The sequence below is a fragment of the Rattus norvegicus genome, chromosome 13, assembly GCF_021556685.1.
Source record: "Rattus norvegicus strain SHRSP/BbbUtx chromosome 13, alternate assembly SHRSP_T2T, whole genome shotgun sequence".
In the NCBI taxonomy this organism is placed as follows: Eukaryota; Metazoa; Chordata; class Mammalia; order Rodentia; family Muridae; genus Rattus; species Rattus norvegicus.
The window spans coordinates 100,747,006-100,891,184 of NC_141546.1; the positions used below are offsets into that span (position 1 = coordinate 100,747,006).

At 45.0% G+C, this 144,179-nt stretch overlaps 2 protein-coding genes, 1 long non-coding RNA gene and 1 other non-coding gene across 8 annotated transcripts in view; 2 read left to right on the forward strand and 2 right to left on the reverse strand.

Annotated features, from left to right (window-relative positions):
- Positions 1–6,156: 6,156 nt before the first annotated feature.
- Tgfb2 (transforming growth factor, beta 2) lies at positions 6,157–107,109 on the reverse strand. 2 transcript variants are annotated; one of them, NM_031131.3, is made up of 8 exons: positions 106,272–107,109; positions 89,826–89,909; positions 37,742–37,905; positions 15,827–15,959; positions 15,606–15,716; positions 13,732–13,909; positions 12,000–12,153; positions 6,157–8,964 (listed from the first exon to the last, which is right to left on the reverse strand). In NM_031131.3, exons 1-8 carry the CDS (start codon positions 106,615–106,617, stop codon positions 8,806–8,808), a joined length of 1,329 nt encoding a protein of 442 aa, NP_112393.2. In that variant the 5' UTR covers positions 106,618–107,109; the 3' UTR covers positions 6,157–8,805. The 2 variants fall into 2 exon arrangements, with proteins under 2 accessions (NP_112393.2, NP_001420846.1); NM_001433917.1 differs by lacking the exon at positions 89,826–89,909.
- On the forward strand, positions 76,112–76,246 carry LOC120096377 (small nucleolar RNA SNORA70). Its single transcript, XR_015636405.1, has one exon. It is a non-coding gene; the product is annotated as a small nucleolar RNA SNORA70 (small nucleolar RNA).
- Positions 107,110–107,212: 103 nt separating the features above from the next.
- LOC148001871 (uncharacterized) lies at positions 107,213–113,736 on the forward strand. 4 transcript variants are annotated; one of them, XR_015635760.1, is made up of 4 exons: positions 107,213–107,601; positions 108,466–108,718; positions 109,330–109,448; positions 110,754–113,736. It is a non-coding gene; the product is annotated as an uncharacterized LOC148001871 (long non-coding RNA). The 4 variants fall into 4 exon arrangements; XR_015635758.1 differs by lacking the exon at positions 108,466–108,718; XR_015635759.1 differs by lacking the exons at positions 108,466–108,718; positions 110,754–113,736 and adding an exon at positions 110,383–110,638 and having other exon boundaries at positions 109,330–109,584.
- Positions 113,737–121,968: 8,232 nt separating this feature from the next.
- Rrp15 (ribosomal RNA processing 15 homolog) overlaps positions 121,969–144,179 on the reverse strand; it is a 23,082-nt gene continuing 871 nt past the window's right edge. Inside the window, exons 2-5 of the mRNA NM_001009702.1 lie at positions 129,832–130,091; positions 127,918–128,015; positions 126,507–126,705; positions 121,969–122,426 (exon numbers count right to left, since the gene is read on the reverse strand). Coding sequence (NP_001009702.1) covers positions 122,286–122,426; positions 126,507–126,705; positions 127,918–128,015; positions 129,832–130,091 — 698 coding nt within the window. The 3' untranslated portion in view covers positions 121,969–122,285. The remainder of the gene's footprint in view (positions 122,427–126,506; positions 126,706–127,917; positions 128,016–129,831; positions 130,092–144,179) is intronic.

Genomic DNA, 144,179 nt, shown 5'->3' on the forward strand with positions numbered 1-144,179 from the left:
CTTCCTACGGTGCAATGGCCCGTTTCCTCAAATGAGCAGCACAAGAGAAGCTGGTGACAACTATATGATTATCTTTCATGACCTAACCCTAGTACAGAGGGCTTCCATCATTGTCTCAAGAGGGTTCCTCCGTAATGAGAGGAGTGTCAACCTTATGTAAGGTGAGTAGGCAGGGGGAGCTTTGGCGGCCAACTTTGAAAATCGTGAGTCCAGGAGCTTCCCTGAAGCTGCAGTAATTTGTCCTCCTCCTAGATGTTACAAACACTTAACCCCTTCTTTATGACCCCCCTTTTTTACACTATGGACCTCAGGACAAGCTGGTACCACCCACGTTAATGCGGGTACATATGAGGTACAGGTGAAGCCCCTACACGTCCATCTCCCCTGAACAGTGTTTCTGACATGGAGACCAGGGGAGTGTAACTGATGGGACAGAAAGATGCATTTTCTTTCTGAAAAAGAAGTGAAGCATCACAAGTGCGTAGGGAACTGGGGTCAGTAGGACCTGGATGCTCTCAGATAACGAGGAGGAACAAGCCAGTTAGCTTCTGCACTGCTGTGGCCAGACACCTGAGAAAAATAATTTAAAGGAGGAGATGATCCCAGCTCATGGGGTTAGAGATCTCTGTCAGTGCAGGAAGGGCGAGCAGAGAGAACAGCTCACCATCTTGTTCACTGTTTCTCTTTACTGATGGTGTCACGGAGGCATCAGTTGCAAAGCAGCATTGCAGCCTGAGCTATGCTTCTCATCGATTTAACTAATGTATCTTTAATATCGTTTATATAATTAATTTATTTATACCTATAATTTATAATGGATAAATAAATCTATTTGTTGACCTATCAATCTATTATCTACATATCTATCTGTTTATTTCTATGTGTATAAGTATTCTGTCTGCTTGTATTTTTGAGCATCACATGTTTGCAGTACCCGTGGGGACCAGAAGAAGCTGTCAGAACTGGAACTGGAGTTACAGGTAGTTGTGAGCCACCACGATGCTACCGGGAATCTACCCTGGGTCCTGTGGAAGAGTAGCCAGTCCTCTTAACCACTGAACCATCTCTCTTGCACACCCCCCCAAAAACAGGACCAGGAACCTATATTAGATAAGCAAGTGTCCGAAACCAGAAGCACACAGCAGGTATGCTCTGTTCTCTGAGGAAGAAGGATGTGGCAATCCCTTGACCCAGGACATCAGGGCAGAGGCAGGACTAGAACCATTTCCTGCAAGCATTTCTCTTCCAGAGTCCTCCTGGAAACAGTGTACAGCTGGGCTCCGCCCTGGCTCTCCTGTTTGACAGTAAACCTCATTGGCCCATTTGTTCTGTTTGCCTTTCTACACTTGTCTTCCTGCTTTGATCCTGGTTTTGCTTGCTTGCTGTTTGAGACAGCGTCTCACTCAGCAGTTGCGACTGGCTTGAAACTCAGTATGTGCACCAGGCTGGTCTTGAACCTATGGTAATATAATCTGCACCACCTTACTGAATGCTTGGGTTACAGGCATGTATCACCACACTCCGAGTAGACATCATAGTCTTCATTAAAGATGCTGGTCACATAATAGGATCTCGGAATCTCTTCTCCCTTTGTTGTCCCCCTCCCTTTGTCTATTCCACTTTTCCGCTTCTGACCTGCTGGGAGACCTGCCTTTGTCTCAGTAGTCCAGGTTCTAGAAAGGAAGTTGAATACATTGCTATCAATTTTAGAATCCTGGGGTGGTAATTATTTCTTATTCTGTACCCTTAAGGACATCAACACATCCACATATGTATTTATAATATATGAACATACACATATGTATATATTATAACTATGCATGTGGATACATGTGTGTGTGTATTTTTCCACACTTCTTATAGTAATGAAGATGTCTTTATTACATAATATCTTCATAATAGACTGTCAGATCTATAACAAGAAAATAAATCCCAGAGGTTGCTGGGCCTCCTTAAAGCTCCTCAAGGCTTCTCCACCAGCTTCTTTCTGTGTCCCCTTTGTCAGAATCTGAATGCAAGCTAAGGTTCAGGCAAACGCCAGGCCACGAGCAAGGGGAAGACACGCACACATGACAATGGGAAACTTGATCCAGCACTGCCGTTTGGTTGAAACCTCCGCTCAGTTTTCTGTTTAATTTTGTTTCAAGTGAAGAAACTTGTGTTCCACCCATACTTGAGATGCAGCCAAGCTGCATGACTTCACATTGCCTTCAGAGCAGTATTGGATTGCATAACTTCGTAGCTTGTTTGCTCCCAACATCCTGAGACTGGGCAATCTGCTATGTGATTCGGAGTGGACCCCTGGGCCTATGGAAAGGCTTTCTGTCACCAGAGCTAACAGGAGCTTGGTACTGTGAACTGAGTGACACATCTGTGTTCTTACAGTTGCACTGGCATCTGCTGCAGAGAGGAGTCCTTCTCTGGGGGAGACATCCTGAGACATTATATTGGGCCTTTCTCTTTACACTGGGCTTTTTTTCTCTGTTTAATTATGCCTATTCTCTTTGGGTGGATCATTTCCCTAGTTCTGATCATACAACACAAACTGTCCCTTGGTACATTCTGTTCCTTTTATGAGGTTCCTACCCAATTACAGGAACACAGTCAACTCTCCTACAAACAGCCATTACTTGCTGAAATAAAACAAAAAAAAAAATCAACTACAAAGAATTTCAGGGAAATAAAGACTCATGTAGGGAGAGGCCTAAAGCAATCTTTTAAAGATAAGGTCACTGGAAAATCTTTTGTTTGCATTCTCCCACAAAGATAGATAGATAGATAGATAGATAGATAGATAGATAGATAGATAGATAGATAGATAGAAAATAGATAATAGATAGATAGATAATAGACAGATAGGTAATAGATAGATAGATAGATAGATAGATAGATAGATAGATAGATAGATAATAGATAGATAGATAGAATATATGCCTGATAGCTAGATGATAGAGGTGGTACTGGGTATCGTAGAGATGATTCATAAATGACAGATGATACCCAGAGCTAGAAGGAAGCTATTTGATAGAGATAGAAAATAGATATTTACATAAATGATTGGTGATAAGTTTACACAGATAACAGGATAGATAAATAAATGGCAGATGATTCATGAATACTATGGTCCAATGCTTGTAATAATCACCACTCCAGTTTCATAGCCTCTTGTGGGTACGGTGGCTGAGGAGCCTCAGGAGGCAATAGAGAACAGAGCATGCAGCTTTTGGGATGAGCGATGGAAGGATGAAGCCGGGTTTTGCTGGAAGTGCAGTCACCTTCTTTGATAGGAATGACGGAATCAGTTACTAAAGATGCGTATTTGCCAGGATGATTTTGCAGCCCATGTCTCCTGCCTTCTCCTGTCTTTGTACACCTTCTCTGTCCCTAGCTTTAATTTTTATGAAGGAAATATGTAACTTGGGGAGAACTACCTCAGGAATAGAAAATCCAACTCTGCCCCTACAAGATCCAATGGTTAGAGCCAGGCCGCATAACTTCTTTCCTGGAAAATCAATGTCCTTCCATGACCAGTGACACAAGTAAACACAGTAACTATTTGGGTTTTTGTTTTTCCCTTAAGCAAAGTAGAAGAGATTGCCACTGGAATATTAATGTAGCCTTTATGGGTTGAAAGCATTTGGTTCAATAGCTTAATGTGTCCAGGAGAGGTTGAACTGTCCCACTCGGGTGTTAGTAGGCAACCACAGGGACTTGGACAGTGAAACTTATAAAATGGCCATATTTCCCTTCAGACCTTTGTCACTGAGGACTTGCTGGTAGGTTCTTCCATATAGATGTGTCACATTTCACAAAGGGTGACTGACCAAGACTGCACTTTCACCCAGTAGGTCCTCACATAGTTCAATACCACATGAATTACAACAACAGAGGCTGATACTGCAGTTTGTGGGAATAGCTTAGCTTTTGTTTCCAAACTGCTGCTTTCAAATTCCACAGCCGTGCTAGGGAGGTGCTACACACCTGAAATCCCAACACTGCAAGGCCGAGGCAGCCCGGGATACATAGGGAGATCCCACCTCCCAGAAAAGATGATTCCACACCAGAACTCATTTATGGAACAGAACTCAACTCAAAATAAAAAAAAAGTTTAGTAACCATGTAAAATAATTTTAAAGAAAAACAGGTGTGGTTAAAGCATTTTAACCACATGCTTTATTTAAACTCACGAATATCCAAGCATATTTAGACATGTAATAACTATAAAAACTATTATATTGAGAAAGCTTAAAATTTTAAATTTAGAATTTGTCTGGGCATTTTAAACCTGTAGCCTGTCTCAGGTCAGTTTGGCTATAGTTTAATAATTTCCCAGGTACCATATGCAACTCATACATTGGACGGTAGTGTCCTAGACCCTCCATTGCAACCTGGAGAGTTTAGAGGGAAGTAATCAATCCATTGTGTCCCCATTCACTGTCCCATAGCATGGCGTTATATAAAATGTATTTCAGGACTAGAGAGACTGCCGAGTGGTAAGAAAGCAAACTGCTCTTATAGAGGACCCAAATTCCCTTAGATTATCAGTCTCAGGAGGTCCAACACCCTCTTCTGGCCTGTGCAGACACATCATTCTCAAGTGTAGGTGACACACACATACAAATAATTAAAAGTAAAGTAAACCCTTAAAAACTATGTCTACATCAAAGGCAAGAAGAGCAAGTCTCTTGAGAGAAGGGACCACAGTCAGTCTTGCCACGTGATGGAGGTCATTCAACTAGTCAGTTTTCAATATGTCATCAAAAGGTAGCCTATAGAACTAAGATCTTCTCGGGAGCAGCTGGTGGCTGATGAGAAATATAGGTCTGGAGAGTTTCAGATTTAGTACCAAGATGGCCATAAGCTACAGTCTGGACATGAGTTCATTACCACAAAGACTGCCCGCCATGACCCGACACAGAAGAGGCATAAGGCTATCACAATGGCTGCTCAACATTGAGTTACAACCGAGCTCCCCTCATGGCTATTCAACAGTTGGCAGGCGTGCAGATCAGACATTCTGGGAAGGTAAAGAAACAGCTGGGAGTGTGACTCAGCCTTACTGCATTTGATTAGTGTACAGTCCCCAGTACCACCACCAGAAAGAAGAAGAGAGAGCTAGAGAGATGATGATGATGGTGATGGTAGCGGTAAGGAGGAGGAGGAGGAGGAGGAGGAGGAGGAGGAGGAAGAGCACTAAAGGGTTGTATGGGAAGCTTCCTCATGTTTGGGGGCTGCTGGGAGCTTTTCCCATTGCTAGACCTGTACACACGCTTTGATTTTCCCCAACAATAACCGCGATATGATCTGGGATCGGTGACAGCCTTTGGCTGGCTCACTCTACACAGAGCCCTGGACTCAGGTTAGAGTGGAACATGTCCTTCCCTTAAGACCTGACAGGATGTGATGGCAGCGGCAAGTAAGGCGGTGACGTGAAAGGCGCCCATTCTCTCGTCTCCTCCCACTGAGGGCTTCTTTCTGTGACACGGGGACAACACAGTGGGCACAAGCGAAGTTCTTGCATTAGACAAAGCGAAATGACTAGCCCAGGTCACATCTACTCTCTCGTAAATTCTCCTTCTTAAGAGGCTGGCAACTCCCTTGAGAATCGGGATCCTCTAAGTATGAACCAAGGAGATTCAAGACTATGTGTGCACGTCTGTGCAGTGCTATGGGTAAAGCAGACAGGAGTAGCTACTCTCAAGCAGCGACCCCAAAGTGCATGTGGCTTTTGTTATATCTGGCTGGCTCACTAACTATCCGAATTATAGGGCGACAGGGGATCCTGTCTAGACCGGTACTCTTGGCCCTGGGATTGGCAGAACATAGAACCAGAGAGCCAAATCATGGCCCAAATATCTCTGCTTCTTTCTTTCTTTCTTTTTTTCTGGTAGACAGTCAAGCTGGGTGGAAACTGAACTCCAAACAATTACCAAATAGCAATAAATGAGAAAATAAAAAGCCAGCACAGTCTTTGCTACATTCTTGGTTGCTACGTCCTGGCTCAGGAGTCGTAGTGTGGTATTGGGAAAGTGAACAGCTGTGTGATAAACGCCTAGTGGACGGTTTGAAGCAGGCTGGTCCCAGAGTCACTGTCACCTTACTACATCACACAGGACTTCCAGTCTCAAGAACCACTCTTTGACAGGAAGAACACAGCAACGTGTAACTGAAATAATTTATTTACCACTAGAGCACCACAAAACCAGACATGCATCGTGTTAAAAATACAGCGCAATTGGTCATCAAAACATGTAACATCTGCTCTTATAACCCATTCTTTAAAATCCATGCCAACCATAAAATTGTACTGTTGCTTAACACATACAATCCGCTGCCCCACCCATATGCTAACACCTCCCTCCCCCTCCCTACCACCACCCCTCCCGTGGCAATACTTACTAACTGGAAAGAAAGACCTGTAGAACCCACAGACTTAAACGTAAAATAGATTCAAGAACCCTTAAACTAGCAGTCAGTGCATTCAGAAGGAGAGACAAATCATACAGAACATAAATGTCATTTTATCCGAGAGGAAAGTATCTGCAGAAATAAGGGCTGGTGAGGAGTTATACAGAAACAACAGAAACATGGAAGGGGGAAATAGGAGCTGAGGTGCAGATCTGGGGTTGTGCTGCACCCAACACGGAGGCCGTTCACCAGTGCTTGCTCTGTCTGTCTTCTGGCTGGAAAATTCCATTCTCCGTCTTAGTGAATTCCGAGGAAAGCTCTTCAGAGAAGTGTGTCCACGATCAAAGAAATTCTCTTTGCATTCACACCTCACTGTGCTGCCCTTTGGGGGAAGACCACAAATAGTCCATCGTGTCATGGACCGGTTTATATTTTGAAGCTATGTGACAAGGACACCCACCCTGTAAAACCTACTGTCAGGCCCCACAACAGAGAGATCCAACAACTTCAAATGGAGGCTGACCTCGGGTAGAGCATGCTTGCTTGGAAGAATGGTTTGACAAGGGTGATTTTGGTTTGTGCCTTTTTTTTTTTTTTGTCACCCTGCAAAGAATGTCTTTCAACACCTGAACCTCAGTAATATCACGAAAATAATGAATGAAATTACAAACAAAATGATGAATGCTGGCTGGACTTTTCTCCCCCTTTGAAAAACTCAACCTTTTCATACTCCCTATGAATACCAAAAGCCCAATTAAAGAAAAAGATGCTTCCTTTGAACTGTTTGCTTTTGAACAGCAAAAAGGGTCTATAAATATATGACCTAGAGAAACTTTTCCTAGCCCAGTCACGGAGACTCTGAGTTCAGATTCTGAAACCCTTTCCAAAACTACATTTGTGCTCAGTCCTCTGTGTTGACCAGGCTCCATTTTCCCAGGAGAAGCACCGCTTACCAGCCAACCTGACTCATACTGACGCAAAAAAAGATGGGGTACACTGGAACTCAAACCTATCTTTTTGGGCTTTGTTTTTTATTTTTGTTTTCTTTCTTTTTTTCTTTTTTTTTCTTTTTTTTTTGTCTTTTGGAAACTAGAAGGAACTGGGGGTATGGGGAAAATGGACAATACATAAAATACAGGCAGAGAAGACAGTATTAAAAACTTGAATTTGTAGTGCAAGTCAAAATCTAGGGGTTTTATTCAAAGGTACTGGCCAGCTAAAGGAGGCAAACATACAGTCTGAATGATCATTAAAAAAAGAGAGAGAGTTCAAATTTAAGTTCAATCTAAATCATAATCATTATTACAGAATATTTAAAAATGTGGTAAGATCTACACATTACATGTAAAGTAGTTACTGTTTCGATTTAATAGTTTGTAAAACAGATTTGCAGTGTGTTTTCATCATGCTGGCTTCTAGACCCGTCTATTTTAATAATATCCATGTAATTACGTATACCAAGACAAAGGGAAAAAAAAACCTGTATTGTAGATCAACAGCCACTTCACGGTCAAAAGTCTGACAATACACATCCAAGCAGGTCACCATTTCACCGGCTTGCTTAAACTGGCAAAGAACCATTTACAATTAGAAGGAAAAAAAACCAATCTTCCAGATTCCCACTGATTCCAAGTTTTCTTGTTAACAGGCCTTCTGGACAGATGGCTGCTCATGAAGCTTCGGCAGGCAGTGCACAGCACATGTTTTCTGGGGCTTTGATTTTTTTTCTCAGACTTGCTCAGTTCTATAACGGCTCACAGGGGGTCATCCAGTATGACCTCCTTCCCCCTGGCTTATTTGAGTCCAAATTCCTTAAGCCATCCATGAGTTTGTGGCAAAGTATTTGGTCTCCACTTATACACCTGTTTTATTTTCCAAGGGCAATGAAAGGTTCATTATATAGTAACACAATAAATAACCCACTGTTAACTCAGAGGAAGGGATGGGGAGGGCGCCCATTGCAGAGCAATACAGAGGAAACAAGAGAGGCGTGGGGTGAAGAATGGGGTGGAAACAATACATACAACTCCACTGAACGGATTTTCCTGTTTTGTTTTGTTTTTTCTTTCACATAATTAACACTAACAAATTCTTCCAGTGTTTATTTTTTCCTTTAAAAAAAAAAAGATGTTTTCTTTTTGTGTCTCTCAGGAAGTAGGTGAGATGCAGACTAACGCCTTCCATTTTTGTGGCTGTTGTTGCTGTAATCCCAGATGCCAGTTTTAACAAACAGAACACAAGCTTGCAAAGTGTTTGAACTAGTACCGATTTTTTTTTCCTCCAATTTTTTTTTCAACACTGATGAATCAAAACTCCCTCACGTCACGAACATTATCATCGTCATTGTCGTCATACGTCATTGTCACCGTGATTTTCATCCTGGCTTTCCCGAGGACTTTAGCTGCATTTACAAGACTTGACGATCATGTTGGAAAGTTGTTCGATCTTGGGCGTATTGCCAATGTAGTAGAGGATGGTCAGTGGTTCCAGATCCTGGGACACACAGCAAGGGGAAGCAGAAGCTTCGGGGTTTATGGTGTTGTACAGGCTGAGGACCTGCGTGACACAGCACAGAGAAGCACACGCAAGAAAGTGGTTAGTTTTGTTTTTAATTTTTGTGTGCATGTGCATGTTTGTGTACCTGCAAGCAGGAGCCAGAGGTTGACGGTGTGTGTCTTCCTCAGTCTCTCTCCACCTCATTATTTGTTTAGTCATTTTAGTTCCGGTCAGTCTCTCACTGAACCTGTAGCTTCTTGATTTGACTAGATTGGCTGTGTCAGCCAACTCCAGGGATGCTCCTGTCTCCACCCTTACAGCTTTGACATTATTTCTACACTTGTCATTATAGGAGTACAATGTCATATCTGGCTTTTATGTAGTTGGTGGAAACTGAACGTAGGCTCTCATGCCCGTCCGATTTTAATGACTAAGCCATTTCCCTAGCTCAGGGCCGCTGAGGACACAATTATAATTTGTCCATTACTACTTTTTGTTACCTCCAAATTATGGTCAGATTGGCTTGTGTCCTTGGCAATGGCAAATTTAAAATTTCCCCACAAGTTGAGTTTTGTTCTTTGTGTACACATTAAACAAACAACTCCATAAAAAGACAGACCTGACCAAATTGTTCAGGTAGCAGATCTTCCTAATTTTTTTCAATAAGTCTACTGGCCTTTGCTATACAAAGGCCTCAGGCCTCCTGCTATTTTTTTTTCCTATGTAAATTCGGAACGAAGGTTGGGTACCCATTTTACATTGCCACTTTAGTTAAGAGCTCTTTGGACTCAGGGACTCTGTTCACTTTGTCTATGTCTTAAAAGTCCGGAAATCTTGTTTGGACAGTCTATGACTCTATGCTAGAAGATAAAATGATAACTAGGAATAAAAAAGTCCACTGAAATCTTCATAAGAACTGTAATCTGCCCTGAAGTATAGAAAGCATATCTGTCTGAAGCAGGAGATCTGTCAGTCACGTGTCTTCAGCCACGTGTCTTCACGGGCCAATCAGGCACGTACCTTCAGCCACGTGACTTCATGGGCCAATGAGATGCCACTTACCTTCTCACTTAAAACAATCCATTTAGTTACCATGACGTCATAGTCACAGAGGTGATAAGAATGGCGGAAAAAGCAACCTGAAAGCCACACCCATTCTTCCTTTCGTTTCACTTAGAGGAGGAGCCTTCCTTTGTTGCCTACACTATATAATAGATCAGGCTGACCTTGAACTCACTGTACAGCCCAGGTTGGCCTTAAACTCACAATCTTCCTGTCTCGGCCTCTTGAGTTCTAGAATTTCAGATGTGTATTAGCTTCCTCCTCACCCCAAACCATTAACTTCTGGTCACAGTTGCTTGCTTTCTTATGCATTGCTTAGAGCAATCGTAGTATCTGACCCCTCCATTAACATTCCTCACGCTACATGGGGAAGACTAATTTCAAGAACTAAATAGCAGCCCTACAAACAGAAGAGAAAGCATAGCATATAGCTCTGCAGCTTTATCCCATTCTCCGCCACAGGGGTGCCTGGCTCTTACTGATGGAAGTGTTAGGTCACCCAGGGATGACAGAGACATTTCCAAGGATGCCATTAATGTGTTAGTCAAACAAGTGACCTTTTCCTCGAGATTCCCTGGGATGTTTTCAACCAAGGACAAGAGACGTGTTGAGCACAGCCACACTGCCTACTTTATTAGGCTACCCCTGGCTTCTTGGGGAACTGTCCAAACCACATATTTGTGACCATGACAGTTATTCTTCCTTCTCCTTGAAAAACAAGCCAGGTCTCAGCCTTCACACACTCCCTCTGTGTATCAGGGAGGAGAATTACGTTCCGACTTGGCAACCAGGCCCTGCCTGCATTACAGCTACTGCTGCTGCTACAGTCTAGATGAATCAGGCTGGCCAGAGAGAGCTTAGACAAAGGGACAGGCATGAGCCAGCTTCCCTCACATGGCCAAGCACGTGGTCACCCCTGAGTGCCAAGCCTACAGGGGCACTGGGAAGATGAGTGGAGGAGGGGAAGCCATGTTTGTCCGTTTCAATTCCAGTCCAGGCAGGCACTTATGAATAAATAAACCTCGTGTTTACTAATACATAATTTTTCATAAGCAGAAAGGACCCATTTTTATAACACAGATTGTCTAAAATAATTGATAACCCTCAACTCTTGAATGCAGCCCCATGTGATCTCTCTGGCAGCAGATCCATTTTCCTACCCTGCAGGGAAGGCAATGTTTCTAATGCCTCTTTAATAAGGAGATTTACAGAGGCATAAAGAGCAGAACAGAAACCTCTACTTACAGCCACATTTTAGGAATTAAGCTCGGAGAGATGGAGTGACGGGAACTGGGTTAGAAAGCAAGCAGGGCTGCAGTCCAAAGTCTGCATCACCACAGATTTGTTTTTATCTCTGGTTAGGCAGCCACAGTATCTACATCCTGATTTCATTGTTTGTAGAGAAATTCTGATTGAACAAGACCCTTTCAGAAGACCTTCCCATCTTTAAATTCCTGTCGTGAGCCACAAAAACGAACCTCATAGAGAATATATTAGTATGTGGAAAAAAAATTTGTGCTCATCTGGGTCGGGGAAACATGGCATCTGATGTTGACTTTCTTGCTGAGTTAGCCCTCTGTCCTCATTAAAGTAACTTGATAAAAGACTTAGCTATACATTCACTCTGGGTCCTAGTCGGAAAGACTGAGAGAGAGATGTGGTAGCACACGCCTGTAATCCCAACACTTGACAAACACGAGCAGGAGGACTGCCATAGAGTCAAGGCCAGCTGGTCTACATAGTGAGTTCCAGGACAGCCAGGGGTACACAATGAGATCCTGTATCAAAGGAAAAAGAAGTGGCAAGCAACGACAAAAGAAGATATTCATCTTAAATATATAGTTTGTTGTATTTTGCAACAACTGTTGAGTTTGGCATCATTATCATCATCGTCATCGTCATCGTCATCATCATCATCACCACCACCGCCGCCGCCGCCGCCGCCGCCGCCGCCGCCGCCGCCGCCGCCGCCGCCGCCGCTGCCATCATTGACAGAGGCAAGAACAGGAGAAACCAACAATCTAGATACTTACTTTGGTGTGTTGTGTGTCTGAACTCCACAGATAAGGGCATGCCCCAGCACAGAAGTTAGCATTGTATCCTTTGGGTTCATGGATCCATTTCCATCCAAGATCCCTCTTAAAATCAATGTAAAGAGGGCGAAGGCAGCAATTATCCTGCACATTCCTGTTGAAAGAAAGAGCAGAGGGGATTTGGGGGTTGATTTTTTTCATACAACTCACCCAATACCAGAAAAATGACCCATTCACTTATTCCATTAACCTCGAGCACCATGAGACTGGTCATGATGACTTATAATCTCACATCACGTCAACAGTGAGATACTGTGGGTCCCTGGACTGCTTTCCCTTGTGTATTCTGTACTCTGACCATCTTGTCCGTGACGTGGGAAATCAATATATGCCTCCCAATGCACATAAGCAGGAAGGCAGTTGAAAGGGGCAGAGTCTTTCCTACAGAACATCTGCAGCACATCTAGACTCTATGACTGGATTGTCAATGCAATGGATAAAATGAAACATATTTTCAGAGACCCCCGGAGGCATTTTCCTTTGAGAATATATCCTATGTTTTACCATCTGTTACTAGATCAAGGAATGAATCAGAGTTCAAGAAATATGGAGTCTTGCAGCCATAGTCGCTGTCTCTGGCAACTGAAATGTCCCTCTCCATTTGTGACCTATGATGTGGTGAACCCCTCTCAAAGAGGACCCTGACTCTGATCCACAAATTCCCAAAAAGAGAGTCCTCCCCCTACAAGGAACAGAACACCATACATCCCCCGCTTCACAGATTCAGGTAAATTGGCAAACAATTTCTTGCATAGCTCTCTCCTTCATGACAGAACCTGCAGCTCAAGGTATGGCCATCTACCTTCTTGTGCTATTTCTGTAACTCAGAAAGAGATCCCCAGGGTGAACTTCAAGGCATGGCATGTCTTATTGACCTAGCCAAAATCTCAAGGGAACTTATGTTGCTTTGTGGGCAGAGAACTATGAGAACTTACCAGAACCCAAGCCATGGAGAAAGGACCCCAACACACCTAAATTTCTCCCTTTGTACCTAGTTCACACTAGAAAGCTAAGGGCCACAGCACAGAAGAGAACTGTTGAAAGTCCTCAGGAAACCTCAACAGTGTGGCTGCTTAAACAAGGCCTGAGCAAAGACAATCAACACCAGTTGACATGCCAACCAGGATGGAGTAAATGTCACAGGGTCCCAATCCCCGATGAAGACCTACAGATGGAGAATTAGCCTTCCCCAGGAATGCAACCCCTAAGTGGCAACACAAAGTGGTCAGCCTTAAAACATATATAAATAAGCAGCAGTAAACAGTCAGAGGGTTGCGTTTATAGATTTATTTACATATATGTTGCACATATATTTATCTATGTTATACATACATACATATATATGCATATGTGTGTATGTGTATATGTATGTATATGTACACACATACAGAAAATAATAATTTAAAAAAGAGGCCATGAATTTGGGAGGGAACATAGGACAAAAAGGAGGGGATGAAGGGGGTAAATCGTGTACTATAATTACATTTTAATAAAAAAAAAGTATTTTCAGAAAGTCCTTGGGGAGAATGTTGTTACAAGATTCAAAGCTCGACTGTCCTATATGCCTGGCTTTGAGCAATGACTTCGGTTCAAGTCAATGTATGGGAGAGAAAGCAGAGGCAAGGCAAGAGCCAGCAGACTCAAACACTTGCTTCTCTTTTCCTGTCTTTACCTAAAGCAATAGGCGGCATCCAAAGCCCGCTTCCGTCGCCGGCTGGACTGCTGGGACTCCAGTCTGTAGGAGGGCAACAACATTAGCAGGAGATGCGGGGTCTTCCCACTGCTTTTTTTCCTAGTGGACTTTATAGTTTTCTGATCACCACTGGCATATGTGGAGGTGCCATCGATACCTTGAAAAAAATGCATTTGGGTAATAAACATTTAGCTTTACCTTTGTCAAATATAAGCAGTAATATTTATATAATATAGACACCACCACCCCTGTATATGGCCACAAATAGCACCGATGATTACCAACCACAGCTGCATTGCCTGGCTACCATCATTCCCCACAGAAACAGATACGGCACAGCGGGCCTCCCACAAGTGACAAGGAACATATCTGAATGGGCCTCTTGTCCAAAGGTGGCCCTGTGTTGAAGACAGGGCTTTTACTGGGAAAAGTCACTACACAAGAAGTCTTTGACCTATGGTCCAAGGGCAACCTAGGCAGTTTATTTTAGTCCATCCTCAGTGTGGGCTGTGTGCAAGCTCTCAGCAACAGAACACTCGGCCATAGAGCATGCCTTGTCGCCTGCTGGTGCCCTCTCTTCCTGAGAATGCTCCACTCAGAAGACTTCCCTAATGAGCGTAAACCGAGGCTTAGCTGAATGGCCGTGGACTAGGTTTAGGTGAAACAGGAGTCACCCTTACCTAATGCTATTTTGGGAAGCCGTGCAAAAAGAGCTTTTTCATTTATTTTATGGCATCCTCAACACTTTTCTCATTCCATCTGAGATTTAGAAGCCTGAGCTCCCCAAAGCATGCGCGAGAGACCGCCAGTCTAAGCGTTTAATCTCCACTCAGGAGAATCATGGCTGGGCTAGAGACCGGAATAAATCTCTACACCTCTGGGGGTGTTTTCCCATGACCAAGGGCCACTGAGGATTTCTAAAAGTGGATGGAGGTCTCAGGTGGGGTTACAAGGGAATGAAGGCAGATGCCACGGCACAGTGTGGGCACGAGCTTCTCCTTTACCTCCTCAGCCAATAATTCACCGCCTAACAAGCCAAGTGACTTGGGCCCTTGGCATCCTTATTTACTCTGGATTTTGATGAGATCAACTTAAAGACAGGCAGGGGAAATAGAGGTCCCGTTCTGCGTTTACTAGCTGCTACAGAAATCTAGTAGGGAAGCCGCTTGCAATAATAGGTGTGAGCTAGCAAAAGGCGGACGCTGTGTCTCAACACCTGGAGGGAGAGTTCCAGAAGCTGAGATGTGAGGCAGCTCTTTTCTTGGGTGAAAAGCATTTATTTGCTGAGGCTTGAAATGCTGCTTGAGGGACTAGAAGTGGATTCCCTTGCATCCTTGCTGTCTACTAATCTCGGCAGATAGGAAGTCGATTCGCTTAAGAGAAGAGAAAAGGGCTTAACTGACGGATAGTCCACAGAGTTAACTAGCCAGCTTCATCACTAGGAATGAAGCAGGGGAAACCTGGAGTCTACTCTTTTCTCCCAATCCTTTCCACTTAAAAGAAAATATTGTTATTTTAATTTTTTAGTTATATGCATCGGTGTGCGCATTGGAGTACAGGTGCCCTAAGAGGCCAAAAAGGAGTCATCTGATTCCCCTGGAGCAGGAACTATAAGCAGCTCCGAGCTCTCTGGTGTGGGTTCTGGAAACTGAGCTCAGAGCTTAACCATTGAGCCATCCTTCCAGGCCCACTTCCTACTTTCTTCTATCCACTGCTAAGTAAACTACTGCCCAAATAAATAAGAGGTCCCGCACCTCACCAAACAATGCCACTTTCACATGCAAACTGAGTTTACCACACTTCCCCTCCCACCCCGGAAGAGATTCTCACTGTAAGAACCGAGCTTCGGTTACCTGCGAATCTCGCCTCCAGCTCTTGGCTCTTATTTGGGATGATGTAATTATTAGACGGTATGAAGGTACAGCAGGGGCAGTGTAAACTTATTTTAAATCCCAGGTTCCTGTCTGGAAAACATTAAGTTAAGGGAGTCATTTGTACAAGTGTCCATGTCTGCAGACAACTCACAAGCTGTTGTGGCTACAACTAGGGAGAGAGAAAGAAGGTTCTTTGTAACCTTTGTGGTGAAGCCACTCGTGCACGGCGTCTGTCACGTCGAAGGAGAGCCATTCCCCCTCGGCTCTGGTTTTCACAACCTTGCTATCAATGTAGCGCTGGGTTGGAGATGTTAGGTCTTTGGATTTAAGGATCTGGAGAGAGAAAGAGCAGGAGAAACGCTCAGATGGCTGCTGATGGCCAAACCTAATCCACTCGTTATTCCAAGTCATTATTGACACTGGGCTTCCAGTCTGGACTCGTGCACCGCCATCCAACAACTATGGTCAGGTGCATGAGAACATAACACCAGGCCTTTGCTTTGAAAAGTACAACTACTCGATCCATTGTGCGTCCTGATAAAGATGACAGCCACCATACTCTGACATTGAAAGAAAAGTGACAGCCATTGTTTTACTTAGCTAACAGAAGCTCTTTGAGAACCCACCATGAATTCTGTGACTTTGTTGCTCTGTCTCCTTACTTCTTTAGTTTGGGGATCAGGGAGATGAGGGTACAGTTCAGAAGACCCACTCCCTCCTTCCTAAGTGTCTGGATTATAAATCTTCTAATAGAGAGAGAAAGGTCTTATCCCTGTTTCCCAAGTCTGCTGGTATTAAAACAAGTCCTGTTTTTGGAAGTAAACCTCTGGCTGGGATTTTGACTCTCAGTGTGACTTGTGATTTATGATGAAATCCCCATCGTGTCATCTCAGAAGGATTCAGGCAGGAGCAGTCTGGCACAGTGTGCCAATGAGAGTCTAAAAAAACATGTTGGCCTGAATACCAGGACTTCAGGAAGATAAGGGGGGCACTATGAAAGGATGCTCTCAGGTTTCAATGGGAAGGGTATATCAGAGATGTTTTCTACCTATTTTAAAACAATCACATTTTGTGAACTAAACTATGACCCTGAGTCTCTAAGAGCTCTAGCGAATCCAAAGTCCACCCCAGTGGATTGGCTTTCAGCAGTACTAGTACTTAGGGGCTTAGGCCAGAGTGGTTTTATACAGGTCTCCCTGGTACTCAATCTAATTTTGAGGGTGTTTCACACTTGATCTCTCCAGTAAATTCATAAGCTTCTCTGGGTCACAGGGCCATGACACCAACTTGACATCATTTCAAAGTGTAGTACTCCAATGTGTCAAGAACTAGTAATGACTCTCTAGACACCCGGTAGATATATCCGTTCCCTAGTAAACTGTAAGACCAAATCATGTTACCTTCCCACTAGGTGCTTCTGCATTTCCCCCCAACATCCACAGTTTGTTTCAGATGATATGGCAACAAATGCTTCCAGGAATATTTGGGGTTGGTGTAGATTCAACCCCAGGATGGACAAAGTATGGAGAAGAAAATAGCAGAGGTGGTCAGTACTTTACAGGGAGAGGGTTTGCCTAGCATCCACAAGACCCTGAGTTAGAGTCTCAACATAAAGAAAGAAGAAAGGGGGAGGGGTGGAGAAGGAGGGAGGACTAAGAGGGGGAAGGAGGGACAAAGAAAGAAGGAAAGAGGAAGGGAGAAAGGGAAGGAAGGAAGCAGGAAGGATGCTATAAAAGGAAATAAAGCAATAAAGAAGATGGGGAAGGAAGGACAAAGAGGAAGGGGAGGAGAAAGGATGGAGAAGAGAAGAAAAGAAAAAGAAAGGAAGGGAAGGAGAAAGGGAGAGGAAAGGAAAGAAAGGGAAGGGAAGAAAGAAACCGCACAATACATGACCATGCTCTGGTGCCCTCATGAACTTTAGATAAACTTACTCCACAGACCCCCGCAGTGGACAGACCCCACTAAGGGGAAGAATGTAGGGTAATCACAATCCTGCAACAGGCAAGAAGTTCTTTTGACCAGTTAAAGAAAACCAATGCCTGCGACTTGAGGGCTGAGTACAACGAGCTCTGGGCTTAACACACACTATTTAGTTTAATTTAATCCTCCAAAGATTCTTGTAAAGTAGATTAAGCAAATGGAAAATCAGAAAGGATTCAAAGCCCTCCCCAGCCTAGAGCCATTTTCCCACTTTGTCATGACAGTCAGAGTGGGACTGTGGGGTCACGACCCTTTCTCATAGAGTAGAAAGAATTCAATAATCAAGCAGAAATCTTTGAACAAGATTATAATAAATCTTGATGCAGACAGAATGCATACTACATAGTGGAGGCCGGCATAAATACTAAAGACACAGCACAGCATCTGTTGAGTCTCTAGGGATAAGAGCCTGTCCTGGGCGATTAAGATACAATGTATCCAACTGAGAATAAAGAACACAATGTGTGCAAAGTGGAATAAGAAGGATAAAAACACAGAGGGAAGAAAATTTCACCCACTCCCCTTGTTGGCCAACAGCTCAGAGCATGCTCAGAACTCATCCTTCCGGTTTGAATTTTTCTCTTAGTGGGTTTGCTGTAGCAGTGTATTGTCGTGTGGTAATTTGCATATTTTCTGTGCTATTGACTAACTGTTTTGCTTACTCATTTTCATACAATTAGTACTTAGGGATACTGCCCAGAACAAAGTCTCGTTTTCATCGTTGAATTAATCATATATAAATTGCATTTTATATAATTATTTAACACTATGATAGAACAACTTATATGATTAAAATCTCCTGTGTAAAATTAAACATTTAATAAATGTGATTTATATATATATATATTTATGATACATGTACATGATTCTATCTATACACACACACATATATACATAATAGCCAGTCTCACCTAAGACAAGAACCTCATGACATTAATCAAATGGATGACTCAAATACATACTGGCCAACCGTTTACCCTCACTACATTTCTATGTGCGTGAATGGAAGCACTTGTGTCACAGTAGGCCTGGTGCTCAGCACAGCTTAGAGGAGTCAGTTCTCACCTTCTCAAAGCCACTTGGCAACCTTAACTCTGCTAACTCCGCTCTTCTCCTGTCCTTAGCAGAAACAGGAAACAGTTGCTCCTCACCACTCAGAGTCTATTCCTTCTGCTCCTGCTCCTGAGGGGTGACATGGAGCCCCCCTCACTATGCATGTTTCCTCTCTCTGAGCTAAATAAGCTGAGCCTTTAGAGCATGTTTAGAGGGGCAGACTCCCAAACCTTTAATCGTTCGAGTGGTTAACGAGGACCCATGACACTTTTTTAAATGTATTCATCTGTTGGATTCATGATTTCCCTCCAGAACTGTCTAGAAAAGCTTCTTATCACACCTCACCATGGACTCTCCGCTTCGAAGCTACCTCCAAACCCTCTTGGTGCCACTTCTTCCTCCCTTGTCACTATGTCAATGAAGTCTAAGAGAAGACGCATGGGAAATTAACCTGATGCTTTTCCTCACTAGTCTGCTAGTCTCTTCTTATGCTCAAGACGCCACAAAAGGCTTTAATGAGGGAGTCCCAGCAGTAAAGGTCCCGTCCTGCAAACTTGAGGATCTGAGTTCAGATCTCTAGGACTCTTGTGAGACATTGGGTCTGGTGGCATGCATCTGTAACTATGGTCCGAGGGTAGAGACAGGAGGATTTCAGGAGTTCACTAGCCAGTCAGCCTAGCTGAATAGATAGCAGGTTCACTGAGAGACCACTTAGAAAGGGGACATGATCAATGAACATGTTAAAGGCTGATCACTGGCCTCCATGTGAAGGTGTACACATGGACATGTGCATGCACTCTTGTGCGTGCACACACACACCCATCACACACATACACATCACATTCACCACACACATACACATATATACACACATACACACACATACACACACATCACATACACACACATCACACACATACACACATCATATACACACATCACACACATACACACACATCATATACACACATCACACACATCACATACACACATCACATGCACATACACACATACATACACACACACACACACACACACACACACACACACACACACACACACCACAAAAAAGCAGACTAGACCTGTCAGATTCCCATTATATTTTAGCCTTTGCTGCCCGAGCCTTTCTCTTGTCTCTAAACCAGGCCAATGGATGTGAGCATGCTGGTTCCTCCTGGATAGAAAGCCACTTGTTTCTGTGTTTCTTTCTACACATTAGCATGATAAAGGTAATCTGGTCTATGAGCAGCTGTCTTCCTTGGCCCAGTTAACCAATGTTGCCCATCCATTCCAGACTCTATCCTCTGCAGTACATTACTCTATCCTCTTTGCGTACATTACGTCCTAACCACTTCTGGTATTGCCAGTTGAACTGTGTGCTTAGCAAATGACCACTGAGCAAGCTTGCTAACTGGCTGGTGACACCTGGGCATGGTATTAAGATTCTCCAGGCGAATTAAATGGCTAGAAGCTGTTGCTATCCAAGGCCAAAGGGAAAGGGAGCTGGCTATTGCTTCTGTGAAAAACAAAACAAAACATTTGAGGTCTTAATGATCATGACTTGCTGTAAGAAAAAAAAAAAAGTACTTTTGAAAACAGTGTGGCAATTCCTCCAAAAAGAAGGAGAATTTACCATGTGATCCAGAAAGACAATTCCTACCTGTAACCACCCCCCCCCAAAAAATGAGAGCCTAGACACACACACACACACACACACACACACACACACACACACATATATATATGTGTGTGTGTGTGTGTGTATATATATATATAATTGGGATATATAAAATTGGGATATATATATCCCAATTATCCCAATTATCTTAGTCACCATTCTATTGACCATGGCAGCTTATAAAAGAAAGCACTTAATTGGGAGCTTGATTATAGTTTCAGAGGGTCAGTCCATGATCCTTATGGGTAGCGTGTCACCCAGCAGGTGGGCATGATGCTGGAACAGTAACTGTAGGAAGGGGTGTAGGGGAGCGACTGGGCCTGGCATGGGCTTTTGAAACCTCAAACCCCATCCCCAGTGACACACTTCCTCTAGCCAGTCCACACCTCCTAATTGTTCCTAAACATTCCACCAACTGGGAGACGCATGTATGAGCCTCTGGGGGCCATTCTCATTCAAACCACCACACTGATGTCCACAGCAACATCCTACATAGAACCAAAGGGTGGAGAAGGGCCAAATGCTCATTAATAACTGTATGGACAAGCAAAATGTAACACAAGCATACCATAGACTCTCGATCAGCCAGGGAGAGAAAGAGAATTCTGAAAGCTGCTACAAAATGCATGAAACTTGAGGACGTCAAACTCAGCAAAGGAGGCCAACACAAAACCCAAAGAACCTCACTACCATGAGAAGACAGACCAGGAGAGTTTATACAGGAAGAAAGTCCAATCGCTGTTGTGTGGGTTGGGGGACAGGGTGGTAAGTCACCACAGATAAACGGGAGCAAAGTTTCTGTTTGGATGATTAGCACGAACAACAACACTCCTGAGCTGGTGAGACAGCTCAGTGGGAAGAGGCACCATCTGCCATGACCCTCAGCACCTACACGGCAGGAGCAGTGACCCTTCCCAGTTGTCCTCTGATCCCATCTGAGGCATCACTGCACACTCAGGTCCACACACTCACAGCTACTTCAGGACTTTTAAAGAGGGAGCGGCTTAAAATACTGCAGAGGGGCAGTGGTGGCAACCATGGAGCACTGAGAAATAATGGCCCTGGCAGCAAAGAGACACAGCTGAAAGGCAGGTCTTACTCTTTGTATAAATTTTAGCACAGTATTTTTTTCCCCTAATTTTAGGTAAGAGAGAAAATAAAGCTAAAAAAAATAAAGCTATAAAATAAATCCTGAAACAAAACAATACTAAAAACCTAGAAAGATCCTGCTCTTTGGTTTTCGGTGACTTTCTTGAATCTTGTCTATTTCGAACAAAGTAAAAATTCAGGATTAAAGATGACAAAGTCTGACAGGATCATTGGGAAAATATAACATACACACATATGTATTATATATTATATATTATATGTTATATACTATATGTTATATAGTTATATATGTTATATATTATATTATATAGTTTATGTTATATATTATATTATATACATATATAGTATAGCTATGTAAGAAAAATCCTCCAAGGGGTTGGGGATTTATCTCAGTGGTAGAGCACTTGCCTAGCAAGCGCAAGGCCCTGGGTTCGGTCCCCAGCTCCAGAAAAAAAAAAAAAAAAAGAAAGAAAGAAAGAAAGAAAAATCCTCCAATTCTTAGAAATTCTTAGAAAACATATATACATGCACTCATATACATTACTTTCCAGTTAAGGCAATATAAAGTTTGTGTTGGGCTTTGCCCTGAACTTATCTGTATTTTGATGCTAATTCCACTGCCCCAAGGACAGCTGCCTAGTCATGTACTCAGGAACCAGGTGACTTCACCAGAACCTTTTCCCCATTGAATTTGTAAAGTACAGGTGAGGGGCAGGTACAGGATAGAAGGAGGCCTGTCATTGGAGAAGGAAGGATGGGCAGGAGAGAAGTTTGAAGGAAGATGAGGAGAATAGGACAGAGAAGAAGAGACAGGAGAGAGAGAGGGGGAGAAGCCATGGCAGGTGATGTTAAGATTCTGCTCTGTGTATTTACAGGTTGTTATCAATGTTCCTAAGGGATGGATGGTACCAGGCTTTGTATGTTTAAGTGGGCAATTACATCTTACCAATTGGGTCAAAGATTATTGTGTTGTGTGTTCTTTTATGTGAGGGTTTGAGTATAGGAAAGTGTGTGGCAGCAAGAGACACTGGGTCACCGAGGAGTGGGGATGTGTTTCCACCAAGATATCTAGCAGACATCTTAGGCACCGCTGTGCGGACCTAGTGGAATAAAAGACACCGATACATTTTTATTCTTATATTTTTACAACAACAAGTTCGTCTCATTTTTATAACATTGCATATATGTGCATGCATGTGTGTGTGTGTGTACATGTGTGGTTTGTGTGTGTATGTGTGTATGTATGTGTGTGGTTTGTGTGTGTGTATGTGTGTGTGTGTGTGCGTGTGTGGTTTGTGTGTGTGTCACAGTGAGCATGGTCAGAAGACAACTTGCCAGAGTCGGACTCTTGAGTTCCACCATTAGGAGTCTTAGGGATCAAGCTTGGGTCTTCATGTTTGGCCGCAAGCACCTTTACCCACTGGGCCATCCCACAGTCTCTCTCTCTCTAGAGAGCTGACCAACAATAGTTCCTTGTTGAATTAGAAGCCAGGACACAGGGTGCTTGGGGGTGGCAGGTAGGGGTTCTAATGACTTAGCTTAGCTGCCACCCACAACGTTGCCTTCAATATATTCCTGATATGGACGAGTCGTATGCACCGTGTGCAAGCTGCTCACCTCTCACCCTTAGCAAGGCTGTAAGTCCTTCGCTGAGTTACAAAAACCACTACACAAAAGGATTCATTCATCCCTCCACCCCTGGAAAGCAGCCAGCTGGGGAGTGGCTAGAGGTGAAAGTCACCGTGTTACCAAGTAGTTTGGGGGTTAAAAAAAGAAGTAAAAGCCTAGTTGGAAATTACAGCCAGAGAAAAATCTTCGCCATAAAAGAATAATACTGTAAATCAACTTGGGATTTGGCTCAGGGCCAAGGGTGACATCCCTCCACGAGATACCACAGCATTGCAAGAAAGCACTGGGAATTGGACATCACTATCCTATCCACATGCTGGCATTAATGACCCTGCAGGAGAACCAGGGAGCCAAGTCAACCAGGCGATTTTATAACAGGGCTATCGAGAACACACTGAGCTGAGCTAACCGGTGTTAGCTCATCTTGCTATGACATGGTCTTAACAGTTCCAGTATTCCAACTGTCACTAATGTCTAGGTGCACTTAAATAGGAGTAGGGTCCCAGCATATTAGTGAATGATGATTTCAGTGTATGATCTCTTGGCTGTGACCATGCACCTCTTGCATGTGCTTGACCCCAGGTCATGAATTTCTGAATTATAAAGCTGGAGACTGGAAAGGCACTGTAAAGACCGGCTGCTCCAGCCTGACCCAGCTTACTCTCATCTCTCTTCTTGTGCAAAGGACCCTCCTCTCCTCTTGACTTTACATGAAAGGCCTCCACCTGTCACCTCTAGACATTTCAGAGTCTTTATATTCTACTTTATCTGAACATTTCCCCCAAGCAGACTCAGTTTGCCGTAGCTGCGCTGCCTCCTGCCTCGTGTCTGAGAGGCCACCTGGGCTCTTCAAACATTTCAGTGTTTGTTTTCAATCCAACAAAACCCTGTGGGGTAGACAGCATCTTCTGAATATTCCATAGCTAAAGAAGTGCCTGAAGTGCTGCCCACATGCACTGGCAAAGCCTAGAAGGAAAGGCCAGGGTAAAAAGGCTCTTAAGGGAAGAGGCTTCTCTAATAATTGTCTTTTGCTCATTCTAGCAAAATGTGAAATTCTCTCTCTTCTGAATGACAGCCTGAGTCATAAGAGCTGGCTTCCTTCAGGTCCAATACAAGGTGCTTTATTGTTCTGGTAATGCCCATACCACCACCCCCAGCACTGGGCACTGATCCAGGGCCTGTGCCTTGTATGCAAGTGCTACATCACTGCGCTACATCATCAGCCCTCTTATGTTCAATTTTAACACAGGGTCTCACTAAGCTGCTCGTGCTGCCAATGAATTCATTCTGAACCAGGCTGACTCTGAACTTACAGCTCTCCTGCCTCTGCACCCCCCACCCCTGGGTAGCATGGTCTGGGTAGATTTAGATCTGTGCTACCAAGGGTAAAGCTGTCTTCTCCATGTCTCTCTATAGATTGATGGTTCAACAAAGTCCATATGTGGTCTAGACTATGGGAAGGATACAGAGTGTGGTGAATATGGACTGGGGGACATTTACATTCCTTGTTTGGGTTAATGTAAATGAATTACTCAGGCAGTAGCCACATCCACCATCCATAGACTCAACTGTTTCTGTCTCTGTCTCTCTTTGTCTCTGTCTTTATCTCTCGCTCTGTCTCTTCCCTCTGTCTCTCTCTCTCTTTCGTGTGTGTGTGTGTGTGTGTGTGTGTGTATGTGTGTGTGTGTGTGTGTGTTGCTAGACTCTTAATGAAAGGTAGGCAAAAAGTCTACAGCCTTAGCCATTTTCTTTGATTTTTTACTTTAAGATGAGTCTGTATTACCCAGGTTGGCCTTGAATGTGCTATGTAAGTTAATCAAGCATAGAAATTATGATCCTCCTGCCTCAACAATCCACTTAACTGGGATTACAGCCATACATCATGATGTCCAACAAATATCTATCTATCTATCTATCTATCTATCTATCTATCTATCTATCCATCTATCCAATCTATCAATAGATCTTAGTTGTCACACACACACACACACACACACACACACACACACACACACAGCTTGCTGTTAAGTCAGATTTTCTTCCCCAAAACCTTTGTGAAATAAGGTGAACGAATACAAGAAGAGGAGGAAAGGATTGGTGTCCATATTCAACCCACATAGGAGACCTCAGGACTCATGACTACACATCACTGGCCCAGTTAGTTTCGTGGGATAAGAACCTAGAAGCCTCTATTTGTGCAATATTCTCATGTGATTCAGAATTCGGGCCAGCACTTTGGACCTCACTGTTGTGGTCTATACTTACGTGATTTATACTTTTATTAACAATACCGATGTCTCCCTTTCAAGACACATACATACACACAACACACACACACACACACACACACACACACACACACACACGCACACACATCTATCTATCTATCTATCTATCTATCTATCTATCTATCTATCTATCTATCTACGTATCTTCATCTTGCTATCACATCAATTACTGCTTCTCAATGTCTTCATCATGTTAATGTCGAGGCTAACATCACAGCAAGCAAACCAGGACCTGTAGCTGATGCAGTTACTTCCACCCTGGCTGGCTGTCACCGAAGTCGTGCTTTATGATGCACTATCTACAGCAGAGAAAGTGGAATTTCAATGACTGAAAGAGCTGCAAGGCCTGTTAGTTAAGAAGTCTCGCTCGCCTGGGTGAAAGGTCCGCCTATTCCACCCACTCTGTGGTCTTTGGGGTTCACTGGAGACTCCTCTGATCTATGCAAAGTGCTGGGAAAGGTGCGAAGACCTTAGGAGTCAGGCACACCCAAGCTCTCCCTCTCTAAACCTGTGAGCTTTCAAAACCAAGTTACCTGTTAGTAAAATGTCATGAGATGCCACTCTTCTGGTGCACCTCCGATTCCATGGGGACCTCTTGTTAAGGACGCTGGTTAGCAAGTGGGCTGTTATGGATGGAGCTCTCCTCCTCCAGCATGGTCCGACCCTACCTACTCTCTGCAGTGACCTTACTCAAAGGAGATCCTATCTTAGGAATTAGTACTTCAATATATCTGCAGGGAGGGGAGAGAAACCCAGCTGTGGCATGCCATGCTGTGTGGGAACTTTGAGATGTGTAATGTAGCAGTAATATCCTTCGGGGCAAGGAATGTTCTTTCGAATGTTTCCTTATTGCTCCACACAGTCTTCTCCTGGCACCTTCTATAGCCCTGTCCTGATAAATTCTTATCACTAATAAACCTAGAAGCACTCCTAAGTGATAAGCAAGTCCCTGCACTATCAGCCTTTGATTGTGAGACATGAAAACTCCCTGGGGCTTTATTCATACCCACACAGCAACCACGGAGGTTACACGAATACCAGAGGTTACACGTACACCGGAAATGGAATTATTAGGGTCTGTGGTAGGATACTGGACGTGACCCTTTCGGCTTTATTTACATGTTACTAGGAGAATACCAACAGAAGCAGGGGGGCAGGGAGCAGGGGGGCAGGGAGCAGAAAAGAGAATTGCCAAGTAATGGAGAGTAGAACTTTCTAGAGAACCAGAGCTAGGTGAAATGATTTTTTTCTTCTAGAGGCAGAACTGTAACTCTGTTTCTTGTCATACTTGGCCACTTTAGCGGTGCCTCACAATCAAAGCTGGCACTATTACCTTTGAAGGTGGCTTAGCCAGCCTAGTACTTACTGCTTCTGCTAAGGCCATGTCCTGTAATTGTCATGGCTCCTTTGTAATTGTACCCTTCCAAGAAGTCCTAAGTAATGTAGACCTGGCAAGGACTTCTTGAGAGCCTGCAACACACATGGGTGTTTTCTCTTCACAGTATGTAGCTCAATACTTGATAGACATTATAACCATGTGCACCCATGATCAAGAAGAACACACAGAATCTTAAATGACCTTTATGTTAATGATACTAGAAATGTGTTTACACACCACAAAGAGAGACACTGACACACATAGATACCTAACATAAACATAGACACACAGATACATAATACAGATACACACACACACACACACACACACACACACACACACACCACTCCACATCACTCTGTGATGGAAACACCTTACAATTCTCTATTGTTCCCCTTTCTTTCCTTCCTTCTCTACAGATGGGCCTTTGTGCCAACTGTGACTGCATATGGCACAAACAAGTAAATTCACTTCTCAGGTCTAAAGGATGAAAGAGACCTTTGTCACTTGAAATCTAGATGCTGCAGCTCAGAGGAACATGTAAGGCCCTCACAGACCTCTCTCACAACTTAAGAAGGGGTTCTACCAGACTGAGTCACGTAGGTGCAGGAGAGAGACCACGCAGTACAGCATTTACTGGTTCAAGGACAAGGTATCCTCTCATTGACTGAACTCCCTCACTCCTTGGTGGCTATACCGCACAGCCTAGGATTATCCACTGTGTGAATTATGCAGTTGTCTCTTGCCACAGATGGGGATGAGTCTTAAATAGGCCCATGGACTGACTGCCTCGGGCTTTCTTCTGATTTTTCTTCTCTGATTTCCTCTTCCAATTCTCTGAGCTGACATTAACACTCACGGGCTTGAAGAATGTGTTTCTAATACCTTCTTCCCACTTCCTGGTACCTTCCACTTCCTGGTACCTACAGTTCATGTGACTTATACTTTATGTGCATCTTTACATGCAGATGAGTGTTTTTATTGATGGGAGGGGTTATACAGTAATAAGCTTTAAAAAGTCAATAATAGGTCATTTTTTGTTTGTTTTTTTAAGAAGATAAAGAGCTTAGGGGTCATCTTCTTAGTTTGCTTCCTGCCTGCCACAATGACAAAATACCTGAGGTACTTTGTAGAGAAATGAGATTTATCTTGTTCACAGTTTAGGGGGCTGAAAGTGAGGGCATGTGAGGTATATCATAGCATGGTGAGAGTGTGCACCAAAGTGGCATGAGTAAACAGAGAAAGGCCAACATAGGGTAGCCTTGCTTCGTGGTATAAGGGGCGTAGTAAAGAAACCATTGAAATGGCTGTTCTATGACTGGGGGGAAGGTTTCTATTGTGGAAGAGAGAGAGAGAGAGAGAGAGAGAGAGAGAGAGAGAGAGAGAGAATCCAAAGGCATCTGGAAGAGTTCAGAACTACAAAATGAGGAACAGACTAGGGCCAGGACTTGAGAAGCGGGAATAATGGCAGAGAATGTCGAGAGAGAATATCAAGAAAGAGAGGAACAGAGAAAGCTGGAATAGTAGGGTGGGGATGGTGGTGGGAATATCTTGACCTTATAAAGAAGTGGTGGAGTCTGGAATAGCTTGGAGACTATCAAAGCAGCGTGGGAATGGGGAGGTGAGAAGAGCTAGGAGGCTAGTGGGTGCTTTGGTAAGTATGTAAATAAATATGTATAGGGACTGAGGGGCCTGGAGGCCAGCATGGGCTTGGATGTGCTAATAGATGTCACAGGTATATGTCAGTGGAGAGCCATATGTCCCTTCTACAGAGGCAAGGGAAATGATGCCCTTTATTAGATGGAAAACCCTTTCTCATATTCCTGAGGAATGCTGTCTTTTATCTAACCAGAAATCCTTCTCTATATAGTCCAGCTTGTATTATACCAAGCCAGTGGGCTTGCATTTTTTTCTTTTCTTTTCTTTTCTTTTTTTTTTTTTCGGAGCTGGGGACCGAACCCAGGGCCTTGTGCTTGCTAGGCAAGCGCTCTACCACTGAGCCAAATCCCCAACCCCGTGGGCCTGCATTTTAAGGGAAATTGAGGTACCCTTTGGACCCAACAAATAACAGGTCACTTTGGGAGAAACAGCAACTCAATCTCACTAGACCTAGTTCCCGCCACAACATGGAAATCAGCCACTGTCAAGGTGCTTCCTTAAAGGCACCAATTTCCCACCATGCCTCACTTCTTCAATGCTCCACCACTTGATTACACCCCTCCACTAGAGGTCATGCCTTAAACACATGTGTCACTAAGAGACAAGTCATGCCCAAACCCAAGAGTACCCGTTTCATCAACTTGTGATAGAATCTTATTTTTCTAAAAACCTACATGGTTATTAGCTAGGTCTCCAGCTCCCGAATAGGCAACAGAAAACGGGTAGTTAAGTGCATTCCTTTCCCCACCAATATTTGGAGAGAGATCTTTAAAGAATCAATGTAGGACATTTTCCAGAGCTAAAGAAGTGAGTGACAGCTCTTAAAGAAGACTCATGATGTCACCCATTTATTTTTAACAATGTTCTTGTGAAATTGTTTTCTTGACTTCACTCAAAATCATTTACTACATAGCTGTTGTACAGGCAAGGGTAGAGGGCGAGGGGGACAGCGTGAAGAATGAGTGAGCAAAGATCAAGGGCGTCTGATGACAAAGCACATCAAGGGGAGAAGGAGAGCTGAAAGCAGAGGTGGCTCTGTTGGAAAGTGGACCCTGAGGTGACAGACAGGGTAGGGCACAAAGTTACCAGCCAGTTACAGACGGAAGCCAGGCATGTGGGTAGCTATAGAAGTGCACTGTGGGTAGACAGAGGAGTAAAGACAAGCTTTAGCAGGGAATGTGTAGAGAGTGGATGAGATAGATCAGGGACCAGCATTTGGAAACCTCACAGTAGTCTAAGGCAGAAAGCAGCACTTTTCACACTAGCATGCCCACAGAAGGCTGATGGGATCTGACTTCATATCTAAATGAAAACCAGCACCATCTGCCTCATCATCTAAACTCTCCACTAACACAGCAGTTTATATATATATATCAATTTCACCTGAGGTGGTTTGAATAGGTTTGGCCCCAGAGCCTCGTGTGTTTGAATGCTTGGCCCACAGAGAGTGAGACCATTAGAAGGTGTATCCTTGTTAGAATAGGTGCAGTCTTGGAGGAAATGTGTCACTGTGGGGGTGGGTTTTGAGGACTCCTAGTGCTCAAGCTCCACCCAGGATAGAGGAGAGCCTCCTCCTGTGGAAGAACCTGTGAAGGACAGCCTTCTCTTAGATGACTTCCAGTCAAGATATAGAACTCTCAGCTTCTCCTCCTGCACCATGTCTGCCCGTCTGCTGCCCTGCTTCCCTCCATGATGATAATGGACTGAATCTCTGAAACCGTAAGCCAGCCCCAATTAAATGCTTTTCTTTATAAGAGTTGCCATGGTATGTCTTCACAGCAATAAAACCCTAACTGAGACACCACCTTTCAAATATCCAGATCTGTCCTTGAGGGGGTGTCTGCAAGAGTTATAGCTTCAACACACATGGTCCCAACCCCACAGCCTTGCCTACCTCTAGAACAAAAGCTATTTTGAACTTTATCAAAACACCAGAGTCACAAAATAAGCATGTTTTCTCCCTTGGAAGAGACTTTGGCCTCAAGGAGGTGATAGAAGAGGTCAGTAACTAAACATTTGCAGCAGGATAAAAAGAACTTTCTTGAAACTCATTTCAGAGGGGGCTGGAGAGATATCTCCATGGTTTGGGTCTCTTCCAGAGAATCCATTCCCAATGTCTACACTGAGAGGTTCATAACCATTTGCAATTCCAGTTCTTGGAAGTCTGATGCTTGTCTGGCCTCTGTGGGTACTAGACACATGTTGATACCACATACACACAAATTAAAAAGTTAAAAACCAACTAGAAATAGCAAATTACTTTGATGATGGACAAGGAAGTAGTAGTAGGGACAGGGATAGAAGTAAAAGGTTGTCCCCATTAATTTAACTGCTTTATAGTAATTCTTCAAAAGGCAAACAAGACATATTCCAGCCCTCTGCCCACTCCCTGTCCTTAGAGATTTAATCAAGTAAACACGCAAGCCACGAAATGAAATTTAGTGATGGCCCCTACACTCTGCCCTGCTCTACTCCTAGCAGGAAACAGATCAGACCACAGAGACCAGACAGCCACCATATGTCATTCCCTAACCACAAGCCAGTTGTAGAAGCAAACCCAGGGCTGACTAGTTACCAAGCTCCTTTTCTTCTCTACTCCTAATGGCTCATGCACAGAGGGTGTGGGAAATGTCCTTTAAGTAAGCCCTGAGACAACTCATGGGGGAGCACGCAGGTATCAGTCAGACCCTGTACAATATGGGGGAGCACACAGGAATCAGACCCTGTGCAATGGGGACTTCAGAGCTCAAGCTTGCTTTGTAACATTTGGGAGCCAGACTGTAAATTAGAGATATTGTTCTACAAATGTTCAAAAGAATACTTGGGAAATTACAGTGGTGATTGTTGGGAGACAGAGCCTGCCCAGGAAGCTTCCATGCATGAACTTTGTACCTGACACATCTCTGACAAGCAAGGTGCTTGTATTTGGATCACACCAACCTGCAAATAGTTCTAGCAGCAAGACTTCCTTGGGATCCCAAAGGGCCAAAGCTATGGCTTCAACACACATGGTCCCAGCCCCACAGCCTTGTACTTTCTGCAGATATGGTGAAGAAGTTGAGACTACACCCACCTCCTGGGAGCCAGGGTTGGAATCCAGGTATGGCCTGACTCTAGTCCAGTGGTCAACAAAGTCACTGACGTTCTCCAGGCTCTGGCATCCTTGTTTATAACATATGGGGGATGGCAGTAATACCTTATAGGGTTTTTATAAAGAGTGAATGACTCTTTTCACACATGCATGTGCACACACACACACACACATACACACACACACACACACACACACACACAGAGAGAGAGAGAGAGAGAGAGAGAGAGAGAGAGAACACTTATAGCATCACCTAGTACACAGTAGACACAGTATGAGTTAGCAATAACTATCAACAATGTTCTGTTGTTCCTCGATTATATTATGAAAAAAGGAATAATTAGTTACTAGTAAATGCTTGGGGTTTTTTCTTTGTTTATAATGTGGACAAGAAGGACTGCTGTCTGTGTGGCTTTCTGGGTCCCATCTCCTCACAAGGCTAGCCAACTCAGGGTAGCATCATGACTTAATGGAAATGATAACAATTCTACTTCCTTACGAGGCAGGCAGGTCATTCGATCACTCTAAAAACCCCAAGATATTAATGGTCTTGTGTAAAGAGTGTCTTTTAATACACCATGGCTGTTTTGTTTGTTTATTTGTTTTGGACGGTGGTTGAAATGGTTACTATGCTGTGTACGTCTACGATGTGGCGCCAGAGGTGAGATCAGTCTTCAGGGGATTGTATGTTGTAAAATTCCATACAACAGGAACACAGTATAATTTCTTTTTTTTTTCAGTAGCACACTTTGCAAGTCTAATTTAACAGACAGTCCGGTTTTCTGGCTGGCCTCTTTTTATTTTATATTCTCTTGGGCAATATGAGAAATGAAAACTGAATTTGCTCTCTCTCTCTCTCTCTCTCTCTCTCTCTCTCTCTCTGTGTGTGTGTGTGTGTGTGTGTCTCTCTCTCTCACACACACACACACACATGCACACACATATACATGCACACCCACACATGCACACACATATACATGCACACCCACACATGCACACACATGAGGTGTGGGTGGGGAAAGTGGCAGTTTTCATTAACTCCATTAGCACTGTTTTGCCCACGGTAGCTAGGCATCCCTCCTTTCATATCTTAGGGACCCAGATCTCTCCAGCATCCACCATCATCCTCACTTTTACCATAAAGCCTCAGATGCACATTTCAGATTCCTGCCCAGATGAACATGTAGACCATCTGCTTCTGTGGGTGATGATTTGTTCTCCCTACTAAAATAGCTTAATTATTTTGCTCCACAAACATCAATTCTCCACTTCATCTTCAAGTCCAAATGTTTAATACTTATGCAGCTCAAACTAAAATATTAAATGGACAGAAAGGATTCATGGTCACACTGCTGTTTTGTGAGCTGCAGTATCATGGCACTATGTCTCCTTTCCTTCAGTTGTGATCTTTGGAAACCAGGTTTAATGGGGAAGGAAGGAGGTTAGAGAAAGAGAGAGAGGTAAGAATACAGCTTGCTTTCCTCCTATTACGGCACTGATGAATTACACTGGAGAGGGGCATTCTCATGCTAAGATGAGAAGATGTGTAATCAAAGAGCATCCAGAAACTTCAGGACCTTGCTCTTCTGAACAACTTAAATTTTCAAATATTTTAAGATCTCCCCATTTAAGAACAGAACCATGGGGGAGGGGGGTGTTCCAACATAATATTTTCAATGAATTTGGATATAAAACTCATAAATCTATTACAGGTATTCAATTCTGTTCTTGTAACTTAACCTCATTATTGCAATTCAAGACGATTATCATAAGCAATGCTCTCTGTGTTAGGCTAAAAATTATATGACCAAATGCTGCAAAAACAGTACCACCCTTTCCACCCCGGTGAAAACTAAAGTGGAAAGCTGACAAGGGACAAGGAAAAACAGAACTTCCAATAAAGGGGTCAGAAGCAGACATCGGAGGACACTCGGGACTAGAAGGGATAAAATGTGCATGAACCTTATAGAAGGTGGTAGTACATAAATGGTCCTCTGCAGACCTTCCTTCCATGGCTGGGTTTTCTGGCCAGCATTACTCATTACACTGGTAAAAATTTCAAGTCCAAAGGGTCCTCATTGCTGCTGGGGTATCTCCCATGTTCCTTCTTGTCTAATTCCATGCTTCTTACTTATATTCTTAACTAACAATTCATCATCCAAATGAATAACACTGGACAAGGACAAGACACCTTTCGATGATCTAGCTGTAGGGGGATTTGTCTTCCTATCGAGGTTCTGGGTCTCTTTGATTTGCTTTCTGGACCTTGGCAGTTTTGGGAGTCAAGAGTATTGAGTTCCAATGTGTTAGGAACTGCTATTGTTCCTTACTTTTTTGCTAAGGATGTCTTTGGCGTTCCCATGTGCAGTGACAGTATACAGACCGCAGGCCTTACTCATGATCCTCCCAAATGAAAGCTTGGGCTCCCTTTTTGAGCTCTTTCTTTCTATTCAAGAGACTCTCATCTAGCCATACCTGCTGTTCAGTGTCATGGGCAGCCAATGCCGTGTAATCTCTGAGAAGGGACATACCCAACAAGAACTTGGAAAGTTTTCTACATAACCAGCCTCCTGGACATGCCCCTTCCTAGAGGTGAGATGGCCTCTGGGAGAGAAGGAAGTCTTCAGCAAGCAAAAGTCAGCCAAGTGGCTTGCACTGTATAGGCAACGAGACCAGAGCGGCCAAAACTATATTTCAAAAGAGCATCAAAGGGAATGGTCCAGGGTTCTATCCTCAGCACAGCAGAATGTTAGAATAATTTAATTGGGAGGGGGAGACAAATTGAAGAGGAAAGGAGATGTAAGGAGTGCAAGCATATTTGTTTCTGTGAGTCACATTGAAATTTATCTGATGCCTTTGACTTCTACCTTGCGTCTCTCCATAGATGCCAGTATTTGTTGACTTTCCAATTCTCACTCTACTCTCTGGACAAATTTCCTTTGTTTTTCTTCTCCTCTCTTCTGACCCTTTCAAGTATTAACTTGATTTCTTTTACTATGACAAGGACAACGATCAAAAGAAACTTGGAGGAGGAAAGGAATTATTTCCTCTTACACTTCCAGGTCACAGTCCACTTGAGGGAAACCTAGGCAGGAGCTCAAGAGAGGACCCTGGCGATAGGAACTGAGGCAGAGGCCATTGAGGAACACTGCTCATTTGCTTGCTTTCCATGACTTGCTCAGCCAGCTTTCTTATAGTATCCAGGACTACCTGGTCAGGGTAGAGTGAGCTGGGACCTCCTATACCCATCACTAATGAAGAAAATGCCACAGGATTCCTGTAGGCCAATCTTATTGAGGCGTTTTCTTAATTGTGGTCACCTCTTCTCAGATAAATCTAACTTGTATCAACTTGACAAAGTCAAAATGAACAAACAGACAAACAAACAAACAAAAGTCCACCCAGGATTCAATCTTTAAGATTCTTCAGGATTCACTATGACGGGATAGAAAGGTCATTGTCATTTTAAGGGATAATTTGAAAATGGTCATAATTTTGGACAGGGAGGAAACTAAGTAGAGAGCTTAGACTTGGGGATTTTTGTCTTTCCTCTTCTCTATCCTTTCTTTCTTGGGTAAAAAGAAAGAGGTTGAAAAGAAAAAAGGGATAATAGAGTTAAAATACAAAAATTAAAGATGTAGGGATGGATTTCTAAATTTACTCTAAGGGAGTGCCCTGGGCCAAGACAGCATGGCCCAGGGGGCTGTACAAATGACCAGGAGCAGGCAAGATGGAGCATAGACCTTAGTAAGTATTTATTATCAGCAGGAGGTAGATTCTAGCTGTATGGAACCTAGGCTGCTGTGTTGTTTAAGACATATTAAAATATAAAGGCTATGTGTGTCTTTTTCATTCAGGAACATACACCATAGAGGTAAGTAGCAACCCACACTGGGATTAATTAATAATTAATACTACACCAGAAGCCTTGTAAGTCAGAAACAGATTCCTGTCTCGTGCCTGCCACTTCCTACCCTTGTGACTCTGACCAATTACTCAGTCACTTTGAGATTCAACTTAGCATCTTCCTCTATAAGACATAGAAGGAAGAAGGCAGAAATAATACCAGAGAGGACAAGTTTCACAGTGGAGAGGAGTCATGTGACCTACCTTCTCTGAAGTGGCTACAACACAATAGGAAGCAGGCACACTCTGCTCTGAGGCTTGGCTGGCTCAGCAGTGTCTATGGGGCATGAGCTGTCCACAGTGTGCTCTCAAAACACTTGTGAAGACTCAATAACAAAGGGTCCATTCTAGCAAATAACAACACACTTTCGCACACTCCACAAGTACTTCCTGATCCCTATTTAAGAGTTATTTGTACAGTCTCAGGAACTCACACATACTAGGTACAAGTATTGTAATTTCTCATTTTCATAACAAATGGGGAAAATCCTAATCTTAATTATCCAGTTTTTCAAATAATTAAAACAGGAACAAAGAGGTTTCTACATGTAAATATCAATTTCTGTTTTTCCTTCTTCAAATAAACCTACCTGTGAACCACACTGCCTGAACCAGGGGTCTGTTTTTTAATCTCCTTGAGTCTCTCCCTGTTATACTCTGCCTGGAGGCTACCTTCTTCTAGTCTTTTTTTACATTCAGATATGGAACACCTTATCCTGGGTACATACAATAAGTCCCCCAAGACTCTGATGTTGGGAGCTGATGGTTTAGCTCAGTGGTAGAGTGCTTGCCCAACATACACAAGGCACTGAGCCTGATTTCCAATGCTGCAAAAATAAATACATATAACATATTGGAATGCCTGATACCACACTGCTGTTTCTGCTCAGAATGACCCCTCACCTTGTTTTAATATACTTTAAGATGTTTTTGGAAACCACATTTGAGCACCAATGCCTTGCTGAGAAATCCCAGTCTCTGCCTTCTACACATACACATGCTGTTCACATGGCATGGTGACATTTAAGCTCTGTGTTTGTACATCTGCCTTCCTCACCAGATGCAAGGTTTTAAGGAATGACTTCATGGTATATACAAATTACCTGAAGACTGTGGTGTGGTGAGAATGTTGGTTTCTTAGAAAACCCACATTATGGTGTGTGAATATGCTTTTGTTTTAATCCCAAGTGTGGGAAACTAGGCTGCTTCACCAGCAGGTGATTGTGATTTGCCTCATGCACAAGCAGGGATGCAATTTTTTGCCAGCTGCAGAAAGTTTAATTCTGGGATTCTGGAGAGAGTATAAACAAGAGAGCCACAAGAGGGTGTGGCAGCTGCTGTTTCCCACTGATGCTCCCATCCCCATCCCTGCTCCTCTATCCCTGCCCCCTCATCATGTTGCTGGCCCCTACTAGTCCCTTTTGGTCCCTGTTGCTGTATTTGCTGTTGTATTTGCTATTGCTGGTTTGCTGGATATTCTGACGACAAAGTGCCCTTGCCCCAAGAAACTCTATGTCCTTCATCAGCTGGAAGAAGCCTAAAGAGGTCTACGCCCTCCTTCCTTTCTAACCTTCTTTCTCTCTTACCTAAGATTGGGGGTTTGAGTGGGATTAGGCTGGAGTAAGAGTTGGAAGGGAAGTAGAGGTATTAGAACACATTAAAGTAGCATAGAAATACGCCAACAGAGGACCTCTTTAAAATGGAATGGGTAGAAAATGAGTGTCTACATTTTGCATAGACCCTAGGTGACTCAAACCTCAGCTCCACAGGCTTCCCCTGAGTTATTTGATTCAGACTCTGTGTCTGAAATCTCAGGGACCCCATTCTTCATCTGTGTCTTAAACAGCCACCCAGCAGCTCTACTGACAAGATGGGATGTCTGGAGATGTCATCAAAGCTGGCACAATGTAGAACAGAATCTACATGTGTGGGCTAGAGGCCAGTACATTGGCGGACTGGCTATGGGAGAGGGAAAGAAACAGGAAGCAGAGACAAGACAGGTTAGAGGGAATAAAAGATGAGGAAAGGCAGAGGTAGAGAGAAAAAAAGATGAGGAAAAGGAGAGGGGAGTAAAGGAGAAAGAAGGAGACCCCATTCAGCTTCTATGCTTAGGGTGCTCTGTATGATCTGGCTTTCCAGGCCACAGGCCTGACCTGTGCACTAGAGTCTCCTAAGGTGAGTACTTGGGATGTGCAGTGTTAGTACTTTGTTCTATTCTCTGCTTTGCTGAGTGAAGAGGGTTCAGCTGTTTGGGCAAGAGTAACAGCAAAGCATCACCTCATGAAGGTATATTGAAGAAAATTCTAAGAGTAGAACGTCTCACACAACCTGAGCACAGTTTACCTGATACAGTTCAATCCGTTGTTCAGCCACTCTGGCCTTGGGGTTCTGCAAGCGAAAGACCCTGAACTCTGCCTTCACCAGATTTGAAGCATTCTTCTCCATTGTTGAGACATCGAAGCGGACGATTCTGAAGTAGGGTCTGTAGAAAGTGGGCGGGATGGCATCTGTAAAAAGTTAGGGCAAGCATTGAGAAAGATTCAATCCATCATGCTCTCAAGAAAGACCACAGTGTGAGATAGTCCCAAAGAGCCATAAGGGAAATGTCTACAGAGTTTGGTTTCCAAGGGCCAATTTAATACCATTAACAATTTAACCAGGAACAAACTAAAATCAACATGTGTGTTTGGTTCCAGGAGAAGCAGATTAAGAACGATTAACAAACCATTGCCAACCACCACGTCTGAATGCAAGCAGTTAACCCAGTCTTTTGAAGGCTGACAGATCAGTGGAAAACCCCAGATGGTTACGAATTGGAACAAGTTCATGACAGCTGATGGCTCGAGAGAGCTGCCGGGCTTGCATACACTTTAATCAGATATGCCAAGAAAATAGCTCCTAAATGGTAAGGCTTCTTTCTCTGAATGTGGTTCTTTCCTTGAAAGTCTGGCACCCAGCTACTCTACTTCTATTCAGGCTCATGGACTGGGTCGGTTTTTTTACTTTTAAAGTCTGGGTTTTCATACACATGACCAAATCATGATAAAATCTGAATAAAACAAGAACAGACCCACAGACTACCCACACCTGGTCCAGCCTTCAAATTCTTGGGGTAGGGTAACTTCATCTGTAAGTAAAAGGTGATCATAGCTATGAAAGAGGAAGAGTAAAGCACCAATTCCTTTACTATGGAGCCCAGTGGAAGACAGCATTTGTGACGCTGCACAAGTTCAAGACCATGCATTGGCTTGAATCTTCTGTTATTTTTTAGCAACTGTCCTTACATTTGAATGTGGGTGTGACATTACCCTAAGACCCAAGCAGGCTGTCCTGCCTCTTTGATTTCACTTCCAACATTCATTGAGCATGAATGTTGGGCCAACAGACCACTGGCTTTTAAGTATGTTTCTACAGTCATCCAATTTTTCCTATAAATATACCTTCCCTATTCTAGAATGTTCTAGCTGATCTCAAGACACTCTACTTCTTGCACTTACATTCACATGACCTCATTACAACAGGATCATTCATTCACATGACCTCATTACAACATGGTCATTCATTCACATAACCTCATTATAACATGACCACCCACAGTTATGCTTCTGTTTAGATATTTTGATTCTTTCTGCATTCTATTTTTTATTTTGTTTTCCCCTATAAATGTTTTTTTTTTTAATCTGAGGGGTTGGGGATTTAGCTCAGTGGTAGAGTGCTTGCCTAGCAAGTGCAAGGCCCTGAGTTCTGTCCCCAGCTCCGAAAAAAAAAAGTAAAAAAAAATCTGGAAAATAGACTACTTGCAAGGAATTTCTTCCCCCTACCCACAGGGCAGGGTTCTGAATATAGGGGTTCCACCAAAGATCCCTTGTTTGCATAGTTGGTCATCAATGAGTGTCTTGAAAGAATCTGGTATCTGGTTATTGGCAACACTAACTTATTAGAAGCCAACTTGCTGACCTTAAAACAGATATAAATACCCCAAATGATTTCATGGGGAATCTGTGCCTTGACAATTTTACTGGAGTGTGAGAAACAAAGGAGATTTCCTCCTCTTTAGGAGCTCTGTATGTTTTGCAGCATGGGTACCCTCTCTTATCTCTCACTATATTTGAGACTCTGAAAACACGGGCTCTTAGACTTCCAAGTCAATTGCCCTATGAATTCAGGCTTTGTTGGCACACAAACCAGAACTCTCAGAAACAAACAAACAAACAAACAAACAGCCTCTAGAGTACGAAGATTTTGGAGAAAAGAAAGGATTCAGTGAAATGCTGTGCAGGCTCTCTGTGGGACAGATGAGGTGAAGCCTTCATACCAACCTAAGAGTCCTTGGAGCCCCTGAGCATCGCAATTCCACGGGGCAGCTGCTAAGACAGCACCACTGTCCTCTGCTTGGAATATACCCATCCCAGGAGTCACGGTTCCTGGTCCTGTGCTAAGCAGCATGACTGAAAACAGGTCGGTTGCCCTGGCACAGCATGCTGGGCAGAGCTCAGGCTCTCTGGCTTTCCACACCCTCTTGGCCAGAACCATCCACAGGAGTCGTGGCCACATTTATCTTTGCTTATCCTCTACGTTAGACAGCAGAAGCTTCAAACATCCTCTGAAAGCATGTCCTGGAAGAGCACGGCCAGTTTTGTATGTTTCCTGTCATTAGCCAGAGTAAACATCTCCTCCTTTTCCTCCTTTCCCTTCCACGGAGCCCCTCCGGACCCATTTCGACTTCCACAAACAGCCATCTTTCACACCCCTCCACCATAATCTTCCCCTTTATCAAGTTTGTAAATAAATGCTTTCCCGATTTATTTTTATTCTCTTTCGTGTTTATTAAACGTTGAACACATTTTTTCCCCCTTTCTGGTCTTCTGCCCGTACACACGCGTTTCCTTTTTTATGGCTGCCTCGGATCACGAGGTCAATTTTGTTTCTACTTCTTCTAAGCAAATCCCCAAATGATCCTGTCCCAGGCTTTTGAGCTCTGAAGGGGCATTGGCAAATATTTACGAGAGCAGCTTAATGGCTGAGTGTGGTCCCTCTTCTGCTCTCTCTAACCCAAGCACACAGTTCTCTCTGCTGGCTCGCAGAGCCGTTTAGACAGCTTATACTTCAACCAACTGATAATATCAATCTGCATTTAGGTTCCCGTTGTTTTAAATAAAAGCAGTTAATGCACGAGGTGGCAGAATGACTCAGCAGGCCCGACCAATGTCTCCCCTCAGGTTTCAGAGCCAGGTGAGGCAACCAGGCCTGGAGGAGGATGTGACAAGCCAATAAAAGCTGCTGACCCAAGAGCTGTCCCCTATTGTCACCTGCTTACTGATCACAAGACCCCTGGCCTGGATGAGGGGCTAGAGCAACTTGCCAAATGTCATCTCATTTGGGGAAAATATTGCTGAAAACTGCTCTAAACGAAATGGGTCAGTTAGCCACCAGCCAGAATCAGACATGGCAAGCTCTCCCTCAGCTCAGGCTGCCAGAGTAGCAGGGTAGGGGGTTAATGGCTTGTAAGGCCCAGATCCACCCACTTAGGAATGAGCTTGAAGGAAGGAGCTGTTTCCTCTGCTTCCTCCAAGAACTCGCTTCCCCCACTGGGATGGGTTCTTGTTATAATCCTCTGTAATTCCAATCCCAGTTTCCGTTCTCCTTCTAGCCAGGTGGCCAGGTGCTCCCACTTGACTGGCGCCAGGTTACCCACATGCACAGCCGGGCCCTCTCCTCCCTCTCTGCTCTGACCCACTTTTTCAACTCAAGCAAACTGATTTTCCTTCAGCCTCCTTTGGCTTTCCCACCAGCCGCTGACTCAGTTACTTCCCCAAAGCATTCCCATGTGCCTTGTACTCGGAGAAAAGCATCTGTGCCAGAGATCCGTGTGTCACGGACTGAGCGGTCATCGGCCCTTCCCCTTGCTCTGGCTACACGTTTTCCTTAAAATCGGATTTGGAGATTGGAGAGCTGGGGACACAGGGATTTAACTCCTCAATAATTTGCAAAGTATCAGTATAGAGAAAGCTAGATGTAGCATTTAATCACGTATGACTTCATAAGCATAACACCCTGACTTGAGTCTGTTCCAAATAAGTAATTTATTATATATACTATATTCTCTCTATAAAAATAATAACCTTGAGCTCAGGTGTCTTTTACTTACAGTTCTTCACTTCTTCATAGTGCAGAGCTGACTTCTTGGCTTTGTCACCAGAGCAGATGCCAGGGTCCCCATACTCAGGCCCTTTCCCTGAGTTGAATGCTCTATGGTATCATTTTGAAATCCTTAATAATGTTTTAATTCATATTTTTTTATTAACTTGAGTATTTCTTTTTTTTTTTTTTTTTGGTTCATTTTTTTTTTTTTTTTTTTTGGAGCTGGGGACTGAACCCATGGCCTTGCGCTTCCTAGGCAAGCGCTCTACCACTGAGCTAAATCCCCAACCCAACTTGAGTATTTCTTATATACATTTCGAGTGTTATTCCCTTTCCCGGTTTCCGGGCAAACATCCCCCTCCCCCCTCCCCTTCCATATGGGTGTACCCCTCCCAAACCTCCCCCATTGCCGCCCTCCCCCCCACAGTCTAGTTCACTGGGGGTTCAGTCTTAGCAGGACCCAGGGCTTCCTCTTCCACTGGTGCTCTTACTAGGATATTCATTGCTACCTATGAGGTCAGAGTCCAGGGTCAGTTCATGTATAGTCTTTAGGTAGTGGCTTAGTCCCTGGAAGCTCTGGTTGCTTGGCATTGTTGTACATATGGGGTCTCGAGCCCCTTCAAGCTCTTCCAGTTCTTTCTCTGATTCCTTCAACGGGGGTCCTATTCTCAGTTCAGTGGTTTGCTGCTGGCATTCGCCTCTGTATTTGCTGTATTCTGGCTGTGTCTCTCAGGAGCGATCTACATCCGGCTCCTGTCAGTCTGCACTTCTTTGCTTCATCCATCTTGTCTAATTGGGTGGCTGTATATGTATGGGCCACATGTGGGGCAGGCTCTGAATGGGTGTTCCTTCAGTCACTGTTTTAATCTTTGCCTCTCCCTTCCCTGCCAAGGGTATTCTTTTTCCTCATTTAAAGAAGGAGTGAAGCATTCACATTTTGATCATCCGTCTTGAGTTTCCTTTGTTCTAGGGATCTAGGGTAATTCAAGCATTTGGGCTAATAGCCACTTATCAATGAGTGCATACCATGTATGTCTTTCTGTGATTGGGTTAGCTCACTCAGGATGATATTTTCCAGTTCCAACCATTTGCCTACGAATTTCATAAACTCGTTGTTTTTGATAGCTGAGTAATATTCCATTGTGTAGATGTACCACTTTTCTGTATCCATTCCTCTGTTGAAGGGCATCTGGGTTCTTTCCAGTTTCTGGCTATTATAAATAAGGCTGCGATGAACATAGTGGAGCACGTGTCTCTTTTATATGTTGAGGCATCTTTTGGGTATATGCCCAAGAGAGGTATAGCTGGATCCTGAGGCAGTTCAATGTCCAATTTTCTGAGGAACCTCCAGACTGATTTCCAGAATGGTTTTTACCAGTCTGCAATCCCACCAACAATGGAGGAGTGTTCCTGTTTCTCCACATCCTCGCCAGCATCTGCTGTCACCTGAGTTTTTGATCTTAGCCATTCTCACTGGTGTGAGGTGAAATCTCAGGGTTGTTTTGATTTACATTTCCCTTATGACTAAAGATGTTGAATATTTCTTTAGGTGTTTCTCAGCCATTCGGCATTCCTCAGCTGTGAATTCTTTGTTTAGCTCTGAACCCCATTTTTTAATAGGGTTATTTGTTTCCCTGCGGTCTAACTTCTTGAGTTCTTTGTATATTTTGGATATAAGGCCTCTATCTGTTGTAGGATTGGTAAAGATCTTTTCCCAATCTGTTGGTTGCCGTTTTGTCCTAACCACAGTGTCCTTTGCCTTACAGAAGCTTTGCAGTTTTATGAGATCCCATTTGTCGATTCTTGATCTTAGAGCGTAAGCCATTGGTGTTTTGTTCAGGAAATTTTTTCCAGTGCCCATGTGTTCCAGATGCTTCCCTAGTTTTTCTTCTATTAGTTTGAGTGTGTCTGGTTTGATGTGGAGGTCCTTGATCCACTTGGACTTAAGCTTTGTACAGGGTGATAAGCATGGATCGATCTGCATTCTTCTACATGTTGACCTCCAGTTGAACCAGCACCATTTGCTGAAAATGCTATCTTTTTTCCATTGGATGGCTTTGTCAAAAATCAAGTGACCATAGGTGTGTGGGTTCATTTCTGGGTCTTCAATTCTGTTCCATTGGTCTATCTGTCTGTCTCTGTACCAATACCATGCAGTTTTTATCACTATTGCTCTGTAATACTGCTTGAGTTCAGGGATAGTGATTCCCCCTGAAGTCCTTTTATTGTTGAGGATAGCTTTAGCTATCCTGGGTTTTTTGTTATTCCAGATGAATTTGCAAACTGTTCTGTCTAACTCTTTGAAGAATTGGATTGGTATTTTGATGGGGATTGCATTGAATCTGTAGATTGCTTTTGGTAAAATGGCCATTTTTACTGTATTAATCCTGCCAATCCATGAGCATGGGAGATCTTTCCATCTTCTGAGGTCTTCTTCAATTTCTTTCCTCAGTGTCTTGAAGTTCTTATTGTACAGATCTTTTACTTGCTTGGTTAAAGTCACACCGAGGTACTTTATATTATTTGGGTCTATTATGAAGGGTGTCGTTTCCCTAATTTCTTTCTCGGCTTGTTTCTCTTTTGTATAGAGGAAGGCAACTGATTTATTTGAGTTAATTTTATACCCAGCCACTTTGCTGAAGTTGTTTATCAGCTTTAGTAGTTCTCTGGTGGAACTTTTGGGATCACTTAAATATACTATCATATCATCTGCAAATAGTGATATTTTGACTTCTTCTTTTCCGATCTGTATCCCCTTGACATCCTTTTGTTGTCTGATTGCTCTGGCTAGAACTTCAAGAACTATATTGAATAAGTAGGGAGAGAGTGGGCAGCCTTGTCTAGTCCCTGATTTTAGTGGGATTGCTTCAAGTTTCTCTCCATTTAGTTTAATGTTAGCAACTGGTTTGCTGTATATGGCTTTTACTATGTTTAGGTATGGGCCTTGAATTCCTATTCTTTCCAGGACTTTTATCATGAAGGGGTGTTGAATTTTGTCAAATGCTTTCTCAGCATCTAATGAAATGATCATGTGGTTTTGTTCTTTCAGTTTGTTTATGTAATGGATCACGTTGATGGTTTTCCGTATATTAAACCATCCCTGCATGCCTGGGATGAAGCCTACTTGATCATGGTGGATGATTGTTTTGATGTGCTCTTGGATTCGGTTTGCCAGAATTTTATTGAGTATTTTTGCGTCGATATTCATAAGGGAAATTGGTCTGAAGTTCTCTTTCTTTGTTGTGTCTTTGTGTGGTTTAGGTATAAGAGTAATTGTGGCTTCATAGAAGGAATTCGGTAGTGATGCATCTGTTTCAATTTTGTGGAATAGTTTGGATAATATTGGTATGAAGTCTTCTATGAAGGTTTGATAGAATTCTGCACTAAACCCATCTGGACCTGGGCTCTTTTTGGTTGGGAGACCTTTAATGACTGCTTCTATTTCCTTAGGAGTTATGGGGTTGTTTAACTGGTTTATCTGTTCCTGATTTAACTTCGGTACCTGGTATCTGTCTAGGAAATTGTCCATTTCCTGAAGATTTTCAAGTTTTGTTGAATATAGGTTTTTATAGTAAGATCTGATGATTTTATGAATTTCCTCTGAATCTGTAGTTATATCTCCCTTTTCATTTCTGATTTTGTTAATTTGGACACACTCTCTGTGTCCTCTCATCAGTCTGGCTAAGGGTTTATCTATCTTGTTGATTTTCTCAAAGAACCAACTTTTGGTTCTGTTGATTCTTTCTATGGTCCTTTTTGTTTCTACTTGGTTGATTTCAGCTCTGAGTTTGATTATTTCCTGCCTTCTACTCCTCCTGGGTGTATTTGCTTCTTTTTGTTCTAGAGCTTTTAGGTGTGCTGTCAAGCTGCTGACATATGCTCTTTCCTGTTTCTTTCTGCAGGCACTCAGCGCTATGAGTTTTCCTCTTAGCACAGCTTTCATTGTGTCCCATAAGTTTGGGTATGTTGTACCTTCATTTTCATTAAATTCTAAAAAGTCTTTAATTTCTTTCTTTATTTCTTCCTTGACCAGGTTATCATTGAGTAGAGCATTGTTCAATTTCCACGTATATGTGGGCATTCTTCCCTTATTGTTATTGAAGACCAGTTTTAGGCCGTGGTGGTCCGATAGCACGCATGGGATTATTTCTATCTTTCTGTACCTGTTGAGGCCCGTTTTTTTGACCAATTATATGGTCAATTTTGGAGAAAGTACCATGAGGAGCTGAGAAGAAGGTATATCCTTTTGCTTTAGGATAGAATGTTCTACAAATATCCGTTAAGTCCATTTGGCTCATGACTTCTCTTAGTCTGTCTACGTTTCTGTGTAATTTCTGTTTCCATGATCTGTCCATTGATGAGAGTGGGGTGTTGAAATCTCCCACTATTATTGTGTGAGGTGCAATGTGTGTTTTGAGCTTTAGTAAGGTTTCTTTTACGTATGTAGGTGCCCTTGTATTTGGGGCATAGATATTTAGGATTGAGAGTTCATCTTGGTGGATTTTTCCTTTGATGAATATGAAGTGTCCTTCCTTATCTTTTTTGATGACATTTAGTTGGAAATTGATTTTATTTGATATTAGAATGGCTACTCCAGCTTGCTTCTCCTGACCATTTGCTTGGAAAGTTGTTTTCCAGCCTTTCACTCTGAGGTAGTGTCTGTCTTTGTCTCTGAGGTGTGTTTCCTGTAGGCAGCAGAATGCAGGGTCCTCGTTGCGTATCCAGTTTGTTAATCTATTTCTTTTTATTGGGGAGTTGAGGCCATTGATGTTGAGAGATATTAAGGAATAGTGATTATTGCTTCCTGTTATATTCATATTTGGATGTGAGATTATTTTTGTGTGCTTTCATTCTCTTTGTTTTGTTGCCAAGACGATTAGTTTCTTGCTTCTTCTAGGGTATAGCTTGCCTCCTTATGTTGGGCTTTACCATTTATTATCCTTTGTAGTGCTGGATTTGTAGAAAGATATTGTGTAAATTTGGTTTTGTCATGGAATATCTTGGTTTCTCCATCTATGTTAATTGAGAGTTTTGCAGGATACAGTAACCTGGGCTGGCATTTGTGTTCTCTTAGGGTCTGTATGACATCAGTCCAGGATCTTCTGGCCTTCATAGTTTCTGGCGAAAAGTCTGGTGTGATTCTGATAGGTCTGCCTTTATATGTTACTTGACCTTTTTCCCTTACTGCTTTTAATATTCTTTCTTTATTTTGTGCGTTTGGTGTTTTGACAATTATGTGACGGGAGGTGTTTCTTTTCTGGTCCAATCTATTTGGAGTTCTGTAGGCTTCTTGTATGCCTATGGGTATCTCTTTTTTTAGGTTAGGGAAGTTTTCTTCTATGATTTTGTTGAAGATATTTACTGGTCCTTTGAGCTGGGAGTCTTCACTCTCTTCTATACCTATTATCCTTAGGTTTGATCTTCTCATTGAGTCCTGGATTTCCTGTATGTTTTAGACCAGTAGCTTTTTCCGCTTTACATTATCTTTGACAGTTGAGTCAATGATTTCTATGGAATCTTCTGCTCCTGAGATTCTCTCTTCCATCTCTTGTATTCTGTTGGTGAAGCTTGTATCTACAGCTCCTTGTCTCTTTTTTTGGTTTTCTATATCCAGGTTTGTTTCCATGTGTTCTTTCTTGATTGCTTCTATTTCCATTTTTAATTCCTTCAACTGTTTGATTGTGTTTTCCTGGAATTCTTTCAGGGATTTTTGTGTCTCCTCTCTATGGGCTTCTACTTGTTTATTTATGTTTTCCTGGAATTCTTTCAGGGATTTTTGCGATTCCTTTCTGTAGGCTTCTACTTGTTTATTAATGTTTTCCTGGAATTCTTTCAGGGATTTTTGCGATTCCTCTCTGTAGGCTTCTACTTGTTTATTAATGTTTTCCTGTGTTTCTCTAAGGGAGTTCTTCACGTCTTTCTTGAAGTCCTCCAGCATCATGATCAAATATGATTTTGAAACTAGATCTTGCTTTTCTGGTGTGTTTGGATATTCCATGTTTCTTTTGGTGGGAGAATTGGGCTCCGATGATTCCATGTAGTCTTGGTTTCTGTTGCTTGGGTTCCTGCGCTTGCCTCTCGCCATCAGATTATCTCTAGTGTTACTTTGTTCTGCTATTTCTGACAGTAGCTAGACTGTCCTATAAGCCTGTGTGTCAGGAGTGCTGTAGACCTGTTTTCCTCTCTTTCAGTCAGTTATGGGGACAGAGTGTTCTGCTTTCGGGCGTGTAGTTTTTCCTCTCTACAGGTCTTCAGCTGTTCCTGTGGGCCTGTTTCTTGAGTTCACCAGGCAGGTCACTTGCAGCAGAAAAGTTGATCTTACCTGTGGTCCTGAGGCTCAAGTTCGCTCGCGGGGTGCTGCCCTCGGGCTCCCTGTGGCGGCAGCAACCAGGAAGATCTGCGCCGCCCCCTCCGGGATGCTCAGTGCATCAGGGTTCCAGATGGCCTTTGGTGTTTTCCTCTGGCGTCCGAGATGTATGTGCAGAGAGCAGTCTCTTCTGGTTTCCCAGGCTTGTCTGCCTCTCTGAAGGTTTAGCTCTCCCTCCCACGGGATTTGGGTGCAGAGAACTGTTTATCTGGTCTGTTTCCTTCAGGTTCCGGCGGTGTCTCAGGCAGGGGTCCTGCCGCTCCTGGGCCCTCCCCCACGGGAGCCCAGAGGCCTTATACAGTTTCCTCTTGGGTCAGGGATGTGGGCAGGGGTGGGCAGTGTTGGTGGTCTCTTCAGCTCTGCAGCCTCAGGAGTGCCCACCTGACCAGGCGGTGAGGTCTCTCTCTCTCTAATTCATATTTTTTAATGTGAAGTCCAGTAAGACAATGAGTGTGAGATTTGCAACCTCAGCATTTGTGCTGGTCTATCCTTCCAGGATTCACTGCTTCTGCCCTTTGCTCACTGCTAGTCCGAATCTCACACAAGGTTCTGGACCACACAATGACCACTGTTGTCCTCTACACAACTCAAGTGATTTTGTGGTGGCAACTGCTCCTTCCCTTGATGGTAGTGTCACGGTGCATTCAAAAAGACATTCAGTGGGGGATATGTCCACTTTATTTACCAAATATAGGCCATTATGGAACTTGTAATACCTTGGGATAGAGCAACAGACTTATGGAGAAGAATATGCCCTCTTGGTAATACCACAGGCAGCTAGGGTCAGAGGGACCCTAGCAACAGGTAGGCTGAACATTCTGAGTTAATGGGCAAGACCTTGGGTGCCTGTGAGGATCGCTCAGTGAAATAACACGTAGCCCGTTACAAGGGAACATATCCAGCAGAGGCAAGAGGCAGAGAGAGAGACAGACAGAAAGAGATAAAGACAGACAGAAAGACAGAGACCAAGGGAGAACAGAGACAGAGGGGGGAGAGGCAGAAAAAGAGACAGAGAGAGGCGAAGACAGAGAGAAACTATGAAGCAAAGCAGAAGGCTGTACACACGATGACTGGCCTTCCTCCTTTCCTTCTTCGCTTCTTTCCTTTTTCCTTCCTTCCTTCCTCCCTCCCTCTTTTTCCTTCCTTCCTGCCTGTTCTTCATTCCTTCTTTGCTGGTGCTTCGTTCCTGGTGGTACTAGAATGTAATCCAGGGCCTCATGTGTGTCATGTGCTTTGCAACTGAGCTATATTCCCAGCTGTTCTAGAACTTTCTACAGCCCCTCTTTATCTGACTGTTTGTGAAAGAGACCCCATGCTTTTCCTTTGAAGAAAGGCCCTGCTACATTCACACAGAACAAGATCTCAGGACAGGAAAGATCTCAGTGGGGATCTAAGTTCCAATACCAAACCAAGAAGACCTTGGCTGAAGGCAGCAGTAACATGACCCAGCTTTTTGGAGCCTGCCTCTTCATCCAGGCAAGGCAATATTGAATGGTGCTGTCAGGACCACATGAGAAAGCAGAAGGGAAGTTGGAGCCCTGGATCCTGCACAAATCTCTACTCAGGTCCCTTGCACAGCTGCCAAGTGGCCATTGGGTCTTTGTGAATGTGCCCGGGAGGGAAGCTCTCTTGCTGCCTGACAGAATTCATTAGAGGCAAAAAGAAGGAACAAAAACAGCTGCATGTCCCGGGGTACCATATAAAGGGCTCTGTGTGCTCTAATTCCTGTCCCCTGTATGGCAGAGGGCAGGGAGGGGTAGTAACCAGAGTCTTCACAGTTTCCACCATCTTCTACTTGTTTTGCTGAAAGTCCTGTTCACTCTAAAGGGTTACAAGACAATTCTACTTTCCCATCAAAGGTCTCTATGTGGAGCAATGCCGCCACCTCTGTCCCCATAATACTCAAATGAGGTCTCAAAAAAGAATTGTCAGGTATAGCAGTGTCCACTCATAATCTCAGCACTTTGGAGACTGAGGTGGAAAGACTGTAATGGGTGGGGAGTCAGCCTAGACAAGACGTCAACTGTTCTAAGCTAACTAGGGATATGTAGGAAGACAAAACAAAACTAACAACAACAACAACAACAACAACAACAACAACAACAACAACAAAGAAAGAAATCCCAGTGGTGGTGGCACACGCTTTTAATCCTAGTATTCAGAAGGCGGAGTGAAGTGGGTGTCTTAGTTTGAAGTCATCCTGATCTACAGAGTGAGTTCCAGGACAGCCAGGCCTGTGGTCTGGGAAAAACAAACAAACAAACAAACAAACAAAACAAAGTTGAAGAAAGCTTTCACATACGTGTTCTGACAAAGAGCAAAGGAATGGGATCTGTAAGAAATACGCTAGGATGTCCAGAGCTCTGTCCTAAGCCAAGTCAGGGTTAGCACTCTTGGGTTTACTCTCACTCAGCTGCTTACAGCACAAAATTGACAAGAAAAAGACAGGTAACCTGTTGAATTCTTGGGTCAAGGACCTATAGGCATTCGCTCTATTTGCTAAAATGCTGGTTCTCAAAGTGTGGTTCTGGGCCCACAGCCTTGCAAACTTGGTAACCTGAGATAAATACCCGCCATTTGAGAGGGACATGTTATGCATCAGCTCTGTGATACCTTCCCTTCCTCCATGATTCAACCTACTGTCACAATGACTGATTCCTGACTGGTCAAGCCAATGCTGCTACACCAGACCATTGGGGAGCAGGCGAAACTCTTGGTGTCCAACAGTAGTAGTCATCTAAGCAGAAGTCATCAATGTTTTTTGTCCTTGGGGAATTTCCAAGATGAGCAAGAAAGGTCAGTAGGTCAAAGTGAAACGCAGATGGTATGGGTTTGCAAGTGGTTGGTAGTCTGGGGAGGTTTTGTGTATTCTGTTCCCTGAGGGTATCATAGCCTACCTCCCTGTACTGTAAATCCAGCTAGACTCCCTCATAAAAGTCATAAGAAGCTTCCAAGCCAATGCAGGGTCCTTCTGAGAAGAGTGGAGCTCAGACTCCTGAGATGGGAAAACTAGGAATAAATGGGAAGGGAAAAACACTCCTCACTTGGGATCTAATTTGTGTTTCCTCTTGGTTTGGAATTGACAAACTTCTACACAACTGAGAAAACTAAACTTGCCTGCAAAGACATCTCTTTAAAAAAAAAAAGATGCTAAAAACAACCTCTTCCTTGGCTAGAATGTTTGTAGCCTCTAGCTTAACTGTCAAACATTCCCCTCCCATTAAACCTAACCATACACCCCATAAAGCTAGTTTACAGTTGCATCTGCCAAAGGAAATTCTTTGAGATAAGATAAATACCTAAACCAGCTCATATATTTTTAGTTAATTTCTCAACGATGTAATCTTTAAATTTCGTTGAAAATTATGACATGACTTGAAACATGGAATTCTATATTCAGTCAATGTGGAAACAGCTAAAAGTGAGGCTCCTGGGGAGCCAGCATGCAATGTCTTGGTTGTATGCAACCCTTTCCTGAAGCCTCCCTCTCTGGAAATATTCTCCCCTAAACCTGAGGCATGTACCACCCATTACCTTGTCTTAATAAACTTGCTTACTGCGATAAATGTTGACTGATCTTCAGACTCTTTTTCTGCAGTGTAGGCAAAGATCTGCTCTATCTGCACGGAGATCCCTGAGTGGGGAGCACAGCCCTAGGAGCACGGCACTGTGCTCTCTGACTTCCCACTACCATGAGCGCTCTGAGAATGAGGAGAGTAGTCGACATTTGCTACATTTCTTGGGCAATTCTCTAGTACCTTAGATTTTGAGAACCACTGAAATAAAGGACAGGGGAGAAAAAGTCACAAATAAACCCAAAAGCACAAAGGAACATCTAGACTTCTGATCAGACACTGCACATATCAAGTACAAGTATCCACCTCTCTTCCAAGATAACAAACTCGAGCACAGGCAGAAGAATTCACACTCTTTCAGACATGTGATGGAGCAAATCTGGGAGCTCTTGACACTATCCTCATTTTAATGGCTTCCATTGCTTTTGTCCTCTGAGCCCCACTGTTAAAGAATGGCCGCTCAACCTGAGGGTTTTATCAGTATCCTAGACCTACTGGTTGGATGGCACATAATTCTTTGCACAGCCATCTTCAAGAGCTTTGACATAAAGTCTGCTGGTCAGATCACATGGGTTTGGTCGGCCTTCCACTTCCAGCTCCTCCTCAGTTCATGAAGTAGCTAGGGGTGAATGAAATGTGCCCATCCCACCCTCCCCTCCCACAGAAAGAAAGAACTGCTCCTGGTGAGTGTGCTGCAGGGAAACCGTGCCACTTCCGAGATAGAGAATTGCAATGCCAGGGGGTGGGGGGAGACTGAAATAACAAGGAGAGGTGGTACTTTCGGTCAAAAGTACCTTGATTCCACACTCTCTGCCTCCTGTGAAAAGAGAACCCCAACGTGGGCTGCATGAACGCCACCCAGGCAGAAATGTCAATGCTGGCATTTGATGGGCTATTGCAAAAAAAAAAAAAAAAAAAAAAAAAAAAAAAGGCACACAGAAGGAATCTTGATTCCCTTCATTAATGGTCAACTTGAGAAAGTTCGATGCCAGGATCTACATCTTCATTCCCTAATAAACGCCCCCTCTGGTTGGAGGAGCTGGGGCTGCACACTACAGCCATCCCCAGTAAGAGGATGTAACTCTAGTATTGCTGAACTCTCTATTCCCCTAACCCTATTAGCGTCTACATGCGGCTCTGCAGCAGCCTTCCAATGAGGAGAAGGGACACCTTGTTTCCTTTTCCACGGCAAACTCCACCACCCTGAAGCTTAGCAGGGATTGGTACGGTCATGTGACATGCTTCGTGAATGTAATGGCAGGTCCCTCACTCCTGACATCCTCAGTGTGCAGGGAAGTAGTTTGGGGGTTTATTAGACAGCCCCCCCCCCCGAATGCAACAAGACGACCAGCGCACCCCACAGTCACAGGGCAATAAATCAACTCCTATTTGTGTGTGCATGGACGCAGCCAGCAAGAAACCAAGACAATTGTGTTTTGGGGTTTTCTGAAATTTGTCTTGGCACACTGGATGTAGATTCAGTTTCACTACCACATCCCGACACTGCTGACATTCAAGTCACAGCAATTTAACACAAAACGACTGAGAAATAAACAGCACATCGGCCGTGGTTTCTGATTTTCTCTCCGGTCATCCCACCTATTAAATGTAACAGGGCACCCCAGCATCTGCAATTTACAGTGGGGTCTCCGAGAGGGGGACGGTGTCAGACTTGACATGCTGCTGGCAGTGGGGAGCCTAATTGTGCCAGCGTCAGCTTGTGTGACTTGGCCTTCACCATGCTGCTATTTGAGACCCCGAGTACTGTCAGCAGGACTGTTTGGGCCCCTTCTTACATGGCGGAAAAATTAAAAAAAAAAAGAGTGAAATAACAGTGGTGCTGGCCCGTGATGTTTGGTTTTCTTGAACTGTGACAGACACGGAGTTTCTACTTTCTATCCCGAAGTTTCCATCACCCCCATAAAACCCCTCCTCTTTGGAGACACCCATCGCACTTAGTGTTCCAGGTTTCTCAGCCACCCCTAGGCTGGCTGGGGAGTTTTGGGCCTTCACAGTAAAAGCTCTGGATACCGAAAAGCAGGCCAGCTGTGTCTGCAAAAGGCTACTGGCTAGCATGAAGGCAATAATGAGAAGGTAACCAGGGAAAGAGTGTGTGGCTGGACCCACATTCGAAGAGCTAGTCAGTGACCTCACGGCCTTCCAGGGACAGGCCACCGTAGCTCCGGGGATGAGCTACTCTCTGTTTGCTTGTTTGTAAGCTGTGTAGCACAGGCTGGCTCTGTACACACGATCCTTCTGCCTCAGTCTCCCGGTGCTAAGACGGCAGGCACAAACTACCACTGCTCAATTCGGCACTGGGATCACATGTTTGGAATTAACTTTATAGAGTACAATATCTTTGTTTATAACATGTGCATCTCACTTTTTCTTCTTCTCTCCTTTCTCCCTTTGTCCACATCTCCCTTCCTCCCTCCCTTTCACTCTCCGTCCCTCTCCCTTTCTCCTGTCTCTTCTACTCCATTCTCTTTCTCTTTCTTCCCTTTGAACTATGCTTTTGGGAGCACTCAAGAATGACAGGAGCCAGCTGTTTTTGCATAAGACCTGAGTTCAATCCCCAGCACCCACGTGGAGGCTCAGGACTTAATGCAACTCCAGTTATTGGGGATCCGATACCCTCTTCTGGTCCCTCTGGCTTTGCACACATACAGTGCACACACATGCATATAGGGAAAACATTCAAATACATACATTTATACATACATACATACATACATACATACATACATACATACATACCAGCTGTGCCTTTTGATCTCTGACATCCAGTCACCTTTTTGAATCACCAATGCAGCTAAAGAGGTTATGACCCCACAACATCCTTTATTCCTAGAACTACTGCAGAGAACAGCAATTGCTCCAAACAAGCCCGATAGAAAGACACCAATGTGTGTTGATTGCTTTAGTAAATTCCACTGGAGCAATTTAAAGGTCATCCTGAACCCCTTAATAAGAAGCGTACTTTTCTCTTTCTCTTTACAGATGAAGAACCTGAGGGGTTAAGATCTTTCTATGGCTCCACCAAACGTTGGCAAAGCACAGGTTGAAAAACGCAACCCCTGGCATCCTCTCGATACATGGGACATCTCACTTCCCTGTGCTGCTAACAGCATGGGCAAGCCCTGGCATTCTCTCTGCCAGTGCGGTGACCCCCTCCTGCAGCTCTGTAGTGATCTCTGTGCACACCACAGGCAGAAAAGCTCTGCACCAGCCTGAAAACATTGCCTGAGTCTTAAAAACAAGCAAACAAACAAACAAACAAACAAACAAAGTCATCCAACGGCGAGGGTGCCAGTTCACTCTCTATCGCTGTGATAAAACACCACAACCAAGAGTAACTTAAAGAGGTTGACTTCAGTTTACAGGTCCCTCCCAGGTCACAGCCCATTGTGAATGGAAGTTGGCGTGGGAACTCAAGGCAGGAACTGAAGCAGACACAGGGAAGGGTGCTGCTTGCTGGCTTGATCCTTGGGCCATGTTCAGCTACCTTTCTTATACCTCCCAGGATCACCTGCTCAGAGGTGGCATTGCCCCATGAGATATTGCCTTCCATATAAATCATTAATGAAGAAAAACATGCCCTCAGACTTGTCTACAGCCCAATCAGATGGCATTCCCTCTTTCCTGATGATCCTAGTTTGTATCAAGTCGACGAAAACCCAACCAGTACAGCACTATGGGTTTTTCGTGTTTTGTGTGAGATTCTTGCTTAGGAATTTTTTTTTCCTTCTTGAAAGGCAGTCACTTAATTACTTTGAGGCACTGTGCTGATACACTGCTCTGCCTTAAAGCTGATGTTAGTAAGTGGTGGGGCACACCCTGCTAGAATTGCTGGCTGTTTGCTAACTGAGCCCGGTGGCATGGGCTGTTGGTAGGAGCATCTTAAAGCCATGGCTTGACAGAGAAGGAGCTTGAAAGGAATAGATGATCCTGATGAACCAGTTTGAAGGAGGGGAAGCAAAAGCTGAGACGATCACTCTCTGCAGCCCTTCCGGGTGCTGTGAGCACGTGTGGAGGGGCTGCCTGCGACCCTCAGGCAGGGGCAGGGTCAGTGGCATCTGACCCCTCCGACTGTCAGAACTCAGACTCAGCATAGCAGCCTCTGAAAGCTCCTGCTATACAAACGTTCTCTACTAAGGGCCGAGTATGGGGCTTCAGGAGAGGCCTAGGTCTGCTCCCTAAGAGAAGGACTTCCAAATCCCCTCAGTCAGGATAAAAAAAAAAAAAAAATGTGAGGCCAATCCTCATCTCTTCTCCTCATGTCATTTCTATGCAAACAATTTCTATTTCCATTTGCTGTTTTTCAAATTCGCTTTTCCTCTTTCTCTTTGCGACAATATTAAAACTTGTCCCTTAAGCCTAAACGTAATCATAGAGGCACAATATGGAGCTGTTACCTGCTCAGAACTTGTACTTTTCTTTTTACACCCACATATTGTGGATATTTTATTTTATTTTCACTTTTGAACCTACAATACAATTCTATGCATTTCCCCCCATATTATACAAATTTATAGCCCCTCCCCCAACTCTCTTTTTCGGAGGCAGGATCTCACTAAGTAGCCCTGGCTAGTCTGGAACTTGCTATGTAGATCGGGCTGGCTGGGAAAGCACAGAGAGAGCTTTGCCAGCATCACAAGGTCTGGAATTAAAGGTGGGGCACCACACCTGGCCAAGGCACCGTCAGCCGGCACTGATGCCCTGAGGCGTCTACGTGTAAAGCATTCAACCTTTATCACTCTCCCCTGTGTGTTTAATTCGCTGAGGCTGATTTTGGAGAGGAACTCAGTGAGAGGAATTTGAAGCTGGCACAGGGGACCTGTGTATCAGTTTGTTAAATGATGTTTCAGGAGACAGGTAACCTAAACTGATAGCCTAACTCACAGATAAGAAACAGTGTTGAGCGTGTGTCAAAGTGGATACAGAGCCCAGTGCACGCTAAACGCACTCCTTCTCCAGACTCTGTGCACGGAACTGCTCAACTCCACACGGAGCAGCCAAGTCTCAAACTAGGCTGTCACCCGTCATCATGATGGGGCTTCTGATTTACCCAGTGGCACGCTTCAAAGTAGGTCATCAGGCCAGCCGTGCCCCTACTGAAAACAGACAGTAAGAAAGTTCTGGAACCTGCTTTATCCCAGCATTCCTGACCTGTACTAGCCAGCTCTCTGAGACTGGCTTCCAAACGCACATCCTTCAAGGGCTGGATGCTAGTTTAGAGTTTTCTTTATGCTAGATGGTAGCTCTCCGTCTGGACCGTAAAGATGGTGTGGTGTTTGACCTGCTCCGAAGGATCTCTAAGTTCCCTGCCATCTCACTTGGCATTTTGGTAGATCACCACGGGGAACCTTACAGAAAACACTAGAGGTTTCCAGGATGGAGCTTTCTCGGGGGTGGTGGGTGCTTGCACAGGGTGTGCCCTTGTCCCTTATCCTGTTTGTACTGGCAACACGGCCATGGGCAATTAAGATACGGGAGCATATGGGAATTATAGGAATCCAGATGAACAGAACCACGCAAGAACTCTGGAGCACGGCCAGGGTGTGATACTTATTTTAAGAATCGTGTTCATTCCAGGGCTGAGCAGCTCTCTGTGTGTCAAGGTTGGGCCACCATTTGTATAACAGGAGGAGAAAGAAAAAATGAGTCTTTAACCCTAGAGTCTTCACTGCAGACAGCTTACAGCCAAGCCCTTTCAAAGGTTTAACACACTACTTTTACAATTGAACTAAGCGAGGGCAACCCTATTGACGTCTGAGATGCAATCCCACCATCTTTGTGTAGAGAGGCCATAGAATGTCCACATTTTAATTCACTCTGAGGGATGGTGGGAAAGGAGACCGAATAAAAGCAATACCCAGACATCCAAAGAGTTAATCCAACTAATTCCAGTTTATTTGAGAAGCCGGCAAACTAAGATGGCACTGTGATTTTTAAGAACAGAAAGAGAATTCTTAAGAGATAATGAGTTTTCCTTTTTGGGTAGGCTTGAGAGTATCACTGCTTGTTTTAGGAAGCTTGGAGAAAACTTTGTGACATGGATCAAAACTCAGTGGGCTTCAGACACCCCTCGCAGTCCTGGTCCCACACAGGCTGCTGGGTAAATGGAATAGCATAAATGCCCATTTCATCTTGTCCCCAACTGCTTCCCAATGTATCTGTCTTAGCTAGGGTTTCCAACGCTGCCATGAAACACTGACCAATAAGCAAGTTGGGGAGAAAAGGGTTTATTTGGCTTACACGTCCATATTGTTGTTCATCATGGAAGGAAGTCAGGAAGAGACTTAAACAGGCCAGGCCCCTGGGGGCAGGAGCTGATGCTGAGGCCACTGAGGGATGCTGTTACTGGTCTACTTAACATGGCTTACTCAGCTGGTTTTCTTATAAAACTCAAGACCACCAGCCTAGGGGTGGCTCCATCGATCACTGAGAAGATGCCCTACAGCTGGATCTCATGGATACAATTCCTCAACAGAGGCTCCTTCCTCTCTGATGATTCTCGGGTCAAGTTGACACAAGCCAGAACCTTATTCTAACACTGTTTACGAAACTATCTTTTAAGACATTTTGCAGAAGATAGACCATTATTTTACCAGCGTTTAGGTAAAGCAGAGTACCCAAGCACCGCAGCGGAGTGTCCATACATACGAGCAGAACTTGAGTAAAGTTAACAGTAAACAAGGATACAGGGGTGGGGAGTATATAACAAGGGGAGTTCTGCTTCTTCACCTGTACCCCAAAGTCAGTGGGATCTCCATTGTGTCAAGGGATAGGGGTTATTTCATAGAAGACACCCACTTCCTCTCATATTACAATGGTCTTTTTAGACCAACACATCAGAAAGATTCCCTTTTGATCCCCGTGGTGCTCTAAATAAGGACAGCCCTCATAGGCTCATATACTTGAATGCTTGGTCACCAGGGAGTGGAACTCTTAGATAGGATTAGAAGGATTGGGAGGTGTGGCCTTGTTGGAGGAAGTATGTCACTGGGGGGCGGGGCTTTGAGGTTTCAAAAGCCTATGCCAGGCTCAGTCTCTCTGTCTGTCTCTGCCCCATCCCCATCCCAATCCCTCACCACTAGCTTACAGAGTAGGATATCACTCTCAGCTGTTGCTCCATTACCACACCTGCCACCATGCTCCCCACCACCATGATAATGAACTCAGCCTCTGGAACTGTAGGCCAGCCCCTGACTAAATGCTTTTTTTTTCATACAAGTTGCATTAGTCATAATGTCTCTTCTCAGTAGCAGAACAATGACTAAGGCAATCCCAGAGTTTAAGCCCAGCTTCCCTTGTGAAATACAAAGCAGCCAGTGGCGCCATACTATCCCCTGTGGCAAGCACTCTAAACATAGCAGGCTAAGGAAGCCAATTGTGAAACCATCATATTCCAGCTTGAAGATGTAGCTTAACATTGAAACAGGTAAGCTGCCTTTCAACCAGCCTCGAAAAGACTTCTGTGAACAGCTCTCTTCAGTGCCAAGTGCAGAAGCGTCGTCTTCGAAGTGCACAGCAGCGTGAGGGTGACAGTACCTGAAGGGACCATGATGGAGGATGACTTATGTTCAGTGATCAGCTGCCAGGAGCTAGCTGCCAGTAAACAATGACCTTCCCTGTACAGTTCTTTGGGAATGGCCTGGAGGTAGGAATGAAATGGAAAGAAGGAGGAAGAAGGAAGAGAAGGGAGGAGAGAGAAACAGAGAGAGAGAGAGAGAGAGAGAGAGAGAGAGAGAGAGAGAGAGAGAGAGGATAGATGGATAGATGCTGGGGTCCCTGGGATTCATCAGTGATTAAGATGTCTTTTTTTTGTTGTTGTTGTTCTTTTTTTCGGAGCTGGGGACCGAACCCAGGGCCTTGCGCTTCCTACGTAAGCGCTCTACCACTGAGCTAAATCCCCAGCCCCAAGATGTCTTTTTTTAATTAAATAATTTATTTACATCAAAGATGCCATCTCCCAGTACCCCCTTACAGGGGCTCTCTCTATCCCCCCTCTCCTCCTCTGAGAGGGTGCCCCTGCTCCCCTCCTGGGGTATGAAGATGTTTTAGGATGGGTTTGCTCTTTAGTTCATGATGGCCCACAGGCAGCTACAGCAATGGGCAAAATAGTGCAGGTGCCAAAACGATCATCAGACTCAGGGACAGAAACCACTTTTTGCTGCTCAAAACAATTTGTAATTGTTCTGACATTTACTGTACTCCCTGACTGCCCCTCTGAATACAGGACAACTGTAACTTCCTGACCATCGAGACCTCAGTTGACATGTGACAGACAGGCAAGTGACGCAGGCCAACACAGACTCAAGAGATGTTCAGTAGATACTGTATTCACCATGCAAACATGAGGACTGGAGTTTGGCTGCTCAGAACTCACACAAAAGCCACTGGGGAACTTCAACACAGAGGCAAGGGAAGCCTGGGGCAAACGGGATAGCCCAACCAACACACTCCAGGTTCTGAAAGAGACTATGCCTCAATCAGTAGCATAGAGAGCAATTAAGAAGACACCAAACGTGTAGTTCTGACTTACAGACACACACACGTATGTGTACCTGCACACATACACATACACACGTGTACTCGCACATGTATGCATGGACACCACACATAAAATACCTGCACTTCACACCTGCGGATCCCAGCCCGCAGCAGCTCTCTGCTCCCAAACCCCGTGGGAGAGAGACCTCACCGCCTGGTCAAGTGGGCACTCCTGAGGCTGCAGAGTGGAGGAGACCACCAACACTGACCACCCCGGCCCACATCCCTGGCCCAAGAGGAAACTGTATAAGGCCTCTGGGTTCCCTTAGGGGAGGGCCCAGGAGCGGCAGGACCCCTGCGCCTGAGACACCGCCGGAACCTGAAGGAAACAGACCGGATAAACAGTTCTCTGCACCCAAATCCCGTGGGAGAGAGAGCTAAACCTACAGAGAGGCAGACACGCCTGGGAAACCAGAAGAGACTGCACTCTGCGCACATCCAGACGCCAGAGGAAAACAGCAAACGCCATCTGGAACCCTGGTGCACGGAGGCTCCCGGAAAGAGCGGCGCAGATCTCCTCGGTTGCTGCCGCCGCGGAGAGGACTTAGGCAGTACCCCACGAGCACACTTGAGCCTCGGAACCTCAGGTAGGACCAACTTTTCCCCTGCAAGTGACCTGCCTGGTGAACTCAAGACACAGGCCCACAGGAACAGCTAAAGACCTGTAGAGAGGAAAAACTACAAGCCCGAAAGCAGAACACTCTGTCCCCATAACTGGCTGAAAGAAAACAGGAAAACAGGTCTACAGCACTCCTGACACACAGGCTTATAGGACAGTCTAGCTACTGTCAGAAATAGCAGAACAAAGTAACAGTAGAGATAATCTGATGGCAGGAGGCAAGCGCAGGAACCCAAGCAACAGAAACCAAGACTACATGGCATCATCGGAGCCCAATTCTCCCACCAAAATAAACATGGAATATCCAAACACACCAGAAAAGCAAGATCTAGTTTCAAAATCATATTTGATCATGATGCTGGAGGACTTCAAGAAAGACGTGAAGAACTCCCTTAGAGAACAAGTAGAAGCCTACAGAGAAGAATCGCAAAAATGCCTGAAAGAATTCCAGGAAAACACAATCAAACAGTTGACGGAATTAAAAATGGAAATAGAAGCAATCTAGAAAGAACACATGGAAACAACCCTGGATATAGAAAATCAAAAGAAGAGACAAGGAGCTGTAGATAGAAGCCTCACCAACAGAATACAAGAGATGGAAGAGAGAATCCCTAGAAATTCCCTAGAAATCATTGACTCAACTGTCAAAGATAATGTAAAGCAGAAAAAGCTACTGGTCCAAAACATACAGGAAATCCAGGACTCAATGAGAAGATCAAACCTAAGGATAATAGGTATAGAAGAGAGTGAAGACTCCCAGCTCAAAGGACCAGTAAATATCTTCAACAAAATCATAGAAGAAAACTTCCCTAACCTAAAAAAAGAGATACCCATAGGCATACAAGAAGCCTACAGAACTCCAAATAGATTGGACCAGAAAAGAAACACCTCCCGTCACATAATAGTCAAAACACCTAACGCACAAAATAAAGAAAGAATATTAAAAGCAGTAAGGGAAAAAGGTCAAGTAACATATAAAGGCAGACCTATCAGAATCACACCAGACTTTTCGCCAGAAACTATGAAGGCCAGAAGATCCTGGACAGATGTCATACAGACCCTAAGAGAACACAAGTGCCAGCCCAGGTTACTGTATCCTGCAAAACTCTCAATTAACATAGATGGAGAAACCAAGATATTCCATGACAAAACCAAATTTACACAATATCTTTCTACAAATCCAGCACTACAAAGGATAATAAAGGGTAAAGCCCAACATAAGGAGGCAAGCTATACCCTAGAAGAAGCAAGAAACTAATCGTCTTGGCAACAAAACAAAGAGAAGAAAAGCACACAAACATAACCTCACATCCAAATATGAATATAACAGGAAGCAATAATCACTATTCCTTAATATCTCTCAACATCAATGGCCTCAACTCCCCAATAAAAAGACATAGATTAACAAACTGGATACGCAACGAGGACCCTGCATTCTGCTCCCTACAGGAAACACAACTCAGAGACAAAGACAGACACTACCTCAGGGTGAAAGGCTGGAAAACAACTTTCCAAGCAAATGGTCAGAAGAAGCAAGCTGGAGTAGCCATTCTAACATCAAATAAAATCAATTTTCAACTAAAAGTCATCAAAAAAGATAAGGAAGGACACTTCATATTCATCAAAGGAAAAATCAACCAAGATGAACTCTCAATCCTAAATATCTATGCCCCAAATACAAGGGCACCTACATACGTAAAAGAAACCTTACTGAAGCTCAAAACACACATTGCACCTCACACAATAATAGTGGGAGATTTCAACACCCCACTCTCATCAATGGACAGATCATGGAAACAGAAATTACACAGAAACGTAGACAGACTAAGAGAAGTCATGAGCCAAATGGACTTAACAGATATTTATAAAACATTCTATCCTAAAGCAAAAGGATATACCTTCTTCTCAGCTCCTCATGGTACTTTCTCCAAAATTGACCATATAGTTGGTCAAAAAACGGGCCTCAACAGGTACAGAAAGATAGAAATAATCCCATGCGTGCTATCAGACCACCACGGCCTAAAACTGGTCTTCAATAACAATAAGGGAAGAATGCCCACATATACGTGGAAATTGAACAATGCTCTACTCAATGATAACCTGTTCAAGGAAGAAATAAAGAAAGAAATTAAAAACTTTTTAGAATTTAATGAAAATGAAGGTACAAAATACCCAAACTTATGGGACACAATGAAAGCTGTGCTAAGAGGAAAACTCATAGCGCTGAGTGCCTGCAGAAAGAAACAGGAAAGAGCATATGTCAGCAGCTTGACAGCACACCTAAAAGCTCTAGAACAAAAAGAAGCAAATACACCCAGGAGGAGTAGAAGGCAGGAAATAATCAAACTCAGAGCTGAAATCAACCAAGTAGAAACAAAAAGGACCATAGAAAGAATCAACAGAACCAAAAGTTGGTTCTTTGAGAAAATCAACAAGATAGATAAACCCTTAGCCAGACTGATGAGAGGACCCAGAGAGTGTGTCCAAATTAACAAAATCAGAAATGAAAAGGGAGACATAACTACAGATTCAGAGGAAATTCAAAAAATCATCAGATCTTACTATAAAAGCCTATATTCAACAAAACTTGAAAATCTACAGGAAATGGACAATTTCCTAGATAAATATCAAGTACCGAAGTTAAATCAGGAACAGATAAACCAGTTAAACAACCCCATAACTCCTAAGGAAATAGAAGCAGTCATTAAAGGTCTCCCAACCAAAAAGAGCCCAGGTCCAGATGGGTTTAGTGCAGAATTCTATCAAACCTTCATAGAAGACCTCATACCAATATTATCCAAACTATTCCACAAAATTGAAACAGATGGATCACTCCCGAATTCCTTCTATGAAGCCACAATTACTCTTATACCTAAACCACACAAAGACCCAATAAAGAAAGAGAACTTCAGACCAATTTCCCTTATGAATATCGACGCAAAAATACTCAATAAAATTCTGGCAAACCGAATCCAAGAGCACATCAAAACAATCATCCACCATGATCAAGTAGGCTTCATCCCAGGCATGCAGGGATGGTTTAATATACGGAAAACCATCAACGTGATCCATTATATAAACAAACTGAAAGAACAAAACCACATGATCATTTCATTAGATGCTGAGAAAGCATTTAACAAAATTCAACACCCCTTCATGATAAAAGTCCTGGAAAGAATAGGAATTCAAGGCCCATACCTAAACATAGTAAAAGCCATATACAGCAAACCAGTTGCTAACATTAAACTAAATGGAGAGAAACTTGAAGCAATCCCACTAAAATCAGGGACTAGACAAGGCTGCCCACTCTCTCCCTACTTATTCAATATAGTTCTTGAAGTTCTAGCCAGAGCAATCAGACAACAAAAGTATGTCAAGGGGATACAGATCGGAAAAGAAGAAGTCAAAATATCACTATTTGCAGATGATATGATAGTATATTTAAGTGATCCCAAAAGTTCCACCAGAGAACTACTAAAGCTGATAAACAACTTCAGCAAAGTGGCTGGGTATAACATTAACTCAAATAAATCAGTTGCCTTCCTCTACACAAAAGAGAAACAAGCCGAGAAAGAAATTAGGGAAACAACACCCTTCATAATAGACCCAAATAATATAAAGTACCTCGGTGTGACTTTAACCAAGCAAGTAAAAGATCTGTACAATAAGAACTTCAAGACACTGAAGAAAGAAACTGAAGAAGACCTCAGAAGATGGAAAGATCTCCCATGCTCATGGATTGGCAGGATTAATATAGTAAAAATGGCCATTTTACCAAAAGCGATCTACAGATTCAATGCAATCCCCATCAAAATACCAATCCAATTCTTCAAAGAGTTAGACAGAACAATTTGCAAATTCATCTGGAATAACAAAAAACCCAGGATAGCTAAAACTATCCTCAACAATAAAAGGACTTCAGGGGGAATCACTATCCCTGAACTCAAGCAGTATTACAGAGCAATAGTGATAAAAACTGCATGGTATTGGTACAGAGACAGACAGATAGACCAATGGAATAGAATTGAAGACCCAGAAATGAACCCACACACCTATGGTCACTTGATTTTTGACAAAGGAGCCAAAACCATCCAATGGAAAAAAGATAGCATTTTCAGCAAATGGTGCTGGTTCAACTAGAGGTCAACATGTAGAAGAATGCAGATCGATCCATGCTTATCACCCTGTACAAAGCTTAAGTCCAAGTGGATCAAGGACCTCCACATCAAACCTGATACACTCAAACTAATAGAAGAAAAACCAGGGAAGCATCTGGAACACATGGGCACTGGAAAAAATTTCCTGAACAAAACACCAATGGCTTATGCTCTAAGATCAAGAATCGACAAATGGGATCTCATAAAACTGCAAAGCTTCTGTAAGGCAAAGGACACCATGGTTAGGACAAATCGGCAACCAACAGATTGGGAAAAGATCTTTACCAATCCTACAACAGATAGAGGCCTCATATCCAAAATATACAAAGAAATCAAGAAGTTAGACCGCAGGGAGACAAATAACCCTATTAAAAAATGGGGTTCAGAGCTAAACAAAGAATTCACACCTGAGGAATGCCGAATGGCTGAGAAACACCTAAAGAAATGTTCAACATCTTTAGTCATAAGGGAAATGCAAATCAAAACAACCCTGAGATTTCACCTCACACCAGTGAGAATGGCTAAGATCAAAAACTCAGGTGACAGCAGATGCTGGCGAGGATGCGGAGAAAGAGGAACACTCCTCCATTGTTGGTGGGATTGCAGACTGGTAAAACCATTCTGGAAATCAGTCTGGAGGTTCCTCAGAAAATTGGACATTGAACTGCCTGAGGATCCAGCTATACCTCTCTTGGGCATATACCCAAAAGATACCCCAACATATAAAAAAGACACGTGCTCCACTATGTTCATCGCAGCCTTATTTATAATAGCCAGAAGCTGGAAAGAACCCAGATGCCCTTCAACAGAGGAATGGATACAGAAAATATGGTACATCTACACAATGGAATATTACTCAGCTATCAAAAACAACGGCTTTATGAAATTTGTAGGCAAATGGTTGGAACTGGAAAATATCATCCTGAGTGAGCTAACCCAAACACAGAAAGACATACAGGGTATGCACTCACCGATAAGTGGCTATTAGCCCAAATGCTTGAATTACCCTAGATGCCTAGAACAAATGAAACTTAAGACGGATGATCAAAATGTGAATGCTTCACTCCTTCTCTAAAAGGGGAACAAGAATACCCTTGGCAGGGAAGAGAGAGGCAAAGATTAAAACAGAGACTGAAGGAACTCCCATTCAGAGCCTGCCCCACATGTGGCCCATACATATACAGCCACCCAATTAGACAAGATGGATGAAGCAAAGAAGTGCAGACCGACAGGAGCCGGATGTAGATCTCTCCTGAGAGACACAGCCAGAATACAGCAAATACAGAGGCGAATGCCAACAGCAAACCACTAAACTGAGAATAGGACCCCCGTTGAAGGAATCAGAGAAAGAACTGGTAGAGCTTGAAGGGGCTCGAGACCCCATATGTACAACAATGCTAAGCAACCAGAGCTTCCAGGGACTAAGCCACTACCTAAAGACTATACATGGACTGACCCTGGACTCTGACCTCATAGGTAGCAATGAATATCCTAGTAAGAGCACCAGTGGAAGGGGAAACCCTGGGTCCTGCTAAGACTGAACCCCCAGTGAACTAGACTGTTGGGGGGAGGGCGGCAATGGGGGGATGGTTGGGAGGGGAACACCCATAAGGAAGGGGAGGGGGGAGGGGGATGTTTGCCCGGAAACCAAAGAATTATTATTACGTATTAAATAAATTAAAAAAAAGAAAAAATACCTGCACTTTATCCCTGACTCTTTCTTTGAAGAAACAAACAATTGTATATGATATTTTATTTTAGGAAGGCAGTTGGGAACTCTTACAACTAAATGCGCCTTTTCTACAGTCCTGCTGTAATTCTACAGAGTCTGTTTTCAAATCCACCTCTCTGGGGGTGTGTGGGGCCTCTGCTTCTGGCAGCCATTCCTTCAAAGGACATTGAAATATTGTCGCAGTATCTATGCTGTATTATGTCCATGCAGTCTAAGGGTAATAATAGTGATTGGTCACAGAGAGGGAGAGGGGAGACAGACCCATGAACTTCAGTGGCATGCTTAGCATTCTAAATATCTGTCTTGTCCAGATGGAATCCTAAAAGCATTTTATGAATCTAATATATAATAAAGAGGGTCAACACAGAGGTGACTATATGTCTCCAGGCTTCAATCAGAGTATCTTGTGAAGGTAAAAGGAAGGTAAAAAAAAAAAAAAGTCATGCATGAACAGATCTTGTACAGTGACCCCTGGGCTGTGTAGGAATCTGAATTGTGCCGTGTGGGAGGGACTCTCAGAAATGAGTTTTAAGCGGACGATGGTTGGGCTCCACTACAGATCTGCTGTGGGCACCATGATGCCAACACACATAAAACAGTTCCCTCACATCTAATAAGATTTTGGGCAAGACTCTACCAAGTGTGGCTGGCAGACACCTGGCTGTCTGATGTTCAAGGTTGGCACTCCTCTGCAGTAGCCAGGCTTATTTGGAAGGAGGCTCCTTCAGTGACTCCCACTGGCTAAGGGCATTGTCACTCTGTACCCCTGACTCAAGGTCATTCTGCTGTAGCTCATGTGACAGTGTTAAGCCCTTCACTGGAAATCTTCCAAGTCTCACGGCCAATGGGTTGAAAGGTCTCTACACAGGGCTGCTGCATCTCGAGGAATTCCTATGTGCCCCCGGAATCGTGTTACTTGAGGAAAAACCCATAGCCTCATTATACCTATGACCTTGAGATCATCTTGAGGGCTCTAGCCATAGTTGAACATGACCATGCAGGCTGAGAGTGTTGAGTTTTTCTAAATGCGAAATGATAAATAGAGGTGAGGTGTTATTGCTGCACTTAAACTTTCATTGAACCAGGCTAAGCAGTGCACACATCTTCAGAAGTCATTCCAACAAGAATATGGTAAAACAAAGCAAGCCCACTTCATTTTTAATTGCCCCCCTCTGTTAACCTCCAACAAACAGTAAAGTCTCAACATACCTAAAATACTCAGACAGACAATTCCACCACGTTTATCTCTGTACCCTGTGGCCCCAAACTACCTTTCCAGATTCATGAGCATTCTGTCACCTCCTCTCCACTCCCTTGGCAGCCCTGCACTGGGCTCTCTCCCCTAATCCAAGCAGACCATATCACTTCCAATCTCCAGACATGCCAAGTACTGCTGGCATGCCAACAAGCCGGTCATTCTTCACCTAGAAATCCTTTACATAAGAGAAATGCTGTCCACCCTTGAGTGGCCAGCCCATGCTTGTCTCTTAGAGGGAGTATTTCTAGCTCTTTGCAAGCACACTCAACTACTACCTTGTGTTTTGACAGCATTTGTCATGTGGTAAAGAGTCCTTTTTAGTAATTTACAGTGGTGTGAAAGGGTTTAATAAAAGGGAGGCAAAATCTCCTTCTTATTTTATCATTCCAAATTTAGCAAGTCTACCTACTTTCAAGAGCACAGCCATTAGCTATTTGGATCTAACTAAAGCTTTGCAAAATAGTCCCTCAGTTCATAGACACATGAGGACATGTGCCTTTTTTGAAGGAACATGTGGGAATTTCCACTAAGGAAGAGCAGTTCTGTGTAGAAGCCCCATGTCCTCTTGGACATGAATCTTATTAACATGACCACATATCAGAACTAAAACTGGAGGCTCTTCCCTGGGCTTCAGCAAACAGCCTTGAGTCAGGGGAAGAAGATGATAATGTATCTTTAAACCAAAACCTAACTACATTTGCTGCTGAGAACAACACTAAGAATGACAAGAGTCAATAAATGTGAGCACCACAAATGCTCAATAAATGTAAGATCATATTATCAACACTACTCTGGGAGCAAAAGAGGAGAGTTATGTATACCCTTGGCTGAAATCAATGATTCGTTACTATAAGGACTATAGGAGAAGTCACAAGTCTCAAGGGAGTGGCAGTATGGGAAATCTTGTGGACAGGAGCCATTGGTTTCTCTGCCCCAAGGCCCCATCAAAACTCTTGGGGACAGACACCCCTCCTTCACAACTTGTAACTCTTGGTATCAGGAAACTGTGGCAGAGCTGAGCATGACACAGTAGGACAACTCTTAGGATACTGCCTGTTCTTACAGTTGCACAAGTCATTGATGCATGTGGGTGACATGGCTCAACCTGTGCTAACCTGATGACCTGAGTCTCAGGGCCCACAAGACATAAAAGAATCAACTCTTTCAGGTTGTCCTTCCATGTGTACACTGTAGCATGTGAGCACACACACGCACACGCACATGTGTGTTCACACATACAGAGAGAGAGAGAGAAAGAGAGAGAGAGAGAGAGAGAGAGAGAGAGAGAGAGAGAGAGAAAGCAAATGTAATAGTCTTTGTTTTGTTTTTATAAAAGACTAATGACCGATTAGATCCCCCACCCGAAGCCAGGTATATAAGGAAACTTAGAACAAATGCAATTACCATCAGCACTTCTCACAGTTGAACACTTGGACAAAGTGCTTTCTTGGGAAGAATCACCTCGCTTGTAACCCTCATGTCATCTGGGTATCGCATATAAATGCCAGTGTGTGAGTAGTAAAGACTGTGGATCAAACAGTTTCTCATCTCCACCCTTCTGTTGATTGAAGATCTAAAGTTTACCACCAGGCAAGCCACTGTTCAACCTCATAAAGCCAAAACAGATAAGTGACTGGAAACAGTGACTCAAGTCTGCTTGTCTCCAAGCCCACAGTTCCTACTCTTCCCTGTCTCCACCTCATCAAGACTTGCTCTGTAGTCCCTCAAGGGATGAGAGTGGTAAAAGAAAAAGAAAATCTAAGAACAATTCAAGCTTAGCACAGGGGAGAGCCTTCTAACAGAACACACAGAAAGGACAAAAGCCACCCTGAGACCAGAAAGTGTCTCCTGTAGTGAGATTCAAGGAGAGAACTGGACAGCAGGTCACGCTCTCCTGTGACACAGTGGTCTCAGCTAATTGCTCCATCAGTCAAAGACTAAACGGAGCCAGATAGCGTCACAGTGTAAGGCAGAGCTTCTGAGAAGCCAATTGAGCTTTGGAAGGAGAAGACATGGGATCCACATCACTGCTCCCTCAGCAGGCCCTCTCCAGCCAAGACTACTGTCATTCCCCATTCATAACTATCCGCTGAAGCACAGCGAAGACACTGTTCTGACATGTGGATGTTAAACCCTTCATGGAAAATCTTCCAAGTCTCATGGCCAAGGGATCAAGGGTTCTGACCAAGGCCTGCTGCCTTTTAGGAGGAATTCCCACTGGCCTCTGAGGTCATGCAACACTGAAGAGGACTCAACCTTGTGCTTGTCAACTGTGGGTCACTTCATAGGGCTCTAGCCACAACCACATAAGGCCATTTTCATGAAAGGATGTGGTCTTGCTAATTCATATTGAATAAGCCATCCTCAGATGAGCATCTGATTACATGTCCTTGTCTAATCCTCTGGTCCCTAAATAACTTTTGAGTTTCATCTTCCAGTCTGCAGATAAGGCAACTGGGGTCCAAAGACAGCCACCACAAAGTACCAGTGAGGGGACAGAAGAAGTGACACCCAGGTCTGAACTCTTTTTCCTTTCCACTCACCACATGTGCCTCGAACTGGGAAGGGATCATGTAGGCTTCAGTTGTGTAAACCCCAGTCCCTCTTGGGAGAGAGATAAGATCACTCTGTCGTTGTTTCTGTGGAAGACAGTTGGAGTGCAGAGCATTTTCTGGAAACCTCTCACAGTCCATTTTCAAATCCTAGTTTGTGAACTCTAGGTCATCCTCAAGTTCAAGAGTACCATAGTTCTTAAGAGATGTGAGTTCACCATCCACCCTTTTATGGTCAGAACGAACGGTAAAGTTAGGTGAATTAAATAAGCGTTAGGTTGGAACCTGGGAGGCCAGTCTCAGTAGTTCAAGAGCCAATCACTGTAGCTGAGTCTGAAGGACTCTCCCAGGGCAATCCTTTCTTCAATGCCATTTTGCAGGTGAGAGAACAAAGGCTCAGGACTAAGGCTTGGAAGAGCGAGACAGTTCAGTGAGCTGGCACTGAGAAAGACACACTGCGAACCATACAACCCCATTTTAACACTTGGCCTGGAGCTCACCCTTTTCTCTGTCCTGCTACCACATCCTCTCAGCCTCTGAAACAACAGCCTTTGGAGGGATTCCTTTACCTTAACCCTCCTTCCTTTCCTTCATGGGCTTTCCTGACTCCAAAGTCCTTGCTTACAGTACAGTACCACGATGCCTGAGCTAAATATATCAGAGGCCACATGGCTAGTAAGTAGTGGAGCCAGAAAAGAATTGGTTCATAGTAGACTGTCAGGCCCTCATTTTAAGATTCTGGTAGGACTTTTTACCTGAAATTGTGAAGGATGCTTGCTGTTCTACAAGGTCTGAGTTCTCAGTACCCACATCTGGCAGCTCATAACCACCTGCAACTGTAGCTCAAGGGATCTGACTCCCTCTTCCAGCCTCCATGACACTGCGCTGAAGTACACACACACACATACACACACACACACACACACACTCGCATACACACTCACACACACACTCGCACACACACACTCACATACACACACTCACACACATGCACTCACACACACTCTCACACACACTCACACATACACTCACACACACACATTCTTACACACACATTCTCACACATAAACATACACACACACTCACACACATTCTTACACACACCCACACACACTCGCACACACACTCACACATACACTCACACACATTCTCACACACACATAAACATACACACACACTCACACACATTCTTACACACATACATTCTCACACACACTCGCACATACATTTGCACACACACTCACACACACTCATGCACACACACTCACACACACACATTCACACACACATTCTCACACAACACACACACACACACACACACACGGAACTTTTGGAAGACAAGTCAGCAGTCGCTCTTGGACAGTTTTAGTGTAGACTGCTATTGCAATAGGAGAGGCATTTTGAGAGATGCATACTTTGCTTTGCGGTCTTGCCTTTTAGGCCATTAGCAGAGTCACTGAAAAACAGCTGTTCTAGTGCATGCTGACAAGCAGATATTTCAGACTCCAACAGAATTGGGCCCATTCATGCGGTAGGGTTGGACTGGATAATGAACTCCTCAGCGTGTCACAGATGCCTGTTTTCTAAAGTTGAGATGAGTAGGTAAAAGAGAAACAGCACAGCCTGTGCCTTACACCACAGTGTTTGCAACGGGATGCTCTCAGAAGAGGAGAGAACACTGTGGTGCCTGAGGATGACCTGAGCCTTGGGCTAGGAAGAAGGACTGATGGCTTTAAGAGCTCATCGTCCAAAACCAGACTTCTCTACCCAAAGGGCAGTGCTTCATTCCCAGCTAGTTGTTTTACCTCTCTTTTACCTGAACATTTCTGATTATGGAAAATCATCCTTTGGGTTTGGTCCCCATGTCCCAGTGTTCAAAGGACACAGGGGCACTGAGAGGCCAGCAGAATAAAACCTCATTGTTCACAAAGAAAAACCTGACTCCCTGCTTTACTAAAGAAGTTCCAGCAGTTGCTTAGAAACAGCCATCAAGTCAGTGGTGACATCAAGGACCTTTGTGAATACAGTCCTGCTGGGCCTAAATGTGTGTCTTGGAGCACATCTCGTTCATGCTAGGGATGACTGCTCTCCCATGGACACCACTCACCAAAAAGCTTCACTTCACACCTTCGCTTCTAGAATTTTCCACCTCTAGCTAAAAAATATTGCTTTTGGGGCGAGATTCAACCAAAGCAGAACCTTCTGAGGTGAAAGGACTGGTAGCCGACTAAAGGACTCCTGCAAGGGGCCTGTGGGGATGAGGTCCCTCTGTTTGTATTTCCAGCCTCCTTGGATGGCAGCCCTGGCACTGCAGGGGGTGGAGGGGCTCATGAGGACCTTGCCTGGCAGGAAGGAAGGCTGCATTTTTACAAAAGCACTTCAAAGTGAATTTGGGGTTATTTTGTGGGTGAATTAAGATTAATAATGGCAAGCCAAGCTGCTGGGTGTCTCCTTAACCTTAGGTCATCAGGTAAAGGGATGAGAGTTCCTTGGGACAAGGCGCGTGCACTCCTCCAGCACCTAGGGATTTCTTCCACCTGAAACTAAGTCTTCCCCGACCTAGTCTCAAGTGCCCTTCTGTATGTGTGTGTTCCCAGGTACATGCACCCATGCTTTCGTGCACACGCAAACACACACATACACACATGCACACACATGCATAATCACATGGGCACACACTCACATGTGCAAACTCACACACACACACACAAGCACACATGCACATGCGCACATACACACATGTACACTCGCATGTGCATACACACACAGACACACAGACACACAGACACACACACACACACACACACACACACACACAGATGACAGAGAGACACACCTACCAAAAAGATTTCATTTGGAAGCTTTTACAAACCCAGTGCTCAATACAAACTTCTAGAACGCTGCCTCAAATCCCACGATCCCTTTAAATAAGAAAACTATGTGGGTACATTGTGTGTAAGTGTGCTCATCTGTGAGTAAGAATGCGTACACGCACATGTCCATGTGTGCCACAGAGCATGCATGTAGGCTGGAGAACAACATGCAGGAGCTGTTGTCTCTTTCCTTCACCCATGTGGATCTGGAGGCGGAACTCAGGCGGGCAAGGTCAGCAGCTTGTGCGTTTACCCACTGAGCCATCTTGCTTGCCCTTGGATCTGCTCTCCTCAGGGAGGTCATAAAGAGCCCAGCTGGCCCAGACTTCCAGCTGTACTCTTGTCACTGGTAAAGATGTAAAGAGAGTTAAGGTTTGGGATTCAGCACATGTGGATTCTAACCCTGGCTCTACCACACCCCAGTGTGGCCTTCAGCAAGTGACTTAGCCTTTTACTCAGTTTCCAGGAATGTAAGACCATCACATCTGACTCCTAGGGCACATGGGAAGATTAGAGAAGGAAAAAGAATGAAGACGTGGTGGGTGCCTGGGCCCGTTTGGCTCTGCCGGATGCATTAGTTATTGGCATTGCTAGCCCTGTACTGGCTGTCCTGACGTATTAATCAGGGACCTTAGAACAGCACAGGGTTAACAGTGGGTTGGGCATGTGACTCAGGTGCACTTTCTCCACACATAGAGGAAGATTTAGCAGAGTCTACCTTATGGATGGTGAGGATAAAATAGGAGCATCAAAGCAAAATATTCGACACTGTGCCCAGCACATGGTAAGCATCCCAAGTGGTTCACCTCTGTTATCTCCTTCTAGATCCTGAGTAGTCGACGAAGGGATTTTTTGTAGCAAACCTTCGTTTACTTTCCCAGGTAAACCCCCCACCCAAATGCGCCTCTGATTATGGGGCCCACATTCTGCCAGTCCAACCAGCCTATGCCATTCAGTCTCTGCTCTTCGTCTTAGGGGGAAATCTGTTAAATATTACACTTACAAGGTAACAGGCCTGGAATGTTCGGCGTCTCAGGCAGAGCTCAGTAGAGTCTTGGCACAAACACTCACACACTCTGCAGCCTAGGGCCAAACTACACTTGGCCACTTCGTGCAATTCAAATAAAGATACTGAAAATCGTCCAGCTTATAAACATTGGACTGCTCGCTAATCAGAGGACTTAGTGTATATATACTCTTCTAACAAGAATTTCGACATGGCCGACTCCTTTCGGTTTGAGACCCTAGCATGTTCGATGCACTTTGACTCAAAAATTTAGGTCAAAAGTCGGGAATCTCTTTCTTCAAATATTCAGACCTAGGCCATGTTCTTCCAAGGGTTTATGATCAGATACATTAATGACACCAGCTCCTTGGGTGATGTAATTAGACTTGAGCTTCCCCTGCATGGGGGGTGAGTGATGGTGGTATCCTCGGTGGGTGGGTGGGTGTCACGGTTCTGCCATGTAATCATCTTAAAAAGCAGTTTAGCCTCTCACTGCCTTGGTTTCTTCAGAGGAAAAATGAAGAAAATACAAATCTCGTGACCTCCAGAATCGAATGAATCAAAGCCTCCAGAAAACGCCGGCCTCCAGAATCCCTCCAAAGTATCTCTGTTACTGTGGAGCAAACACCAAGGGTGGATAAAGGGGACATAGCACAGGGTAGCTGGAGCCTTAAGGGAAAACCTGAGATGCAACGGGACATTTCCTCATTGTTTATCAAATGAATTAAGGGTACGTAAAGGAAGGTATAAACACTATTGTAGCCCAGCCTGTAAGTGTTTGATCATCCTGGTCTTCTCCAGTGCAGATGGCAGAATAGCTGGACTCTTCACACACACATACACACACCACCACCACCACCACCACCACCAGCACCAGCACCACCAGCACCACCACCACCACCAGCACCACCACCACCACTCAAATAGAAACAGGTGAAGGTCTTTCTGTGCCTTCCATTTTGCCTCACCTATCCCTCCCTAGGTAGTCAGAATTTATTCCCTAACAGGTAAGAAAAAGATAGCAAAACTGAATGCATTTCTAATGAGCTACACAGAGGTGGTGACCTGGGGAGGTCTAAGCTCAGAACTTATTTTAATGGAGTTGTGGGAAGGAGCCAGTTTTTAATTCAGTGGCACCTTCAGGGGACTGACATCCGACTGCATCTTTCCCATCCTGTTATCCTGAGATCTAAGCAGAGCTTTCTGTGGACACAGCCACCCACACAGGTGTTGGATAGGTCTCAGTTTCCTGGGGCTCCTAAGCAGAGAAAGGGGGAGGGGGAGTGGTCAGAAAAGAGTAGGACTTCTGTTCTTTACTGAAGCAGGGTCCTGCCTCCCAGTGTGACATAATATTAGACGGAGGAGCGCAGGGATGAATGAATCACATGCTGACATGGGGCTGGGGGTGGGGAGGGATGTCCTTGTGGTTAACCACATTTTACTGGGGATTTTTATCGATTGCTGTTGTATTGAAAGAGACATGACTCAAAGGTGCCGTGTCCACAGTCTTGCTGGGTTCTGGTGGGAATCAGCAGCTATGGATGTCAAGAACCGCAGTGTGGAGTGGGGAAAGGTTTGCTGACGTCAGAGGTGTCTGCTGCTTTTTTCCTCTCCTCTGCCGCTGAAGCGGCTGCTTTCCCTTCCTTCCTTTGTGGCTGAAGCTGATCTGGGCTCTCTGGACTGAGGGATGCTCTCTCTCACAGGCTGGTTTGATCTGCCAGCCCACCTCTCCTTTGCTGAGCCTATAAATCCACTTAGTATCTTTTTAAAAACATATCTTCCTTGTGTGCCATAGTTCTTACTAACTTCACAATTAGAATGTGAACGGCTTGAAGGCCGGGGCTAATAAAATTGTGATGTCAGAAAGAATAAAAGTTCTGCAGCCAATTAAACCAGTCAGGTTCCTTTCCTCATAGGAGCCCAGTGTGCAAGGGCCATAAACAGCCGCCTCCTGGAGAGTGTGTGCAGCCTGTTGCCTGTGTGGAGTGCTCTGAGGGACCTTGGAGACAGTTGTCTGGCGGATGTTCGTGTCTCTGATCTCAGTGGCAGGTATGTAAGGTATGTAGGGTGCCTTAGGGAAGCCCCAGGACACTGTGGCCAGGATTCACACTGGCCAGGTCAACCTGTCCATCTGCAATAATAAGAAACAGGCAGCCTAAGACCCCGTGTAAAGCCAAGTTCAAGTTCCCTGGCCAGAAGATCCCCATCTCAGAGAAGTGCGGCTTCACCCAGTGTGATGCAGAGGGATTTGAAGACACACAGTAGCTAAGAAGAAGCTCATCTGCCATGGCTGTGGGGTCAAACACATTAGCAGTCAAACCATGGTTCTCTTGGATGAGAGGTGGGTCTTGCACCCCTTAGGGCTTCTCCATGCACTCATACATCCCACCATTCAGTAATAAACCCCGCATCCTATTAAGAGCGATAGCAGTTGCCGTAGCAGGATCTAAAATAAACCATCAGAAAGGGTCCTTGCCCGCTCTCTTGTCAATAGTCTTGGAGACGCCTGGGCCTTTACACCTTTCTGCTTGAGGCCCGTTTCCCTCTTCCAAGCAAGTGGTCCTCCCACAATGCAGTGCGCGTATGGTGAAAATGAACTGAATAAATGGATAAAATGTCCCAGGTGGTAACTTTCAGGGACAAAGAACTTAAATGAGAGGTTGAAGGGGTGAGATAATTAATTTATTATCCATTCCAGTGCAGGAGCAGGTGTGGGGGCAGGAGGTGGCTCTGGGAAGCGAGAACCACTGACAAGCATCAGGACCTTAGTTCAGTCCCTAGCGCCTGTGTAAAAAAGCTGGGTGTGGTGTGGCTGCACAGACCTCTAACTCCTGTAACTCCTACAGGGAAGTGGAGTCAGGCGGGTAGCCAGTGGCTTCGGCCTTAGTGAAAGATCCTATCTCAAGGGAAGAAGGAAATAGGTGAGAGAACAAAACACCCAATGTCTTCCTCTGGCTTCTATACAACATGTAAAGAGCATATGCACACAAATTATGCAACACACACACACACACACACACACACACACACACACACACAAACGCATACATACACACACGCAGGCATAATTTTAAAACACGGGTTATCTACTTTGAGAAAGCCTTGCTAAGACACGGTCCTTTCAGGCTGGCTTAGTTCCTGCCCTTCCAAGGAATACCTTAACTCCACCTTATTCGGGGCTTTGACCAGTTTTTCTGAGGAAGTTGGGGGATGGGAAGAACACCTCACCTCATACGCCTCACCTCATATCCTCTCTCCTGGCACACCTTTAACTGAACACGGTCCTAGTGTTGAGTAGCTTCCACACTGTTACATGGTAGAGTTCAAGAGCTCACTCTTCCTGCCTAACTGGAAGTCTGAAAACCCCCTCAGAGCTCAGATGCTCTTCATCCACCATGGCTGGCAGCTGCCATGTCTTTGGGGCTTTCTCAGTTTGACTGTCTTTAGATACATTGTATTTCTAAACAGTATCTGTAACATTCTTCCAGTCTCCTGGAAACTTGGCCCTCTCTCGGCTTTTTTGTACTTTGAGGTGGCATTGCTCACACCCCTCCATGTATGTCAATTTGGTCCTAAAACCATGAGCTGTCACACCTACTTTTTCAATCGAATTCTCACAACAGAAAAGCAAGAAAGTGGAGGACTTCAGCAGCAAGTGTCCAGGAACGAATGGAGGAAGGGTAATTCCCAGCCCCCACGAGGGGAAAGCTTTGCTGCCAGTCGGATCATTCTCTTCTTTAAAACTCATTAAAAAGTGAAGTTTTTTTTTTCAATCTTCTTTTTAAAGAAAAGAAAGTGAGCTTCTGAAAGGGGAATAGGCTTGCTGAATTTTAACCTGGTCTCTCCATACAGAGCCTGCATTTTCTTGCTACTAGTTCATAACTCAATTGTCACATGCAAGACAGTTGTTGACCAGAGGTTGAGTCCCTTTCTTAGCTTATGGACTGCAGCGTGGAGGTCGACAAACAAAACCAAACAAGACATTAGCATCTTCAGAGCTGAACTGGAAGGACCACCTTCTGTTCCACTACAGACACTCGTCTGTCTAGACCGATGACTAAACAGGGGTCCCTCCAGGGTTAGACTTGAATTTCCTCCATTCAGTCTGTTGGATATTTAGCAATAAATTTTTTTTTTAAAAAAAGAGAAGGAAGGAAAAAACTCTATTTAAAGACTGCAGTTCTGATCTAACCCCTTCTCCACTGCTGGGAGAGTAGTTTAGAAGTCATTTCAACACAGGCTACATGTGGTAAAAGTCTCAAGCAGAAATCAGATTGAGACAAAGGGGGCCCTAAAAATACTCGTGAAGTCTGGCTACAGATACAAGCACACAGGCCCTTTGTGGCCCTCGTGACAGCCACTCGAACTCTTTGAGGGAGCAGGGTCTCCCCCAGGTACTTCTGCACTGGGGATGAGAAGTCTCCCAAGAACGGTTTCCCACTTTTCCTACGGGGCTGGGAAGTCTCTTCTCTCTGCTCCTTTATGCCCCAGCGATGCTGCACCTCCCATAACTTATAAAGAGAACAAGACTATGTACATTTTTTTTTAATTTCCTTGAAAAATAGCCTGGGGTTTTTAGACCGAGATTACACACCAATCTATAAACGGCTTTTGGTGGGATGCTCATTCCACAGAATTCAACAACGCCCAAGTGTGGGAGGTCTTTCTGTCGTCACTTAACATACTCCTTCATTTCTCTTTCAGAGTTTTAAAGTTCTCACTGGAGAGACCCTTGGCCTCCTTGGTTAGGTTTCCCCCAATGTAATTGTTTCGGAGCCATCACAAATAGGGGTGTTTCCCGGATCCCGTGTGTATCGTTACTTTGTAGAAAGAGTACTGATGTCTTATATGGTAAGTCTGTATCCCACCTCTTTGCTAAAAGTAATAACAAAATGTCTAAACTTTGACAAGATGTCTAACGGCCTTCTGAAACATTTATGTATGCCTATAGACAAATATTCCTCTCAACCTTGAACAGAGAAGCCTTTCTGTCCATTGAAGGGGAGTGAGTACAGAGAGCCTTGGCTGTACAGGGGATGAGGATAAAGTGATAGCCGAGAGCTCAGCCCCACATAAGATATATGGACCGTCTCCTCTGCGGCTCAGGGACACCTCAGGAGATGGGGCAAAGAGAATGTAAGGACGGAGAGATAGGGAGACGAGCTGAAAAAGTCTACATTTGGGCAAGACACCGCCATGACAATCACACACTCACCCCAGACCCCAAGACGTGGGTCTCCACAAAAATGGGCCTGTCATTAACAGCTAGGCATGGAAAGGGGAGGAGGGAAGGAAGGGGCCCTACCCACCACTGCTGAGGTGTTTGCTGAGAGAGTCAGAGAGTGACTGCCTTCAGCTGTGGACCCACTGCTGACACTGCCAGGCCTTGGTTAAACTAAGTGGGTTATAAAATCACGGATGAAAAAATCCTGAACCTGGGAGAGGGATGGTAGGGATGAAGGATAATCGTGGCTAGAGATGGGAGGAAGAGTACAGGGTACAGAATAATTAGGCTGCATTATGTACATGTATGAGACTGCGAATATCGAAATTAATCTAAGGAAGAAAAAATACAACACTGAGCGGGAAAAGTCAGTATGCCTTTGTCAACAGGGACAGAGAGAAACAAAGGCTGGGTGGTCAGATTTTTTTTTACTTTAAAGTCTATTTAATATGCTACACCTAACGGACACAGCATTCCTCCAGGTAGGTAATTTAGAAGCTGGCCAGTCCGCCACTCATGGAGAAATGGAAGCATCATGTGACTAAACTCCGCCCTCTCTCTTTCTCAGAAGTCCTCAGCAAGATGCACAGTGCTTTTTTTTTTCTATTACGGAGCATATTTGCAAAATTCAGTCCCTGTCTCATTGAACAAATATTTATTGGGCTCTCGAATCTGCCACATTCCTTTCCATGTGTGGGGATTGACAGGCTTGGCAGAAACTGCTATGGAAAATTTCGGTCCTACTGGTTGATCTGTGCTGGTGGGATCCTAATCTTTTAGCAGGTGTTAGAGAATCAATGCACTCTTTGAGCAAGCAGGGAGTGCTGAAATCTGCCAGGCTGACAACGAAGCATGGAGAAAACAAACCAAGACAGAAAACCATCACAGTTGTCTGCACAAACACAGGGGCTGTACGTTGCACACCATCATTACTGGCCAGCATAGGGAGGAGAAGGACAAGACACTTGTCATGCGTCTCATGTACAGAAATAAAAATAGGTTTTGCTCTTCAAAGAAAGCACATGAGTCTCTGCTTCACCCTAATGTCTATGTTTGAACCCATGGGTGTCACGGGCTTCTAGGAGGGATATACTGTATTTAAGAAGATAAAACCAAGAGAAAAAAGACCACATCTTTCTTCTCTTTGCTGGAAAAAGAACAAGTTCCTTGTGCACAAGACACACATGATTCCCAGCCCTTGGAGTCTCTCTCTGTGTCATCTCATTCCTACAAATAAAATCTCACTTAAACTTGAAGTTTATCCCTTAAGGGAGAGCTGCTTCCTGAGTCAGACAGCCCAGGTCCATGCTCAGACTCTGTTGTCCATCATCTGTGTGGCCCTGGGAAAATGACACACGGTGTCTGTAAGCCTAGTCTACTTCCCACCTGTGAAACTGAAATCATGATCACGTATAGCCCTAACCCTAACCCAAAACAGACATCTGTAGTCCAGGGCCCAGCTATTTAGCCATTAGCACATGTGTAACATCATCCCTAGTTTTGTTTGTTGTGTGTATAGGTGTGTACACGGGTGTGTATTCTCATGTATCTGGGTGCACATGTATGTCTGTGCAAGTAGAAAGCAGAAGGCAGCCTGGGTGTCATTCCTTGCTTGCCGCTCATGTTTTGATTTGACACAAATGAGTTCTCTCACCAGCCAGGAACTTACCTAGTAGGCTGAGTTGGCTACAGCAGTGTAGGGATCTGCTTCTCTTTCCCTAACCTCAGCCAGCACAAGCACTAAGATGCTCCTACCCCCAGCCCTGTCTTCAGAACTAGGATTACAAGCACAGACCTGGCTTTTTTATGTGAGATCAAACTGGAACCCTCATGCAAGCCCCTTGTAGCCTGCATTATCTCTCCTGCCCTTATATGAGTAAAGTCAGAACCCACCCTCTCCATCAATCAACACTGCCATCCTTGATCCCTCAAAATATAACGTAAATAGCTAGGCAGAACCACAAGGATTTATTATAAGCAATAGGCATTCCCCACAGTCAGGTTCCCAGACCACACCTGGGCAGCCTTTTGAATGCTAAAGGTTCTAGGTCCCTCCGCAGATGACTGGGTCAGAGCTTTTCCAGCTGGTCTGTCTGTAGCACAGGTGATGTGGGCTTCCCAACTGATTTGGAGGCACAGTGGGGGCTCAAACTCTGAACTAGTGCTACCATGCCAGGAGCAACTCAGGCAGAGTCAGCATACCTGCAGGCCAGCCATGCTGGTAATTCACTTCGCTTAGCATCTGAACAACAAACTCCTCTGCTTCCTAGCAATGCTACTAGAGTTGATGACCTTCGGAGTCACCTTGGTCTCGGATCCGCCGGGGGCGGGGGGGGGGGGTCCACCTCCCCGGCTTCCCGGGTAAGGACAATGGATGGAGTCAGTAGCAGTCAGTCTTGGGAAAACAAGCAACAGAAAAAGCCCTCCCTGCTGCTGTGAGCACATATGGAGTCAGCTCCACTCTGGAGCAAAGACACAATCCAACTGAATATTAGAAAAATATGCTCTGACCATTTAGATTTCAGAAGGATCCAAAACCAATTTAGACTCCGGTTGGTGGACAAAGTTCACATTCAGCGAAACGGCTCCAGCCGTTGCATCATGCACACAACAGGGCAATTCAGAAATACAGATGTCCAGCCATGTGCAAAACAATGCTTTCATTTTTTTCTTCTCCTTCCCACCACTGACCCCGAGAGCAGGATGGAAAAGCTCAGCATCTGTTGCTACTAAGAATAGTCTGTGCCGATGATTGTTTATGAGCTCGTAAGACGAGAGCACTACCTTGTTCACTCAGGGGTCCTCACAGAAGAGAGCTGTCACGGCCGTGGGGGTCACGCAGCAGCAGCCCTTTCAAACCAGAGCTTCTTCGCAGTTTGCTCGCTTAGGTAGAGCAGGTGAGACCTGGCTCTAAAGTCTGTACCTGACGTGTCACTATTAGGAGACCAAAGTTCTAGGCAATAACGTGATACATGAGGCTCGAGGCAGCAGGAAGTTCACATAAGATAGACAAGGAGCAGGAGACCTGGTTCCCTCTCACAAACTGCTAAAGACTCAGAGCCTCAGAGATAATTAGCCAGAATCCTTGCTGTGGACAACCTCTACTACAGACACCTCTGGGCATGTCAGGACTAGGACAGCAGTCTAGGACCCTAAGGCGAGGGAGGTCACCGCTTTGGAAGTAAGTCTCTTTCAGCATTGTCCTGACAGACCTAAATTACATACACCATATCAAGACATGCTTCAGAAACCTGGAACTTCCAACCATGCCTCTGATAACAAAAAATACTTGTCTCAGTTGAAGGAACAAGTCATTATGAAAAGGAAGGCAGGGGCATGTGTGTCTATCCTTGTAACGTCAAAGCCACTCACTTTCCAAAGCTGTACAGACACAGTGTGGGCTGTATGCATATCTACAATATGGAAAATTTTCAACACTGGTGAAACCACCTCTTTCCCAACTCCCCAACATTCCCTGTAATAGACAGTGTTGTTTGTTTAAAATGTTGGCTATCCTCTTCTGTAGACCAATCCTCATGCTTCTTATCTCCCTGTGTTCTTTTCTGACACCACTAAAATCAGGTTTGGTCATGTGACTCGTGGAATATGGGTAGGGGCTGTCACCATGCCTAAGATAGGCTCCCTGAATGAAGATCCCCCCCAGAGCATCATATAGTCGACTCAGAAGGTGTACTATAACAATATGAATACTAGATAAATCTTTGCTGTTGCCCACTGGAATTGACAGCAGGGCTTCTGAGTTTGACCTTGAGCTTATAGGGTGATACTATATTTCACAGGGTCCAAACTACCACAGTATAGCATTATACGAGCGTCTACAATCAATAGGCTAAATGCATCTTCTCAATGAACCAACTGTGAAAAACAAGCCCTTCATATAACCCTGTCCTCCGGCCTCAGTCTTTCAAAGGGGCTCTTTTGCAGACATGCCTCAATTTTTTTCAAAGACCATGGGAAGTCTTCCTGCTAGATGCTTCCGGACTTGTCACACAAGTTCACAGGGAAAAGGACAAATCTGCTTCTGGAAACCATAAAACACTTCCTGTTGCTGCCAGATGGCCAAACTACAATCCCAAAGGTCACCTCCCAGGTTGCAAATATCACCCCGCTCTAGAAGCAACCCTTTACCTCCCTAAACCATTGTTAGCAACACTTTGGGCCTCTGAGATGCTTCACTTGAAATCAATCACATAGTGTTGGCTTTTGTTTTGGCCGTTTGGTTTGGACTGCCTGCATTCCCTACTAAGTTGTAGATTTCTCTGAAAGTGGGGTCTGTACTAGCTAGCCCTGTCCACTTGATACAATCTAGAATCATTTGAGAGATGAAGCTTGGTTGAAGAACTGCCTAGACTAGACAGGAAAGTCTGTAAGATATTGCCTTGACTGTGGATCGCTATAGGTGGGCCCAGCCCACTGTGGGCAGCGCTATCTGTAGGTCATCCTGGACTGTATAACAAGAGTAGCTAAACACAAGCCCATGAAGCAGCGTTCCTGCATCATTTCTGCTTCAAGTTCCTGTCTTGGGTTCTTGCCCTGTCTGCCCTTGATGAGGGACTGTTACCCGAAAGCCAAATAAACCCTTTCTTCCCCCAAGTTGCTTTTGGCCATGGTGTTGTTACAACAGAAAGGAAACTAGAACAGAGTCTATGCTATACACCTATGTTGGTCATCTGTGACGCCATTGGTATTTCTTGTTCAGATAAAGGAATGAAATCAACCTCTGAGTGTGAAGTCTTTGTGCTCAGAGCTCAAGAATCAGATGTCAAAATCTGGCCCAACGGAAGTCTTTTTGGGTTATCTACACACTCCCTGCTTTAAGAACTGACTTTAATATTTAAACAAAGACATTGAAATTTCAATTTCTTCTACTGGGCTAAGATGGGCAGACCCAAAGGTTTGAGAGACTGGCTTTCTGCTTTGCCGAGGGAAAGGTAGACTGTGGCACCTGTCCACCTCTCCACCAAAATAAAAACGGCTTCCCCACGCACATGCACAGATGTTCACGGCCCATGAGCCTATGCACACAAATGTCACTATGGTAGAGATTTACACGAAAGTGTCCTTGGAAGGTCTCCCTCCCGTGCCTCACTTGCTGGACTTCCTGCTTCTAACTGGTCTATGCTGTGCTCCATTCCCAACTCACCAGGCACAGGAAAAGCCACCAATCTCTAACGTAACGGCCAACAGGACCCTGCATGAACATTCCTTCATTTGCCGTCTACTCTCTTCTCCTGGGATACATCTGATAACCCCAGGCTATGCCAGGTCAGTCTGGCTGCTTCCTTCGCAGCTATGATCTTCTCTTACAGACGCTCTGGTCTCCTTCCAGTCGCTGCTTAAACATTACCGTCTTAAACAGTACTCCCACGCCCTGCCTGTGTGAAACTGTTACTCATTCCCTCATCCACTTGCTCTCTTCCTGCTCACAGAGCACTTGAACATTTATCAGATCGTGCCTTCTCCTTTAATCTTTGCTAACAATTGACTTCTATCGGCAGAGTTAAGATCTCTAAAGGCAGCCGCTTGCTTCCGTGGTATCCACTTAGTGGCAATATCATGGCTACACTGGTGCCCAGTGAAACAGACCCTCATTAAAGGCTGTGAAATAAGCCAGGGTCTCACACCGAAGTCCCCTCTTTACTTTGTGTCTTTCCAAGAGTGCTGCAAGCATTAGATGTTTGTTTTGAGATCCTCTCAATGACCGTAGTTAATGTAGAGAGAGTAGTTAATGTCGTGGAGTAAAATTAACCCTCTCAGCTCTTCTCTTGCCGCAGCAGTGAGGTTCGTCATGAGAGAAGAGCCAGGCAGTTCTCTAAATAGCATGGTAATTGCAAAAGGAGTAAGAGCTAGGCTGAAACATTCCTACTGTAGGGTAAGACTCAGAATCCTGGGCGGTTCAAGGAGCGCATCAGAATTCTGGGAGGCATGGTGTTGCACAAGCCAAATGATTAATTCCCACCGGCTCTAACACCTTTTAGAAAAATATCATTTGGAAAGCGAAAACGGCAGTTACTGGAAGAAGCTTAGCTCGGTTCAGACGGCAGGGTTTACATTCTGTTGTTGGCTAGATCCTAACCTCCATGGGATGTGTCAGAATGGGATTCAGGCCATAATGAGGACCTCAATGTTTTGGCCAAATTCACCCTGGGGATTACACATTGGCTTACATCTGTACCTGTCTTATACGCATTAAACACATCTGGGGGCTGAAGGGATGGCTCAGTGGTCAAGGGTGCTTGCTGCTCTGGCAGAGAAGCCAGGTTTGGCTCCCAGGACTGACAGAGCAGCTCAGAACTCTAGTTGCAAGACTCAAGACCCTCTTCTGCTCTCCTTGGGCACTGCATGCGTATGGTATACATACGTGCACACAGGCAAAAAAAAAAAAAAAAAAAAAAAAAAGAAAGAAAAAGAAACGAGAAAACTTTACACATATAAAACAAAAAAATTAACCTCCTTCAGACCCCACAGTTGCCTGGTTGAAAGCACTTGAATGAAGGGATCATCCCCTGTCTGATTCCAAGATGGCATCTGCTGCCCGCCATGTGCCTGTATTGTTTCCCTGTACACCCAAAGCCTTTCCCTGTGGTGAATCTGGAACAGGGGCTTTTCAGGATACTTAAGTAACAGCTCTAACTCAGTGTCTGTAGGTACGCTGGAAAATGGGGGACATATAGGGAAACCTCTGACTGGGTTGTGGACTCAGGGGCCCTCCCTTGCAGTGCCAGCTGATCAAACAGAGGTCCCGCTGCATCTGAAGCCTTCCACATGGGCCTCTGTGAGTTAGCAGGCCAGCATGATCAGAGGGTCCACCGGCTCCCACAGCTGCCAACCTCAGTGATGTCAGGAGCACCTGCAGACTGTTTAGAATTTGCAACCTCCCAGCTGTCCCCACCTAGTGCTCCTGACTCCACTAGTCTAGGACAAGCCCAAGAAAGCTGCCATGGGGTAAACAAACACAAGGACTGGAGGGCATCTTTTTATTTTATTTTATTTTATTTTATTTTATGTGCACGAGTGTTTTGCCTACATGTACGTCTGTGCGCTATGCCTGTGTTTGGTATCACTAAAGCCAGAAGAGGCTATCAGATCGCCCGGAACTTGTGTTACTGATGGCTGTGAGACACAATGGGGTTCCTGTGAACCAAAACCAGGGCCTCTGCAAGAGCAGCCAGGGCTCTTACCTCAGCCATCTCACTAGCTCTCGTCATTAAATCCTAATGGGGCCACTGAAATCCTTACATGACGTGTTTGTCTTTGTGACTGTTGATCTAGGTGTCCATAGAAAGCCTCTGCTTCCCTAGTGTCCTGGAATGATAGACACGCACCTCCACACCTCTAGGGTTAGGCACATCCAACCTTCTGACATAGCAAAAGCACGTTGTCCCCTACAAAGCTCGCCCTTGGGAACCATGTAATTGAATTTTTAAAACTTGCAAAAAAACAAAACGAAACAAAACTCAAGAAGCTTTAAGTGTGTGCTGAGCTGCATCTGCAGACATCCTGAACCAGGCACAGCTTTTGTATTATATTAGAAAACGCTTACACAGGTTACCTCACATATAATATATATATATATACACACACATATATAGGGACAATATTATTATACTACATATAATAATATAATTGTGGACAATAGAGAAGTGTTCTGCAAGATCACAGTCTGTGATAAGCGTGGGAAGATTGGATGCTTCGTTTTCTGGGGCATTATATTTGAAGCTGAGAGATCAGCCCCTTCACCAGTGTCACACACCTAGATGTCCCCAGCACTTGGCTCTTGTGACAGGGATGGCTCTTGACCTGCTTAACACAGGCCGACCTCACTTAATGATTGTTCGAATCAAAGGCACGGAGAGAAATTCACCTAGACCACCAGCAGATGCTCACTGCATTTTTACTCAGTTACTATTTCTAAGAAGAGAAAGGGAGTGGGAGAGGGAGGGAGGGAGAGAGGGAGAGAGGGAGAGAGGGAGAGAGGGAGAGAGGGAGAGAGAGAGAGAGAGAGAGAGAGAGGGAGAGAGGGAGAGAGGGAGAGAGAGAGTGAGTCATGTGCTGTCCTCATGACCTTTTGAGGCAGGGTCTCTTATTAACCTGGAACTCAATTGGGTTAGGTGGGCTGCCTAGCGAGGCCCAGGGATACACCTGTCGTCAACTCCCTGGATTACACGTGTGTGTCACCATCCTTCTATGTACCAGGCAAATATTTTACTGACGAAGCCATCTCCTGGTCCCCTGTTAGGGGTCTTGCCTGGAAGACCTGAAAGAGGTCTGCCATGTGGGGTGGAGAAGCCTCCTGTGTCCAGGAACCTGTGAAAGTGCCCTGTATTTTCCTTCACCTTCAGAGATATTCGGAATGACGCCAACAGCCTGGAGGAGCACTGAAGCTTTCACAAGTCTCACTCACTGAAGGAAGGGGAAAAAGCTCTGAGCAATCACTAACTGGAAATAAGTCCAACCACGTGGGAGGATGTAAAGAGAACATCTTCTCCAGGAACCGGGAAAGGGCTCAAACTGTTTGCTAGCTAGGACTCAGCTGTTTGATGGGCAGGAGGGCGGGGGCAGGGGATTTCTAAGGAGGTGGTGGGCAAAAGACAAAATGAATGAGCTTAGGTTCCCGAAGGAAAGCAGAAGTGCAAAGTAAGTTTGGAACCAAAGGTAGGGCGGAGAAAAGCCAGGTCACTCTGAATTCTAATGTCAGCCTCACTACCTGTCGGTTCTGGGAGAAGGACAAGGGACTCACTTCTCCAAACTACAATTTCCAGAAGAAGAAGTAAAAGAAGAGGAGCAGAAGGAGGAAGAAGAGGAGGGAGGGGGAGGAAGAGGAAGGAGGAATGGAAAGGAGGAGGAGAAGGAAGAGGAGGAAGAGAAGGGGGAGAAGGAATAGGAGGCAGAGGGGGAAGAGGAGAGGGAGGAAGAGGAGGAAGAGGAGAGGGAGGAAGAGGAGGAAGAGGAGAGGGAGGAAGAGGAGGAAGAGGAGAGGGAGGAAGAGGAGGAGAAAGGGAGACCTTTTAACCTAGGTCCAAATGGGTGTGTGACCTGGGCTGTAAAGAGGAATCGACCAAGGTTTGTCTTTACTCATTTGCTTCCATCCCCCTCCCCCCAAATACCAGTTAGTGAACGGCGGCGAGAAATAGCACATTTAACTCTTTGGTTTAGAGAGTGGAATAAAATGAAAATTCAGAACTCAGAAACCAGATGCAATCTGTTTCACACAAGAGCTATCTCAGCACCAATTGGACATTTTACTGATTTAATTCCCACTGTTCCCTCCAGCCACTGTGAGCCCTTCTTTATCAAAATAAAACCAACACAAACTCTTAACAGACTAGGGCTATTGGGGGTTTCTGTACTAGAAAACCTCAGCTGCGGCCACTGTATGTAACAGTAGTTCGTAAGAAGCAAGGCCAGGCACGGAAAGTTGCAAAATAGGCTCTCCAAAGGACTAGGCTTCGGTCAGGGCAGAAGAATCGCCCCCTCTGTGCACGTGTAGAGCCTCCACATACACTCGAGTCCTAACTAACTTGGTCTATTTCTCTTCTTCCTGTGTATGGCTCAGAAACAACTCAGCTACTGAATTCCATGAGTGTCAGCTTACTCGAATCTGACTTTCTGTGGACTCATTGTCCAGAACACAGTACACATCCGATCAATGCTAATGGAACCAGTCGATGGTCTACACAGAAGGGAGCAGAGATCTGTGGTTCTGGTGACCCGAGTTCTAACGTGGTGCTGAAGGGCTTGTACCTGGTCTCCAGGCTCAGCTAGCGGAGGGCCTAACTTAGAGCAATCGATTTTTCTCATGGAACTCAGACAAGTCAACAAGGAAGGTCAGAGAGGATGGCATTAACACAACTCTCCCTGGAGCCTCCCTCTGTCACCCTGAAGGGCAGGGGGTTGTGGGGGTTTCGGGGGGAGGCTTCTTTTCCTTTGGTTAGTGCAAGAAGCATTAATGGAATAGCTACAGTGTGTCAGAAATAGGAGAGCAAATACAAACTCTGTAAAAGCCCCCTCCCCATTAACATTCAGGCCTCACTCTAGGGTCCTCCAGAAAATGGCCTCTGTGGGGATCAAAGGATCAATATTTTAAATCCCTCTGTGATCTCTGGCCCGCATAGCTCACACCTTGTATCTATTCTTGCACATGGGACAGCATCTCACTTCCAAGCTAGGCATCAATTCTTCCCATGAAACAGACTAGAAATTCCTAGGCACGTTGGTGACTGCACACCTACAAAGCTGTTTCTCAAAATCCTGTCTCCCCTCTGACCAATTCCCCACTGGAGACACACATAAAAGACTCGGTATCACCATGTCAAAGGAGGAATAAAGCGGACAAGTATACTCACCAAGGTACCCACAGAGCACCTGGGACTGTCTGGAGCAAAAGCTGCCCACTGAGCCAGAGGATGTTGTAACAACTGGGCAGACAGCTAGGAGTTTTAAAAAGCAGTCATTAGCTATTTTACTGAAGACACGCCCAGCCCAGAACTATGCTAAGATTCCAAGTAGAAAAGGGACTTGCTGGCTAGTCTTACCATCCCCCCACGCCATCCCTCCAAACTGCAGGCAGCTGATAACCCAGGGCAGGGCAACTCTCAGCTGCCACCCTTGATTTCCAGTCCCTGATCTTACGTCATGCCCTACCCAGCAGCCCACATTGCTCCACGCAATTGTCCCCTTAAGGTGCTCAATCGTAAATCAGCAGTTTGCATTTTGTGTAGTTAACTGGGGAAATGTAATACCTTGAATTAGACTAAAGAGGAATGAGAAAGGCCTTTACCTGCCTATTGTTACGAACAAAGTTTGAGCTTAGATTTCACAGTTCTTAAAAAAAAACCTGTCCTTATTTTCCCCCCACGTATGCAAACTCATTCACCTATGGATGAGAACTCTAAGGGCCTGTTGGTTTGGAGCTGTGGGCCTATGGTTTCAAATGCTGGCACACATTCAAAGAGATTAGCCACGTCTTCCTTGGAGTTCAGCTGTCCTGATACCTGAGGCTCTTAGAGCAGCAATCAGACTTAAATGTTGTTACCTTATTCTTAGAGACAAAATACACCGGAAAAAATAAAAACAAAGCCCTCACAGCTGTATGGATGAGTATCAATCAAAGGGAAGAGAAAACATGGCTGGGTGTTCAAAACAACAGCTTCTGTCCTGCCAAGGGAATTTTCTGTGTGAGAAGGTGCAGATTAAGAATCTGTTGGTTTCCCATGAGTTTAGCCATGCTTCTGATTCGAGAAGACAGACATGTCCTCCCCGGCCCCCAAGATGCCGCATTTTTAAAGACTGGCAGATAAAAGGCAATCTTGTGGTGCAAGCCTATCAGTTATCTGGTGTGCAAAGTGGTTGAAGCCTACATCAGTTCCTGCGCAGATGCAGTTCCTTTCCAGCGCTCCCACTCGCCTTCTGTGTGTATGTTGTATGGGTGTGTCTTCTAGGAGTTAACTGGCACCTTTCAAACCCGACTGACTTGAACCTTCTCTTGACAAGACACAGGCCCACATGTGCTTCCTCCCACTGTACTTTAGACAATGATAGCTCTTCCTGCACTCTGACACTGACCATCTTCGGCATGCGGCCCACTGACAAGATCCCAGTGACAGATGTTCACACATGTACGAATTTGGCTTTCAAGACAAAAGAACACTCTTCAGTTTGGAAATGGGGCTCCGCTCAGCTGGTGTGGCAGGGATGATGAAGGCTACGGATGACCCTTTCGCAGCGTATGGCACTGTCACCTTGCCACCATATGCTGCTTCCAGCTCACATCTGTGGCCACCACCGCCCCCAACCCCCCAGTAAACAACTGTACTGTTTACTTTCAGAGCTTCTCCACAGTCTGATAGGGAGAGTATCCCTCACCCTGCGTATAAACTGTTTGTTCCAAGATTAGCAAAAGGGGCTTTTCTCTTTCATATCTGCCCTTTACAAAGCTGTGCTGAAAGTTATCCTAAATAAAAATCTTAAGGCATAGAATCAGAGACCGGCAGAGATGCGAAGCAAGTCGCTTTCTCAGAGATGCTTTCTCCTCTGTGTGATGGCCCTATGTATTACTTGGGGGGACCTAAGTCCTTTCCCTGGGAAACAGCACCTTCTTCAGGCCAGTACATGCCCTGATACAGAAGAGACGCCATTCTGCCCACTGAAGTTAGAAGGCTGACATTGCCCAAAGTCATGTACAGCACAGGGACACTTGTGAGACGACGGGGGTAGGGAATGCACTATTTTCAAATCCTTTTAAGTATGCACCTTTGGTTTGCTCCCTTCCCACTATGAAGCTGCAATATTAATATTACCCCCCCTTTCTCCTCTCCTTTTGTCCTATTCTGTTGCCCGCCCTCTAATCAGGGACCCAGAAAAGGGATCTCTGATGGAAGGCAATACTGCAGACAGTAAGATCACTCTATAAAGAAGTCAATAGTGACTTCTTGGGCCACAGAAAGAAATCCTCACTATTAAAATAACCATTATTTAACTCATATGTGATTGTATAAGTGGTGATAAGAATACACACTTTTTTTTTTTTAGACGAGTGAAGAGCTGGTTACCCATGATGCTTCTCGACATAAGGAACTCGACGAAAAGCCAGAGATGCTCAGTTCAGTCTTAGAGACGATACTGTTCAAAAGTACCTGGGTACTCATAAGTTGAGAAAGAGGAATATGAGTTCCACAGACGAGGAGGTAGAGATGGAATGCTTAGCATGGATCCTTCCTAAGATAGTTAAAGACTATGATGTAAATCACCAGAGCTCTGGAGTTGTTTTAGCCCAGGACCGGTAAGACAGGCGGCAATGAAACAAACCTGGACACTTTTCCTTTGATGTAGCTGGTTGGATGACCCTGAGGGAAAGCAAAAGGCCTTTCTAGAGGCTAAGAGGCAAAGAGTCGGACTAGTAGTTTTCAAATTTTACTATGCCCAAGAGTCCCCTCTGGTGTTTGTTATGAATGCAAGTTACCAAGTCTTTGTTCTTTGTCTCTGGCCCCCACCCTGACTGTAAAAAGGGTTCCAGACACCTGCATCTGGCCAAGGAGGTCAAGAGCTCCTGGAGCACCTCATTTAGAAACCATCTGGGAATACTGTGTGGAGTTCATTGAGTGTAATTAAACGTCATGTAAAACTCTCAGAAGGCTTGGTAGCTAAGACAGCCGGTTACTTCCTGCAGAGGACCTGGATTCAGTTTCCAGTCCCCGCATGATGGCTCAAAACTGTCTGTATCTTCAGTTGCAGGGGATTAGATACTCTCTTCTGGCCTCCGAGTACACTACATGCACGCGGTGCACACATGTACACGCAGGCATGGCCGTACACATAAAATAAACATATAAATTTCATGTCAAATCAGCTCCTGAGAAACCCTCCCAAGCTCCTCATTCAAGCATCCACTGTACCTCTCAGTAACTATAATTGCACAAGTGGGTTTCTACCACTACCTCATGGTGCTAAACTGCGACGAGTTTCAACTGTCCTTAGAACGTTCTACCACCATTACTGGGCAAGACAATCCTGGAACTTGACTCAAGGCCCTCTTCCCACAGTGTGAACACTGGAAAAATGAGATCTGGCTCAGCACGCATCATTTCATTACTGACCATGCACGACACTTCCCAACAGGGGGACTCTTCGGGAATATGTCCCCCTCCGAGACAGAGAGTACGGCATGCCACGCCAGTCCACAGAAACAGAAAGCACAGGCTTTGCAGGAAGGAAAGGTGCTGTCAGGATACAGTCCCTCTCAGCCCACCTAGTCACTTTAACTAACACACTTAGCAACCTAGCAACATGACTGAGAGGAACAGGAGTGGACGCTGTTCAAACCAGCAAGGTTTCTGGGTTGTTCTTAATGCTTCCAGATGTCTCAGATAAAGACAAGATGCTGAGAGATATGAGGAACTCGGGGGCTTCACAGACACTTTGAAAGGCAGGACTTGCTGGGGCAGCACCAGGAGTGAAGGGTAGAAGTCAGCTTTTGTGATGCCCTACCACCTCCAGACCAGGAAAGGGTTTGGTAGCCTGGCTTCCTCTGTCCCTGTCCTCAACTTCAAAAGCTTCAAATGCCAAGGGGTGAACTCGGCTACACCAACAGAATCCCAAGAGCCATCCCAGGGTGCATTTCCTTCCACAAACCCTCTTCCTCTGCAAAGAAATGGTCTCTATCTGGCATTGTTCTTTTCTTCTTCCGGCCGGCCCAGGGTCAGAGTACACTGTATGTGCTTCTTAGGGGCTAGCCTCTTGTCTACAGAAATTCCTTATACACTGTGATGGTTTGCATATGCTTGACCCAGGGAATGGCACTATTAGAAGGTGTGGCCTTGTTGGAGGAAGTGTGTCACTGTGGGGGTGGGCTTGGAGACCCTCCTCCTAGCTGCCTGGGGATGTTCAGTCTATCCCCGGCTTCCTTCAGGTGTAGATGTATAACTCAGCTCCTCCTGCACCATGCCTGGGTGCTGCCATGCTCTCTCCTTGATGATAATGGACTGAACCTCTGAACCTGTAAGCCAGCCCCAATTAAATGTTGTCCTTTATAAAACTCATGTTGGTCACGGTGTCTGTCCTCAGGAATAAGACCCTAACTAAGTGCTGCCACAGCGGAGAGGACTTAGGCAGTACCCCACGAGCAAACTTGAGCCTTGGAACCGCAGGTAGGACCAACTTTTCCCCTGCAAGAAACCTGCCTGGTGAACTCAGGACACACAGAGGCAAAATTCCTCTAGGACCGGGCACTTCCTGTGTTTACCGGAAGTCCCACACCCGCGGATCCCGGCCCGCAGCAGCTCTCTGCTCCCAAACCCCGTGGGAGAGAGACCTCACCGCCTGATCAGGTGGGCACTCCTGAGGCTGCAGAGCAGAGGAGGAGACCACCAACACTGCCCAGCCCTGCCCACATCCCTGGCCCAAGAGGCAACTGTATAAGGCCTCTGGGTTCCCTTAGGGGAGGGCCCAGGAGCGGCAGGACCCCTGCGCCTGAGAAACCGCCGGAACCTGAAGGAAACAGACCGGATAAACAGTTCTCTGCACCCAAATCCCGTGGGAGGGAGAGCTAAACCTTCAGAGAGGCAGACACGCCTGGGAAACCAGAAGAGACTGTACTCTGTGCACATCCAGACGCCAGAGGAAAACACCAAACACCATTTGGAACCCTGGTGCACGGAGGCTCCCGGAAAGAGCGGCGCAGATCTTCCCAGTTGCTGCCGCCGCGGAGAGGACTTAGGCAGTACACCACGAGCAAACTTGAGCCTTGGAACCACAGGTAGGACCAACTTTTCCCCTGCAAGAAACCTGCCTGGTGAACTCAAGACACAGGCCCACAGGAACAGCTGAAGACCTGTAGAGAGGAAAAACTACACGCCCGAAAGCAGAACACTCTGTCCCCATAACTGGCTGAAAGAAAACAGGAAAACAGGTCTACAGCACCCCTGACACACAGGCTTATAGAACAGTCTAGCCACTGTCAGAAATAGCAGAACAAAGTAACACTAGAGATAATCTGATGGCGAGAGGCAAGCGCAGGAACCCAAGCAACAGAAACCAAGACTACATGGCATCATCGGAGCCCAATTCTCCCACCAAAGCAAACACGGACTATCCAAACACACCAGAAAAGCAAGATCTAGTTTCAAAATCATATTTGATCATGATGCTGGAGGACTTCAAGAAAGACATAAAGAACTCCCTTAGAGAACAAGTAGAAGCCTAAAGGAAGGAATCGCAAAAATCCCTGAAAGAATTCCAGGAAAACACACTCAAACAGTTGAAGGAATTAAAAATGGAAATAGAAGCAATCAAGAAAGAACACATGGAAACAACCCTGGACAGAGAAAATCAAAAGAAAAGACAAGGAGCTGTAGATACAAGCTTCACCAACAGAATACAAGAGATGGAAGAGAGAATCTCAGGAGCAGAAGATTCCATAGAAATCATTGACTCAACTGTCAAAGATAATGTAAAGCGGAAAAAGCTACTGGTCCAAAACATACAGGAAATCCAGGACTCAATGAGAAGATCAAACCTAAGGATAATAGGTATAGAAGAGAGTGAAGACTCCCAGCTCAAAGGACCAGTAAATATCTTCAACAAAATCATAGAAGAAAACTTCCCTAACCTAAAAAAAGAGATACCCATAGGCATACAAGAAGCCTACAGAACTCCAAATAGATTGGACCAGAAAAGAAACACCTCCCGTCACATAATTGTCAAAACACCAAACGCACAAAATAAAGAAAGAATATTAAAAGCAGTAAGGGAAAAAGGTCAAGTAACATATAAAGGCAGACCTATCAGAATCACACCAGACTTCTCGCCAGAAACTATGAAAGCCAGAAGATCCTGGACAGATGTCATACAGACCCTAAGAGAACACAAATGCCAGCCCAGGTTACTGTATCCTGCAAAACTCTCAATTAACATAGATGGAGAAACCAAGATATTCCATGACAAAACCAAATTTACACAATATCTTTCTACAAATCCAGCACTACAAAGGATAATAAAGGGTAAAGCCCAACATAAGGAGGCAAGCTATACCCTAGAAGAAGCAAGAAACTAATCATCTTGGCAACAAAACAAAGAGAAGAAAAGCACACAAACATAACCTCACATCCAAATATGAATATAACAGGAAGCAATAATCACTATTCCTTAATATCTCTCAACATCAATGGCCTCAACTCCCCAATAAAAAGACATAGATTAACAAACTGGATACGCAATGAGGACCCTGCATTCTGCTGCCTACAGGAAACACACCTCAGAGACAAAGACAGACACTACCTCAGAGTGAAAGGCTGGAAAACAATTTTCCAAGCAAATGGTCAGAAGAAGCAAGCTGGAGTAGCCATTCTAATATCAAATAAAATCAATTTTCAATTAAAAGCCATCAAAAAAGATAAGGAAGGACACTTCATATTCATCAAAGGAAAAATCCACCAAGATGAACTCTCAATCCTCATCTTCGGTTGGTTTATATACAAGTGTGCAATTTCTAGGCTTGAAAGTAAAATGATGCTATCTGGTGCTGGATAAAAAAAAAAAAAAAAAAAAAAAGACCCTAACTAAGACATACGCCAAGTGGGACCAGTTCTGGAGTGATCATGAAGCTGCCCAGGCAGAAGTGACAATGAGATTAGACTGGCGGATGATCTGTGGATGGTCCACTAAAAAAAAAAAAAAAAAAAAAGAATGTCCCCAAATGGGACAATGACAAAGCTCTATCATATCTGGTATAGACGGAGTAATCGGTGATATGCGTGGTCTGAGAAGCACTGAAATTACCAACGAGGAAACCAGTCCAGAGCTTGAGAATAAAATCCCATTTCCCAGAATACTCCCGCTTACATTCTGGCAACAATAAATATCCCCGTGCTGTTCAAATCCACCAAGGAAAAGCTACCCAACTGTTTTGCTGTTGCTGTTTTCAGGTGGAGTGATTTGAGAGCTCCCCATCACCCCCACCCCCACCCCATCCCAGGCCTGCGGTCATTTCTGCCTGTCTCTCAGAGCCAAATGGTGTGCTCTTGTTCATATGAAGGAGTGAGTGAGGGTTCTATCGGCAGCACGAGTTATGAATGAATGGTGACCCGTGAACTGGCTTGTTGGGACAGACATGGTGTTTGTCAGTGTGCTGTGGTCAAGACAGGGACAGCCATGCGAACAGAGCCAAGAACTAAGCCACGCATTTTTTTTTCTTTTTCCATTTTTCTTTTTCTTTCATGAGACGGAAAAGGTCCTGAAGAATTTCCTGAAACAAACACCACCAGAGAGCAGTTCTCACATAGCTACTCCATGACTGTGAGTTCAGATATGTGGAGTCTCCTCTTCAGGAACAACCTGGCTCCTAATTACCAGTGTGGACAGAGCCAGGAAGGCCTGAGGCAGCAGAGGCTCTCCTTGGGAAGGGAAGATACATGGAGCCGCCTGTGTGAAGGAAAACAGCTGCCTGCAGAGGGTTGGAAATGCATTCAAACTACTTTCAGAGGGTTTGGGCTTCACAACATCCACAGAGCACTTCCCATCTGCCTTTGGTTTCTCAAGTCATTGTGGCTAGAGAAAAATCTGAGCCAAGCATTTCTGACTTCTCAGGTCTAACGAGTCCAAGCAAAGCTTGAGAGAATGAAGGGATGAGAGCAGGGTTTGCTCAGCTCCACGAAGCCTCCCCTCTTCCCAAAAGACCTAAATCCAGTCAATTTCCTCTTGAACAGAAGAGTTTTCTGGCACCGGTGGAATGGTGTTCCCAAGCTGCTCTAACAAAGCCAGGGCACCAATTCACAGAGGAAACGTCGCACAGGATAGTTTTAAACATGACCTGAGGGCTCAGCGTGGCTGGTCCCTTTGTCACTGGTGACTCCCCAGAAGTCCCTTGTACCCTCTCAGCTGGCTTCCTCCCTGAGACCCTCACTGTCTAAGGTCCTTCACTTGCTGCAGCCTTTGTACATAATTCAGGGCTGGGCCAGAGCTGGTCTCCAGTTAAAGAAAGTCTATCCTGTTCAGCCATGGTTGTCTGACCCTGCTTGGCAGTGCTCGCTCCAAATGTCTTCCTTCCTTTTTCTCAACAGAGACTCACTGAAGCAGGGGTTGAGGTGGGAGGGTTGAGGGTGGGTGGGTGGTGTTGAGACAGGGAACCACTATGAAGCAGTGAGACCAAGACCCTGAGGGCCAGAAGCAACTGTGGTAGGCATCCTAACCCTCGCTACGCTGTGGTTCACAACACTAGGAACAGCTGTTACTTTCTTCATTCTTACAAACTGAGAAACTGAGGCCCGGGCAGGTGATAAGCATGAACCCAGGCTACAAGGCTGGGTAACAACACAGTTCTGAACACTTGTACTGAAAGGAGCCCTGTTATAGTCAAGGGAGGCCTCCATGTTCATAACCTCCACCCCGCTTTCCTTTGGTCTGATCTCCCTCCACGTGCTTCTCCTGCTTCTCCTGCTTACTTAGTGCGGTACTCAGTATTGCTCTAAAGCTCAGGTCTGTTTTGCCACCCAGATCGATTACTTTTCTAAAATCATCATACGACTTTAGGGTGGGCTTGCAGTCCAGCACAAGGCCAAGTGCTTGATAAATCATGTTTATATCAGTGTGCGGATGAAAGCTGAGCATGTTGAAGGGGGGGAAATCCCTCCAGTTTCGTGCGGTCTTCAAAGATGCATCTGCTTTCCTAGGAAACTATTCCAAACTTGCGAATGCAGTGCTCTCCTAGAGAACACAGTCATTCTCATAAGGATTGACCAGGGATGTCAGGTCAAGAAAAACCATGCTGAGCCACCCACAATGGCACGTAGGACTGTAGCTCCAGCACTCAGAAGGCTGAAGCAGTTAAATAAGGAGCTCGAGGATAGCCTGGACCACCTACCCCAAGGTCTTGGATGCCTATGAAGACCCCCATATCTACCAAGCAAAAAGAAAAGCAATGGTGTCCATTGCCTGGACTCTGTGTTAAGGCCTGCTGTTATCTTCAGGGATATAAGGTATCACTGATGTAACCTCAGATGTCAAAATGAAAATGCTAGGGCCAACTTCAGAGTTGGCTTATGAAGATGAAATGATGAGACACTCATAAATATTCGAAGCCAGGCCTGGCACACAGAAGTGTTCGTGAAGGTGTGTTTTCTTCTTGTCCATATTGATATAATTCTCTATAAAGGCAGAAACAGGGAATGAGCTGCCTCAGTCTGGAGACACTAGAAGTCCTTGCTCTTCCTTTAAGTGGAACAGCCTCTATTCTCCAGGTCTCCTGGTGCGGGTCCTGGTGGAGCTTCAGTCTTTCTCAGGAGGCAATGTCACTTGTGGAACATTTCCTGAACAAAGACAGTGTGCTAGGTTCTGTAGGAACAAAGAGGACCCGGGACATCTACAGAACCAACAACACAGGGGAATGTGGAGAGGCAGAAATGAGAGCAAACCACAGATCAGGATCTCGGGATTCACAAGAGCCAATGGCATGTATTCAGACAAAACAGGGACGCTCTCTTAGGGAGGGGCCATCTTACATCTGCAGCCGTCCTCAAAATATTAAAAGACAGTTCATCCAGTTGAAGAAACAACATCCACAGGGCCCAGAGCCATGAAAATCCATGACCTGTTCATGGATGAAAGCCAAAGAAAAGGTTGCCGGAAAGCAGTGCTATCAGGCAGAGATTTGGTAAGAGGGCGGGCTGAAGAGGGTGAGGGCAGAGCTGACCTTAAAGGTTTTACAGTGCTAACTACTTAAGAGAGCCAAATCTAAGAAGACACCAAAGGGTTCCAGGTCTCCTCGCGGAAGGGGTCACCGCCTAGCCAGTCCCTATGCCCTAAAGGCCACCTGGTGAATAATCAGATTGAACCAGGGATCTGGACCCACTGGGTGGAATTCCCATAGTAAGGCCTTGGGATTGCCAAGACATCCCAAGAACCCAGACGTGGTCCCTGAGGCAATCTGACCTCATGTAAGTACCTGCTGAATCCACTCGAAATCAGTCATGCACTAGAATCTGCTCAGGTCATCCTCCCTTCTGGTGGTGTGAAAACAATGGTGCGTCTTAAAGTCAATGACATTTGGGGACACAATAAATAATGACTGCCATGCAGAGGCCTACTAAGTGTCAGAAGCTGCGTAGGGCTTCTTCACACATCAGACCCCTGCAATCTGCAGAAGTAGGTGGCCCGGTAGAAATCTGAAGGTCTGCTTTATCCCGCAAACACAGCAGGGCACTAGATACAGATAGGCAAGATGGTTTGACCACCCTACAGAGGGACACCCATCATCTGGAAGGGTGAGGGGGAACTTGGATTAAAAGCCAGGGGCTAAAGAGGGTTTGTATGTGGAGTCAAAGCCATCCGGCCAACACAGGAAGCTGGTGGTCAGAGTGCAGCCTAACACCCACTTCTAACTCTCAGAGGTTAGAAAAGAAACAACCACCCACCCAAGGCAGCTTGAGGTTAGAGCAAGACACAAATTTCTTTTAAACAAAAGATGGAGGTTAATCTTTTGGTCTAAACAAGCCTGACCCAGGATCCCTAACACGTTATTAAATTTAAAATGAAGTACCCAGAGAACAATGAATTCCAGGTTAAAGACTATCTCTGCTTAAAATATATTAAAGGGCAGAACACAAGCGCACCAGATGCTTTTTTAAAAATGACAACAAAAACATCTGTTTATCTCAGCCAAAGCCACATTTCGTCAGGCTGCTGGGAATCTACAAAGTGGATTCCTCACCGAGACTGAAGGACAGACGGGAAATGCAAGGAGGAGACTGCGGAGGAAACGGCTGCTTTGGGCAGGCACCTGCTTGCTGCCCACCTCTCTTGGGTATTTATGAAGAAGATGCCAGGGGCAATGGGGAAGGACCTAGGCCAGGAGCCCACCCTTGCACACTTCTCCCCAGGCTCCTCCACCCTGCCTTCCCGAAACTTCTAGCACTGCAGCTTCAAGTGTGTTGTAATCTCTGGGCAAAGGCCCCGTAGTCACTGGCCTCCTCGATTCTAACCCAGATTCGATGCGAATTCAACAGTGAATCATTAGCCCTTTTTCACATATCCATTTCCTCTAGGCAAAACAACTTGTCATCCTTTCATATCTTTACACAGAAGGTGCCTGAGGAGGTTTGAGCCAGCCTCTCTCCACCACGGAGAAGACAATTTTCAAGACCTGCACTTCCTGGCTTTGACCACGGGAGACGCTGTGGAGACGCGGAGGTGTGTTTAAGCGAACCACAAGCCCTTTAATCTTGGAGGACCCCCAGCCTTTAAAACCCGGAGGTCTACTCAGGAGCGGCAGCAGCAAAACTACCTACCTGGTCCAGCTATACACTGTGTTTTAATTTGAGGCTTCACTTACCTACTTTGCAAAGTAAAAATGAAGGAGATCTGGGAGGAGGAGAATGCAGAGGTACTCAGGTGTAACCACAGGAGACATTAGAAGTAGTACTGGCCATGAGTCAATAAAAGGAGGGAGTGAGCGTCTGCTCGTTGTGCATTAGTAACTTATGCATTATGGAAGTCAAGAGGTCCCAGCTAGTCTTTACTCTCCAACCCCCCTTCCTCTCTCTGACCCACATTCATCTACAAGCATGCACAGGAAATCTTTTAGGAGAGAAGGCAAAAATCTGTCTCTAAAGTAAGGCTGCTACTGTGTTCTCCTAATATTCCCCTTCCTTGGCGTTTGGCCCATTGGGCCAGCAATCTGTATATATAGACAGATTCATGAATAGAATACTAAGCCACATTCCTTAAAACCATCATGACACTGGCATTTGTTCTACGTCCGGCAATTTCAATTGGAGATTACAGGGGGGCCAGAGAAGGAGAATTGCTTAGTATTAAATGTTTTTAGCCTTCGTGTGAAAGGTTTAGAAGGGCAACCTCTTTGTGATTTTTCCAGGCTGTGTACTTCAGTCCACCAAATTCCCAGAGATAGAATAAGCTGGCGTGGTCATCTTTTACTGTCTTTGCCTGCCCAGCCTGGAGATTCCACCCTTCATTAACACAAACTGCTTATTTGAAAGGAAAATCCAAGATAATTCCTCTGTTCTTTCTGTTTCCTATGTGCTGACCTGGCATTCCTAGTGAATGAGGGGCCAACCCTGTTCATTACTGAAGGCAAGTGAATGGGAAAATGGGAGGTCTCTAACCTAGGAGCTCCATTATCACAATAATAAAGTATAGGTCATACAAAATAGCCCAGTCCGTAGTCTATTCTGATTATTCTCTATCTGATGGTTCTATTTTCATATCCTTTGATCGTAAAGGTATTTTGTTGTTGCTATTACTTTTTAAAATATTACTAGAATTCAACATCCCAGGCTGCATACCAGGGAACTGTGGCTTCCCACCATGGACAACACTGAAATTTGAGGCTGAATAACTCTCTGGTATATGGAGGCAGGGGCAGGCTGCCTTCTTCATTATGGTAGAAATATCCCTGGCTTCTACCTAATGAAGGCCTGCAGCAGCCTCTCACCTCAAGACAGTGAAACATTATATTCAGACCATAGCAGCTGTCACAGCGGAAGCCATTGGGAGCAAGGAGAGGAGAGAGCAGGAACTGACATTGCCGGAGATAGACCCATGTCATGTGGCTGCTTCATCGTGAGAAGCAGAGGGAGGCTCTAGCATGGCAGTGAGCATAGGTAGTCCCAGCACTAGGGAGGATGAGGACCGAGGGGCCATGAGTTGGAGGACCGCCTCGACTGTATGACAAGTTTGAGACCAGCTTCAGTTACAGTCTGAGGCCCCATCTTAACAAAAAGGTTTGGAATCTAGATCAGTGGTAGGAAGTGATATACAGGAGAACCTCAGACTTAAAACAAACAAACAAACAAACAAACAAACAATAAATAAATAAATAAATAAATAAATAAAAATAAACAAAAAAAGATGATGACTTCCCCTCCCCTTATGATTTGTGTGTACTTGTTTTGATATCAATTTAGATATTAAAGATATCTAAGATTCCTCTTAGATAGAAAAGAGTCACTTTCCCCCCCCCCCCCAGAATTTCTAAAGTCTTATATGATGTCTTTTGAATAGCTGCACCTTGAACTTCAAAGGAATAGTCAAAGCCCTTGGCATCTACTAATTCCTGCTGGGCAGGCTATCAGTAAACCTCAGCACAACTCCACTCTGAGTCTTAAACTAACAGTATGCGAAAAGATCAATATGCAGAAATTCAAAACTAATCAGATCCCTTCTTTAAATGTTGACACAGTATTATTTATACCCCCATAAATACATTCTTGGCTAAAATTCGTACTGGGAGCTTGGCACCTGGCCAGTTCTATTAATATCTATGTATTTATACAGCACACTTGGCCAAGGATAATATTTAAGACAAAGTATGCCTGAGGGCATATACAATATCTCTTGTATTTTCGGTTTTAAATCTCCACATTGCTAAAAATATTGAGTCTGAACTTTATAAAATGTCCCACCACGGGCTATCAGCCATCTGTAGTGATATATAGTCACCAACCATAATTAGGGCATATTTGTAATACTTGAGTTGAAGTCACTCCCTAAACGCTAATAAGTTGGTGGAAGAAAAAAAAAAGGCGGTGATCTTTCCCATGACTTCTCTATGGGCTCATGACCCTCTCTTCAGACTCACTGCAAGATGTAGCAGGCACATGCCCTCCCTGCGCACACCATAGTGAGGCAGAAACTGCTGGTATATAAGCCAGCCAGCCCTGCCCTTCCAACTCTCCGTGCTTTAAAAATACAATGGAATGGTTTTATTTTCTTTCTCTCTTTTTATTTCCTTTTTTCTTTTTTCTTTGGAAGCTCTCACTATAGTCCAGGACTAGGGAGTCCTGGAAAATCAGTTGACATACTTTATATAAAATTATCAGTTAGCATACTTTCTATAAAATTATCCACAGCACCTGCACAGTTGAGTTGCCTCTGCTGCTATTAACACATTTTTCCACTCCTAAGCTTCTACACCGAGCACAATCTTCTTAAATATCTATTTTCACATAAAAACAATAGCACATGTGTGCATATAGTATATGTGTGCGTGGGTATAGTACTATGTGTGTGCGTGGGTATAGTACTCTGTGTGTGCGTGGGTATAGTACTATGTGTGTGCGTGGGTATAGTACTATGTGTGTGCGTGGGTATAGTACTATGTGTGTGAGCACAGGCACAGGTTTTGCCTTTATTTGGAGGTTCAGGAGTGGGATACAGAAGAGCCCACATGTTAATGTTATTGTTATTGATGCTCTTCAAACCCTCCCTATAACCTAGGAGCTTTTCTAATTTGCTCATGACCTTGGTGCTGGGTTGTCCTGTCTTTGCTCATCTTCATGCAACAGACTGAAGTGGTTGCCTGGGCGGGCCTGCTCCCTGCACACCTATGCAATGTGAGATTGGATCTTCCTCTTCTTTGCAAACTTCCTGACAGCTAATCTGAGCTGTTGCATGTAAACACCAAAGAAGGAGGGAGCTATTCAGTCCCGCATAGCATACCTGTCTGTCAGCCCAAATGTCTGCAGAATCAACACACACATGTGGGAGAAAGCTAACTGATTCCACCCTTCACTCAGCCTCAGTGGCTCTGGACTAATTACAATGAACTCCCTTCCCTAACATCACTGTGGCTCCGCCCCAGATAGAAATCCTTATTTCCCAGGGGGAATAAACAGGGCAGAGTGTCTGTATCACCACTGTGGTGGATAGGGCCACAATTATAATAAGAAAACCATCCTGCCTGGGCAGGGTTCCCTGAATCTGTTATGCCACTAAACAACAAGAGACACTACAGGATAGGAAAAGTGACCAGAGTGTGGTTAGACACATGGGTAGACCGACACTCTGAGGACACCGAGTACAAGACGCGGCAAGTCGAATAGCTATGGCTTGTCTAACTAAAAATAAATATTAGAAGAGAAAAGCACCACCCTGCACTTCTAACTTCTGGGATAAAATTACTAACATGGCTGCATTATCTATTTAGGCAAGACACTGAGACTTCACAAAGGCAGCCAGCGCGGATATAGGGCATGGAAGGGGAGGAGAGATCAGATCAGCCAATGAGAAGTTTACGACAGGGACTTGGAACGCAGGGATGCTGAAGTTTTTTTTTTTCTTTTAGTGTTTCTTCCTGGTGTTTAACCCTCTCAGGTAGCAATGCTGTTGCTGCTGCAAAATCAGTCTCTCTCTCTCTCTCTCTCTCTCTCTCTCTCTCTCTCTCTCTCTCTCTCTCTCTCCCTCCCTCCCTCCCTCCCTCCCTCCCTCCCTTCCCCCCCAAAGAACTCGGAAACAAATCTGTACTTCTTCCCTTCCCCCCAAAATGTTCCACAATAAACCACAGCTACTGTATGCCAGCTGTTTTCGAAGCTATTACTCTCATCAAAACAGGGGGAAATATTTTTTTTAAGTAGTTGTCTTTCCTATCCTCGATTTTAGAATGCACAGAAGACCCTGCTGCTTGTGAAAGCTCTGGAGTATGGAGTTCAAGGTTGAAAGGGATCACGAAGAATCCCCCTAAGAAAAACGACCTGCTCCCAGCCTAGTGAGGGCTACCTAGAAAAATCGAACGGGAAGTGAAACCTAATTGAGCCCAGTTAGAACAGTATTTATCCTTTCTAACTGTCCGAGTGAGGTCAAAAGGGGACTTGGCAACGCGGTTTTGCAAGAGGACTGGGTGTAAAAACACCTAGAGAGAGCAATAAATGACCCGGGAGGATTTAAGGAGTTTTGAGTGACCCCCACCCCCACCCCGCGCGCCTGCAATCCAGTTCGGTATTGGTGATGGTGACATTCTTAGAGGAGTGAGAGACAATAGCAAAGGCTTGGGGAGTCCCCAGATAGGTCAGCGGGGAAGGGGGGCACCTTTGGGAAGGCTAGTTTGGAAGCACTATTTTTAACTCTTTGTGTACCAGTTGGGGGACACCCCCACCCCCACTGCAGGCCAACCGGGCAAAGAAAACAAAGTCCACCGTGGTCTCCTAGCCTAAAGTCATCCCGGGAAGCGCTTTCCTTTTGACAGAAGGGAGCTGATTCGCTAGTTGGTAGACCAGGGAAGAGGAGAAATCCAAACGTCTTATAAAAGGTCTGGGGCGTTTTGTGGGAAGGGAGTCATGGAGAAATAAATAAAATATCAGTTGGAAGTTTGCGAGCTTGTGGATATCCATCCCACGACTGGAAAGGCAGTGGAAGGGACGAAGGACAGAACGGAAACGAAGCGATCGGGACCTGGGGACTTGGAGAGGAAAGGGCGAACGCCTAAAGGCTGCTGTGGATCTGAGGAACTCCGGGCCAACCTTAGACTCGGGTACGGAAAAGGCGAAAACCACGGAAACTGTACTTACTTTCGGAGGGGAAGTGGGACGGCATGTCGATTTTATAAACCTCCTTGGCGTAGTACTCCTCGTCGCTTCGCTCGCGCTCGCAGGCGGCTGCCCTCCGGCTTGCCTTCTCCTGCAGTAAGTCCCTGGTACTGTTGTAGATGGAAATCACCTCCGGGGGGACCTCATCCGGCTCCGGATAGTCTTCCGGGGGGCTGGTGAGCTTCAGCTTGCTCAGGATCTGCCCGCGGATGGCCTCGATCCTCTTGCGCATAAACTGGTCCATGTCGAGGGTGCTGCAGGTAGACAGACTGAGCGCCACCGGGACCAGATGCAGGAGCAAAAAGGTTCTCAGCACACAGTAGTGCATGTTTTTAAAAGGAGGAAACGTTGTTGTTGTTGTTTAAAGTAAGAAAAAAATATAAAAAGAAACTAGTAATTCTCAGAGCGGGTCAGGTAGAGTTGTTTTTAATACGAAACTTTTGCAAAGCAGTTGAAAGTCAATGCCCAATAGAAAAACGTCCCTGGCTAGGATTCCTTTAAAAAAGAAAATGCAACGCGTTCCCAACGTGGAGATATTAATATGCGATGCTAGGGAGGCAGGAGGGGGATCTCTCACTTTAAGGAGTAAGAAAGGTTTGTTTTTTCTCCTGGAAGGGAGAGGGTGAGTGGCTCTGAAGTAGAAATAAACTTAAGAGGAAGAAATGGAGTTCAGTGTGTCAGGCTCGGGTGCGGAGTGGCTGATCTGAACTCCGATCCTCCGGCCAAAAGGGAAGAGACGAGAAGGTCCGGGGGCTGGCAGGAGGCACGCAGGGCCGCGGGGAGCGCTGAGCGGCGGCCGGGACTGCGCCGGGCTCTAACTGAGATGTTCAAAGACCGAGCGGCTGGGCCCTGCCTTCCACACGTGTGTGGATGAGTGTGCGTGTGGATGTGTGCGCGTGTGCGCGCGTGCGTGTGCGCGCGCCGAGGGCGAGCCTGGCGAGCCGCGGGGAGGCAGATGCGCCCCGGAGCGGCTCACTCTCGGAGACTCGGTGGGGCACTGTCCGCCCGGGAGATCCGCCAAGGCCTGAGCAGGCAGCCACGACCCCCGCTCCTGCGGGCCGTGCTGTGGCCTACACCCGGCTGGGTCGCTCCACGTTGCAGCCGCCGCTGCCGCCTGCAAAGAGGGCCAGCCTCCAGCTCGGTCCAGCAGATCCTCCTTTTCTTGCTTCAGGCAGCCAAGGGCGACAGAGATCAGCCACCTCCTTAACCCCCAGTGGAACAACACCGCCTCCTGGGCGCGTTAGCTGCAAGCAGTCCCCGGACTCACACCCTTCTCTAGCTTTTCCTCCAAGCTTGCACTTTCTCGCTTAGGGTAAGTAGGTACTTGCGACCCTAAAATACACCTCTGCTGATACCTTCTCTCTGCAGCTGGGCTGCACCAGAACGTCTCCTTAAACCCTAATACTTCTCTCCATCCCTGGCGCCTGCCCTGGAGCTCAGCTCTCTGAGGCTTTTCTCTCTTCCTCTCCCACTTGCTCTCCCGCCCGCTGCTTCAGCAGCTCCGCTCCAAGCAAACCTTTGGCTGCCAGCAGATAACATCACGGTCCTGCCCAGAGCAGAGATTTATAAGTGCTCCCCAAACCACGTGTTTGCCTTCAACAAAGTGACGCGCTAGGGTTACAGTCAGAAGTTCTCCGTTACTAAGACCACGAGCTCTCGACAATTGAGGGGGTGTGGAAAAGGGATGGCCCGAAGGGGAGGGCTACTGGCATGAGGAATTTGCAGTAGTCGCTGTGATCACCAAGGGACTGTCTGTGGAGGGGCAAGCAGCTAAAAGCATCCCATTTCTACACAGTGGGGATCATTCATTCGCAGCTTCCCAGACTGAGTCCCTCCTGTATTGAGCACGTGCGCACGCATGTGCAGTCTCTCTGTGTCTCTGTCTCTGTCTGTGTGTCTGTCTCTGCCTCCCCCCCCCTCAACCCCAGAACACTCAAGGCCATTCCAGCCTAGCCATAAAGACATGCCTTTCCAATCTGAGATTCCTGACCTAAATTTTGAGTTCTCAGGGATTCCACAACAGGTTGTTTTTTATTAGTCTGTTTACAATCCAGCCCTCTGTTTAGCTGTGAACTAGCAGATAACAAGGAGTCACCCCTTTCACCCAAAGCATGTTCTGAATAAAAGAGCTGTTGCCTTCTTTATGTGAGCCCTGTTTATGTGGCTTTCTCCTCAGCCTTCCTGGCCAGGGATGATCCACCATCTTCCACCTGTCACAGCTACATCTAAGACACCTGGGTTTTAAGTGTTTGCTGTCTCCTGTCACAAAATATTCACGGCTTGACATTTTCTACACCAACCTGCCCAAACTGGATGGATACTGGAATCGTTCTTGCAACTGGTCTTTTTCCCTTTCACGTTTAGTTAGTCAAAGTCAACAATTCACTCTTAGTGATGGCTCTGTGGCCAGCCACACGCTGACTAGACAGGTAATTAAAGCTGGAAACTGTTGAGTATCCCTCTCCTGCCTCCCAAGGTCAAGATCTCTGTATCATTTCCTAGTTCAAAAGGGTCAAACCTTCAGGGGTTCATACCGTACATGTAGAGGGGCTATATTATTAATAGAAGGAGCTGTAATGATATCGCTGGCAAGCGTCATACACAGCAGTGAACATTGTCATTTGTATTTTACAGACAAGGAGACAGGCTGTAGGAAGGGAGGTCTGTTATTGTAAAAAACAGGAAGTGGTGGGCCTGGATTTTGCAGAGAAGGCCTACCTCCTGGGTTCTCTCCCACCATACACTTCTAAGAAGTATATGAGGCTCAGAACATCTGACAAACAGGATCTGAGGTTCAGTTAAGTGTTGGAGATGCAGAATAGCCTACTGCCCTCTTACAGAGTTTTATGTTCTATGTTCTAAGAATCCTGCAGAAGACTCTCTCTTTAATCACCTCCCCACCCACCTTGAGCACAAAATCCCTCTTCTCCACTGACCCTGTAAAACCCTGGAATTAATGAATTGTTCTAACGTGCAACTAAATGATTCTGAAAAGCATATAAAAACCTCCCTTACTAGCAGACTTCTTCCTTCCTTCAAGGTCAGCTCCAGATGGAAACAGGTCTCTGGGTTAGACCACCGCCTAGGATTCTGTAATCTGAAACAGAACTGATCGAGAGCTACTGTGCGGCTGATGGTCCCATCAGCTGGAGTCGTCCTGTGAGTCCCATTTTGATCCAGCTGTACAGAGAGGACACAGAGTGGGAGCCAGGAGCTAGAGCTGCGGAGGACCAATGTCACATTGGAATACAGTGGTTTGTGGGGATGCTGTCAGGAAAATCTGTTGTGCACATAGGTAGGGTGTCCTCTGCAGCCAGTGAGCTTTTCAATGGGGCCAAGCCTAGTCTGGGGAGCAGCCATAGGTACATCTTTGGATGAGCTGATTCGGTTGAGGACATGGGTGGGCAGAGCAGCAGCAAGCCCCTTGAACTTCATCTGGGAGAACATGTACTCCATCCATGCAGCCAAGTACCCCTCAGGATCAGTACCCCACTCCTCTGTGTGACAGTGGCTGAGCAGACAGTGGCTGAGCACTTTTAGCTCTCTACCCTTTGGACCTGAGGCCAGACCTCTTCCTAAAAGGCTCCTTTAGTCTCCCCAAATCCCAGGAGGTGAGAGACACATCTTTTCTGTCGCCAAGCACAGCGACTGAATTCAGCAGGAGAGGAGCCTCCTCTCATCTCATAGGAGAGCAGTGCAGCAATCCTAAGGCCTTTGCATCCCCATATTCAGGAGACAAAAGCACCACATTTAAGGACCATGTGCTCAGAGATCCACCAGCAATAAGGTGAGAAAGCACATTACACACACCATCCTGACTACCCCAGTGGTCAGGGGGACCACTCTGTGAGTTCAAAGTCCTGCATTGTGGCTTTATAAACCTAAGGAAGTTCATGTCATCACCTGTGAGAACGGGGACATATGCGGAGGACTATAGGGAGGGGTCTTCATACAAGGCACAGAAAGTGTTTATAACAAAGTCAGAGCCTGGCGTCTGCTCCTTAACTATTAGCTGCCCTCCCCTAGCCTCTCTCCATTGCAGTCAGGGGCCATTGCTAAGCATGCCTATGTCTGTTCTCCATTCCTCATCCAGGAAGTACACAGGGAAGACGTCATCTGCATCTGCCCCTCCGTAACTGTACAATAAATAATTAAGAAATGGGCTGGAGAGATGGCTCAGTGGTTAAGAGCACTGACTGCTCTTCCAGAGGTCCTGAGCTCAAATCCCAGCAACCACATGGTGGCTCACAACCATCTATATGGGATCTGATGCCCTCTTCTGGTGTGTCTGAAGACAGCAACACTGTACTTATAAATGAATAAACAAATAAATAAATCTTTAGAAAAAATAGCTAAGAAACACACTTTTGATGAAAGACAATACAAAGTCCTGCTATCAAAGTTCGGTTAAGCATTAAACATTAAGGCCTCTAAGCACCTTAAAGTGAACCGTTTGCTTTCTAGGCCAGAGAGGCTGAGGCTGAAGAAGCAGCTGTTTTGACCAGCAACTCTGACTACTCATTAACGGGTCTGTTATTCACTTCAGCGTGGGGAGCGCCCACAAAACAAGGCTGTTCACTGCTCACCTGGAGTTTATCCTTGTGTCACGGTAATGGTCTGGCCTGGGATCTCCTTCCTCTCGCCAAAGAATAACTTATCTGTGACAATCTGGAAAGCTTTCTCAGTGCTTTCTAGCATTAAAAACAAAACAAAAAACAGGAAGTGGGGGGTGGATACGGAGCCGCAAATTTTTTCAATCCTTGGGGCTGAGTGCAAAGATAATTCTTTCCCACTCCTCCTGGTAACTTATGTCTGTACAGTTGTTATTTATGTGAGCACGCGTGCCGAGGCACACCTGCGGAGGTCAAAGGACAACACTCCTTCTACCATATGGCTCCTGGGACTGGAACTAAGGTCACCGTGCCTTTACCCTCAAAGCCACTCTACCGTTCTGGCTCTGTGATTTCATCTTTGAGTCCATAATCGAAAACAACTCCGGGTCCACATCAGTTCTCTTTTTTCCTAATGACCTGTGTGTATTTCAAAAAACAACTTTAACCATGGACTAACGAGTTCTCAGTAGAATAATACAATAGTAAAAAGAACCACAGACAAGGCTCCGTCAGTAAAGTCCTTGCCTTGCAAGTGCAAGGACCTTAGTTTGATCCCCAGCGCCTATATTAAAGCTGGACACAGCAGCAAACTTGTGTAACCCCAGTCCTGGGGGGTGGGGGGACAGAGACAGGAGGCTCCCTGGGGCTCAGCTCCCTGGGGCTCGGCTCCCTGGGACTTGCAAGCAAGCTGGGTCAGTGCACTTATGGCTGAGAGACTCTAGCTTTAAAAAAAAAAAGATGGTGGGTAGGAGAAGTGATGGAAGGAGTCATCTGACACTAACCTCTGACCCATGCACAAGCACACACACATAGGTGTGCATGCAGCACCCCCTCATATACATAGACACACACGCAGCTCCCACCCTGAATAACAATTATCTATTCCTATTTTACTTGACATCTGCACACTGAGCTCAGGATGAAGTGATGGGGTAGGGGACATGAAGAGAAGGCCTTTAAGAGACCTGTGCTGGTCGGAGGGAGAATGGTTAAGAACAAGGAAGGCCAGCACCCAGGCAGCCTTAAAGAACGAATCACTGCAAAGACCACGCTCCCAGGCCAGACCACCTGGAGACAGTTCCAAGACCACAGTTCCCTTACGTACTAACCGTGTGATCCACAGAGACACTGGACAGGGTGAACCACCAGGGCCAGGGCACTGGGGAAGAAGAGCAAAGTATTTGGGTCAAAGAGAAATTAAAATGAAAGGAAAGTCACATGACAGAGAGAATAAGGCTATGGTTCTCGGTGAGTCTGACAGAACAAACAGATGTGTTTGTGCGTGAGTGTGTGTGTGTGTGTGTGTGTGTGTGTGTGTGTGTGTGTGCATGCATGCACATATTCACTTGCATGTGGGGTGCTGGTGTGTGGAGGTCAGAGGACATCATCTGGTGTCAGCCCTTATGTTCCATCTACTCTTTTGTGAGACAGGTTCTGTGACTGGCCCTGAACTACTACGTTAGCTAAGCTAGACTGGTCAGGGATCCTCCAGTCTCCACATCCTCAACCCCGAGATTATAAACTAATCTATCATGAAAGGCTCTTTCTGGTTTTCTATGTGGGTTTGGGGGATCAAACTTAGGTCCTCTTGCTTGCTTGAGAGACAAGGGCTTTACTGACTGTGTCATCTCCACAGAGCCCATATAGGAGCATCTTTAAGATGCATAAGCTGTAGAGGACTCAGCATTCGCCTGGGGTTGGGGGGACTTCAGACGGCATGAAATTCCAAACACATACAATTCTACTAGCAAAACCACCAACCTATATTCCAAGCAACTCGGCAACTTAAAAACATGAAAATAAAGCAGAAAACATGGGGCAACGGTAATTGCATAAAAAAGAAGAAAACCTCCTTGCGGTCTGTATGGCTGAGGAAAAACTGGTAAATAAGTATTTTAAGAAGCAAAAGTATATGTTAATAACTATTTCTGAAAGTACAGCCAGATAGATGGCTTTGATCCGTAAAGCTTGAATCCTGACCGCAACTCTCTGGTGACTGCTTCGACTCTCAGGAAAGAATGTTAGAGGACTTACAGATTTAATCAAAGTTCTTATTAATGAAATCAGCCACATCGTTCATCCCGCAAACCCAGTCACCGTGAGAAGGGACGAGAATGTCACTCGCAAACGCACCACAAGCGAGGAGGCAGGGTACCTCGAGGCTGTCCTGTTAGGATAGAGCTGCTCTCAAGTCTCCATCTGCAGGAATGGCTCTGGTGTTCCCTCATGGGAACAGGGGCCATGTGGCTCTGTGCGCACCCACCCCATCCCCCCACCCCACCCCCAGCCTTGTCCATCTCAATTTCAATTGAAAACACTTACTCTGCATTTCAGTACATATAAAACTACACCATCACAACAGTGACATCTGCAAGAAGCTATGGGTCCCAGGGCGAGTCCATCTCCCACATGGAAGAAATAACCATAAGAAAGATGAGGAGGCCAGCAAAAACGGGTTCCGTGGATGAAACTGCTTGCTCTAGAAGCTGGTGACCCGAGTTTGATAGCTGGAACTCATGCAAATGTGGACACTCACTATGGACACACATCCCCCCCACGACTGATAATTTAAGAAAAAAAATGGGAGTTTACAGGTATTCCATGCATTTGGTGCATTTTAGAAAACAAACAACAGATAACCTTAGACATGAGAAACAAGCGTTGCCCCCACCGTGCTGTGGTAGAGCTGGTAGGCTGGCTTAACAGATAATACATGAGTGCCACCAAATCTAGGGGCTGGAGTTCAGTTCTCCAGGACGCACACGGCACTCCGTTAAGTTGCTGTCTGCCCCCCACATGCTCAATAATAAATACAATTTTAAAATATTTTAACTACCCATGGCTCAGAGAATACTGACTTTGTCATGTTGCTCTTTCCTGTCTAACACAAGCTGTTGCCTCCACGGACCAGGACCTCCTGGAAAGTGAACATCAAGTAACTGAGGGGGTTGTGTCTCAAAATGTCTGATCGATATTCCCATGACTTGTAGGTATTGAACTGGGTCTGTGTATGTTCTTAAAAACACAGGCATCACTAGAGTTCCTAACAAATGCAAGCTATCCATCAACTCGAGAAAGAAACCAGCAGCAGCATGTCCTGGTGACCCAAGCCTCAGCGACTCGGAAGCCATCCTACAGATGACTGGTTTTATTTGCTCCTTGGAGAAGTTCTCTCTCTGTCTTAGGATTTACGTTGAGTGGGATTATTTGTGAACATACTGTTCTAGGGTCAGTCTGGCTATCTGAGCAGCTGTAACAATTTAATCAATGCCAGCTACCCTCCTGCAGAAAGCAACTACTCAACTTGTGGGGAGAGAAATTCCTTAAGAGGACTCAATGACAGCAGAAACTCTGCCACCTGGGGGACATTAGTGGTATTCCACAATTTCCAGAAACAGCATGCTCTCAAGCTAGAATTTTCCTCACAGCCAACACATCGCCTGATATGAAATCGTATAAAAGCAGGAGACAGGCAGGAGTTCTAAAGTTCAAGGCCATCCTCTCACATAGAGGCCAGAGCTAAATGATAGTCTGCTTCAGAACAAACACCAAGTCCTTACTCAACAATGGGGCATCCTTAATTGTTTGTCACCTGTTATGTCCTAGATGTCCAAGCTAAAACTCTTTACAAAAGCATAACGAAACCGCCAGTCACCATGTTAAGTCAAGGCAACCCACTGCAGCTCAATACTAAAGGGGGCCACACCAAGTCTGTGGGTGCACAGATAATCAAAATACAACCTTTTAGTTATCAGACATGCTCAGGCAAGACCTTGTAATGGCTTCTCTAGCAGCATACTATGCAACTTCTAGAATCCAATTTGCTCGAAGTCGTCAGTTAACAGGGTGGCCATTCCTTATGGACAGGGGGACAGTTGAAGATGCCTGAAGGGCTGTCTTTGAACTGGAAAGCAGCAAGGCCTATTTATACTATCTTTACGCCTATACATACATACCTACGGTTACTATGTATAATTCCCTTTCGTATATAACTAGATTACTAAAATATACTGTGATAAAATAAATGAATTCTAAAAGTGGTCCACACCACACTTACACATCTTTTTGCAATCTCAGTAATTTCACCGTTTCATTTAAAGGAAGCCTCCGTACAGCCTCTATTTGGCACAAACTGCTTGCATCCACTACTGTACGTTGAGGTCACTCTTAGGGTAATTTGAATAGAAGCACTGCAATATAATGACCGACATGGCCACCCCTGGGTTGGGAGTGCCATGTAGATCCAGTCTTCACGAAGAGGAGCCATTCCTAGGCAGGACAGTCAAGCACTCTCTCACACTGCTCAGAACAGCATGCAGCTTAAAGCACGTGAACTATTCCTGCCTTTTTGCACTTTGTGTTTTAAAAACATGGTTTCCACGGGTAACTGAAATTGCAGAAGGTGTCCTCACCTGGAAGAGGACTACAATAAACCAAGAGAACAGGTACCCACGTAAAAGTCAGCTTTTACTCCTTAAGGAGCAAGCACAGGGATGAGATGACGGACAGGAAAAAGTTAGGCTTCTGTGGGTCATGTTCCCCTGGGATAACTGGTCAACCTTCTGGGACAAAAGTCTCTTCCTTTCGTTTTCTAAGAAGCAAAAGGCAGTGGGCATATTTCTCCAAATATTATTTTCAACATGGGGCTTGTCTTCTCCAATTCTGAAAGGTCGGTCTTACAAAAGATAGCTTACTCTATTAATCTCCAGTACACTTAAATTCTCACCTACACCACCCATGACCACACTGGCATCATGGGCATGTTGTTATTTATCTTCAATGAACATCCCAAAAGGGAAAAATATGCAATTTTCAGGTAACATTAACAACATCAAAAAAAAAAAAAAAAAAAAAACCACCACCACCACCAACAAAACACCACCAACGAATTTGTGATTTTTGATCTAATAAAAACAATCACCCAAAACAACCCTTCTGTAAGTGGTTTCTTGAACTGAAAGGGACTTCCAAAGACCAGTAGACTGCCGAGTAGCTGCTGTTGCTAACTGTCAAGCGCTTTAGGGTCACGATGTCCTGTGTGGCAAGGCTGCTGCCGCTGTGGGGGATGACAACACAGTGACCCTCTTGGATCTGAGCCTTTATGTCAGTTACACGCTCAGAGAACCCAGTGCTATTGTACAAAGACAAATATTATTGTGCAGATGTTATGTTTCTACGACCCAGTATTTGGGGCTAACTGCTGTGTCTAGCTGCCGACCCGCCGTTTTCAGAGCTGATGTCAGCTCACTGTTTATGTCCTTTCTGCGGCTGGGTGTGCATTTTTGCCTAAGACTAGTCTGGGTCCACAAAGGCAGAGAGGCAACTGTCTAGTAGCCTGGTCAACAGCTGCAAGGCCACCCACGCACACAGGGGACGCGGCTCTCAGCTGTCTCTCTGCTATGAGCCCCAGTTAGTTAGTCCTGACCCCATACAAATTTGGTATTCCCACTTTGATGTTTATGAACTGATTGATTAAAAATGCAGCATGATCCCAGGGCTAGAGAAACTATTATTTATACAAAATGTGGTTAACACCTCATCACTGACACTGGCTGGGCTAATAACACCCACGGTGTTGTTTTCCCGTCTCTCTCGTCTGGACCGTTTGCTCTGGCAGAGGGTCCAATGTGTACTGGGACAGGATGGAACCCTGAGATAGCTAAAAGCACTTCCTAAGGAAGCTCCTAAGGAGTGAGCCAGACTCCGATGGAAACTGCAACAGAAGAGCTCATTACTTAAGTGGTGCCCAATGTCAGTGCTCGTAAGGTCCTCTGGGTGCACCATAAACCTATCCCCGGAGTACATGGTGGCAAGGCTTAAGTACAATGTATCCATCCTAAAAACCTAACTCATGCTATAGCCCAGAAACTATTTGTTATTAACAGTGACTTAACAAGAATGATAGCTATTATGTATCCTGTAATTATGTCTCCTCTCTCTCTCTCTCTCTCTCTCTCTCTCTCTCTCTCTCTCTCTCTCTCACGCACACACACACGCACAGGCACACGCACACACAGATTTCAAAATATGTCCCCCAAACTGGATTACTCACTGTTAAAATAGTGCTTGTGTATACACTGCACTGAGGAAAGTATGGGAGACAAGTTACTGAGTGTTCTGTTGCTGTGATAAACCAAGAAACTCTCAGGATAAGTTTATCTGGGTTTACTATTCCAGAGGAAAAGGATTCCATGATGGCAGAGCAGAGGCATGGTGTCAAGCAGCAGGCATGGCACGGGTGAGGTGGGGAGGAGGGGCACAGGATGACGACGGGCTGCTGGGAGCCCCTTCTTGAGTTGTGAGCGCTAAGCAGAACGAAGCCCAAGCACCACACTCCCCCAGCAAGGCTGCATCTCCTAAGCCTTGCCAAGCAGCACCACCAGCTGGAGACCAAGTATTCAGACACCCAGTTGCATGTGGGGAGATTTTCACTCACACTAGCACCGAACAGAATTCCAAAATCCACCACTGTTTTAATCACACTAAATACATGTGCTGTGTAACTACTATTTCAGAGTCAAGGCCTGCCGAGTAGCTCCAGGTAGCTTTGAAAATTTTTTAATGAAAAGTAAAATTAAAAATGCATTTCTTCTCTTATTTCTATCCACGCTAAAATGGCCAACAGCCATCTCTCTGCATCAGTGTCACCAGAGTGCAGTGTGCAGATAGGAGGGCACTGGCTTAGGAGAAGCAGAAGGTGCCATGCTCACTTGGTTCGCGTGTCTGCTGACCTCAGTGGAAACCTAAGTGTTTTCAACGCATGCTCCTGCTGTGGAGATTAGGTGAGAGAAGGGACCTCGTTTAACAACACCCAAGAGGTTCACTCCGCACCTACATAAGGAGCCATCAATGCTGACTCCCCCGATGATGCCCAGTAGACTACAGGAAAATTCTGAGGCCCTTGTAAGCTAGAACACACTACTGGTTTACAGGGTAAGAACTGGTTAAGATCACCTAGAACCCTTGTACGGAATTCTGACTGCCCCATCAGTACCCGCTTTTGTGTTCAGATCCCAGTGTCCATTCAGACCCCAAACTGTTCACTGACGGCCCCTCCCCTTCCATAATCTGGGTTCCCTGGACACTGGGTACGTCTAACAGAACTCCAAAGACCTAAGCTTGGGGAAGGAGAGAGCTATTTGCAGGCGTGGCGTAGCCCTGTCCCGTTTTCAGAATTAGTTCTTCCTGCCAGCTCCTCTCAGAGTCCTTGTGCTCGTTACCTGTGTGGGGCACAAAGCCTCTGCATCCACCACACCCAAGGGAACGGAGATGAGGGTCAACCATTGCAACAAACCCCACTTTGGCAGCTTCACTCTCGAAAGCTGTTGGCAGTGGTGCACATATGAACGTGTCCCTTTCCAGCGTTCTTCGTCAGGATCAGTGTTTTCAGACGGGGTCTCTGACTAGGTCTTAAGGGCCACTGGCTAAGCTATGTCATCTGCCCAGCCTTCTTCCTGTCTACACCTCCCAAAGACGGACACAAAGGTTTGCTGCAACACCCAGCCTTTCACGTGAGCTCTGGCAAATCAAACTCGGATCCTCCATGCAAGCATGTTAGCATTACTGTGGACATTTAACACCAATAAGGAAGGGGAGGTTCAACTTCACCGTGACGGTTTTAAACGACCCCTCGTTATGATGTCAACAAAAGTAACGGTGACACGACACCTAAAAAGGGTGTCCAATCAATGCTGGCAAAGTGTGTGAGATAACTTTCAAATTCTACTACACAGATAAGACAATACATGTCATTAGCTAAAGCTCCTGGCGAAGTTAAAACCTGGGGGCTGGAGCAACGGCCCAGCAACTAAGGACGCTGGTTGCCCTTTCTGAGGACCTGGTTTGCCAGTGACCACGTGGTGGCTCACGGCTGACAGGGATCCAACACCTTTAGCCTTTGAGAACACCAGGTACACACATACACATGGCGAACAAATATATGTGCAGACAAAATACCCATTATTTTCTGTGGAGACAGAAAATAAGTATAAAGTGTTATTTTTTTTGGATCCATTACCAGTTACTTGACTGCACGTTTCCTAAGAAACAGCAATGTGGCCTGGCGGGGTGTGGCGGAAGTGGCGCACCCAGAGTCCCAGCTCCTGAAGAAGGCAAGAGGACTCTGGAACCCAGGACTTAAAGGCCAGACTAGGCAATGCCGCAATGCTCCATCTCTTACAATGTATTTTAAAATAATAGGAATTACAAATCAAAATCTCTCTCTCCCCTCCCCCCTCCCCCCTCCCTCCCCGCACCCCTGGTCTGATCCTCCATCAACAGTGAAACTCATACCAACATGCCAAGCACAGTCGTCATGAAGAGACCCTTCTTAGCTCAGTCAGTCCCCCATCCTTTACAGGATGCAAAAACAAACACAAAGGGACAAGGCTGTCCGCAACCCCGGAGCGCCGACTGTTTGCCCACCCTTCTATTTTTTTCATAGAAATGTCCGCGTGCCTTCAGGATTCCACTTGAGGCATCGTCTCAGCCCCTCCACCTCTCGGCTCTCTTCTACGTTTGCTGGGTCCACTCACACCACAGCCTCGAGCTCTGCAGCTAGGCCATTTTACTTTGCCTGTGTTAGGCTTCTATACACTGCTTTACATCCCTGTGGGCTGAAGACCCTACAGGTAGCAGTGGCCACCAGGTGTGCTTCTGTTCACATAAATCAAAAAGCCCTTGGAGCACCCTGAAAACGCAGCACCCCTGTCTTCACTCATTTTGTTTTTTATTCTTGAACAAATCTATGTTTTAAAGGAGTAAAATTTTTAGTGACTCATTTTTATTTTACGTGCACTAGTAATTTTCCTGCATGTGTGTCTGAGAGGATGTCAGATCCCCTGGGACTGGACTTAGACAGATGTGAGCTGCCAGATGGGTGCTGGGAATTGAACCAAGTTCTCTGTTAGAGCAGCCAGTGCACTCTTAGCCACTGAGCCGACGTTCCAGCCCCACTGTCTCTCTGCTTTTCAGTAACTCTCCATGACTAAGCCTTGGCCCCCTTGACATACCAGAGGTAACTTAGAGCTAGTCTACCCAAGGGGGTTCAAAAGTATATTTGAAATCTGTTAAACAGCTCTTGGCAAGGAAGAATCAATACTAGGTCCTGAAGGTGAGCCAGGACTGCAGTCCGTGCTACGAAGACATGACCTGTAAGTCACGGTTGTCTCTTGCTCTGAAATGATATGGCTTCACACTACCAAACAGTAACCAACAAGAAACTGTACTTCAGTCTTCCAGAAAAGAGAGTGAGACATACCATCTCACACATCAGTCTCCGTAATTCTTTCTAGATAAATAAAACCTCTTTTCCATGAAAGGTAGTTGGTAACGTGTTTAGCATGCAAGCAAGAACACTTGGTTCAATGCTCACAACCGTGGAAAAAGTAAGGCATACTGATGTCCAACTGCCATCCAAGCCAGGTAGGCTAACCAAATCCACAGTCTCTAGGCTTGGTGTAAAGCCCTGTCCAGATAGATCAGACAGACAGACACTCACAGACACACACACTATGAATGAATGAATGAATGAATGAATGAATGAATGAATGAATGAGGAAGATATCCATATTCACCTCTGGTCTTCTCTCTCCCTCTCTCCTTTCCCCCCACCCCACCCCTGTACATGCTGCCTCATAACTGTAACTCTGGCCCTGAGACCCGACTCCTTTGGCCTTCAAGAACAATACATTCACGCCCACATATTCCATGGAGACACATACATATAGAGGGAAATAAATAGGTCTTTCGAAGCAACAGTAACGGGGCTGGAGAGATGCCTGGCAGGTCAGGGCACCGGCTGTTCTTTCAGGACTCAGGTTCGATTTCTAGCACCCACATGGCAGCTCACTGGCATCTGTAATGCTCTGCCGCCCACTTCTGGCCTCCGCAGGTACTGAGTGGCCACAGTCTATACACACAGACTAGGCAAAACAGCCTTACACATCTTGCCCCTAGCGGCTGATGTGGTGCACGCCTGTGCGGGAAGCTGAAGCCAGGTGAGGGGATTTCCAAGACTACCCTGGTATCTCAGAAGTCTGACTCAAGAATTAGACAAGCTCACTTCAGAGTCCTCCTCGCACATATGACGAGCTCTGCTTCAGTATTTCACAACCAAGACACAGAGACGCTAAAACCTACAAGACACGCCCTCATGACAAAATTACATCACGACCTCTCTCACAAGTGACACTCTGGTCCAGGGGCACCTCGATTTTATTATGGAATAAAATTCCTCTGAAAGAAGAAGTCTGTGAACATTCTCTTCCTTTTGTGCGTTTTGAAAGCTGGGCTCAACTTCCTGAGGTTAACTGAAGGGCTATAAAAGCCAGCTCTCTGCTCCAGGACCACCTGTATATCACAGGCATGTGCACACACTTGTGTCATCCACACGTGAGCTCCAGAAAACTGCAAACGGGGAGTCTGACCCAAACAGTCAGCAGAAGACAATGAGGAACTGTACTTGTTCTGAAGAGGCAGCATTTGTAGGCAGTATGATCCCCCCCCCCCCCAAGTAATGTCTGGATTACTTCACATGCCTGTATCACTACTGGGAAACCCACATAATTTATGCGACACTTAAGTTCCTGAGTGCAATGAAGACAATCACCAGTTAGAGCTTCTCTATAATGAGCGTACAGTCCTAAGGGTGAGCCCTTCATTCTGATAGCAAACGCCAGCCAGGGCCCCTGAGGTCATAGAACATTTGTAGCCCTTGGTTGGCCTGAAAACTTAACATCTCTGCTCCAGCCACTGGGCAGGGTGGCTCAGTGTGGACAGAGTCAAGTGCACATGGGTGGTGGCACGGCTCACTTCATGGAGAGACGGGGAGACAGATCTTTCTCAAAGGCGAACACGTCACATGAGTACCTAGTTCCCTCACGAACTTGGCAACTCAAGTTTCACAGGAATCACGGGTGGATATCGGACAGCTTTATCAGTGTTTCTAAAATTCAAATAAAAATTATTGCAATTTGAAGTTTTTCTTAAAGGCTTAACCACACAACCCCATGACACCAGTTATCCAGCCTCCACGACAGACAGGTGCATGGATCTGAGTAGACATCTCACATCAAATTCATTTTAATTCTAAATGGGTCTGCACTTTAACGCTGGTGTGCGATCCGCATGTGTCCACAGAAAGGGTCCTAGAAAATGCACATCTTACTGTTCAAGTAAAAAACATATTCCATTGTACAAATATTTTGGAAAAACGGCTTAAATGTACATAAGAATTAAAAATACAACTTTAGTACAGTCTGCACGTGGGAGCCCTGAGCTCAGGCTCTCAGGAGGTCCTGGCACTTAGCAGATGGCCCCGAGGCTCCCGCCGCCTTCGCCTTCGGGGCTGCTTGCAGGAGAGCCGGATGCTCCCATCGTCTGCTCAGTGGCTGGCCGACCCTGCCTGGCCGTCAGCAGGCTCCTCACCCTCGCTCTCCTTGTCCCAGTCCTTCATGCTGGCGCCCATCATGAAGTCATCTCGCAGAATCTTCCACCCCGGACCCTCCTCTGATTTCACTTCGGTCTAAGAAAATACAGAACCAAAACGTTCACAAGTCAATTTAACCATAAAGAAAAATTTTAAATTATGCACTTCAAAAAGAAAAAAAACTTTTCAGTATGTACTTTAAATGATAAGACCAAAATAATATAAAATTGATTTTGTATATGTGCTCATGTACAGTACATACAAATACAGAGTAAAATCTCCACCAATGAAGCATGAAAGCAAAATAATCTAGAGTTGGGGAAAACAAGAGATTTGGTATCGTTTTAAAAAATATTTGGGCATTAATTAACCTTCGGTGATGAAGTCCTTGGCAGGGTCTTTCTTGGAGCCTAAGGTTTAACCCCAACTGCACTAACACAAGAGAGGGAGTGACTGGCGCTATAGCTGCCTGAGATGGCGCCTCATCCAGATTCTGTAGAACACGAACGAGGTCTCGCTGCCTGACACAACTGTGGAAACAGGAACTAGTGAAACGCAAAGGTTATAAACAACTGAAGCAAGAACAAACTCAGGAGGCATTCACCCACCCAGTCACAGCTAAGGACGGACACACTCCTTCCTCTGCGGTACAACAGCACCACCTTGTGGCACTCTTGAGTACTGCAACACATTTCTCTGTTACTAACCACTGTCCAGCAGAACCCCGTGCAAGGAACGTGGAGGTGGACACCAAGTCCCGTTCTCACAACTGCAGGCCTGTGCACATCTACCCCATCTGGGGGCTATATCTATGCCACAAGCATTTTTTAAAAGGCATCAAAATGTTGGCAAGTTTATCTCAAGAGCACCTCTGTCAAGGAACCCTTCTGGTTCTATTTATTTATTTTTAACACATGACTCTGCCTCGTTTAACTTTACTCACTGCGTTACTGAGTCAGCAAGTACAGCCGGATGCTCTACAGCACCACCACATTCCCACTCTCCTACGGCCCTGCCAGACAGGAATCGTCACTCTCACTGACGAAAGGAAACTGAGGCTCAAGACCTCAGCTGTTTGCTGATGTGTTCATGGACAAGTCAGCGCTGAAGCAAGGCCGACATCCTTGCACGATACACAGTAATGGGCTACGGTGACAGCATCTCTCACACAGCTGCTCTGCTACCTGTTCTCGTCCATCAGCAACACAGCAGAACCAACGCTAAAACACACAGAAAATATCTGAATGTCTAAGATCATGGGGTGGGGGAGGGTGGGGTTAACACGTCTCTGGTATTCCATGCTGCCTTCAAACTTAACTGTGAGACAAGAATGACCCTGAACTTCTGATCTTCCAGCTTCCACCACTGACTGTGGGATTACAGGCACGGACCACCACCACACGTGGTTGACACACGCTCTGCAGGCTAAGCCACATCCCTAAGCTCTGTGTAAGATAACTTCTAGGGACGTCCTAAACTGAGCAAAGTACACTGTTCTTGTGCGGGCCATCTACTGTACTGCTCCATACACAATCTCACCACCGAGCAGACTGCCTAACACACCCACAGTGAAGACAAACCAATCACAAGGTTAACACAAAACAAAACCAGGCATGGAGACATTTGAGGTCTAAACTACAGCACTGCATCCCCACCTTCTGTGCAGACCACGTCATGCAGTGTTCAGAACTGATGTGAGGTTGATTAGATGATGGCCTAGAGCAACTTGTCTAGAACCCTTTATGCTGACACTAACTGAAAAGGAAAACTGAGTAGGGCTGGTCAAATGGTTCAATGCTCGCCGTGCAAGCAAGAGGACCTGAGTTCCAGTGCTGTGTTTATAGAATAAAGAGAGGGGTGATATGTTCTATGGAGGTGTAGGAGAAGGGGGTGCCTCTGCAGACCCATGCTGAGACATCCCTTCCCCCTGAGGGACCAGCCACAAGATGAAGGTAGAGGATAGAATGGAGTTTATTCAGGGCATGGGGAAGGGAGTTAAGAGGGTAGCAGGACAGAGAAAGAGAGGGGGGAAGTTGACGGGGAGAGAGGAAGCAGGGGAGAGGGGGGAGCCAGTCATGAGCATGTGGAGAGAAGGGGGAAGGGAATGGCAAGAGAAGGGACAAAAGGATAGAGGGGAAGAGCAAAAGAGAGCAAAAGCGAGAGAGTGAGGAGAAGGCAAGCAGCCCCTGTTATAGCATCAGGCATACCTGCCTGTTGCCAGGTAACTGTGGGGGTGGAGCTTGGACAGAATGCTAACACCCAGTGCCTACAGAAAAGAATTGGGTATGGCAGCATTCACCTATGTCTTAGTGCTACAAGGGCAAGACAAGAGGACCCGACTGAAGCTCCAGTTCAGTGACAGGCTGTCTGCCTGCTACAGGGAAAAGCATTCATCATCCACCTCTAGGGCGCTTGCACACGTGCTCGCTCGCTCTCTCTCTCGCTCTTTCTCTCTCTCTCTCTCTCTCTCTCTCTCTCTCTCTCTCTCTCAACTGTCTGGTGCTCAAAATGAGTTTTTAGCTAGAATCAGAAAATACTTTTCAGATTTTAAACTGTGTGCTACAGACACAGGTACAAGACTCCGGTGTACAATGCATTTCACGAAGCAAGAGCAGGCCCAACCTCACAGGGCATCACTAAGTTCAAGTTAGAGACAGAAGCTTCTGGAGAACTCCACGCCTGTAGTTCTTACACCACACTTGGCCCATATTCCCGACCCAAACACAACTTACTCTGAATACAACTGCTGTTCATGTCAGTCAGCGTCCTACACCGTAACTACATGGTGTCTTACGTGAGTACAGTAAGGAAGTAACTTTAAACTCTTCCCATCCACCGTGGAGGATCCTGTTCCTTGGTTTCAAGCTTAGAGGCTTAGAGTCTTGCTTTGTCTAAACTCTACTATTTAAGTATTTCCAGTAAACAAACAGTAAGTGAATTATTTACAAAGTTGGCATTCCACACATTCCGTTTGCGATCTCCCCAGCCCTGCAAGGGGCTAGCTAAGGACAGTACCTTTCTCTACTCAGGCCCCGGCTTCTATGCCTCCAGATCAACTGGAAATGTCCTAAAACTGCTGAGGCCACCTGGAGACCTGTGTGGTCTTGCTTCTAGGCTCTCTTCTCGGGGCAGGGGGCTAAGCACTAGACAAGTACAGTTTTAAAAGTACCTAAAGAGTCCTGGCCTGGGTGGAAGACACCAAATACGCCTGTTTCTTCACACTGCACTAGATGCCTGGCTATGCTACAGGCTGCCATTTAACAGACACAGTAAGCAGTACCCCCACCACCACCATCTCTGTTCAATGTTTAAAGACTTCACATCACAAAACCATAAAAAAATAAACAGCTCTGCCTCAAAAGAAATGGCTTTCTCTGCATAAATGTAGACTGAAATTTGTTGCAGTGATTCTAGAAATTTCTGTCCTGTGCTGTAACTCCCTCCTTCCCCCTGCAAAATCACTGTGGCTTAATTATAGCAAAACTGACATAGTGCCAATCTCTAATAAATGAAAATCTTGCAGAAAGTTTGTATTAAAAGCAGAAGTCAGGCTGGAGAGATGTCTCAGTGGTTAAGAACACTGCAAAGATCACAGATATACTGAGAAAATCTCCTTTCCCTGAGACAGGAGCTCGATACACAGCCCTGGCTGGCCTAGAACTCCTGAGGTACACTAGGCTAGCCTTCCGAATGCTGGGATTAAAGATGTGCACCTCACCTTTCTCAGCTGGTGCTTGGAATCTTACTTACCCCAAAACCAAGCATCACCAAAGCTGCTTCAGTAGAGACTGCCCACCATCGCTCCTCCAGATAAACATTACACGTTACACCCCACCACAGCCATGTTTGTCTACAGGCCAAATTTCAACATAGATGGTCATCTTCACCCGGAGTTCCACTTCCACAATGTGGAATGATAGGATTCCAGGTGGGAACAGCCCAAAGCCCACTTCCCACACCTCTGTGACTCCCTTTGGTCCCTGAGTTCTCTCACCGGGGTGACGATATCAGCACCTGCTAACTCGCACCATCAGGAAGCTGTAAGTTAGGCTGAGGTAGGACAGGAACCCATGAAACCCACAGAACGGCTTACACGGGCTGCCGTGCTCCATCTCAGAGTTTTAACAGCAGGCGGGTCTGACATAGCGACTGCCCACCATGCCAGGGATGCCCTACCTGTCTGGCTTTGGGGCTCTTCCCAGCAGAACTGTTCTCACTTGCACCATCCATTCCTCGCAGAACACTGATGAAATCCTTCTTGGAAACAGTTGACATCAGCTTAGCTCGCTTCCGGATGGAGCCTCCTACTTCCTTAACCTTTTCGTCAACATTCCTCTGGTGTTTCTGAACAGCATTGAAGAGCTGCACCACGCCCCTGAGTACAGAGCATCAGGGCAACATGAGACACACAAGTACAGCAGAACACGGTCTCTCCACCTCTGTACAGAAGAGAGGCAGGTGCTCTCGGGAGGCCAGCACGCTAACCTATTCCGAAAGCAAGCACTGAGCTGAACTCAGTCTCATAGGGTCCCCTTACTCAACAATGGAGGGACTTAGCAGGCACTGTCTTTTTTAGTCAAATCAGGCAATAAGCTCACTTTACTTTTACCTTAAAGCATGTTGAATTGACAAGGCGAATTTTCATGTTGCTATTTTAAATAATGGTTAGACAGTACTGAAAACCATTGTGTTGTTTCCTTTTATTCAAACCGCAATGACCAAGGTGTCTCAATTTCCAGGGATCCTCACAGGCTGAAAACAGTTACCCTCTTTTAACAGATGAGGCAAGACAGGGACATTCAATGGTGTGTGCAGATTCTCACTTGCAGCTCCCACAGGTCGGAGAATGACTAGGGTAATCTGTTAACCCACAAGTTACAAACCACTCCACTAAATCCAAGATTTTGTTGTTTTGTTTTCTTTTTCCAGACAAAGTTTCCCCATATAGCCCAGGCTGCCCTGGAACCCATTCTGTAGACTAGGCTGGCCTCGAACTCCCCCCTGCCTCTGCCTCCCAAGAGCTGGGATCAAGGGTGTGTGCCACTACCAACAGGTACTGCTATGTTCTAAGTAGCACCTTCCCCAGTCCCCCAAGCTCCATGGTTGTCACTGCACATAGATTACATCATTCTGAGAGACATGTACACAGATGAGAAGCAGACACCATATCCTGTCCAGCTCTCCACATGGACCGTGACAACTGTCTGGTGCCGTGTTGGGGGATGGGGATCAGAGGGAAAAGGCTAAGGCAAAGCTGGAGTAATATGTGGAGCAACATCCTGTAAACACAGTGCCAGAGAACAAACCCAGCACCGTGCATTTAGAAAGCACCAGAAAAGAAGTGCAGTCAGGGGTTTGACATAAAAGTGATGCCCCAAGCAGATTCAGGCCAAATCACACTTGACACACTCCGGCTCTGCTTCCAGACACTTCCAAAGTCTTTGGTCAAACTCAGTGTCCATCAGTAGGCTGCAGGTGAGTCACTTGGTTCTGAGAAGGCAGAGCTTAGGAATCTCATCTGAGCACAGGAGTCAGTAGCAAAGCTTCTGTATACTTGTTCTTACAGGCGTCTGAAGCACTGTCTTACCTTGTCGCAATCCTCTGAAGGTTCCTCTCTGCCTCTTTGTCTTTGATGACATCTGGCTTCACTCTGCACAGCATTTCCCACTCCCGCTTCTTATCAATCTGTGTGGTGAATACAGTAATTATGAAGTGGTTATATGAATGCGGTACTAGGCGGTTTTGATAGTACAGCAAACTCTGATATTATATTCTATGAAAGGACAGAGGTAACAAAGCATCCTACTTCTGGGTGTCAGAGGCTGTTTCTAAAACCCAGTTTCAGGGGCTGAGCCCCGAGAGCCTGTGGTGAGCACTCTGTGTGCCTTGTGAGAGGCAGTCTCTGAGGTCGTCCTCTGGCATCAGCTCTGGAGAGCTACCAGTATATGCAGCAGGCAGTGCACAGCAAGTGAGCTGGCCACCCACTGAGCAGCACAGCAGCACCAGGGGGATGTACAACACACCGCCCACCTCAGCAAGGGCCAGTCGTGCCACTCGTTCCCTGCCAACGGACTCATCAGCCCTCAGGATCAGGTCTGTACCAGCTCTGGATAGAACAATATCATATGCAGATACTCAAGCACTATCTATTTCTCTTTGTATAAAATCATTTAAACCTATTTCTCTCCTCCTGGCACATCTAACCAATGTTCTTGTCACACACAGCCTTTTTAGTCACAAATTCAAGTAATCAAGTGAACTGATTTCCTACTGCTGTGCAAACACTGAAAGGGAGCTGGAGAAAGAAAGGCTCGCAGATAAGCATGGGCGAGTGTAAAATGCTCTCTGGATGCTCTCTGGGTATCACCCTGTTCCCAGGTGCCTGATTTCACAGAACAGCTACTAGGTCTGTTTCCCAAGCTAATATACAGTGGCCTGGCCGGATGAAATACTTGCCTAAAGACCACTAAGCATCTACACTGAGGATTGTGGAAAATGCCAACTTTTCTCTCCCCCTCCTCAGTTGTATGTTAGGAGCATGGCTAACGCTCCTTACTGGACATAACCTCACTGTTTCCTTTAGAAAAAATCTTCTTCCTCAAATCAGTGCATTTTAAAGTCAGCAGATGGTTCTGAGTGCTCTGCACAGCTCGGCTCCAGCACTCAGAGCTGACCCACAGGCTGCACAGCTCGGCTCCAGCACTCAGAGCTGACCCACAGGCTGCACAGCTTGGCTCCAGCACTCAGAGCTGACCCACAGACTTGTCCCTGGCTTTCAAGCGCTGTTCCTGCTCTCCCTCCCTCCCTAGAATTTGGAGACTATCATAGTCTAGTATCTAGGTAGAATCTGGACACAGATTCTATCATTTTAACAAGTTGTTCTAGCCTTTGCCAGTTAATAAACAAATTTTCACATTTCCACTGAAAAGCTTTCTCTCTAGTTTAGAGACAAAAATCTCTCTTAAAGAACAAAAAGAATCCTGAGTGTGAGCAAAGCTGTGTGTTAAGAGGGCAAGGTCCTCATCCCAGCTTTCACGCAGAGCAGCCAAAGAAGTAACGTGGGCATTGCCAGACATAAAGGGCAATATAACCTAATTCATCTGTACCTGGAAACTACTCCTTGGAAGTTACTGCTTCTACATTGTCAGTACAAATATGGAAGGTTACCTTTCTTTCATTAGAAAATACTTATTTTTAAAGGGAAATATTTTTCACATAGAGATACGTAAGAGTAGTACAGGGGCCCAGAAAACCTTCCTACAGCTTCTTTTATATTGTAAAACGGCCAACTTATATGCACATTTAGGTCTTTAATCGAGGTTAAAGTGGCAAACTTCTATCAGGTGCAACTAACCAGAACAAGAATCCAGTTATCAACAGAAAACAGCCACTCCTCCTCTACCTCAGGTTTACCTGGTAGGCTGGGTATGTGACTTGACCCTGCCTACCCACCCCTCCCCAGCCCTTAAAGCAGAGACAGCGGAGCACAAGCATGACACACCTGCTTCCTTTTCTCCAGCCTCTCCTGCTTTAGCTTCTCCTTCTCCTTCTCCAGCTCTTTGTTTTTGGTCAGGATGGTGGGTTTGCTTTTAGGAGTCTTTTTGTTAAGGATTTTTGCCATGGCATCTGCCCAGCCCGAATTAGTCCCAGCACTCGATTCTGCAGCGACTTCATTTTCCTCCTCACAGGATTCAACGTTGTCCTCGCTGTCTGCTTCTGCAGCTCCATCGTCTGAGTCGTCCATCTCTGACTCACAGCTTCCTACAGACCACAGGAGCAAAATAAATTAGCCTCTAGCGCCCAGGGCAGAGCACTGCCAGAGCCCCCCAGGCCCCAGTCTGCAGCACTGATGAGCACCAGGATCTCTGTGTCACTAACAGCACGGGACAGCAGCCCACAGCACTGACATGGTCGCTGGTGGCTGTGGGTAACTGACAGGGAGCACTGCAGCTGCTGGAGTTTGTCGCTTTTTGCAGTAAACATGCTCTGGGGTTCTTCCTTGGTCTTGGAAATAAAATGCAGAAATCACGTATAAAGTGATATGGGATGCCATGTCCAGGGACTTCTAGCCATGTTAGACACCTGGGATTACTTTGTGCTGCTAACGACTGGTTATGAATCCAGTCAGTGCAACAGAGACAAATCCAACAGCTGCTCCACCTCGCCTCTGTGAGGCCAATGCTGAGTGCTCTCCATACCCAGAGTTCTAAACTTAGTGAACAGACGAACCAAGATTACGTTTTATGTACTCAAGAATTAACGCATTAAGAAAAACATTTTGGTGTCAGTGTACCAATTCTCTAAGAGATTTGCCCAATATTAGAATTCTAAACCTGTGTCCAGAAAATACTAAAAACCAGCCTAACTTGTTAAAAGGTGAATGCAGCACTAAAATTGTTTCGGTCAGTTATTTATTTATTTATTTATTTTTAAAGAAAAACAAAACCAAAACTAAATGACACAGTCAAGGTGCTGAACTGCAGTGCTGAGTCAGTCACAATGGCTGCATCCGGCTCCTCCAAGCTGACTGACCAGCTCCTGGGTGTGCAGCAGAATCCCATCCTGCAGAAGCAGCAAAGCCAGCAGCCAGCACCAGCTACAGGACACAGGGCACTTTGTGGCGCTCCAGTGAATTCCACAGGGAATTCACTGGAAAACACTTCAAAGGGGAAGTCACCCAACAGCCGAGTGGCTTGGAATGTTTTCTGGTAAGAAGAGCTAACAAGGGCAGCTGAGAGGTTTTCAGAAGAAAAGTGCCTGGGTAGTTACCGTTAAGAAACAAAGGTCCTTTCTCAGGTTGATGTCTGTGTAGGTGTATCCCAAAAGTTAATGAAAAAACAAACAAACACACAAAAAACTTATTGCCTCAAACTTAGGAAAAAGTGGAGGAGGAGGAGGAGGAGAAGGAAGAGGAGGAGAATCGGGTGTGAATTTCCCACTGCTCCCACCTCACTATAACGCTGGCTCCTCCTCACTGTGGCTGGCTGTGGAACTCTCTCAGGCTTTAAGCCATCCATCCATCAGACAAACTGCTGCTTAGACATCTTACGCAGACTCATTCTAGCACACCCTTCAGTCATTACTTTTGAATAATACAAGCTGGGCACCCTAAGTTCATAACTGAAACCCCAGACACTACAATACGGACATCTTGAGTGCCATATTGATCAGCTGTGGGTAAGTGAATTTAATGTTGGAGCACGTCCTTAAGAGTTCCAGATTAGGGAGGAGGATAACCAACCAGCGAAGTCCACACAGAGTAATATTATCAATGCAGTGATAACTGTATCCAGTCAAGGGCCACACAACTTCTTCCCAGAGCATCTCTGAGGTTCCTGCGTACTAACACTTAAACAACAAAGTTAATTGAAAACATGCTAATGTATCTTTTAGCCCTCAGAGTCAGCAGCACTATGGATGCTAATAACCAAAAATTCTAAAACAAAACCTACTTTTATTAAATGTTAACCAGATGAAAGACATACAACCATTAAAAGTTTATGGACCAACACTACCTGGAGCATCAGAAGCAGAATAGGCTTTACCAGTTCCTAGGAAAACATCAAAACTACAACACTGACATCTAGTGTTGGTCCTGATGCACCTGTACAAAGGCTGCAGAGCACTGTGGCCGAGAGGCTGTCCAGGATGCCACTGCAGCTCACCACTGCAGCTTACCACCGAGACCTGTCTATTTTACTGTTCTGGTTTCTTACCAGGAGTAATGCAATACACATTACACAATCAATCTTGCATATAACCTCAACTCACCATACCAATGAAAAGAATTCCAGAAGAATTTGGAAAAGTGATTCTTTTCTGTGGTTGATGAAAGGTATCTATGGGGGTGAGGAAACTCACATATGAAGCAGAAACACAAAGAAAAAGACAGGGAACACAGGAAGCCAAAAAAATAAATAGATAAATAAAATCCCTACATTTTATTTTATTTCATTCCATTTCATTTTAAGAGGCTCAGGGGACTGAGTTGAGCATTTGCTGCCAACAGAAATGACATTCTGCATAAATAAAAATAAACTTTTTAGATGCCACTGTAATAAGATCTGCCAGCACAAAGAAAGAGAATTTTCCTGTAAGTTACTGGAGATCGCTCACCACCATGAGAACCAGAGAGAATGGCTCACATAGCATCCTATATCACTTTATACGTGATTTCTGCATTTTATTTCCAAGACCAGGGAAGAACCTCAGAGGATGTTTACCGCAAATAGCAACAAACTCCAACAACAGCAGTGCTCCTTGTCAGTTACCCACAAGCCATCAGCCGCTATCACATGCTTCTACTATGTCCAGCATGACTGAGGGACCCAATTCTTCAATTTTTACCACCTTAACTCTAACTGGCCTGAGGAAGACATGGACACCTCTCCCCTGTTGCCTCTCCCAGGCCTTCCACAGTCTCGCACACTTGCCTACCTATCTGTTCCTCAGCCCAGGAATGATTAGTGGCTGACAGGACAGTAAACTGTTTTCACCAGGACTCACGCACACTCTTAAAACATGCACTCCTCAGCATTTGTGAGCACCCATGAAAAAGAAAACACATGAGGCTTTCTCTCCCTGGAGAACCTGAGTTTAGCAGGTAAAAGAGATGCTCAATAAAAGCTGTGACTCCTAAGGAAGAAGAATGAGGAGCTGTAGCAGTGAAGAGGGAAGCTCTCAGGAGCATTCCACATAAACTGCTGACCATGCTGCCTTGCTATTTTAAGCAGTTAAATGATGAGGAAGGCTGCAGGAAGGTGGAAAGCACACTTACCTGCCCGGTTACTGCATCTTACATGCAGCGTTGTAGTTCATCAAAAAGGAAAGGCCATCTCTGGACTTCTAAACGGGACGTCAGAAAGTCCCGTGTGAGAGTGGACAGCCGTCTTCATACACTGCTATCTAGAAATGACGCCACCACCCACCTTCCTATGCCACAGTTGCAGGACGCTTTCTCTGAGGGGTGTGGACTACAGAAACTTTGCCCCAAGAGCACAAGCTTACGAGCCTTGTTAACATCATGCCTGCACCTCCTCCTTTGGTCCAACTATCTGAGTAGTAAGCCCAATTAGTCCCACCTTCCTTCCTCACAGTACCTACTTCAGCGGCCACTGTTTTCATGTTTTGACCAAAGTGCAACTTAGTAGGGATGATGGGGGAGGGAGGGGCTTATTGCTTTCGTTACTAAACTACAAATTGAAGGACCCAGGATACATTTTTACCTGAACCTACAAATTATCTACTTACTCTGCCCAGTTCAAGGACAACTCCTTCAGGATATCCTCGTTCCCGCTTACACCAAGTGGCATTCATACTTTGCTTAAGAGGCAGACTATAGCTGATCAAGTGGTATAAGTCTGAGGCAGGAGGACTACCAGGTCAAGGGCCTGCCTGGGCTAACCAGTGAGTTCAAGGCTAGCCTGCATAACCTAGAGAAACCATGTCTCAACAAAGCTGGGAATGGCTCAGTGATTAAGGACCCAGAACCCAGGTATGGCCCCTAAGACCTACATCAAGAGGCTCACAACTGCCTGTGACTCCAGGTCCAGGGAATGTAACACCACCCTCTGGCCTTCCTGAGCAATACACATCTATAGTGCACACACATACAATCAGATGCACACACATATGCACAGAGAATAAAATAAATACATGAATAAAGAGGTGGCTCAGTAGGTAATGTGCTTGCTGCTCTAATCTGAGACCAGGAGATGAATCCCCAGAGTCAGTGTGAGGTGGAGCCCAGGAGTGCACATCTACAGTTCCAGGGTTCTCACGGAGGGAGGAGAGGCCGACTGTAAACTCTGAAAACTTGCAGGCCAGCTAGCATGGTACTTGCAGTGGCATATAACAAGAGACCAGCCAACACCACCACATACACCTCAGACAAGCTAGAGAGCAAAGACCTATACTCAAGGCTGCCCTCTGATCTCCATAGGATGACATAGCACAGGCATGTCCCACACATACAGAGGTACATCTGTACTGTGGAGTAAAGCACTCCTAGCAACTCCAAGGCCCAGGATTTGATCCTTCCTCATATTCCCCCACAAGACACAGGCTGTACCATTTTTATAGCACGCATGTCTCTCTGGTTCATTAACATGTTTTATTTTGTCATAACCATAATTTAAACAGTAAGTACTGAAAAGTATGTCTGCTTATCAAAGCTCAGCCCACGTCTCTTTACCACCATTCAAGCTCACACTGCTTAACACTGCAGATATTTTTAACTTGAGGGTCTAGTTTTCTAATAAAACAATTACAATAGGAGAGGTTTCACAGGCAAGGACTTTCCAAATGAGACTCCACCAGCCCAGGATGTAAAGGAAGAACCGACAACTGAGAAATTAAAGCTCAGAAAGCTTCTGTTGGGCAAAGGAGAAAACATGGGAGAGTGTGCAGCAGGAGAAAGCCTTCAGCTACACAGCTGGTAAAGGGGTAATAGCTAAACTATTGATCAAACTCTCCACACCACACACTGATGGAGCAAACAGTCCCACCACTGACTGGGAGAACAGACCATGCAGACACTCAGATGACAAAGTGCAGATAGCCAAAATACACTAAAAGTGCTTACTACCTTTAGCCATGAAGAAAATACAAATCAAAACTATTGTAATATTCCATTTCCCTCCAGGCAGAATATCAACAGAGCAAAGCAAACTACATATACTGACACTGGAGGGACAGAGGAAGACCTTCAACTGGAGGCCATTGTCAGACACACAGCAAGTCCGGCTCATGATCTCATCTTTAAAAAAAAAACAAAACCCACTTTCAGTAAAAATACACACTGGAAGCACCTATAAAAAATTAGTTTGAGGGTTCTTCAAAAAGTTAAAAAATTTGTCCATGACATTTTGAAACCCATGAAGCATAAAAAGATGATACATGATAAAGCTATACAAATCCTTAGTTTCCTACTGCTAGAAATACTACATCTTAAATAAAAACAGGTATTTTAATAACAAAAATTAAAAACTGAACCATGATTCAGTACTCCAGAGACACCTACACAGCCGTGTTTGCCACAGCAAGCTCTGGTATCAGCTTAGGCACCCATCAGTGGGAGAACAGAGATCTTCCCAATGTACCCAATGAATAAAAGTCTACTGGGCATTGCATAGGCATGAAGCTCTGTGCTAAATTCTGACACTGCTGCTATCAAAGTCAGTAATTCCTCATTCTCAGAGATCAGGGAGTTTGTGCAACACGCAATATTTCATAAAACAAAGATTTTTATTCTTGTAAAGAGGTCAAAAGAAATCAAAACCAGAGAACATGAAAAGTACAGCTCAAGACCTGTAAGCCAAATGCATGCTTTCTGTGAGGCAACTGTCATTCTACTTTAAGGGCATTGCTTGACGTCTCAGTGAGGCCCACCCTTCGTCACTGTGATGCCCAGTGGACAATCAACCACGTCTCTGGTGCAGCTGCCTGAGAGACGGGCCAGTGCGACCTAACCATAAGCTGGTAACGTGTACTCAGTGCACTCCATGGCCCTGAAGCAGAGCTGTTCAGTTCTTAGCATCTGAAAACTTAGCAATAGTTCTATAATCCGTGGGTCACCCTGCCAGAAAGACTGAATTCACAAGAGGAAAACAATCATTTTTTGGGTTAAATACTGAATTCTGAGTAACACTAAAGAATGTGCATTAACCCTTTACTACCAAATTCACCAAAGGCCCTGCACTACTTGTCACTGCCACAGAGATGGCGTGTAAATGCTGGGAAGTCATGGAGAGCACTGGACACAGTGGTAGAGGTCTAATGGCATCTATGTGGTTTGACACCAAGCACCACAACACAGAAAACACACAGTAAAGTTGGCTTTGTTTTGCTTTGTCTTGTTTTGTTTGGGGGTGGGGAGAGGTAAGCACATTTGGTGCTCTTCAGAGGACCTGAGTTCAGTTTCCAGCACTTGTGTCTGTAGGTCTAACCCCAGGGAATATAATACCTCTGGCACAGACCCACATGCAGGGACACATGCATGTGAATAAAAATACTAAAAAGAGCCAGGCAGATGGCTCAGCATGCCGATGCACTTGCCCTAAACCTAGTGAGGACCTGAGCTCGATCCTCCTCAGTGCATACGTAGAGACCCTACAGGTTGTCCTCTCACCTTCAGGGTGCATGCATTGTTGTAGCATGTCTGCCCCCCAAAAAATAAACAATGCAATTTAAAACTTTTAAAGAGACTAATATTAGAGATGCAACAACTCTACTAAAGGTGGTTCTAGATTAAGAAAAAACAGTTTTAAAAAAAGCAACAAAAGAGTTGGCTTAGTAAATGGAGCTGGAAGAACTGAGCCGGAGTCATTAGTGACTAATAAGACCTGATCCTAGAATGTAGGCTGTGATCATCACAGAAGCTGCAGACAGGCTGTTACCGGTTCAGAGGATACAGCTGACCTTCCTAACTGTGCATCCTCTACTCGCAAGTTCACACGCACGGCATCGTTCCTTCTGAACACTAGGAACACTCGTGCACGTGCTCTCAGCAGACACACGCCATCCTGACCACTTCTTGTTCACAACTGTAACTCTAGGTCAGTGCCTAGAAGGTCACCATAACATAACAGAGCGCAAGCACCCCTTGGATAATCAGGTTTCCACGTTATTCAGAAGCCACCTTGACATACGATCTATAACCAAAGAAAACTTTAGAAACCTAATCAGTATTTATGGTGAAAAGAACATTTCCCCTTGCAATTATCTAGTTCTGAGTAAAGAAATCCAATTTCCACCCAAATCTGAAAGCTGTATTGATAGCTTCCTTAAATGTGATAGTGTTTTCTTCTCTTAGACAGTAATGCTTACAATTATTCAAATCAAAACTGTACCATAACGAGATAAAATGGCTGAGCGGGTAATGGCACCTACAGCCAAACTCCTCCAAGTCCTCAGACCTCTGATGTGGGCACACACCAAATATACAAATGCAGTTAAAAAAAAAAAAAAATCATCATCCGGACCAGAGATAACATCAGGACCAGAAGCTCTAACCCCTGCCCAAGACCTTGCTTTTCCTAACACCTCCGGTGAGGGCTGAGGCCTTCAATTACCATCCAAATGCTTAGTCAGCTGCTTCTTGGTCTTGAAGTTTATGAATTCACTTACTTATGGACCCGAGGGACAAGTGTTGTTCTAGGAACTGAGGTTTAAGTGTCTGCACACTTATGGAACTTTCCAACAGCAAAAGCACTTCACAGGCTGGGGCTAGAGAAATGTCCGCTGGTCAAGTTCAGGCTCTGCTCTTCCACAGGAAGTTTCTTTCTTGGCAGCCACACGGGGCTGCTAACCACCACCTGTAAGTTCAGCTCCGGGGACCAGAGACCCCCCACATACTTGCTCCTTCATTCACATTACTTCCCTCTCACACACGCAGCACACATACACACGACCTAAAAATAAGAAAAAACAAGCCTAAAGAAAGCAAGGCATCAAGCCACAAAGTGAGAGCGACAGGAAAGTATGCACTGGAAAAATCTCTTTGACAAACACTAGACCAGAGACTGAAGTCTATGAACAAGTAGGTGACATGCAAGCACTTCAAGAAGCCCTCTGTGCCCAGATCCCACCGAGAGAGAGCTCATCTCCCAGGAGTGCTGACACACCTGGGAGCTCAGGTGAGCCCACCACTTCTGCTCAGACGGACCTGCCCAGAGACCTTGGGACACAGGAGCCAAGGAGCAGTCTGGGACAGGATCCTTCCAGTGTCCGTCTGCACCTAGAACTGACCCTATGCCACAGCTCTTGTTACCCAGATCTCACCAGGAGAGAGCTGATCTCCCAGGAGGGTCAAGTGCGAACACCAGAGATAACGAGATGACGAGAGGCAGGTGCAAGAACCTAAGCAACAGAAACCAAGGCCACTTGGCATCATCAGAGCCCAGCTCTCCCACCACAGCAAGCCCTGGATACCTGAACAGTCTGGAAAAGTAATATTCTGATTTAAAATCACATCTCTTGATGGTGTTAGAGGACTTTAAGAAGGACATAAATAACTCCCTTAAAGAAATACAGGACAACACAGGTGAACAGGTAGAAGCCCTTAAAGAGGAAGCACATAACTCCCTTAAAGAATTACAGGAAAACACAACCAAACAGGTGAAAGAATTGAACAAAACCACCCAGATCTAACTGGAAATAGAAATAATAAAGAAATCACAAAGAGAGACAACCCTGGAGATAGAAAATCTAGGAAGAGACCAGGTATCATAGACGCATGCATCACCAACAGAATACAAGAGATAGAAGAGAGAATCTCAGGGGCAGAAAGATACCATAGAAAACATCGACACAACCATCAAAGAAAATGCAAAATTTCAAAAAAAACCCAAAACATCCAGGAAATCCAGGACACAATGAGAACATCAAACCTAAAGATAATAGATATAGAAGAGAGCAAAGATTCCCACCTTAAAGGACTAGTAAATATCTTCAACAAAATCATAGAAGAAAACTTCCCTAACCTAAAGAAAGAGATGCCCATAAACATACAAGAAGCCTGCAGAACATATAGATTGAACCAGAAAAGAAATTCCTCCCGACACATAATAGTCAAAACAACAAACACACAAAACAATGAAAGAACATTAAAAGCAGTAAGGGAAAAAGGTCAAGTAACATAGAGAGACAGACCTATCAGAATTACACCAGACTTCTCAACAGAGACTATGAAAGCCAGAAGATCCTGGGCAGATGTCATACAGACCCTAAGAGAACAGGCTACTGTACCCAGCAAAACTCTCAATTAACATAAATAAAGAAACCAAGATAGTCCATGACAAAACCAAATTTACACAATACATTTCCACAAAATCAGCACTACAAAGGATAATAGATGGAAAACTCCAACACAAGGATGGAAGCTACACTCTAGAAAAAAGCAAGAAAGTAATCTTCTTTCAACTAACCCAAAAGACAGTCACACAAACATAATCCCACCTTTAACAACAAAAATAACAGGAAACAACAATCATTGGTCCCTAATATCTCTCAACATCAATGGACTCAATTCTCCGATAAAAAGACATAGACTAACAGACTGGATATGTAAAGAAGACCTAGCATTTTGCTGCACACAGGAAACGCACCTCAGTGACAAAGACAGATATTCCTCACAGTAAGAAGCTGGGAAACAAATTTTCCAAGCAAATGGTACCAAGAAACAAGCTGGAGCAGCCATTCTAATATCAAATAAAATCGACTTTCAACCAAAAGTTATCAAAAAAGATAAAGCAGTGTCCTTCGTATTTGTCAAAGGAAAAATCTACCAAGATGAATTCTCAATTCTGTACATCTATGCTCCAATATTTATGCACCCACACTCATAAAAGAAACTTTCCTAAAGCTCAAAGCACACATTGCACCTCATACAATAATAGTGGGAGACTTCAACACCCCACTCTCATCAATGGACAGATCATGGAAATAGGAACTAAACAGAGACACAGTGAAACTAAACAGAAATTATGAACCAAATGGATTTAACAGATATCTATAGAACATTTCATCCTAAAATAGAAGAATACACCTTCTTCTCTGCACCTCACAGTACCTTCTCCAAAACTGACCATATGTGACCAACTGGTCACAAACAGATACAAGAAGACAGAAATAATCCCATGCATCCTCTCAGATCACCATGGACTAAGGCTGGTCTTCAATAACAATAAAAAAGACAGAAGCCCACACACACATGGAAGCTGAACGATGCTCTACTCAATGACAACTTGATCAAGGAAGAACTAAAGAAATTAAAGACTTTTTAGAATTTAATGAAAATGAAGGTACAACATACCCAAACTTATGGGACACAATGAAAGCAGTGCTAAGAGGAAAACTCAGCTCTGAGTGCCTCCAAAAAGAAACTGGAGAGAGCATACATTAGCAGCTTGACAGCACACCTGAAAGCTCTAGAACAAAAAGAAGCAAATACACCCAAGAGGAGTAGAGAGCAGGAAATTATCAAACTCAGGGCTGAAATCAACCAAGTAGAAACAAAAAGAACTATATAAAGAATTAACAAAACCAGGAGCTGGTTCTTTGAGAAAATCAACAAGATAGATAAACCCTTAGCCAGACTAACCAGAGGGCACAGAGACAGCATCCAAATTAACAAAATTAGAAATGAAAACGGAGACATAAAAACAGAAACTAAGGAAAATCTGAATGAAATGGACAATTTTCTAAACAGATATCAGGTACCAAAGTCCAATCAGGATCAGATAAACCATCTTCAGTCACCATAACTCCTAAAGAAATAGAAGCAGTCATTAAAAGTCTCCCAACCAAAAAAAGCCCAGGACTAGATGGGGTTAGTGGTCAATTCTACCAGACTTTTATAGAAGACCTCATACCACTACTCTCCAAACTATTCCACAAAATTGAAACAGAAGGAACACTTCCCAATTCATTCTATGAAGCCACAGTTACATTTATACCTAAGCCACACAAAGACCCAACAAAGAAAGAGAACTTCAGACCAATTTCCCCTATGAATACCAATGCAAAAATACTCAATAAGATTCTCACAAACCGAATCCCAGAACGTATCAAAACAATCACCCATCATGATCAAATAGGCTTCATCCCAGGGATGTAGGGATAGTTCAATATACGGAAACCCATCAACGTAATCCACTATATAAACAAACTCAAAGAAGAAAAACCACATGATCATCTCATTAGTTGGTGAAAACGCATTTGACAAAATTCAACACTCCTTCATGATAAAAGTCCTGGAAAGAACAGGAATTCAAAGCCCATACCTAAACATAGTAAAAGCAATATACAGCAAACCAGTAGCCAACATCAAACTAAATGGAGAGAAACTTGAAGCAATCTCACTAAAATCAGAAACTAGACAAGGCTGCCCACTCTCTCCCTACCTATTCCATATAATATACTTGAAGATCTTGCCAGAGCAATTAGACAATAAAAAGAAGTCAAAGGGATACAAATTGGGAAAGAAGTCAAAATACCACTATTTGCAGATGATATGATAGTATAATTAAGTGACCCCAAAAGTTCCACCAGACAACTCCTACAGCTGATAAACAACTTCAGCAAAGCAGCTGGATGTAAAATTAACTCAAACAAATCAGTAGCTTTCCTCTACTCAAAGGATAAACAGACTGAGAAAGAAATTAGGGAAACCACACCTTTCACAATAGTCACAAATAATATAAAATACCTTGGTGTGACTCTAACCAAGCAAGTGAAAGATTTGTATGACAAGACCATCAATTCTCTGAAGAAAGAAATCGAAGGAGGTCTCAGAAGATGGAAAGATTTCCCACGCTTATGGATTGGTGGGATTAACATAGTAAAAAAAAAATCTTGCCGAAAGCAATCTACAGATTCAATGCAATTCTCATCAAAATCCCAAGTCAATTCTTCACAGAGTTAGAAAGAGCAATTTGCAAAATCATTTGGAATAATAAAAAACCCAGGATATTGAGAACTATTCTCAACAATAAAAGAACTTTTGGGGGAAATCACCATCCCTAACCTCAAGCTGTATTACAGAGCAATAGTGATAAAATTTGTACAGTATTGGCACTGAGACAGGCAGATAGATCAATGGAATAGAACTGAAGACCCAGAAATGAACCACATACCTATGGTTACTTGATCTTTGACAAAGGAGCTAAAACCATCTAGTGGAAAAAAGACAGCATTTTCAACAAACGGTGCTAGTTCAACTGGCAGTCAGCATGCAGAAGAATGCAGATCAATCCATTCTTATCACTTTGTACAACGCTCAAGTCTAAGTGGATCAAGGACCACCACATAAAACCAGATATACTGAAACTAATAGAAGAGAAAATGGAGAAGAGTCTCAAAAACATGGGTACAGGGGAAATTTTCCTGAACAGAACACCAATGGGTTCTGCTCTAAGATCAAGAATCAACAAATGGAGCCCTGAGAGATGGTTCAGTGGTTAAGAGCACTGACTGCTCTTCCAGAGGTCCTGAGTTCAAATTCCAGCAACCACATGGTGGCTCACAACCATCTGTAATGAGATCTGATCCCCTTTTCTGGTGTGTCTGAAGACAGCTACAGTGTATTTATATAGAATAAATAAATAAATCTTTTTTAAAAAAATGGACTAATGGGACCTCATAAAATTGCAAAGACACTGCCAATAACCCTATTTTAAAAATGGGGTACAGAGCTAAACAAAGAATTCTCACCTAAGGAATATTGAATAGTGGAGAAGCACCTAAAGAAATGTTCAACATCCTTAGTCATCAGGGAAATGCAAATCAAAACAACCCTGAGATTCCACCTCACACCAGTCAGAATGGCTAAGATCAAAAACTCAGGTGACAGCAGATGCTGGCAAGGATGTGGAGAAAGAGGAACACTCCTCCATTGTTGGTGAGATTGCAAGCTGGTACAACCACTCTGGAAATCAGTCTGGAGGTTCCTCAGAAAATTGGGCATTGTACTACCTAAGGACCCAGCTATACCACTCCTAGACATATACCCCAAAATGTTCCAACATATAACAAGAACACAAGCTCCACTATGTTCATAGCAGCTTTATTTATAACAGCCAGAAGCTGGAAACAAAGGAATGGATACAGAAAATGTGGCACATCTACACAATGGAGTACTACTAAGCTATCAAAAGAAATGACTTCATGAAGTTCATAGGCAAATGGATGGAACTAGAAAATATCATCCTGCATGAGGTAACACAATCACAAAGAACACACATGGTATGCACTCACTGATAAGTGGATATTAGCCCAAAAACTGGGAATACCCAAGATACAATTCACAAACCACATGAAGCTCAAGAAGAAGGAAGAACAAAGTGTAGATGCTTCAGTCCTTCTTAAAAGGGGGAACAAAAATACTCACAAGAGGAAATATGGAGACAAGGTATGGAGCAGAGACTGAAGGAAAGGCCATCCAGAGACTGCCCCACCTGGGGGATCCATCCCATATATAGACACCAAACCCAGACAATATTGTGGGTGCCAAGAAGTATATACTGATAGGAGCCTGATATAGCTGTCTCCTGAGAGGCTCAGCCAGAGCCTGACGAATAGAGACGTTTGCTCAAAGCCAACCATTGAACTGAGAATGGGGTCCCCAATGGAGGAATTAGAGAAAGGACTGAAGAAGCTGAAGGGGTTTGCAACCCAATAAGAAAACAATATCAACCAACCAGACTCCCCCGCCCCCCAAAGCTCCCAGGGACTAAACCACCATTCCAAGATTACACAGAAATGGACCTATAACTCTATCCACAAATATAGCAGTGGATGGCCTTGTTGGACATCAGTGGGAGGAGAGGCCCTTGGTCCTGTCGAGGCTAGATGCCCCAGTGTAGGGGAATGTCAGGGAAAGGAGGTGGGAAGGAGAGGTTGCATGGGTGAAGGAGCACCCTCATAGAAGCAGGGGGAGGGAAAGAGGGTAGCAGGTTTCTGGAGGGGAAACTAGGAAAGGGGATAACATTTAAAATGTAAATTAAAAAATACCCAATAAAAAAAATTGTTTGGGGGAAAAAAATACTATAGGCAAAAGGCAGAGAACTCCAGAATGAGAGAATGTTCCATGTGTCAAGCAACCAAGATGAATAGAAAACAGAAATTATCCAACAGCAGAGCAGCAAGTGATGAGACCTATCATGCAAGTTAAAACTTCTGAATGCTACTCATGACATAGTGACTTCACATAGTAACTGAAGCCACTAGTTCATGGTTAACTGACAGAATGGGAGACACCCGGAAAGTACAGCTACACATGAGGCTTCCTTCTAAACTAAGAAGCTAGTGCCAAGAAGTATGTTTAAAAGCAGCAGCAAGGGCAGACACACA

Bases quoted from the DNA above. Each gene is read 5' to 3' on its own strand.
- Tgfb2 (NM_031131.3), bottom strand. From the start codon at position 106,617: ATGCACTACTGTGTGCTGAGAACCTTTTTGCTCCTGCATCTGGTCCCG. The intron at 15,960-37,741 runs GTAAACTGTGCT...TTCTCTCTCCAG, and splicing joins AACGGATTGAACTGTATCAG to ATCCTTAAATCCAAAGACCT. The intron at 8,965-11,999 runs GTAAGTATCTAG...TGTGTCACGCAG, and splicing joins CAGACACACAACACACCAAA to GTCCTCAGCCTGTACAACAC.